General features: G+C 51.3%; 2 protein-coding genes across 2 annotated transcripts; both read right to left on the bottom strand.

Annotated features, from left to right (window-relative positions):
• Positions 1 to 28,139: 28,139 nt before the first annotated feature.
• LOC133357481 (PDZ domain-containing protein 8-like) lies at positions 28,140 to 40,937 on the bottom strand. The gene is made up of 6 exons (XM_061575434.1): positions 40,309 to 40,937; positions 38,143 to 38,486; positions 36,281 to 36,391; positions 34,871 to 34,973; positions 33,766 to 33,928; positions 28,140 to 31,846 (listed from the first exon to the last, which is right to left on the bottom strand). Exons 1-6 carry the CDS (start codon positions 40,906 to 40,908, stop codon positions 29,499 to 29,501), a joined length of 3,669 nt encoding a protein of 1,222 aa, XP_061431418.1. The 5' UTR covers positions 40,909 to 40,937; the 3' UTR covers positions 28,140 to 29,498.
• Positions 40,938 to 45,336: 4,399 nt separating this feature from the next.
• On the bottom strand, positions 45,337 to 105,290 carry LOC133357496 (plastin-3-like). The gene is made up of 16 exons (XM_061575459.1): positions 105,217 to 105,290; positions 74,062 to 74,182; positions 72,547 to 72,710; positions 71,956 to 72,085; positions 70,901 to 71,033; positions 69,681 to 69,762; positions 68,062 to 68,227; positions 67,305 to 67,447; positions 65,976 to 66,071; positions 64,834 to 65,026; positions 54,802 to 54,880; positions 53,698 to 53,812; positions 52,328 to 52,458; positions 51,932 to 52,055; positions 51,556 to 51,680; positions 45,337 to 49,456 (listed from the first exon to the last, which is right to left on the bottom strand). Exons 2-16 carry the CDS (start codon positions 74,126 to 74,128, stop codon positions 49,321 to 49,323), a joined length of 1,884 nt encoding a protein of 627 aa, XP_061431443.1. The 5' UTR covers positions 74,129 to 74,182; positions 105,217 to 105,290; the 3' UTR covers positions 45,337 to 49,320.
• Positions 105,291 to 115,545: the final 10,255 nt, after the last annotated feature.

The raw sequence follows: 115,545 nt of genomic DNA, 5'->3' as shown, positions 1-115,545 counted from the left end.
ACAGGGTGCTGCACAACGTCGGCTGCTTCGAGCCACTCTTTTCCTTCGGCTCTCGGTTCGTCGTCTGGCTGACCCCACCTGCCGGTGGTGTTTCCCGTTCACCCAAAGCCCGCCGATCGGCGCTCGTGGCCGCTCGAAGGTCACCGATGGGACGCGGAGTTGGCTGCTGGTCCACGCTTCCCTCGGACTTTCTTCCCGCGCCCACATCACACGCGGGCGCGTCGCCTTCGCCGGCACCGCTGCCGCCGTTTCCGCCACTGCCACCGCTGCCACCACTGCTACCGCTGCCACCACTGCCACGACCACTGCCAATACTGCCACCGCCACTGCCAATGCTGCCACCGCTGCCACCGCCGCTGCCAACACCGCCACCGCCACTGCCAATGCTGCCACCGCTGTCACCGCCACCGCCAACGCTGCCACCGCTGACACCGCCGCTGATGATGCTGTTGCTTTTAGTGACGTCATTCTCACAGCTCTGAGACGACGCCAATGATGATGATGATGGAGCCTCGTCTTCGGTATGCTGCTCCCAGTCTGGTGCGTCGTTTGTGCCGGATCGAGCAACACCAGGTCGCTTGGAGGCTGACGTGTCAGCTTTGGCTGAGGCATCTTTAGGCACGGGAAGCATCTGTTCGGATCCTCCGGACTGTCAATTCAAGTTCGCACATACATTATCAGTTAGGGCTATCTTGATTAAATCTCAAAAGACAAAGATTCCCCGTATAGCCTTAACATGCTGTGCTGTTAGTGAGCAGCGCCTATAAAGGCCGGCATGGCACACGAGGGGGTGGGTGGCCAGCACCACGCCCGGCCGCCTTTTTCTCCTCCGTGGCGATGTTGACACACCGAACTAGGTACTCATTTGAGGCTGAGCCGACTTAGGAGAGGAGGTCCAGGACCGGTTCAGATAATCGTAACTGATGTTGGCCGTGAGCGGATATCCAGTGCAGGCTGAGCAAATTCCCAGTTTGTGAGTAGCAAGTATAAATCCATGTCCACACTGAAGTATCAGAGCGATGGGACTCAATCATTGTTGCATCACTAACTCAGTGTTCTTTATTCATTGTAATCAGGTGTATTTTTTACGACGCCGTTGTTAAATGTCACTTGTGTACGTTTCATATCGCTTACCTCTGCAATAGACGTCTCCTCGTTTTGGCATAATCCTGTACGGGGAAAGAAAAAGAATCGATAAAATACGGACACTTTACGGAACATTAATATCTTACAGCTCTTTGGCGAAGCGCTGCTAGATTGGATGAAGCCCTCTCTGCATTGTGTCGGTCAAAGCGGGTTGTGTGACTGCACTTCATGGCGATCGCCGCAGTTTTGATCAAGAAAAAATTAACCCGTAAAAACAAAGTTTTTCACTATAAATCCTTTATATGCGTGGCATCGGTTTTATTTTATAATTCATTTCTGTTTTTCTTGAGTAAGAGTTTCATTTTTATCACATTGGTATTTTAAATTAAAATGTCAGCTCGATTGGATCACGGGAAGTGGGTTCAAAAACGACCGAAAGATTTGCACGGTCGTAAGCGCGCAAGCAAGCAAGCAAGTGAACTTAATATAAAGGATTGTTAAAAAACCCCAGACTGGTGCAGACGTTATAGTTACTACACGCTAGGCCTCGGCAAGGTAAGGTAATTTACCCTTTTTACCGGGTAAAAGGGTAAATAGTAAAGGTGTCGACATGCCAAGGGGTAAGGTAAAGGGTAGGGTAAAGGAAGCGCGAAGTATTACCCGGTAAATATCTTCTTCTTGGTTCTTTCGGTAAAGTCACGTAGAAGGGACGTAATAAAATAATAAAAATAAAACATAATAAAATAATGAAATTTCGATTTAAAGCTTTCGTGACTGCAGGGATTCATCTTCTTGGTTCTTTCGGTAAAGTCACGTAGAAGGGAAGTAATAAAATAATAAAAATAAAACATAATAAAATTATTCTCACGACGTTTCGGCCACAACGCAAGCAGCCGTCCTCAGGTGAAAACCAGGTCCGTCGAGGCGACAGAGTCTCATTCAGACTCTGTCGCCTCGACAGACCTGGTTTTCTTTTTTTATTATTATTTTATTACGTCCCTTCTACGTGACTTTACCGAAAGAACCAAGAAGATGAATCCCTGCAGTCACGAAAGCTTTAAATCAAAAGGTAAATATCTTGTTTACCACTCGCTAAAAGCTCCGTAGCGCAGTCTGTGGCCTCAATTTAAAATTTGAATCATCGAGAGTATTCTATATGGAAAGGCGCTCTACTTAGTATTTACCGTTATAAACCTTTTCATGTGTAGTATCCCAGTAATTTCCCTGTAATCGGGTAAATTGTATGGGTTAAGGGTAAACGGTAGGGCAAAAGGTAGGCTCGTTGTTTTTACCTTTTACCTTACCTTGCCGAGGCCGGCTACATTGTTATAGTTACTACACCCCCATTGTTATTGTTACTACAGACCCATTGTTCTAATTACTACACCCCCATTGTTATAGTTACTACACCCCCATTGTTATAGTTACTACACCCCCATTGTTATTGTTACTACACCCCCATTGTTATTGTTACTACAGACCCATTGTTCTAATTACTACACCCCCATTGTTATAGTTACTACACCCCCATTGTTATTGTTACTACAGACCCATTGTTCTAATTACTACACCCCCATTGTTATAGTTACTACACCCCCATTGTTATTGTTACTACACCCCCATTGTTATTGTTACTACACCCCCATTGTTATAGTTACTACACCCCCATTGTTATAGTTACTACACCCCCATTGTTATTGTTACTACACCCCCATTGTTATTGTTACTACACCCCCATTGTTATTGTTACTACACCCCCATTGTTATTGTTACTACACCCCCATTGTTATTGTTACTACAGACCCATTGTTCTAATTACTACACCCCCATTGTTATAGTCACTACACCCCCATTGTTATTGTTACTACACCCCCATTGTTATTGTTACTACACCCCCATTGTTATAGTTACTACACCCCCATTGTTATAGTTACTACACCCCCATTGTTATTGTTACTACAGACCCATTGTTCTAATTACTACACCCCCATTGTTATTGTTACTACACCCCCATTGTTATTGTTACTACACCCCCATTGTTATTGTTACTACAGACCCATTGTTCTAATTACTACACCCCCATTGTTATAGTTACTACACCCTCATTGTTATTGTTACTACACCCCCCATTGTTATTGTTACTACAGACCCATTGTTCTAATTATATATGACGTCACAAAGCTCTGTCCCCCCCCCAAAAAAAATAAAACATCCTTCAAATCGCTGTAAACTATTGTCATTGTAGTGCGTATTTAATGTGGCGCTGCACTCTGATGTTGTAGGAGGAAAACATTTATTAAAAAGTCTATTAATTAAGTAGAACGTGTTGTCTATATTTATTTAAAGTTGCGCATTTTGATGTGACGTCACATTTCTAACCCCCCCCCCCCAGGTGTGTGACGTCATTTATGGACGACCCCAAGGAGGGTGCCCTACGCAGACGCAGAGCCTTCTTCGCCTGGCAGTGCAGAGTAGATCCACACCCTCTCAGACCTCAGGGATCCGAGTCAATTAAAGTGTCCCTCTGAATTTCAAATTCGTCACCCCCCTGGCTTGCCACGTGCACACCTTTTCTGCCACTGCAAGGCTGGTGGGAGAGAAGCTGCAGGCAGCTGCCGACACTCGACGACTTCTTCATGCGTCCCACCCTGCCTTCCCCCGGCCGGTGAAGAGACGCGTCGCGCCCGTCGTGCCCCTGCGATGCGCCCTCCGCGGCGAGGGCACACGAAGACTTGCTCTCCTTCAACGGGGCCATTGGCAGCATCAGGCTCAGCAGCGGAGGGACGGAGTGCTGCTGAGAGAAGGACGCAAAGGGGGGCCGGGGGGGGGGAGACCGCAGATGGGTGACACGCGTGCGGAGCGCAACAGCGAAGAAGGCGACGACGGCGATCGTGCTGCTGGAGACTTCGATGAAGAGGGTCGGAGGGGGAGGAGGTGAACAGAGGAATCGGATGAGGAGGAGGTTGAGTTACACGGGTCAGCTGGTAGCCCCCACCCACTTTTACTTAGCCACGCCCGCTCAATCGCTAGCACCGCCCACACGGTCAGGTGACCTGCCGCCTTCTGACGTCAGCAATGACTGCTGTTTGCACGAACAGAGCCGATTCAAGTGAAGATTAAGATATCAGTGCGCTTGTACACGTTTTCCTGTACACGTGGTCCGTGTGTGTGTACGCATGTTCCGTGTGTGTGTACGCGTGTTCCGTGTGTGTGTACGCATGTTCCGTATGTGTGTATGTGTGTTCCGTGTGTGTATACGCGTGTTCTGTGTGTGTATACGCGTGTTCCGTGTGTGTGTATGTGTGTTCCGTGTGTGTGTATGTGTGTTCTGTGTGTGTGGATGCATGTTCCGTGTGTGTGTACGCGTGCTCTGTGTGTGTACGCGTGCTCCGTGTGTGTACGCATGTTCTGTATGTGTGTACACGTGTTCCAATGTGTGTACATGTGGTCCAAAATAGGCTTGCGTGCCTATGTGGGTGCGCGCGTGTTCCACGTGATGCAGACAACGTCAATTGCTTACAGCGTCACCCGGGACGTGTCTAAAAATCATTGGGCGCATGCAGCGTGGAACGAGTTCATTTGAATGGGAGGAGCAAAGTGGTAGACGGTGGTGGGTTGCAACCACTGATGTGACGTCACAGCTGACTTGCCGTGAAAAAAAAATGCATTATTGAGCTCCCCCCACCCCGAAAAAAAAAAGTCTTTTTTTTAATAATTGTTAAATGGTGTGTACCGTCTGGAAAGTACCCACAAGGCAAATTTAAAGTTTGTTGCATGTCGGGAAGTACGCTAGACATTTTGAACAGACACACATACTCACAACTTTGCCTTTAATTCTAGATTTGAAGCTTTCGTGACTGCAATGATTCATATTCTTAGGTTTTTTCGGTAAAGTCACGTAGGTAAAAAACATTAAAAAGTAAAATAAAATAAAAATCACGACGTTTCGGAGGCAACACAAGCTTCCGTCTTCAGGTGGTACCGTCACAGCCACGACAGCTGTATCAAGTAAATGAGAGATTGCAGAAGCTACCTTTTATAGAAATGTAGATTACAAATAAACGTAAATTACTATTAATCCTCGCACCTAGCCAGCGGAGAAGTGAACACATCCAGGGAGCACCTGCGCCTGCCAAGTAACGTCTCTGGCTCCAAGCCCAGGCCCTGTAGTATAACACGCGTGTGTTAATAGGGTATAACGCGTGTAGGTAAGGGAGTGGTGGGCACAGGTGTAGGGCTTGTAGTATAACACGCGCGTGTTGACACGTAGGCTTACGCGACCATTATTATTCATAATACTGTAAACGTTTTTGGGTTAGATCGCGTTATTTATAAATGTGTCGTAACCCTCCACCACCCGACACAGCCAATCAGCAAAAAAGTGTCACGTTGACAAAAGACAAATAGTTCACTACATTAGCCCACCGGTGTGTTGAAGAGTGAACCCACAACATTTACAGTTTTTGAGTACGACGTTTCGCTGGTAATTACATCCAGCATCATCGGGCAATTCGCCAGAATGAATAACACGCGTGTGTTGACACGGTATAACACGTGTAGGTAAGGGAGTGGTGGGCACAGGTGTAGGGCCTGTAGTATAACACGCGTGTGTTGACACGGTACAACACGTGTAGGGAGGGGAGTGGTGGGCACAGGTGTAGGGCCTGTAGTATAACACGCGTGTGTGTTGACACGGTACAACACGTGTAGGTAGGGGAGTGGTGAGCACAGGTGTAGGGCCTGTAGTATAACACGCGCGTGTTGACACGTAGGCTTAGGCGACCAATATTATTCATAATAAACGTTTTTGGGTTAGATCGCGTTATTTATAAATGTGTCGTAACCCTCCACCACCCGACACGGCCAATCAGCAAAAAAGTGTCACGTTGACAAAAGACAAATAGTTCACTACATTAGCCCACCGGTATGTTGAAGAGTGAACCCACAACATTTACATTTTATGAGTATGGCGTTTCGCTGGTAATTACATCCAGCATCATCGGGAAATTCGCCAGAATGAATAACACGCGTGTGTTGACACGGTATAACACGTGTTCAGTGGGGAGCGGTGGCAGAGTTGTTAACGTAAATGTGCTGTCCACTCCGTGACCTATTGTTCTTATTGTTTTTTTTTAGACTCTGCCCATGGACTAAACACTGCACCGTAGACTCAACACTGCACCATAGACTCAACACTGCACCATAGACTCAACACTGTACCATAGACTCAACACTGCACCATAGACTCAACACTGCACCATAGACTCAACACTGCACCGTAGACTCAACACTGCACCATAGACTCAACACTGCCTATAGACTCAACACTGCCTATAGACTCAACACTGCCCATAGACTCAACACTGCACCGTAGACTCAACACTGCACCGTAGACTCAACACTGCCTATAGACTCAACACTGCCCATGGACTCAACACTGCCCATAGACTCAACACTACCCATAGACTCAACACTACCCATAGACTCAACACTGCCCATAGACTCAACACTACCCATAGACTCAACACTGCCCATTGACTCAACACTACCCATAGACTCAACACTGCCCATAGACTCAACACTACCCATAGACTCAACACTGTCCATAGACTCAACACTACCCATAGACTCAACACTGCCCATTGACTCAACACTACCCATAGACTCAACACTACCCATAGACTCAACACTGCCCATAGACTCAACACTACCCATAGACTCAACACTGCCCATTGACTCAACACTACCCATAGACTCAACACTGCCCATAGACTCAACACTACCCATAGACTCAACACTGCCCGTAGACTCAACACTGCCCGTAGACTCAACACTGCCCATAGACTCAACACTGCACCATAGACTCAACACTGTACCAAAGACTCAACACTGCACATAGACTCAACACTGCACCATAGACTCAACACTACCCATAGACTCAACACTGCCCGTAGACTCAACACTGCCCGTAGACTCAACACTGCACCATAGACTCAAAACCCTTCCGTATTCTCCCTATCACGTTCACTCAATTCCTCAGCCCCATGCGCGCACCCCTTGCCACCTAAATTACGATTATATTCTACAGCACCGCCTTGTTTTTTAAAAACCACGTTAAGCAAAGGCGCTCTCTAAATATAAGACGGCTGCTCTGTGCTTCCAGTGTTCAGAGGCCTGCTCAAGGCGCGGCTCCGGCTGGAGCACGCCATGTACCACACACGTGTCGGTGATGTGCAGCGCGTCTTCTTCTAACGCTGGGGAGCCGGACAAGCCCCTCTCTGTACCAGCGTGCACGGCACCCTCGTGGTGTTCACCTTCTGAAGCGCTCGCTCGTCACCGTGGCGTGCGCGATGACCACCACAACCACCACCACGTGGCTTTTCTTTTGTGTTGTGCGCGGTGCTTTTAGCGCCACAGCACGTGGATTTGTAGCCTTTATTTTCATTTGTTTGCTGGTGACTTTGTGTGTTTCATATCGGAATCGCCTCCAGTGCTATTGCTGCTGGCGGCAATAAAAAGTTGTTTAAAAGTCTAATTATAAGACGAAGTAAGAGAGAGAGACAGAGAGCGCGAGAGTGCACGTGACCTGGTTGAAATGCGGACTGTGGGAGCAGAGCGGGGAGGCGATGAGGTCCATGGAGAGGCGGCGCTTTGTCTGCAGAGGATCGGACTCCAGGGACAAAGCCTGCGGCACAACTCCACGCACTCAGCTCAATCCGTGTTCCGGGGAGATGGAGCGACGCGCGAGCGAAGCGAACACGGAACGTGAGGATACAACACATTCCTGCGGAGGGAGCTGGTGTAGGAACGTTGGGTTGCTCGGTCAATGGCCAGGGTCAACGGCGGCGTGGTGTATTCCGCAAATATGGCCGACTGTGAGGGCGGGCACAAGCCGGCGTGAGTAGGTTAAACGTTGAGTTTTATAAGGGCACCACGGGGTGACCAGCCCCTCCCCACCCAGCCCCACCCCTCCCACCCCCCACCCAGCTCCACCCTCCCTACCCAGCCACTCCCCACTCTCCCCACCCAGCTCCTCCCCACCCTCCCCACCCAGCCCCCCCCACCCTCCCCACCCAGCCCCCCCCACCCTCCCCTCCCCACCCTCCCCACCCAGCCCAGCCCCTCCCTGCACGACGGACACAATAATCCCCTGCGGGCTGGTGTAACCAGGAGGTTCCTACCAGTGTACAGCAGGCTTCAGGTTCGAACCCACGACCTCATGTAAACCAGGCGAGGTAGTTAACATCTCACCACATGCAAACTCCAAATATACAGCAGGCATCAGGGTCGGGATCAACCCCACGACCTCCTGTATACCAGGCGAGGTAGTTAACATCTCACCACATGCAACTCCAATTATACAGCAGGTGTCAGGGTCGGGATCGAACCCACGACCGCCTGTACACTGGGCAAGGTAGTTAACATCTTGCCATGTGCATCCTATGACGGTATAAGCCACAGTGTTTTGGGTGCCACATGTTTGACACGCGGCCCCCTCCTCGAACACGTTGACTGACCAGTTCCAAAACGTCGCCAGATAACCCGAGACCAGCCAGGTTCAGCGTGGATTCGGTCTGGAACTCGCAGACCAGAAGCTTCATCCTCCATCCACTCTCCTGGAAGAAGAACCCACCCCCAAAAATCGTACAAATCATCATCGTCGTCATCATCGTCGTCGTCATCGTCGTCATCGTTTTGGTGATCAAAGGCACCACGCTGTATTCATTTATTAGCCGAGCGGTGGCGCAGTGGTTAGGGCACTCGCGCGACACAGCGGTTCGATTCCCATTCAGGGCCAACGCAACATGTGACGAATGTCTGAAGCAGGTCCCGGGGCCTCCCCTAGGTCTACTCAGCCTTAAATGCGTACCCAGTGGAGTGTTTTTCACTCTTTTTTGTTTTTGTTTGCTGCTGTAACTCTCTGACCCGCAAACCAGATGTCTGTGAAGAAGAGGGGGAGGCGGTGGGGGGAGTGGGGTCAGTGGGGGGGGAGGCGGTGGGGGGAGGGGGGTCCGTGGGGGGGGCGGTGGGGGGAGTGGGGTCAGTGGGGGGGGGAGGCGGTGGGGGGAGGGGGGTCCGTGGGGGGGGCGGTGGGGGGAGTGGGGTCAGTGGGGGGGGAGGCGGTGGGGGGAGGGGGGTCAGTGGGTGGGGGGTGGCGGTGGGGGGAGGGGGATCAGTGGGGGGGGGGGAGGCGGCGGTGGGGGGAGTGGGGGTCAGTGGGGGGGGGGGAAGGCGGTGGGGGGGAGTGGGGTCAGTGGGGGGGGAGGCGGTGGGGGGAGGGGGGTCCGTGGGGGGGGCGGTGGGGGGAGTGGGGTCAGTGGGGGGGGGGAGGCGGTGGGGGGAGGGGGGTCCGTGGGGGGGGCGGTGGGGGGGAGTGGGGTCAGTGGGGGGGGAGGCGGTGGGGGGAGGGGGTCCGTGGGGGGGGCGGTGGGGGGAGTGGGGTCAGTGGGGGGGGGGAGGCGGTGGGGGGAGGGGGGTCCGTGGGGGGGGCGGTGGGGGGAGTGGGGTCAGTGGGGGGGGAGGCGGTGGGGGGAGGGGGGTCAGTGGGTGGGGGGTGGCGGTGGGGGGAGGGGGATCAGTGGGGGGGGGGGAGGCGGCGGTGGGGGGAGTGGGGGTCAGTGGGGGGGGGGGAAGGCGGTGGGGGGAGGGGGGGAGGGGGGTCAGTGGGTGGGGGGAAGGCGGTGGGGGGAGGGGGGTCAGTGGGTGGGGGGGGGGGTGACGCGGTGGTGGACGCGTGGTGGACCCGTGACCTGTATCGCGTCCACCACTTTCGCGTGCGACAGGGTCCGCGCGTCGCGGCCGTCCACGGCGAGGATGGCGTCGCCCGCGCGCAGCCCCCCGCTGTGCGCCGGGGAGCCTCGCTCCACGTGCCACACCACGTGCGCCTCGCGCGCCTCGTCTACGTCCACGTGGAAGCCGAACCCCTCCGGACTCTTCTCCAGCACGCAGAGGCGCGCGCGGGGGCTGCCCATCGTCATAGCCGTGGGGGGCTCTGGTGGGGGGGGGGGGGGGGGGCAGGGGGGGGGATGAGGGGGGGGGGGGCGAGGAGGGAGTGAGATGAGAAGACGTCTGGGGAATGAATGGATGGGATGGAAGACGAGGGGGTGGGTGGGTACGAGGGGTGGGTACGAGGGGTGGGTGGGTGGGTACGAGGGGGTGGGTACGAGGGGTGGGTACGAGGGGGTGGGTACGAGGGGTGGGTACGAGGGGTGAGTACGAGGGGTGGGTACGAGGGGTGAGTACGAGGGGTGGGTACGAGGGGTGGGTACGAGGGGTGGGTACGAGGGGTGGGTACGAGGGGTGAGTACGAGGGGTGGGTACGAGGGGGTGGGTACGAGGGGTGGGTACGAGGGGTGAGTACGAGGGGTGGGTACGAGGGGTGGGTACGAGGGGTGGGTACGAGGGGTGGGTACGAGGGGTGGGTACGAGGGGTGGTACGAGGGGTGGGTACGAGGGGTGGGTACGAGGGGTGAGTACGAGGGGGTGGGTACGAGGGGTGAGTACGAGGGGGTGGGTACGAGGGGTGGGTACGAGGGGTGGGTACGAGTGGGTGGGTACGAGTGGGTGGGTACGAGGGGGTGGGTACGAGGGGGTGGGTACGAGGGGGTTGGTACGAGGGGTGGGTACGAGGGGGGGGTACGAGGGGTGGGTACGAGGGGGTGGGTGGGTGGGTACGAGGGGGTGGGTACGAGGGGGGGGTACGAGGGGGGGTACGAGGGGTGAGTACGAGGGGGTGGGTACGAGGGGGTGGGGTGGTGGGTACGAGGGGGTGGGTACGAGGGGGTGGGTGGGTGGGTACGAGGGGGTTGGTACGAGGGGTGGGTACGAGGGGGGGGGTACGAGGGGTGGGTACGAGGGGTGGGTACGAGGGGTGGGTGGGTGGGTACGAGGGGGGGTACGAGGGGGTGGGTACGAGGGGGGGGTACGAGGGGGGGGTACGATGGGGTGGGTACGAGGGGGGGGTACGAGGGGGTGGGTACGAGGGGGTGGGTACGAGGGGGTGGGTACGAGGGGTGGGTACGAGGGGTGGGTACGAGGGGCGAGTACGAGGGGGTGGGTACGGGGGGTGGGTACGAGGGGGTGGGTACGAGGGGTGGGTACGAGGGGGTGGGTACGAGGGGTGGGTACGAGGGGTGGGTACGAGGGGGTGGGTACGGGGGGTGGGTACGAGGGGGTGGTGGTACGAGGGGTGAGTACGAGGGGGTGGGTACGAGGGGGTGGGTACGAGGGGTGGGTACGAGGGGTGGGTACGAGGGGTGGGTACGAGGGGGTGGGTGGGTACGAGGGGGTGGGTAACGAGGGGTGAGTACGAGGGGTGGGTACGAGGGGTGAGTACGAGGGGTGAGTACGAGGGCGTGAGTACGAGGGCGTGGAGTACGAGGGGGTGGGTACGAGGGGGTGGGTACGAGGGGTGGGTACGAGGGGGGGTGGGTACGAGGGGTGGGTACGAGGGGTGGGTACGAGGGGGTGGGTGGGTACGAGGGGGTGGGTACGAGGGTGTGAGTACGAGGGGTGGGTACGAGGGGTGAGTACGAGGGGTGAGTACGAGGGGTGAGTACGAGGGGTGGGTACGAGGGGTGGGTTCGAGGGGTGGGTACGAGGGGGTGGTACGAGGGGGTGGGTACGAGGGGTGAGTACGAGGGGTGAGTATGAGGGGTGAGTACGAGGGGTGGGTACGAGGGGGTGGGTACGAGGGGTGGGTACGAGGGGTGGGTACGAGGGGTGAGTACGAGGGGGTGGGTACGAGGGGTGGGTACGAGGGGTGGGTACGAGGGGTGAGTACGAGGGGGGTGGGTACGAGGGGTGGGTACGAGGGGTGGGTTCGAGGGGTGGGTACGAGGGGGTGGGTACGAGTGGGTGGGTACGAGGGGTGAGTACGAGGGGTGGGTACGAGGGGTGGGTACGAGGGGTGGGTACGAGGGGTGGGTACGAGGGTGGGTACGAGGGGTGAGTACGAGGGGTGAGTACGAGGGGTGAGTACGAGGGGTGAGTACGAGGGGTGAGTACGAGGGGTGGGTACGAGGGGTGGGTACGAGGGGTGGGTACGAGGGGTGGGCACGAGGGGATGGGTACGAGGGGTGAGTACGAGGGGTGAGTACGAGAGGGTGGGCACGAGGGGTGGGTACGAGGGGTGAGTACGAGGGGTGAGTACGAGGGGTGAGTACGAGGGGTGAGTACGAGGGGTGAGTACGAGGGGTGAGTACGAGGGGTGGGTACGAGGGGTGAGTACGAGGGGTGAGTACGAGGGGTGGGTACGAGGGGTGAGTACGAGGGGTGAGTACGAGGGGTGGGTACGAGGGGTGAGTACGAGGGGTGAGTACGAGGGGTGAGTACGAGGGGTGAGTACGAGGGGTGGGTACGAGGGGGTGGGTACGAGGGGTGGGTACGAGGGGTGGTACGAGGGGTGAGTACGAGGGGTGAGTACGAGGGGTGGGTACGAGGGGTGAGTACGAGGGGTGAGTACGAGGGGTGGGTACGAGGGGTGGGTACGAGGGGTGGGTACGAGGGGTGAGTACGAGGGGTGAGTACGAGAGGGTGGGTACGAGGGGTGGGTACGAGGAGTGGGTACGAAGGGTGAGTACGAGGGGTGAGTACGAGGGTGGGTACGAGGGGTGAGTACGAGGGGTGAGTACGAGGGGTGGGTACGAGGGGGTGGGTGAGTACGAGGGGTGAGTACGAGGGGTGGGTACGAGGGGTGGGTACGAGGGGTGGGTACGAGGGGTGAGTACGAGGGGTGAGTACGAGGGTGAGTACGAGGGGTGAGTACGAGGGGTGGGTACGAGGGGGTGGGTGAGTACGAGGAGTGAGTACGAGGGGTGAGTACGAGGGGTGGGTACGAGGGGTGGGTACGAGGGGTGGGTACGAGGGGTGGGTACGAGGGGTGGGTTCGAGGGGTGGGTACGAGGGGTGGGTACGAGGGGTGAGTACGAGGGGTGAGTACGAGGGGTGGGTTCGAGGGGTGGGTTCGAGGGGTGGGTTCGAGGGGGTGGGTACGAGGGGGTGGGTACGAGGGGTGGGTTCGAGGGGTGGGTTCGAGGGGGTGGGTACGAGGGGGTGGGTACGAGGGGTGGGTACGAGGGGGTGGGTACGAGGGGGTGGGTACGAGGGGTGGTACGAGGGGGTGGGTGGGAGACAAGAAGAATGAATGGGGGAGGAGGTGATGGACGTGAGACGCAAACGCAGCCATTAAGGTGTCGTTCCCAATCGTAACGACTGAGAACGTCCGTCACGCCGCCAATTCCAATCGCCGGTCGATATTCGAAGTCGATTATGACCTCACACATACAGCTCCCCCCCCTCTCCATCCTCCGCTATGCGTCCGATCCCCCCTTCCGCCCCTCCCCCTACGCTGTTCCGTGGCAGCCCCCCCCCCCCCCCTCCTGCACAACGCACGGAAAATGACCCAGCACGGCGGAACGACAACGAGAGCAGCAGCAGCAGCAGCAGCAGAAGCACCAGCAGAAGCAGCAGTAGCAGCAGCAGAAGCACCAGCAGCAGCAGAAGCACCAGAAGCAGCAGTAGCAGCAGTAGCAGCTGCAAGGAGACTCTCGCTGCTGACCGACGGTCATCGTGGACTTGAGGATATTTTGCTCGTCTCGTCGTAATATCGCCACACCGCGGCAGCATCAACAGCATCCGAACATCGAAACTCAACTCTATACAAGGCCGTAATTATAATATAGATTGGGGGGAGGGGGACACATTCCCTTCTCGAACCCGCCAGAAGGTTCCAGGGGCTTCCAAACGGGGCCCTAAGTGACCCTTGCCCCAGTTCCTCCGCCCTGCCAACATGCCCCCACCGGCGTGCGTGCTGTCTGTCCAACACAGCTGTTGCCGCCGATGGCCACCAGTCGGCGCTATTACACTACACATGGCCCGCATCTCCGTTTAACACGGTCGGCTGTGCACGGTGTGAACGAAGTTCAACACACACACACACACACGTACATGCAACCCACTGTGGGTCTGCACTCCTTCAGCGGAGGAGGACGACGAGTCGCAAAACTCTACAACGCGTAGAGATTAATCCTCTTGGTTCTTTCGGTAAAGTCACGTAGAAGGGAAATAATAAAATACAAAAATAAAACATTATTATATTATTTTATTATGTTTAATTAGTTTTATTATTTCCCTTCTACGTGCCTTTACCGAAAGAACCAAGAAGATGAATCCCTGCAGTCACGAAAGCTTTAAATCGAAATTTAAATCGAAATTTAGCGTAGAGATCCGTAGAGACACGGAGACCGAGAGATGGTGACATTAAAGACGCAAGCCACGGGAGGAGTGCGACTGCACGTGAAACCTACACAAATAGGCCGCGTGGTCAACCCACTGTGGGTCTGTTCGCTCCTCCAACGGATGGAAGAGCGACACGACACGGACTCTCTCTCTCTCTCTGCTGAAGCCCTCCCGTTGTGGCCAGCAGCAAGCAGCAAGCTGGAGACCTCCACGTTGTTGGCATCGAGCTCCTTGAATAAACACATTCCTACTGCGGAGGGAGCTGGTAGGAACGTTGGGTTGCTCGGTCAATGGCCAGGGTCAACGGCGGCGTGGTGTATTCCGCAAATATGGCTGACTGTGAGGGCGGGCGCAAGACGGCGTGAGTAGGTTAAACGTTGAGTTTTATAAGGGCACCACGGGGTGACCAGCACCTCCCCACCCAGCACCACACTCCCCACCCAGCCCCTCTCCACCCTCCCCTCCCCACCCAGCCCCTCCCCACCCAGCCCCACCCCTCCCACCCCCCACCCAGCCCCACCCTCTCCACCCAGCCCCTCCCCACCCTCCCCACCCAGCCCCTCCCCACCCTCCCCTCCCCACCAAGCCCCTCCCCACTCTCGGCACCCAGCCACTCCCCACCCTCCCCACCCAGCCCCACCCTCCCCACCCAACCCCTCCCCACCCTCCCCACCCAGCCCCTCCCTGCACGACGGACACAATAATCCCCTGTGGGCTGGTGTAACCAGGAGGTTCCTACCAGTATTAACATCGCTGCTGCTGCTGCTGCCATCACGCGCAACAGCGTTCGACCCGCTGCAATCCGACAACACGAAACCACGCTTGGAGATGGTTGACCATACTTCACCGCGTTGGTCAAGAAGGGACGAGCAGGAGGAGGAGGAGGAAGCTCAGCACTGGTCAATGATCGCATCCTTTCGCCAATGGTGACATGTCCGCACGTTGAACTTCTATCGCGCCGTACGTAGCCCACCGTGTTAATCGGAGGTGTGAACAAAACACGCTAGCTGCCCCAACGGGGGAATCCAACTCAGCTCAGCGGCAGTCGCAATCGTTACCTTACCTTGCACACCGATTGATGATCGGTGCCTTGGATCGGCTGTGGTTCGCTTGACTTGTTGTGAGCTCAGCAAAGACAAAGATCCACAGCGCCCCGTTAGCGAGCAGCACCTATGTTATGAAGGCTGGCACGGGACACAAAGACAAAGATCGCCCGTATAGCCCGTAACAGACTGTTGGGGCAAGTGCTGTTAGCGGGCACTTATGAAGGACGGCACAGCACACGAGGGGGTGGGTGGCATGAACCACGCCCGACAGCCTTTGTCTCCTGTTGTATACTAACCCTTCTTCCATAATTGAGATTAATAATATTTGATGATTTTTATATATTATCTTTTTACTTGTTTTTTTAATGAGTGAAACACACCAAAGCGCACCAAACTGCAAAACACCAGGTGTTGTTAAGTAATGAACGAGAGGAGGGCTAGGATGACAGAATTTGCAACCTTGCTTCAAGGCAAAGGCAGTGAAAGGAAGCAGAGGCGCCTTTGTCTAAGTCACAACCACAGAAAGCCAGGAATCATCACTGATTGTGTGTTTAGGGATTCCGAGCTAATTAGAACACGTGCACACAGAAAGGGAGGTAGAAGCACGCCTTGTTCTCCTGCAGCTGAGGAAACAAAGATAAACCCAAAGAGGCCTTGGACCTGAAATTAAGAATAACATTCCCAGAGCAGAAGGTTGGAGGGACAGGGGAGAGCTGATTTAAAAAAAGTGTTGTATATCTCTCAAGGCGGGCAGACCCAGCTAAATAACACGGCTGCGGGGGTCACCAGAAGTTCGCGTTCGCCTAGTTAAGACAAAAAGCTCAATTATTCTGTATTGCTATTAAAGTAACGTTAAAGTCGGAATTTAACAACAGGGTAGGCTAAAGTTTGATATTCACACCCACTCCAATTAAACCAGGTCACAAGTACGCCTACTGAACCATCACCATCATTAAGTCAATATGAAATGTTATTTCCATACTTTGATGCTTTCTATACAACTCGACCCGAAGCATATGCATGAAAAGACAAAAGTAAAACTTATGAAAAGCCAGGATAACGGGATGAATCACCACCAGGTCGAATATAAATACATAATAAAAAAACGATGTTAAACCCAGGGTCGGAGAGAAAGGGAGATCCCGGCCGTCTTTGTATCCCCGCAGCGCGGGATGGGAGTGTGTGTACGCTCGGGGAGACGCCTCCACTTGGGTCGGGCACCACGATGGGAAACGACAGACCTTGGGTTACATGCGGAATCATGGCTGTGAAATAGTAAGGGACAAATGTTAACTTAAAACTTTTGGCCATTTCTTTGTGCGCCGGGTCGGAGAGAGCGTTGCCCCTCCCTCCAGGTGGTGCGAACAAAGACGCCTATGAGACATTTGTGACGTCTGTGTTTTGGGTTCGTGGGGAAGGCCAGACAGGAGATAATGTTGCGCCCAGACAGAGAGACGACCTCGAGGCAATTTGTAACATCTGATTGTTTGCTCGTGGGTTTTATGGAGGGAGTGTGACAACGAATATACCGTCAGTGATGCACACAAGGACACACGGACGTACGGACACACACATGGACACACCTGCCTACGGACAGATCCTGACACAAAAAAATTCGAAAGAAGTCCCGCCTTGTGGGCGGGATCCAGGGGGATTTTTCGGCATAAAGTAAAGGATCCTGAGCATTGGAAACCAGTGCGACGGGAGGGTCGACTCAGGAACGAGTGCGACCAGAGTGGGTCCACTCAGGAGTGCGACCAGTGGGTCCACTCAGGAGTGCGACCAGAGAGTCGACTCAGGAGCGAGGGCGACCAGCGGGTCGACCCAGGAGCGAGCTCGACCGGGAGGGTCGACTCCGGAGCGAGCTGCGACCAGCGGGTCGGCTCGACTCATCTTCAGCTCGTCAACCTCTGCCGAATCGGGGGTCTCTGCTGCCACCGGAGTGGTGAGCATCGCGGATCGGCGACAACCCAGAGCTGCACGCTACGAGCGAGTTGTGGGCGCCACCTACCGACCGGGTTCCGAACTGCGACAGCGTATCAACAGCCATCCGAACCAATTCGCCACGGGATCGACTGATACGTATGACGCGCACCGCCCCCTCACCACACGACCACCAGGCGTCTGTTTGACCTAAAGAATCGACTCCGAACACTGACTATTCAAGACAACTCTTACCACTCAAAAACACTCGAACCCATAAGCCATCCGTGGCTGGAAAGCATCACAACGAGACCGAGTGATGGCCCTCCGTCTCTTATAAGAGTATTCTTAATTTTTACCTTTAATATTTAGTGGGCTGTACTCTTAATCGCATAAATTCCCAACAGATCCATCAATACGAACTGATTCTTGGCACCTCCTTCCGCCGAGCCACGCTCACGTGGGGAGTGGTGGCCCACCGGATCCTTATCAGGTGATCTGGTCCCCAATTAGTAAACTTGGTATAAGATAACGAGCTTCGGAAAAGGAGCACCGTCGCAGGCCCTTACTCCGGGCCGTTCTGTTGTCAGATAACCTGCCGATGTATCTGTTGAGATTGGTGCCTTTAAGAATAATAACTGTTTTTGATTGTGTTTTATCGCCGTATAATCTTTCAAGTATCTTTCAGTCATAATCGCCGCACGTACTCGCATCCTCTACAGAATATTCAACTGTCCCGTGACCCAAGGTGTTAACAACGTGATAAGGGTTGCGTATGGTCAATAAGGAGTGTGGTACTGCATGAACAATATTGAGTATAATCATTCATTAGCGTTAAGGTTTTCTTAGCATAGTATTTGCATATTTCAACGACTCTCTCCCTCACTAACAACCATCGCGTTATGAACAATATTGAGTATAATCATTCATTAACATTAAGGTTTTCTTAGCATAGTATTTGCATATTTCAACGACTCTCTCTCTCACTAACAACCATCGCGTTATGAACAAGATTGAGTATAATCATTCATTAACATTAAGGTTTTCTTAGCATAGTATTTGCGTGTTTTAACGACTCTCTCTCTCACTAACAACCATCGCGTTATGCGGGATCCATGTGCAGTTGTCAAAGTGAAATCAGACAATCGTTGATGATACTGTATTGATGCCGTGTTGACGTTCCGGGATTGAGAGTTCGCATATTATATCATAGTTAAGGTTGAATTAGTAATAAATTGATTAATACAGAAGTGGTTGTGTGATTCTTTCCTGAAATCTATGCATAAGATCTGCTTCTGCGTTGAGATTTGAACTTGGTGACCTTAATAAACACACTAATACATACTCAGTAAATGTTAAAGCGATAACGGGGTGAACCGGGGTCTGGTTATCATAACGACTTGCATTATCATAATTACACCCACTCGCATAATTAATACGATTACCTCTCGAATTGGCATAATTAAAATGTGCGTAATTACATAAATTAACATATTTTCGGATAATTACACATTTGGCCAGATTTCATTTAATTATTATTATTTTCACTGAATATTCATAACCCACATATACAACATAATAATTTCACCCACGCACGCATACAACATAACAAATTTTCTTAACCCAACATATACAACACTCCCCAGTAAGCGATGTTTACACACCGCACCAGGTACTCATTCGAGGCTGAGTCGACCTAGGGGAGGCCCAGGACCAATTCAGATAATCGTCACCGGCGTTGGCCGTGAGCGGAAATCGAACTCGGCTTGCTGGGATTGTAGCGCAGCGTAGCGCTAACCGTTGCACCACCGCTCGGACACACACAGCCACACGCATAACCACTCAATCCTAGCAATGCTCTGAGCAGGCAAAGGAGATTCGGTAACAGAATATTGAGTGCTTAGATGCTCGTAAACCATGAATCGCGACCTTCCCATTGGTTATTAACATCAATCATCCCCCACCACCCTTGATAACCAACGAAAAATGTTTAATCGCGTGCGCACAGTGAGATCGCATGTTGCATCACACACACACACACCGCGCGCACACCGTTGTGAACTTTGGAATTGGCACAATTGTTGTAAATATCGGGCAAATTTCGACATTATTCACCACTTCGCACACGCACCACGAAGGGGCCCACGTTGAGTAACGCGGCGTGAAGTTAGGTGCGGAAAGGTTTATTTTTTGGAGGTGTTCGTGAAACTTTAGGATATTAAATCTTGATTTAAAGCTGTCGTGACTGTAGGAATTAATACTCTTTGGGTCTTTCGGTAAGGTCACGTAGGTAGAAAAATAATAGATCACGACGTTTCGATCGCAACACAGGCAATCGTCTTCAGGTGAGAGAGAGACAGACAGACTTTGACTTTTAAACAACTTTTATTGCCGCCAGCAGCAACATCACTGAAGGCGACTTCGATATGAAATACACAAAGTCACCAGCAACACAAATGCAAAATTAACGCTACAGATCCACGCCCGAGAGAGAAATATATTTACGTGACTTTACTGAAAGACTCAAAGAGTATGCAGTCAATAAGTTTTGGCGGCGGGGAGTGGTGGCGCAGTGGTTGGGGCACTGCGGCTCTGCACCTGCCCACCCACGTGACACACAGCGCGTGCCATCTTCCTCGGGCAGCATTCGTTCGAACCAAAACAACAAGAAGACACATTTTCTATTGGTATTCGGTTAAAATAAAAACAAGAACAACTTCTCAATAAATTTCGATTGCACGGGCATAAGTAGTACTAATCACATACCTGCATTTCCCATAAATATGCTAAATTCCTCTTGATATGCAAATTCCTTTGTCAAGGCGCTCTTCCCCCTCCAACCCAGCTTAAATATACGCTGCCAAGCCTGGTGGTGTTCATTCAGACGCTGTCTTTCTGACAGACCTGTTCTTCACCCGAGGACGGCTGCTTGCGTTGTGGCCGAAACGTCGTGAGAATTATTTATAATGTATTATTATTTTATTATTTGCATTCTACGTGACTTTACCGAAAGAACCAAGAAGAACTTCGCAATATTTCAAGAGCCACACTGCAAGGTGGTGAACGCGAGACAGTCATATTCGAGATTGGAACCAACTCTCCCCCCCCCCTCCCACATTCAGCAATCACCTTCACTCACTAAAAATTCCACTCCGCACTCAAAACTCACTTATTTCCCCGAGCTCCACGCCCGACAACCCCTCAATCTCCACCTCATACCTGCCACCGTCACTTCTCCATCTTCACAGTCGCACGAGACGTCTCTCGCTCATCAACCCCATTCATTCGCCCCCATTCATCATCACTTACCATCGTCGATTTCGCATCCTCAACGCCGACGTGTTCCTAAGAGGAAGCAGTAACCAGGCTCAACACTCGGGCACATTTTTCGTTTATTTTCATCTTCCGTGGTTGGGTGCACGCTGGGCGATTTGTTAACCGGGCAAGAGGTTGCTAGGTTATTTAATTTGAGTGTGTCTTTCTTCTAAATTTCAAGCTTGCGTACCGTACCTCGTCGTCGTCCACTCATTGACATGCTAATTGTTTCTCTGCCCCTCCCTCTCTCCGCCCCCGCCCCCTCTATATTTAAAGCCTCGTCACAGAAACGATCCCTCTCTCTTTGTGCCGATACGTGTTCTCTCTCTGTGTATCTCTGTGATATCTGTCTGCTTATATGTCTGTCTATAGTTTTCTGGTTAGATTTTTGTTGCTATTTCTTTTATACCTGATGATGATTGCTTGTGTTGCAATCGAAACGTCGTAGTATGCAATTATTAATTTATTATTTTATCTTTATACGTGACTTTACCGAAAGAACCAAAGAATAAAATAATCAAGTTACAATGACGGACTTGCGTTGCCCCCATATCCTGTCAGCCCGTGCGGACGGCACGTGTGAGACGCATGCGCACGAAGACCCCCTTCCTTGTGTATAATAGAGGTGTTTTTTTGGGAGGTTAGATTTCGTAAATATAAATGTGTCGCTAAACCCGCCACCACCCGACACGGCCAATTAGTAAGGTTTGTCACGTAAACAAAACGTGGCAATTCGTTACTAGTACAGCACACCGCTTGTGTGTTGGAGAGTAAACCCACTACCATTGTTGTGGGTACACGAATTGACTGAGTCGACCTAGGGGAGGCCCAGGACCGGTTCAGATAATCGTCACTGGTTTTGGCCGTGAGCAGAAATCGAACTCACACTCACATCCACACATCACATGACACACACATGACACACACGACACACACACCCACATATCACACACATACCCACACATCACGCACACACCCACACATGACACACAGAACCCACACATGACGCACACATCACATACACACATCACAATCACATCACACATGACACACACGTAACACACACATCACACACATCACGCACACACCCACACATCACACACGCACACATCACACACGCACACAAACATCACACACACACAATGGCTTCACTGTGAACATTTACAGCTTTCTTTCTTTTTATTATGTAGAAATACTAATAAAGTTTAATATGCCACTGTTAATGACTTTTTTGCAATCATGCTACAGAGCAGCATCTGGAAGTTGACATTACAGAACTATTATGGGACCTTTTTGCCAGTATCAAAGTACAAAAAGTAAGAATAATTTTTACCCTTTTATTGTCAGACAGGGTAAAACCTATTCTTATTTTTCATTACAAAATTACTACTCCCGAAGGTTCATCAACTGCATCTTTGCTCGTATTCTATATGGGAACGTCGGTACATGTTGATGTTTTGGATACATTGTACAACACCTGCACGATGGCATGTCTAAATGTGGCTTTAGAAGGAAGCGTTGTGCGTGTAGTCATTCACAGGTCCTCGAGTGTAGCTTTGACATTAACGCTGTGGGCGCCACGGTGGCTGGGAGATGTTATCTCTCTCGCCTGCGGTGCAAGAGGGCCGTGGGTTCGATCCTGTATGTATGTTGAACTCCTTTCGCGCCGTACGTAGCCAACCGTGCTAATCGGAGGGGGATGTTGAGTAACGCGACATCAATGTGATATGCCACGTGGACGCTGACGATGCCTGCTGTATATTTGGAGTTTGCGTGTCTCTCTCCCCGTGGTCGCGTGGATTTTTCTCCGGGTCCTCTGGGTTTCCCCCCTCCACATTCGGAATCAACATCACGCGTTTCGAGTGTTTGGCTGCTGTTATAAATTGACACACGTGACAAGCCACTTCGTTAAGCTTTCATTTGTGGCCAGGTCGCTTCTGCAAATACAGCTTGATGGGTGGTTCCTGGTAGAATAAAACGGAGTTCAGTTTTTTAGTTTATCTTCTTGGTTCTTTCGGTAAAGTCACGTAGAATGGAAATAATAAAATAATAATAATAAAACATTATAAAATAATTCTCACGACGTTTCGGCCACAACGCAAGCAGCCGTCCTCAGGTGAAGACCAGGTCTGTCGGGGAGACAGCGTCATTCAGATGCTGTCTCCCCGACAGACCTGGTCTTTTATTATGTTTAATTTTATTATTTTATTATTTCCATTCTACGTGACTTTACCGAAAGAACCAAGAAGACGAATCCCTGAGTCACGAAAGCTTTAAATGGATTTTTTTTAGTTTAGTTTAGAGTTGCAGTCTGGTCAGCATTGCTGACACAAGCATCCCATAGTAGCAATTTAAAAATAAGATAAAGTTCATGTTCAAAGTTCATTTATTAGGTATATCCCTGTGAGCCATTCGGCTCTTGAATCGAGTGCAACCGCAACAAACAAAAACACATGAACAAGAAAACATCTTAAAGTGACTCTGTGCAAACAGAAAATCCAAGAAAAGACAGCAAAATATTGCAGAAAAATCACCGTACACTAGCGCTGTGCAAATATCCCAGTGAGATGCAATTCAGTTGATTTGCATTCTGTGAAAAATAGAAACATCGAGTCGACTTTCAGCAGGGGGCATTGTGGCGAAAGCACGTCCCGCCGCCGCTGCGTGAAATAAATCAACAAGGTCACTTAAATGAATCTCAGAAAGAAACTAAATCTGCCTCAATGGCCCAATCTATAACACAACGGGGGGTTGCGTATGGGGTGTTACAATGCCCCCGCGTGCGTTGCAGATCAATACAATTTCATCCCATAAATTCTACGAATAGCACAATTGTGCTGTAGTAACATTGCGACAGCAGCAATAACAATAAAATATTTAAAATACTTTTTTTAAAGCACGCTTTTTATGAAATGTACTGCCCGAGCTGCCCTTCCCCCTGCCCCCTTCCCCCATCGCCCCTCCCCTCCTTCCACATCTCCCGCCCCTGGGCGTGGCTCCCCGAGGCTTGCCGTGACGTCAGGGACCACGTGGTGATTTACAGGCAACGTCAGTTGAGAGTGGATAATTAGAGCCGTAAAAAAGATTGTTTAAACACATTTTTATTTCATTTGTTATGATAGAATATAGTATTGTCATCAGTATGACATAGCTATACGAAGTTTGCAGTCGATAAGACATTGGGAATACGGTTGAAATTGAGTTACAAGATTTTTGGATACGACAACACACACAGTAAGTTAAATAAAAGCGTGTAAAGTTTTAAAACATGTTTTGGATTTTTTATGATAGAATATCGTGTTGTCATCAGTGTGACATACCTATACGAAGTTTGCAGTCGATAGCACATTGGGAAAGTGTGTAAAAATTGAGTTACAAGATTTATTTTTTGAGGATACAACAGACGAATTGAGTTAAATTAAACAAAATAAGAAAAATAAATAAAAGTGTGTAAATAAAAACAAGAACACAGCAGTAGCGGCACACTTGTAAACGTGTCGCAGGCCAGCCCCTGCACCGGACGTTCCACCACAAGACACGCAGGAACACTGGGTTTGTCGTCCTTTGCAGGCTTCCTCCTCCATCCAAGGGGTCGAACGTGGACAGAATGGAACTTTCCTCCATCACGGGGTGGGGAGGCTGCCGCTCTCGTCTTCGGCAGTTCTCGTGCGTTGCTGCTGCTGGGTCTGCGTGCCACGGTTGTGGAATTCCCGATCGTTGGAAATATGCCCATCCGACAGTGTGGATACTTTTAAAGTTTCGTCTTAAACATCTTCTTAGATCGGTTTATTGTATTTAGCTTCTCCGTCTCTCGTGGCCCTCGTGGTAGGCTCCTTACAAAACACATTCCTACGGAAGGAGCTGGTAGAAACGTTGGGTTGCTCGGTCAATGGCCTGCAGGGTCAACGGCGGCGTGGTGTATTCCGCAAATATGCCCGACTGTGAGGGCGGGCACAAGCCGGCGTGAGTAGGTTAAACATTGAGTTTTATAAGGGCACCACCCTCCCACCCAGCCCCTCCCCACTCTCCCCTCTCCACCAGAGGTCGCAAACGGGTTTTGATTCCTTACCCGTACCCGGCCGCACCAGGGTCGCAAACGGGTACCCGTACCCGGCCGGATACGGGTAGCCGGGTATCGGGTAGGGTACGGGTATCGGGTACCCGGTTATGACCTCTGCTCTCCACCCAGCCCCACCCCTCCCATTTTTGGATGCACGACAGACAGACAGAATAATCCCCTGTGGGCTGGTGTAACCAGGAGGTTCCTACCAGTATAAATGATTATTCTTGTTACCGCAACGAGCCGCGTCCAATGGGCCGCAGCTCGGTCAGCCACCGGCTCTCTTCCAGGTCGCTCGAGACCGCCGCCTCCTCTGGGGCAGTCTCCGGGTTTTTCGCAGGACGTGTCCCTCACGAAGCGATCATCAATCTCAAGGAAATTCCCTCTTGGGTACGGACGTTCCATCGAGGATTATCGTATATTTGTCCAGCGGGGACGTCCAGGGTGTAAGTCCTTACACCTCAAAACGGCCCAAGTTACCCTTTCCTAAGTGACCCTTCAACTAACGCAATCCGTGCGAAGCTAACGGGTCACACGAAACTGGATTGCAAGACCGAAAAAAAAAACCCCAACCGAGACATTTATTACTCGTGGTTTATTGATACTGGTCGTATTGACCACGACAAAGGGATGACACCAACAGGTCGCATTGACCACGACAAAGGGATGACACCAACAGGTCGCATTGATCACGACAAAGGGATGACACCAAAAACGCTCACATCCAGAAAAAAAATTGAGTCGGCAAAACAATGGCTACATACGTACAATCACCGTTTTAAGAGAGCCGGTGGGGGGGGAGGGGCGGGCGTAATTAAATAAATTGAATCAGAGTGCGTTCATCCTCGGGGAGACGTTCAAGCGAAGAGGTTCACCGCTCGCGGGTTTCCGAATGACTTCGACGGCATCGGTCGACGCGACGGCCGCGGGAATCCCGCCCCGGTTCCCGCAGATACCGCGATTATCCCGCGGGCGATTACCACGTTGGTTCGTTCGCACGCGTCCACACGGGGAGAGCATCAGTCAGTCTGTGTGTCCGTCCGACCGTCTGGTAGTACTGGTGGTCCACGTGGCAGTACTGCCAGACAGTGCTCTGTGTTGTAGTCTTAAGTAGTGGTTCTGGTGGGTCATGGTGGTAGCCACAGTGGCATAACGAGTGGGCTTGGGGGGGTTCAGTGCTTCGGGTGGTAGTTCTACTGGTCCCAGAGGTAGTCCAGGTAGTAGTCAGGAGTGGCTCGCTGTGATAGTCCCAGCAGTCTGATTCATAGCGGTGTCTGTAGTCCGAGTGATAGACCAAGAGCCCCCCATGAGAGTACTGCTGGTGGTTCTTATCGCAAAGGACCAAGTGGTCGACCCGGGTACGAGCCGGCTACCGTCAACCAGAATTGCCATTGCAACGTATGGCCAATGCACGTGCCATACATTTTGCTGGGGGCAGTCAAGACTCCCCAGACCACCACCACCCTCCCCTCAATTTTGTAGCCACGATTTTCCCGACCCCGTTAGGAATGGGTTCACAATTGCAGTCGAGGAGTCGCACAATACCGCTCACCACGTGACATTTGAACACATTTCGGCACGTTTAACCGCAGCGTATACAGAGGCATATATTTGAAATGTGGAGTTTATGCTTGCATAACATATAAACAGCTTAACTAAAAAAAACACACAACACTTAAACATACCACAGTTTAAAATCATACGTTGGTGGCCAGCTTAGTCACAGTTTAAATCATATTACGTCTTATGGACTTTGATAACAGCGATTCAACACCAATCGGATGCATTCAGCCGAGTTTGACAGACTCCCCGCGCCTGACCCTCTCAAGTATGTTCGTTGTATTTCTCTCGCACCGTACATAGTCAACCCTGCTAAATCGGTGGTGCGGGGTAAGGACAACAAACCAAACATAAAAATCGAGATTTAAAAAGTGCATAGCTCCAGTGGCTTCCTAATATCGCAAGGGAAGAGCGTTCCAGACGGCCGCAGAAGCGCGTTCGAAAGCGTCGCGCGATGACAGTGACTGTCTCTGTGCGATGGCCAGCCAAAAGCTGCTGGTCATCACAGATCGATAGTACTGGTAGGAACATCCTGGGTACACCAGCCCACAAGGGATTATTGTGTCCGTCCGTCATACAGGGAGGGGCTGGGTGGGGAGGGGCTGGGTGGGGAGGGGCTGGGTGGGGAGGTTGGGGCTGGGTGGGGGGTGGGAGGGGCGGGGCTGAAAGGGGCGGAGCTGGTCACCCCGTGGTGCCCTTATAAAACTCAATGTTTAACCTACTCACGCCGGCTTGTGCCCGCCCTCACAGTTGGCCATATTTGCGGAATACACCACGCCACCGTTGACCCTGGCCATTGACCGAGCAACCCAACGTTCCTACCAGCTCCCTCCGCAGGAATGTGTTTTAACTCCCACCGAGGCCACCAATAGGATTTCCCCACACTCTCCACCAACCACAGCCAATCGTCCGCTCCCAAGCAGACTCATAAAATCCCTGCGGCGTCGTCTTCTGACAAAAGCACACATTGTCGCGTGCCAATTGCACGATCACACCACTGCCGGCGGAAGGGGCATCTGCGAGAGGCACCTCTCTAAGGAGAAGCACTCTAGGAGGGTATTTGGCCTACTCTTCCACGCTGGCTGGACATCTTGGGAAGAGGTGGAAGAGTACCCTCGCACCGTAACCGACCTGCCGATCTGACTGTGGCGTATTGTCCACTTTCTACATTCTGTTTTGTATTGAATCTGTACCGAATACCAGCTTTGAGAAGATAAATCATATGCATCGGGTTTGATCGCCACACAGTGGAATGTCTGGGAAAGTGCCACCCACACTGCATGAAGGTTTACTCGGCCACTCGAGAGAGATGCGGGTGAACTGTGAATGATCTCTTCTGCAGCTTGCGGTGGCGAGATGCCATCTCCCGTATCCGTCGCCGCATTGATTTGACACATTTAAAAAGTCAGTTCATCTTGAACCATTCATTTCTAGTGAATTTACCTTCATTTTCCTGCAGCCCGTGTGGTTTGTATGAATGTACGTTGAGGGGAGGGGGGATAACAGCACTAAACGCAAAAAGCAGTTCTGAAGAAATTAATTATCTGTAATTTCGGACTAAAGTGCAAAGTGTCCTTGGAATGATGCAAAGTGAAGAGAGTTCCCACGTGTGTAGAAGTAAAGCTGGGTTTGGGACTATTGAACGATCATACAGTGTTGTCCACAACATTCCGGGGTGGGCTACCCCCCCCCCCCAACTCTATATATATTAACTATTTTTAAATCCTTTATATTAAGTTCACTTGCTTGTTTGTTTGCGTGCTTGCGTGATTGCTTGCTTACGACCGTGCAAATCTTTCGGTCGTTTTTTAACCCACTTCCCGTGATCCAATCGAGTTGACATTTTGCACACAGACTCGTTGTGCGTGACAATTAATTGTGAAATTTTACACTGTTTAGGGAAAAAAATGTAAATATTTAATTACCAATTGCTTAATGGTGGCAGACAATCATCTGACCCATAGGTGGCAGCCATCTCAAGCCAGAGGACGAGAGGACTCTAGCCGCCACGCATATAAAAGATTTATAGTGAAAAACTTTGTTTTTACGGGTTAATTTTTATTTTACCAGGTAAGGCCCACCCACCACTATACAGCTCTTTTTCCGTTTCCTCAACAAAACTAAGTTAATTATAGTCACGCCGAACGTAGTGCGCTTACGGCTTGGAAATGTTATATATAGCTTTCTAATATTATAATAATTATACAAAAAACATAAACATTTAAACAAAACACTTCTGGAATCTGCAAGCCAATGCTATGGTATGGTACTAGACTGGGAGTGCGCACTGGTGCTTGAAGTTTCTGCGCTGGCTTGAGAAGCAGCTAGCATGCAAATTCCACAAGGCTTTTGCTCGCCGTTCAGCAGAGGTCGCAACCGGGTACCCGATACCCGTACCCTACCCGATACCCGGCTACCCGTACCCAGCCGGGTACGGATACGGGTACCCGTTTGCGACCCTGGTGCGGCCGGGTACGGGTACGTGTAGGCCGTGAGTCACTGGTGAGTCACCGTTTGTCACTCATTTCCCAACGTCTTGTCTCTTCTCACAATTCAAGTTCCTAGAATCAACCCACCCGCGCCTGCAACATGGCTTCATGCCAGAGGTCGCAATCGGGTACCCGATACCCGTACCCTACCCGATACCCGGCTACCCATACCCAGCCGGGTATCGGGTACGGGTACCCGTACCCTACCAGGGCGGGTATGGGTACCCGTTTGCGACCCTGGTGCGGCCGGGTACGGGTACAGGTAAGGAATTAAAACCCGTTTGCGACCTCTGCCGTTCAGCGTTTTAACTTTGTGCGATATTAAAATAAAAATTCCCAATTACATTTGTAAGCAGTCAACCACAATAAACCTTGTTATTTCCATTCCAAATATAGCGACTCTTCTACTTACAAACGAGTTAGGTTCCAGAAGACTGTTCGTAAGTCAATTTGTTCGCAAGTCCAACTTTACTCCTGTCCATTCCAAACACGTACGGCGTGTACTATACAAACACGGGAAATGGCTTTAAAAGTTGTATCATCTTTTGTAGATGCCACTGGTTCTTCACGTTCTGCAGATGGAGATGCCACCACCGCCATCTATTGCGCGGCGGTTGAACTTATGGTTCTCGGTCCGCACAGGCCACTGGTTTATTCGTATCTCTGAAAGTTTCTAAGTAGAGGAGTCCCTGTACACAGTAAGAATCTGAAATTATTTAAACCCTCGTTTTACAAGTGAACCGGATAAGCTTACGATAGATTCGTCTCCCGCGTTGACTTTCAAGTTTTCTCGCAGTCGGTATCATCGCCGACCTCCAACTCGGATGCCTCTTCTTCCGTTCCTTCAAGTCTTTGATCCGCGGCGGATGTTTCAACATCCGCACGTTCTTCGACATCAACGCGCTCCAACGAAATCTGATCGTCGTCACCACCACCACCACCACCTTCTTGCTCGGTCGCCTCAGCAGCGACGTCCGCACGCGGGCCCTGCAGACGCGCGTCGCTGGCTTCTGCGCAACGGGCCTTGCCGCCGAGATCACCGCAACGGGCCGACTCCCGCCCGCCGCCTTCTTCCGCCTTGCCGTCCGAGAGCCGCGGGTTTCCCCCACGCCGCTCTTCCCGCTCCTCCGAGTGAGCCGCGAGCTCCGGCGCCGCCTCCGGGGGGTCAACCTGCGCCAGCTCCAGGTCTTCGAGGCCCGCGCGGTAGTGCAGCATGAGCAGGGTGAGCGCCTGCAGCCGCTCGTTGGACTTCCTCACCTCTACGGCGATCAGCTCAGCCGTGGCGCGAGCCGGCTCGGCCGAGGCCGCCGCCGCCAGGTCTTGCTTGAGCGCGCTGTTCCTCTCCAGCTCGGCCTCGATCTCGCACTGCAGCTTCTCCAGCATCAGCTCCAGCTTTTGCTGCCGCTCGGCGCTCGGGAGGTCCCGGTAGAGCGCCCGCCCGATTTCCTTCACCGCCACGAAGACGCTGTCGTGCAGGCCGCCGCGGTTGGCGCCCGCCGACCCCCGGCACGTCCTGTCCGCCGCGTCGCAACCCTCGTCCGCGCCGCCGGCGCCGTCGGTTTCGCAGACGACGCCGTGAGCCGTCTCGGGCGGCCCGTCATCACCGGTCCGCTTGGCTCCCGGGCGCAGCTGCAGGCGTTTGCGAGCGTAGGGGATGAGGTTGCGAGCGAGCGCTGCCGCCTTGTGCATGCTCTGGGGCCGCTGCCGGTCCGTCTGCCGGGTCCTCGGGCCCGCGCCGTCGCGCAAGCACCGCGGCTTCTCCGTCTGGTACTTCTCGCGGCATTTCTTGTGGCAGACGTAGGCGCAGCGGCTGCACCTGGATGCCGAATTGGTCCAGATTTGGTTCTTGCAGTAGTCGCAGTTGGTCGGATTTTGAAAGAGCGCGTCCTTGAAGTCGTGCTTCGACGCCTCACTCGTTCGCAAGGCGCCGTCGTCCCTCTCCGAATCCGAGGCGTCGTTGTCCGGCGATCCCGTCCTGTGCGTCTTCGACACCGCCTTTGGCCCCGCCGACGCCCCTTTGAAGTCATCGGTGTAGGTGTGCGAAAAGTGCAGAGTGACCTCGCCGAAGCACAGCTCCTCGTTGAACCCCTTGTGCGACGCCAGCTGCTTGAACTGCGGCCGACAGAGCAGGGCGGCCGGCTTGGGGTCCGGCGGACGCAGCAGGTAGGTGCGATAGAACTGCAGTGAGCCCGTGTCGAGGCACTCGGACACGATCTCGTCCACGGCGACGCTCGCGTGGCCCGCGCACGTGGCGGTGGCGCAGGCTGGCCGGGCCCCCGGGGCCACGCGCTCCTGGCACCACACCAGCACATTCAGATACTTGTGGTGGCCCTCCACCTGCAACTCGGCGCAGTCGGCGGCTTCGTCGGTCCAGGCGCAGGCGTTGTTGCCGTAAGCCGCCTTGGTCGACGTCCACTCGTCCGCCCTGGCGGTCGCCCTGGCCGACTGCGCTTCCTCTGCGCTGGCGGCGTCGGCCTTGGCTGCCGCCGCTTTCGCCGCCTGCTCCGCTAAGCCTTTCGCCGGCCTCGCCGTCGAGGGACCGCCGGCGCCGGCGTCGGCGTCGGGGGCGGATTCCGGCTTGTCCTTGGGCCTCGGCGGCACGGGCGGTTTGACGGGGCCACTCGTGCCGCTGGCGTCTTGAGACTCGGACGCGTTTGCGTCCGCGGGAACCCTCGGGCACTCGGCAGCGCAGCCGTCGCTCGCTTTGGCGGCCTTCGAGCAGTAGGCCGCCGCTCCTTCCCTCGGTTTAGCAGAATGCGACGGAGAACCTCCCGGGGAGGCGTTCTTTGCGGCGGCAACGGCGGCGGCACCAGCAGGAGCCGGAGGAGCCGGCGACTGTTTGAAGCTGCCCGCAGCCACACGCGGAGCCTCGTCTGCCGCCTGCGCTTCGTTCATCGCCGCCAAGCAGAGGTCCTCGAAGTCCGAATCGGGGTTGGCTGGGTCGTCGACCGGGAGGTTTTTTGTCACGGATGCCGACGCCACCGGCGGCGCCGATACCGTGGCTCCCGCTGGCGGGTGGCTCGAGTAGACGGCGCCGGTGGGCAGTTCTTCCCGTTGCAACACGATCCGGACAGGGTCGGCCGAAGCGAGCAGCTTTCCGGCATGCACCAGGGAGTAGACGTTGTGACCTGCAGAAGCACGCCGGGCAGCAAGGTGTCCGTGTTTTGCGGGAGCAACGTTTTGGCAGCGTGGAAAGTTATTATGAATAATAAAATATAATAATAGGGGTTTTCCCCTTTTTTCTGGCAACAAAACCGAAACTTTTTTACGAGTATTCATGTCTGCATTAACCGCAATATTCTTGGTTCTTTCGGTAAAGTCACGTAGAAGGGAAATAATAAAATAAAAAATATATAAAACAATTAAATTCTCGCGTTTCGACTGCAACGCAAGCAATCGTCATCAGGTGTGAAATCCACAGCAAGAAAACCCAATTGGGTCGAGGCTCAAAAGAAAGCCATCCCTTGGTGTGGACCAATCAGCTTCAAGGACAATGCCAATATATTACACTGGTCAACAAAAAAACTACTTTTTTCTGGTCTGGACTTTTGCAGCTGTTCTAGACTAATTTCAGGGTGCTGATTCCAAATCTGATCTCAGATTTGCTCTATCACATCTCATTTTATGATATTGGCATACCCCATTTTCATTGATTTTACCCGAAATTAACTCTGCCACTTATGATTGCAAGTTGTTGCGAGTCAGTGACTGCTTTAGTGTTAAAATATGGTGCTGTATTTTTAGGATAGTGTGTTAATAATATCATTTTATGTAGATATCCACATTTATTTAATATTTTTCTTCTGCAGTTTTTATTGAAAATGCAGTATTTGATATCTCAAAAACCTGATGTGACAGACAAAAACTGATGCCAGATTTGGAATCAGCACCCCAAAATTGCTTTAAAACCGTTGGAATATCTTATGCCAGAAAAAGTGTGTTGACCAGTGTTATCATAGTGTGTTTTTTGTTTGCATTTGACTGCAAGTATTGTTGTTAATGCAGACACGAATCCTTGTAAAAAGGTTTCAGTTTTGTTGCCAGAAAAAAGGGGAAAAACCCTATTATTATATTTTGGTACTGGCAAAGGAGGTCTAATGATGAAGTTATTAATATTTATTAATTGTTAACTAAAAAAACTAAAACATTCAACTCCGTTTTATTTTACCAGGTAAGGCCCACTTAGCTATGCGCAGCTCTTTTATCAGAAACCACCTGGGCATCACAAATGAGAGCTTGACGAAGTAGCATATCGTCGACATTTATCGCAGTCAATTGCTCTACACGCGTGGTGACGTTGATTCTACATGGAGAGAAAAACCGGGGGGCTCGGAGAAAATTCCACACGACCACAGGGATTGGAGACACTGCAAACTCCACGTATACAGCTGTCACGGTTGGGAACAAACCCACGGCCTTCGACATACCAGGCGAGGGAGTTAACATCTCGCCACCCGGAAACACTGCCACGTCCATAACACAGGTGTTTTTGGGGTGAGACCGCGTAAATATATAAAAGTGTTATTAAACCCGCCACCACCCGACACAGCCGATTAGTAAGGTTTGTCACGATTTAAAGCTTTCGTGACTGCAGGGATTCATCTTCTTGGTTCTTTCGGTAAAGTCACGTAGAATGGAAATAATAAAATGATAAAAATAAAGCATTTTTATTATTTTATTTTTTATCATTTTATTATTTCCATTCTACGTGACTTTACCGAAAGAACCAAGAAGAAGGTTAGTCACGTAAACAGAACATGCCAATTTGTTACTAGTACAGCAACACCGGTGTGTTGGAGAGCAAAGCCACAACGTTCCTCCACAAATCTGGCTGTCAACCTGATGATGCTAGTTGCAATTACTTGCGAAACGTCATACTCAGATTGTAAATGACAGAGCGACGATGACAGAGCGGCCGTAGCGCTGAGGCCGCGGTGGCCACGTTCACGACAATGACGCCGTCGGAGAGATGACGTCAACAATGGGGGAGCGGCTGGTCGCGAATTAATTGAAGGGGGGTACGCGACAGAGCGACAAAACACCGGACCTGCGATGGATACGACGCGATCGTCCTTGCGAACGTCGGCGCTCGCCGCCGGCGTGTTGGGAACCACCGTGGAGACCACCACAATGTCCGGATCTCCGTCCGGCACGGAGATCTGGCGGAACGTGAGCCCTATGAGCGGCGAGGTCCCTTTCGATATTTGTATCTGCGTGAACGTGAGAAAAAAGGAGAGGGAAAAAAAGCCAAAGACACGTGCTTGTACACGCGCTCCATTATTGCCGGCAACCTTAACAGTCGCAGCACCGACTTTTGAGTAATTCCCGTACGGAGTTGACTCAGGGCTCAAGTTGCCTGCAAGGAACCAGAGACCTATGGCATTGATGGTGAGCGTTGTATTAACTACGTATTTTCAACTAGATAAAAATAAAAAGACAGAAAATAGATGATGCCAACCGGCGTGGTGAAATATGGTCAAATAACCCCCATGACCTGCATGGCAAGGGGAGGCCCTCATCCAAAAGGCTGTACAGATGAATAAATTTACAAGATGTACACATACTTCAGAGAGAGACCCACACATGTTAGAGAGCGGGCCTTTGCCGTTGAAATTTGCCAGTTCACCAGGAATGGTTCAAGCAAGTGTGGCTCTGCCAATTAGACAATAAAGATCAAAACCGGTCCAGACTTTTGTGTGTCGAACCAATGCTACTGAACCTTATGCACGCCCAGAAGGCCTTGTGATTCGATGGGAAGTGGAATTTTAGATCTATAGATAGATATCCATATATATATGGAAGGATATAGATAAACGAAGGGGAGTTTAACACGTAGGCTTTCGCGACCAATATTAATCATAATCAACGTGTTTGGGTTTAGATCGCGTTATTTATAAATGTGTCGTAACCCTCCACCACCCGACACGGCCAATCAGCAAAAAAGTGTCACGTTGACAAAAGACAAATAGTTCACTGCTTTAGCCCACCGGTGTGTTGAAGCGTGAAACCACAACATTTACAATTTGAGTACGACGTTTCGCTGGTAATTGCATCCAGCATCATCGGGCAATTCGCCAGAATGGTGAGGCTCTGCTGTGTCTCCCGTTCTTATATAGAGCAGCAGCAGCAGGGTAACGAAGGGGAATACACACCTCAATGAAGAGGAACCTCACACCTCCTGTACACTTGGTGGTCGCCAGCTCCAGGCTGCAGTAAACGTCGGTCTCTTTGTCTGGCGCAGTCGGCAGGAGGAGTCTGGAGCAAAGGGAGAAAAGGGGGCGATCAATTCTAGATTTGAAGTTTTCGTGACCGCAAGGATCCATAAGTCTTTGGTTCTTTCGGTAAAGTCACGTAGGTTAAAATAAAGAATACAAATAAAGAATAAAAATAACTAAATAAAATCACGACGTTTCGGAGGCAACACAAGCTTCCGTCATCAGGTGGGACAACCACAGCAAAAAACTGAATTACAGAAATTATTTCTAGATTTGAAGCTTTCGTGACTGCAAGGATTCATACTCTTAGGTTCTTTTGGTAAAGTCACGTAGGTAAAAAAAAAAATATTTATTTATTTATAAATACAGTAATTCTATTTTTTGCTGTGGTTGTCCCACGTAATGATGAAAGCTTGCTTGTGTTGCCTCCGAAACGTCGTGATTTAATCTAGTTATTTTAATCTTTATTTTTTATTTTCACCTACGTGACTTTACCGAAAGAACCCAAGAGTAAGGGGGTGATCAACCACACTCAACTATTTTTTATTTAGGTTTTTTCGGTAAAGTCACGTCGGTAAAAAAATATCACGACGTTTCGGAGGCAACACAAGCTTCCGTCTGCAGGTGGAGGTGAAATTTCTCCCCGTAGAGGGTATTAATTCTAGATTTGAAGCTTTCGTGACTGCAAGAATTCATACTCTTAGGTTTTTCGGTGAAATTCCTCCACCTGAAGACGGAAGCTTGTGTTGCCTCCGAAACGTCGTGATATTTTTTACCTACGTGACTTTCCCGAAAAAACCTAAGAGTATGAATTCTTGCAGTCACGAAAGCTTCAAATCTAGAATCATTTTTTATTTACCAGGTAAGGCCCACTTAGCTATGCGGCTATTTTTCAGAAACGACCTGGTTATCACAAATGATAGCCCAACGAAGTGAGCTTATCATTGTGTGGAAATTTATAGCAGCCAAATAGTCTAAACGTGCGATGTTGATTCTAAAATGTTGTGTGAAAAAAAACGGAGGACCCGGAGAAAAATCCACTTGACCACAGGGAGAACACGCATACCCTCCAGATATACAATAGGCGTCAGGGTGGGATCGAACCCACGACCTCCTGCATAACCGATTGTTTCTTGTCGGCAGCCATGCCACTTCCTTCACTTTAAGATGTTTTTTTGTTCATGTTTTTGTTTTGTTTGTTTGTTGCGGTTGCACCCGATTCAAGAGCCGAATGGCTCACAGGGCTATACCTAATACATTAACTTGAACTTCCTATGACGTTGAAGCGCGTTAAATAAACGAAGCGGGTTGACGATTTTTTTTTTTTTACACCCCCCGAGAGGTTACCTGCTGCATCCTACGAGCTGAACTTTCAGAGTCCCTCGTTTGAGCTCGGCCATCGGAAGACTCGCACCGACGCCGTCGCCCTGAACATGCGATGGGAAGAACGGCTTGTACCTACGCAGAAAACGCGAAAGAAAAAATTGTCAAGCGTATACTAGTTTCACATGCACATCGGTACGAATGTTGTCGATCCGAGATTGATTCCTGGACGGTGCTCACATCATCATCGGCGAGCAAGATAGATCTGAAACCAGTCCTCGGCACCTCGCCCCCATCAACATTTACCAGCACCAACGTGGTGAAGTATGGTCAGTTTTGTTGCCAGATAAAAGGGTAAAAAATGTTTTTATCCTATTTTGCTACTGGCAAAGGAGGTTCCAATGGTGTAAATGCTCACCCCGAGCTCTCATACTATGATGGTGCATTGTCTTTGAGTTGTGCGCCTTTTGGCGTCATCTGGTCCAACACAATGTGAGACTAGGCTCTAAGGAAAGCGGTCTCGGGTGTGGACCAATCAATTTCAAGGACAGTGCATACATTACCAGAGTTGTGTTTTTTGTTTGCATTCCGACTGCAGGTATTGTGGTCAATGCAAACATGACTCCTTGTAAAAAAAAGGTGTCAGTTTTGTTGCCAGATAGGGTAAAAAAAACAATTATCAGCATTCATCCAGTAGTGGGCTATACCGTTATTACCATGCATGACTAGCAGTGCACGTAGTAAGCGCACTTGGAATCGGAGTAATTAATATCACACAAGACGCTATCGCACACGCGCTGTTTTCCGCCTTTGGATTATTTACGGGACGCATCCACCGCAGAGTTGGCCAACAGCCGATGACAAATCCCGGCACACGGTGTAAAGCCGTACGCAGATTGTCCCAGCTTACTCGTGGGCGTGGTGACGCACACCCACGATCCAACCTTCATGGAGGTGGGGGTTGGGGAATCACGCAGAGATCACTGCGTGCGAAACTCCTTACCCGCTGGGGCGAGAAGTAGCCTAACAGACGGCGGTAAAAACACGTGGGTTGCTAACCGAACTCCTCCTCCGTACATAAACAACCCACTTGCTTTTTTTTTTCGATTTAAAGTTTTCGTGACTGCAGGGATTCATCTTCTTGGTTCTTTCGGTAAAGTCACGTAGAAGGGAAATAATAATAAGTATAACCCGTAAAAACAAAGTTTTTCACTCTAAATCCTTTAAATGCGTGGCGGCTAGAGTCCTCTCGTTCTCTGGCTTGAGATGGCTGCCACCTATGGGTCAGATGATTGTCTGCAGTATTAAACAATTGGTAATTAAATATTTAATTTGTTTTCCCTAAACAGTGTAAAATTTTGGAAAAACATTTTCACGAACATTAATTGTCTCGCACGAGTCTGTGTGCAAAATGTCAGCTCGATTGGATCACGGGAAGTGGGTTAAAAAACGACCGAAAGGTTTGCACGGTCGTAAGCAAGCAAGCACGCAAGCGAACTTAATATAAAGGATTTAAAAATAAAACATAATCAAATAAAATTCTCACGACTTTCCGACAGACCTGTTCTTCACCCGGGCTGGGTGGGGAGGGTGGGGTTGGGTGAGGAGGGGCTGGTCACCCCGTGGTGCCCTTATAAAACTCAACGTTTAACCTACTCACGCTGGCTTGTGCCCGCCCTCACAGTCGGGCATATTTGCGGAATACACCACGCCGCCGTTGACCCTGGCCATTGACCGAGCAACCCAACGTTCCTACCAGCTCCCTCCGCAGGAATATTTATTATTTTATTGTTTCCCTTCTACGTGACTTTACCGAAAGAACCAAGAAGTTGAACCCACTTGCTTTCCTGCCCTCCTCCTCCCTCCTAGGTAGGCGCTGCACGCACCTGATCTTGTAGCTGGGCAGCGTGTGCTTGCGCCGCAGCACCTTCTTGATCTGGTTAACGATGACGGTGGTGAGCTGCGGCATGGGGCGGCCCTCGTAGCGGGATCGCACCTCGAGCTCGGCCCGCGGGTCACGCGTGAACGCGAAGCTCCAATGGGCGAGGGGCGGCGCGCGTGTCACCCGCACCCGCAGGGGTCCGCGCACGCGCGCGATGCGAACGAACAGCTCGGCGCGTTTGCCGAACACTAGTTCGGCGTGGACGCAGACGTAGCAGCCGCCCGTGTACTCCACGTCCGCCTCCAGTTCGAGCTCGTCCGGTAGTTCAGCTGCGGTCTCGTCGCCCGCCTTGGTTCGTACCCCCCCACACACACACACAACCCCCGCAACGGACGGACAAACGAAAGGGCAGCTCCATCAAGCGCTGTTCGTTTTGCTTTATACACCGGTTCTCTTTTTAAGACATCGGCGGGTATTCGCAGACCAGCCAGGCTCAGCGTGGAGTCGGTACCGAACTTAACAGACAAGAAGCTTCATCCTGCACCCACTTGCCCTGGAAGAAGAAAAAAGTCCAAACTCATCATGGTGTGGGGCAGGTGACGGCGAGGGGAAGGTGGTACGGGGTAGGTGGCGAGCGACAGGCGGTGGCTGCGCGGGGCAGTTGTGCGGTGGGCAGCAGCAACAACAGCAACAGCATCAACATCAACAGCAACAACAGCAGCTACAGCAGCAACAACAACAGCACCAACAATAGCAACAGTAGCAGCAGCAGCATCAACAGCAGCAACACCAACAACAACATCACCCTTCACCTGCTGCCCAGCTGCGTTCCCCCTGGAGGACGAGGAGGGCAGCATGGTACGCACGCCGTGGAAGACGGGCAGCACGCAACAACAACATCATCAACAACAACATCATCAACAGCACCAACAGCACCAACATCACCCCTCACCTGCTGCCCAGCTGCGTTCCCTCTGGACGAGGAGGGCAGCAAGGTGCGCACGCCGTGGAACACGGGCAGCGCGCAACAACATCATCATCAACACCAACATCGACATCATCATCAACATCATCAACAACAACAACACCACCAACAACATCACCACCCCTCACCTGCTGCCCAGCTGCGTTCCCCTGGAGGACGAGGAGGGCAGCACAGTGCGCACGCCGTGGAAGACGGGCAGCACGCAACAACACCAACAACATCACCACCACCAACAACAACAACATCATCAACATCATCAACATCAACAGCACCACCCCTCACCTGCTGCCCAGCTGCGTTCCCTCTGGAGGACGACGAGGAGGGCAGCACGGTACGCACGCCGTGGAACACGGGCAGCGCGCAACAACAACATCATCAACAACACCAACATCGACATCATCATCAACATCATCAACAACAACACCACCAACAACATCACCACCCCTCACCTGCTGCCCAGCTGCGTTCCCCCTGCACGAGGGTAGCAAGGTGCGCACGCCGTGGAACACGGGCAGCGCGCAACAACATCAACAACATCACCAACAACAACATCATCAACATCAACAACAGCACCAACATCACCCCTCACCTGCTGCCCAGCTGCGTTCCCTCTGGACGACGACGACGAGGAGGGCAGCACGGTACGCACGCCGTGGAACACGGGCAGCGCGCACCAACAACATCAACAACAACACCACCAACACCACCACCCCTCACCTGCTGCCCAGCTGCGTTCCCCCTGGAGGAGGAGGACGAGGAGGAGGGCAGCAAGGTGCGCACGCCGTGGAACACGGGCAGCGCGCAACAACATCAACAACAACACCACCACCAACAACAACATCATCATCAACAACATCACCAAAAACAACACCACCACCACCAACATCACCCCTCACCTGCTGCCCAGCTGCGTTCCCTCTGGACGAGGGCAGGACGGTGCGCACGCCGTGGAACACGGGCAGCGCGCAACAACAACATCATCATCAACACCAACATCGACATCATCATCAACATCATCAACAACAACACCACCAACAACATCACCACCCCTCACCTGCTGCCCAGCTGCGTTCCCCCTGCACGAGGGCAGCAAGGTGCGCACGCCGTGGAACACGGGCAGCGCGCAACAACAACACCAACAACATCACCAACAACATCAACATCACCACCAACATCACCCCTCACCTGCTGCCCAGCTGCGTTCCCTCTGGAGGACGAGGAGGGCAGCACTGTGCGCACGCCGTGGAACACGGGCAGCGCGTCTCCGAGAGAGACGTCCCTGAGACTGAGTCCTTCCACGACGCGTCCCGCGGTGCGCGACTGCAGCAGCTCGAGCATCTCCACGTGGATCTTGCGCGTGACCCACGCGCGCAGATCGGAAGATCCGCGCAGCTCGGAGAAGACGCTGAGCAGCAGCGCGTTCAAGCAGCGGCACGCCTCGTACGGGGATGGGGGTGGTGCTGATGATGCTGCTGCTGATGATGATGCTGATGATGATGTGGAAGTGGAGGATGAGGTGGTGGTGGTGGAGGAGGTTGATGAGAGAGGGGTGGAGGTGGTGGTGGATACGGAAGAGCTCGCGCCGCGGAGTAAGGAAAGCAATCGTGGGTGACTAGTGGTGACGGCACCACGTGGTGGGTAGGTGGATGATGATGATGATGAGGTGGATGATGATGAGGTGGATGATGATGATGATGATGAGAGGAAGCGCAGCAGCAGGAGGAGCTGGATGGCGACGGTGGCGATGCTGGCGAGCAGCGCGGTGAGGATGGCGACTCCCAACATCGCCTCCTGCTCGCGTGGGAGCCGGGGCGTGCGGGGAGCCAGAGGCAGCAGATGGGGGCGAGGGGGGGGGGGGTGAGGGGGGGGTGAGGGGGGGGTGAGGGGGGGGGCGAGGGGGGGGCGAGGGGGGGTGAGGGGGGAGGTGAGGGGGGGGGTGAGGTGAGGGGGGGGCGGGGGGGAGGTGAGGGGGGGGGTGAGGGGGAAGTGAGGGGGGGGAGGTGAGGGGGGGGGCGAGGTGAGGGGGGGGGCGAGGTGAGGGGGGGGGGCGAGGGGGGGAGGTGAGGGGGGGGGCGAGGTGAGGGGGGGGCGAGGTGAGGGGGGGGGGCGAGGTGAGGGGGGGGGGCGAGGGGGGGGAGGTGAGGGGGGGGCGAGGTGAGGGGGGGGGGCGAGGTGAGGGGGGGAGGTGAGGGGGGGCGAGGGGGCGAGCGAGGGGGGGGGGAGACGGGGGGGGGGCGAGGAGGAGGAGTGAGGAGACGAGTGCAGAGAACGAGGGGAGGAGGAGGAGGGGGGGACGACGAGGAGAGATGTGGCTACGAGTGTGAGGTGCGTGCGAGAGTGAGGAGGCGAGTGTGATGGGGAGTGAGGGGGCTGGAAGGACGAGGCGAGGAGGGTGACGAGGCGAGGAGGGTGACGAGGCGAGGAGGGTGACGAGGCGAGGAGGGTGACGAGGCGAGGAGGGTGACGAGGCGAGGAGGGTGACGAGGCGAGGAGGGTGACGAGGCGAGGAGGGTGACGAGGCGAGGAGGGTGACGAGGCGAGGTGGGTGACGAGGCGAGGAGGGTGACGAGGGTGACGAGGCGAGGAGGGTGGACGAGGCGAGGTGGGTGACGAGGCGAGGAGGGTGACGAGGGTGACGAGGCGAGGAGGGTGACGAGGCGAGGAGGGTGACGCGCCCCGCGTTCACTCAGCACGCTCCTCCGGCTGATGTTGCGACGCCTTGATGGCGATTCCAATTCATAGAAAAGTTAATTTTGGATCGATTCCTCATTAGACTAATGCGGTGAATGCAGAATCGATAGTGGTTGGGAATCGAACGCAGCCTATCGAATCCTTCCAATACGATTCCAAAATCGATTTAATTCAATTCCAAGAATCGATTTTAACGAAACCCATTGCGGCTACTCAAACTAAACACACGATCATTCATAAGAGGGTTATACTGGTAGGAACCTCCTGGTGACACCAGCCCACAGGGGATTATTGTGTCCGTCGTGCAGGGAGGGAGGGGCTGGTGGGTGGGGTGGGTGGGAGGGGGCTGGGTGGGGAGGGAGGGGCTGGGTGGGGAGGGAGGGGCTGGGTGGGGAGGGAGGGGCTGGGTGGGGGGGTGGGGCTGGGTGGGGAGGGTGGGAGGGGCTGGGTGGGGAGGGTGAGAGGGGCTGGGTGGGGAGGGGCTGGGTGGGGGGGTGGGGCTGGGTGGGGAGGGTGGGAGGGGCTGGGTGGGGAGGGTGAGAGGGGCTGGGTGGGGAGGGGCTGGGTGGGGGGTGGGGCTGGGTGGGGAGGGTGGGAGGGGCTGGGTGGGGAGGGAGGGGCTGGGTGGGGGGGTGGGGCTGGGTGGGGAGGGTGGGAGGGGCTGGGTGGGGAGGGTGAGAGGGGCTGGGTGGGGAGGGTGAGAGGGGCTGGGTGGGGAGGGAGGGGCTCGGTGGGAGGGGTGGGGCTGGGTGGGGAGAGAGGGGCTGGGTGGGGGGGGTGGGGCTGGGTGGGGAGGGAGGGGCTGGGTGGGGAGGGAGGGGCTGGGTGGGAGGGGTGGGGCTGGGGGGGGGTGCGAGTGGCTGGGTGGGGAGGGTGGGAGGGGAGGGTGGTGCTGGGTGGGAGGGGAGGGGCTGGGTGGGGAGGGGCTGGGTGGGGAGGGGCTGGGTGGGGAGTGGGAGGGGTGGGGCTGGGTGGGGAGGGGCTGGTCCCCCCGTGGTGCCCTTATAAAACTCGACGTTTAACCTACTCACGCCGTCTTGTGCCCGCCCTCGCAGTCGGCCATATTTGCGGAATACACCACGCCGCCGTTGACCCTGGCCATTGACCGTGCAACCCAACGTTCCTACCAGCTCCCTCCGCAGGAATGTGTTTATTATTTTATTATTTCCCTTCTACGTGGCTTTACCGAAAGAACCAAGAAGATGAATCCCTGCAGTCACGAAAGCTTCAGATCGACATTTACAAGTCTGAGCTACGACGTTTCGTCAGTAATTGCAACCAGCTTCATCAGGCAGACGTCCAAATTTGTGGAGAAGTCCACCCGTCTCGTCCCTTAAGATTAGAGGCGGAGATGCGACGACAAAAACTCTTGCGACCTCTTCTTGGCAAGATAAATTCATTAATCAAAGTGAATTGTTGCTGGACTCATCCGTGTAATCGATTATCGCAACTACCATTCGATTAGTGTTAATCGAGGAATCGTAACGTCCCTCATTGAAACCAAGCAGGACCCATCGATTCCACAAACCCCGGGAACCGATGAGGAAGCAGAAATCGTGACCAGAATCGGAATCGAATCGCGACACCTGCTGAACGAGGGATCGTGTTGAATTACCGCCGCTCGCTACCCGGCGTCGTTCTGCAAGAGTCCGCGTCGATTTACCCCTCTCAGCTTCTGTTTACTCTTAGGGAAACCCCTTGCTTGCGTATACCGTACCCCCACCAGCCCTACCCCCTATCTGTGTACCCCCACCAGCCCTATCCCCTATCTGTGTACCCCCACCAGCCCTACCCCCTATCTGTGTACCCCCACCAGCCCTACCCCCTATCTGTGTACCCCCACCAGCCCTACCCCCTATCTGTGTACCCCCACCAGCCCTACCCCCTATCTGTGTACCCCCACCAGCCCTATCCCCTATCTGTGTACCCCCACCAGCCCTATCCCCTATCTGTGTACCGCAAGAGTGGTTAATGATGTCTGGGTCTGGGCTATAGAGTGGGTGCTGAGTTCTGGGTCTGGGCTCTAGAGTGGGTGCTGAGTTCTGGGTTTGGGCTATAGAGTGGGTGCTGAATTGTGGGTCTGGGCTCTAGAGTGGGTGCTGAGTTCTGGGTTTGGGCTCTAGAGTGGGTGCTGAATTGTGGGTCTGGGCTCTAGAGTGGGTGCTGAGTTCTGGGTTTGGGCTATAGAGTGGGTGCTGAATTGTGGGTCTGGGCTATAGAGTGGGTGCTGAATTGTGGGTCTGGGCTCTAGAGTGGGTGCTGAGTTGTGGGTCTGGGCTCTAGAGTGGGTGCTGAATTGTGGGTCTGGGCTATAGAGTGGGTGCTGAATTGTGGGTCTGGGCTCTAGAGTGGGTGCTGAGTTATGGGTTTGGGCTATAGAGTGGGTGCTGAATTGTGGGTCTGGGCTATAGAGTGGGTGCTGAATTGTGGGTCTGGGCTCTAGAGTGGGTGCTGAGTTGTGGGTCTGGGCTCTAGAGTGGGTGCTGAATTGTGGGTCTGGGCTATAGAGTGGGTGCTGAATTGTGGGTCTGGGCTATAGAGTGGGTGCTGAGTTCTGGGTGTGGGCTATAGAGTGGGTGCTGAGTTCTGGGTGTGGGCTATAGAGTGGGTGCTGAATTGTGGGTGTGGGCTATAGAGTGGGTGCTGAGTTCTGGTTGTGGGCTATAGAGTGGGTGCTGAGTTCTGGGTGTGGGCTATAGAGTGGGTGCTGAGTTCTGGGTGTGGGCTATAGAGTGGGTGCTGAATTGTGGGTCTGGGCTGTATAGTGGGTGCTGAATTGTGGGTCTGGGCTATAGAGTGGGTGCTGAATTGTGCGTCTGGGCTATAGAGTGGGTGCTGAATTGTGGGTGTGGGCTATAGAGTGGGTGCTGAATTGTGGGTCTGGGCTATAGAGTGGGTGCTGAATTGTGGGTCTGGGCTATAGAGTGGGTGCTGAATTGTGGGTCTGGGCTATAGAGTGGGTGCTGAATTGTGGGTCTGGGCTATAGAGTGGGTGCTGAATTGTGGGTCTGGGCTGTAGAGTGGGTGCTGAGTTGTGGGTCTGGGCTATAGAGTGGGTGCTGAATTGTGGGTCTGGGCTACAGAGTGGGTTCTGAATTGTGGGTCTGGGCTATAGAGTGGGTGCTGAATTGTAATTCTCAATAATCAGTCATTAATAAGTCATCAAAAAGTCATCATCATTCACCAGTCAATACTAATCGATATTAATAGTCGAGTCATCATCAATAAGTTATCATCAATAAGTCATCATCAATAAGTCCCTATACCAGGAAATGTCACTTGTATCATGACATTATATGTATAAAAATAACAATTATCGTACCTTTCTCAAAATCACCGTCCGATTGAGTTGTATAGTTAATAGGAGTGAGAATAATCACACAGGAGGTGCTTCATCTCATCCTGAGACGGTCAAACCTGAGCCCCGTGTCTAGATTCCGCGCACCTGAGATTTCGACATGAATTCACGACCTCGTGAATTTTCCCTTGAGCCGAAAAAAAAAATCTACGAACGGTTGGACATTGTTATTCTTGTAATTGTTTATTACAAGTCACATGCTTAAACCGAAGAAATATGTTGCTTCGATTAATCCGAAATCCACGTGATCGCCCCTACAGTACAGTAGTTGCCAGAGCTTTACAACAATGGGCGGAGTTTGTTTGGCGTTGATTGACGAGGCTCTGCTGCTGTCCACTTACTGGGCCGAGTCTTCTGCTGGGCGGGAGCCGGGGAAGTCTTATCATCACTGAGCACGCACATCATCGATCAAATGTTTTCTTTGTTGATTAACAAACTGTATTTTTTTAACAGAAACATAATGTATACCTATATCAGTGGTTTTTAGCATAGAGATCCGCGGAAAATGGTGACATTTTTGGATCATTCTAGAATTTGAATTATCACCGTCATTAGCGCAGATAATCGAGAGGCTGCTGTGCGTTCAAAATCACCAGTAGCCCAACACCACACTGGGCACAGACCGTCATCAATACTTCACATTTTGAAAAGTTTTTTTGTTTTGTTAAATACTTATTTCCCTCATTAAAATGCAAATCAATTTAGAACATTTTGACATGCGTTTTTCTGGATTTTTTTGTTGTTATTCTGTCTCTCACTGTTCAAATAAACCTACCATTAAAATTATAGACTGATCATTTCTTTGTCAGTGGGCAAACGTACAAAATCAGCAGGGGATCAAATACTTTTTAAATATTTTATATTAAGTTCACTTGCTTGCTTGCGCGCTTACGACCGTGCAAATATTTCGGTCGTTTTTTAACCCACTTCCCGTGATCCAATCGAGCTGACATTTTGCACACAGACTCGTTGTGCGTGACAATTTATTTTCGTGAAATTTTTTTTCCATAACTTTACACTTTTTAGGATTTTTTTTAAAAATATTTAATTACCAATTGCTTAATGGTGGCAGGCAATCATCTGACCCATAGGTGGAAGCCATCTCAAGCCAGAGGACGAGAGGACTCTAGCCGCCACGCATATAAAGGATTTATAGTGAAAAACTTTGTTTTTACGGGTTAATTTTTTCCCCTCACTGTAGGCCGTGGCTGGATCAAAAAACTGAAGGCCTCAGCGCGGCTGCCGGCTCGGCCACTCTGCGATTCCTTCGGAGCCGCTTGACCACCTACGCTGAAAATGATTCTGAACAAAAAAGTTATTCTAAAAAAAGATAAAGGCGCACCCCTGCAATTGCTGGCTCACGTCACTATGCATGTTGTATGTTCCTTCGGAGCCGCTGGGCCACCTCCTACGCTGAAAAGTTATTCTAATTAAAAAAGTTATTCTAAAAAAAGATAAAGGCGCAACCCTGCAACTATGTATGTGTGTTGTGTGGTCTGTATGTTGAACTTCTTTCGCACCGTACGTAGCCAACCGTGCTAATTGGAGGTGCCGGGAAGGGGGAGGAGGGGCGAAGGACAACAAACTAAACACAAAAAGCGATTCTAAAGAAATGAGTTTTTAATCACTGCTGGCGGAATGAGAATCACACAGATGTCAAGCCTAAAATATTATTTTATTTTTGAAAGCATTTCCCCCTTTTATCGTGATTCACGTAAGAAAAAAAAAGCACAGGGACAGACAGCCGTTTTCGTGGAATGTGACACGATCGGCCCCGTCGAGACGCGCGTGCGGGGACCGGCGAGGTTTTATCCAAAAGCAACAACGAAGAAGAAAAGAGACTTTCACCCGATTGCAAATGAAATTAGCGGCTCGCACGCGACTTCGAGGCTGCGACGGAGGGCGACATCTTTCCCACACGGGGAAAGCGAATTTTGTAATGGGTAATGCGGCTGGTTTTTTTTTGGGTTGGATCGCGTAAATATATGAACGTGTCGTTAAAACCCGCCACCACGCGTATTTACGCAATCTAAAATGAGATGTTTACGCGTTCTTACCCAAAAAAAACCTGAATTATGGATGATATTTGTCGCGAAAGCCTCCCGCGTGTTAATTTTGTCGTAATTAAATAATTGCACGCGCTTAAATATATATTTCATGAGTGGTACGTGTAAATATGCTAATGGAGAGGAGGGGGGGGGGGGGTTCATGATAGAGGTTTTTGGTGTTAGAATATAAATGTGTCGTTTAACCTGCCACCACCCGAATTGGACAATCAGTGTGGTTTGTCACGGTAGACGCAAAATGTAGCGAATTCGTGACGAGTACAGCTCACAACAGTTGCGTGTTGGAGAGTAAACCCAGGACAACATTTACAATTATAGTGTAGTGTATAGTGTAGTGTATAGTAGTGTAGTGTATAGTGTAGTGTAGTGTATAGTAGTGTATAGTGTCATGTATAATGTAGTATACTAGTTCAGCACACCGGTTGCGTGTTGGAACGTAAACCCACTACAACATTTAAAATTATAGTGTAGTGTATAATAGTGTATAGTTTGGTGTATAGTATTGTAGTGTATAGTGTAGTGTATAGTGGCATGTATAATATAGTATACTAGTTCAGCACACCGGTTGTGTTTTTGAGAGTAAACCCACTACAACATTTACAATTATAGTGTAGTGCATAGTGTAGTGTATAGTGTGGTGTATAGTAGTGTAGTGTATAGTGTCGTATACTAGTTCAGCACACCGGTTGTGTGTTGGCGAATAAACCCACGACAACATTTGTGGGCTTACGATTGCCTGATCTGAAAACGTTTAGGGCATTTTTTTGTGGTTGTTTCTGCAACCGATTTCAAGCAAAGAGCGACGCGCGGAGCAACTCATAACAACAACAACAACTGTGTTTGTGTGTTACTTCATTAATAACACTGGCCAACAAAAAAAAGACTTTTTTCTGGCCTGGACTTTTGCAGCTGTTCTAGACTAATTTCAGGGTGCTGATTCCTAATCTGATCTCAGATTTGCTCTATCACATCTCATTTTTATGCTATCGGCATACCCCATTTTCATTGATTTTATCCGAAATTAACTCTGTCACTTATGATTGCAAGTTGTCGCGAGTCAGTGACTGCTTTAGTGTTAAAATATGGTGCTGTATTTTTAGGATAGTGTGTTTATAATATAATTTTATGTAGATATCCACATTTATTTAATATTTTTCTTCTGCAGTTTTTATTGAAAATGCAATATTTGATATCTCAAAAACCCGATGTGATAGACAAAAACTGATTTTCCAGATTTGGAATCAGCACCCCAAATTACCTTAAAACCGTTGGAATACCTTATGCCAGAAAAAGTGTGTTGACCAGTGATATTTAACGTTTACAGCACACGATGTCAATGTCGTATTTGACGAGACGTAGGCAACTTTGGTTTCGAATTCGTCGGCGTTGAACGTAACGCATCCTCGTCATCTTATGCCAGACAAAGTGTGTTGACCAGTGTTATAATCACAGAATCCGCCGCAGGGCAAGAGATCCGCACGTCGCACCGGGGAAAGCGAAAGCCGGGAGAGCGCGGGAAATTCGCCGCGACATCCCCCGGCGCTGTGACGGGAGCCACGGTGAGGGACGTTCTTCTTTGCTCTCCGTCGCTAGAGAAAAGCCTTTGGAAGGGACCCCCGGACTCGGTACAGGTTTGAAGCTTTCGTGACTGCAAGGATTCATACTCTTAGGTTTTTTCGGTAAAGTCACGTAGGTAAAATTTTTAAAATTTTTATTTTTTACCTACGTGACTTTACCCGAAAAAAACCTAAGAGTACAGGTTCACAGCTTGACGGGGGCGCTTCGCTCGGAGGCATCGTGGTCGTCGTCGTCGGCGTTCGAGCGATTGGATGGATCTCAACGGTGCTGGTTCAGTGTCGGTTGGGGTCCCGTTAGCATTAGAACCCCCCCTCCCTCCCCCCTCTGCCACCCGGGGAAGGCCATTTAAAGAACAAAAAAACACGTGGACATTCAGGACATTCGTTTCTGACTTAATCTTTTTACGTTTGGCTAGGCTGCAGGGGCGGCTGCGGCGGTCACAGCCGCCGGGACCCCCCACAACTCCCCCCCCTCCCCTCCACCATCCACCCCCCCCACCCCACTTCACTTGACGCGCTTCATGCCGCGGCCCATGAGACACGCGAACACGGTCATGACCATGCGCGGCTTCACCTCGACGAGGTCGTCGGGCAGCGCGTAGACTCGCGCGCCGATCTTCCGCGCCATCGAGATGGCGTACCTGCCGGCGACGAGGGAGGGAGAGGGGAAGGGAGAGAGGAGAGAGAAGGGGGGGGGGCACAGTCGGGTTAAAAATAATTTTGGGAGTTTCTGTTCCCACTCTGCCCCCCCCCCTCTTCCGTTCTGTGATCGGCGTTTTGTGCCTGTATAAAATAAACGTGTTTTTGAACACTTCTGATAATTTGCAACAACCATACCACATTTCGATTTAAGCTTTCGTGACTGCAGGGATTCATCTTCTTGGTTCTTTCGGTAAAGTCACGTAGAATGGAAATAATAAAATAATTAAAATAAACATAATAAAATAATAGACAGACTCTGTCTACTTGACAGACCTGTTCTCCACCTGAGGACGGCTGCTTGCGTTGTGGCCGAAACGTCGTGAGAATTATTTTATTATGTTTTATTTTTATTATTTTATTATGTTCCTTCTACGTGACTTTACCGAAAGAACCAAGAAGATGAACAATACCACGAGACATGTGGCCGCCTCCGGGCTCTGGAGACCACCTGGAGAACATTCCAGGCACGCGTTGACAACGATGGCGAACAAGTGGAGACTCTTAGACTTTCTGAAGCTATTAACATCACATTTGTTATCATGTTACAATGCTATTACCCGTTCTTTTTCCATTAAAAACGATAGTCTCATTTAAGTGTTAACATTTTCCAAAGCACCCTGTATAGTTTTCGATTTAAAGCTTTCGTGACTGCAGGGATTCATCTTCTTGGTTCTTTCGGAAAAGTCACGTAGAAGGGAAATAATACAATAATATAAATATAAAACAAGAAAAAATTCTCACGTTTCGACTGCAACACAAGCAATAATCATCAGGTGTGATATCCACAGAAAGAAAATTTGTGGATTTCACACCTGATGATAATTGCTTGTGTTGCAGTCGAAACGTCGTGAGAATTTTTTATTGTTTTATATAAATATTATTTTATTATTTCCCTTCTACGTGACTTTACCGAAAGAACCAAGATTATTAAACTATTCTTTATTTTACCAGGTAAGGCCCACCGAGCTACGTAGCTCTTTGTCAGAAGTGACCTGGCCACAAACGATAGCCCAATGAAGTGTATCATCACGTGTAAATGTACAGCAGCCAAATAATCTAAACGCTTGATGGTGATTTCAAAATGTGGGGGGAAAAACCAGAGGACCCGGAGAAAAATCCACGCGACCACGGGGGAGAGAGACACCGCAGACTCCACATATACAGCAGGAGTCAGGGTCGGGATCGAAGCCACGACCTCCTGTACACCAGGCGAGGGAGTTAACATCTCATAGCCACCGTGATGATGATGATGAGAGAGAGAGAGACACGCAAACTCCAAATATTCAGCAGCAGGAGTCAGGGTCGGGATCGAAGCCACGACCTCCTGTACACCAGGCGAGGGAGTTAACATATCATAGCCACCGTGATGATGATGATGAGAGAGAGAGAGACACGCAAACTCCAAATATACAGCAGCAGGCGTCAGGGTCGGGATCGAAGCCACGACCTCCTGTACACCAGGCGAGGGAGTTAACATCTCATAGCCACCGTGATGATGATGATGATGAGAGAGAGAGAGACACGCAAACTCCAAATATTCAGCAGCAGGAGTCAGGGTCGGGATCGAAGCCACGACCTCCTGTACACCAGGCGAGGGAGTTAACATATCATAGCCACCGTGATGATGATGATGAGAGAGAGAGAGACACGCAAACTCAAAATATACAGCAGCAGGCGTCAGGGTCGGGATCGAAGCCACGACCTCCTGTACACCAGGCGAGGGAGTTAACATATCATAGCCACCGTGATGATGATGATGAGAGAGAGAGAGACACACAAACTCCAAATATACAGCAGCAGGCGTCAGGGTCGGGATCGAAGCCACGACCTCCTGTACACCAGGCGAGGGAGTTAACATCTCATAGCCACCGTGATGATGATGATGAGAGAGAGAGAGAGACACGCAAACTCCAAATATTCAGCAGCAGGAGTCAGGGTCGGGATCGAAGCCACGACCTCCTGTACACCAGGCGAGGGAGTTAACATCTCATAGCCACCACTTGGCCCGCCCTGGGAAGCCTGAAGTGTGGTCTCTCACTTGGCATTGTCCTGCTTCTCCTTGAGGTCGAGAAAGCCGGTCTTGATGATGTCGTAATTGATGGAGCCGGGCTGGATGGCATCGATGAGGTCCAGCACCGCATGGCTGCTGCTTATGCTGGTGTCCTGCAAAAGACAACGATCCACCACACCACACGACCCTCACGTGTAGCCTTGAACGGTCTGTCACCACGGCGCCCGTGCCAGACGGGGTGCACTTTGAGGTCACGCGAAGTGTCGAAGGCTCGCCGTAAGGTGACCGAACCGGGGTGACATGGGTGAACTGTCTGAGATGACGTTGCAGATGCACCACCAACAGACACGGATACACGGCGATGGTGGTAGCGGGGATGGTGATGGCAGCGTTAGCGACGCACCCTGAAGCTGGAGATGAAAGACTTCTTCCTGGCCTCCTCCAGGCTCTCGTTCACCCAGCCGATGATGATCTCGTCGTTCACCTTCTGCCCATCACCCAGGTCCTCCAGAACAATCAGCGTGTACCTGGAGACACGCACGCGGCCAACTCAATCAATCAAACTTGATTTCAACGAAGCGCTATTCGCTATTCGTGCAAAAGCACAGCTGGTAGGAACGTTGGGTTGCTTGGTCAATGGCCAGGGTCAACGGCGGCGTGGTGTATTCCGCAAATATGGCCGACTGCGAGGGCGGGCACAAGCCGGCGTGAGTAGGTTAAACGTTGAGTTTTATAAGGGCACCACGGGGTGACCAGCCCCTCCCCACCCAGATTCTGATCGTTCACGCGGAGGCCTCACCGTCTCATGATCTGCCACACGAGCGCCAGGGTGAGCGTGGGGTTGCCTTCGTACAGGTCCTGCCCCGCGATGCCAACCAGGGAGAATCCCGAATTCTTGCCCAACGTCACCGCGTAGTTGCAGTTCTCAAGCTGCGGACAAAAGACAAAGAAGAAAAAATGATGATGATGAAAATATGTATGATAAAGTAATGTAAAAATGTGTAATAATAAAGTATTCTTGGTTCTTTCGGTGAAGTCACTTGGAAGGGAAATAATAAAATGATAAAAATTTAACAATCAAATTCTCACGAGGTTTCGATTGCAACACAAGCAATCATCATAATTCCGGTTGTTGAGGCTGAAGCACTTTTAAAATAAATCTAAAAACTTACTTTTTTAAAAAACTCTTTGGTTCTTTCAGTTACTTTTTTTACTTGGTTGATGATGATTGCTTGTGTTGCAATCGAAACGTCGTGAGAATTGTATCGTTTTATTTTTATTATTTTATTATTTCCCTTCTACGTGACTTTACCGAAAGAACCAAGAGTAGGAATCCCTGCAGTCACGAAAGCTTTAAATCGAAAAATAATAAAGCAATGAATGTATATTTAAAATATTTTTAATCATAAGAAAATAAAAAACAAATAAGTATAACCCGTAAAAACAAAGTTTTTCACTATAAATCCTTTATATGCGTGGCAGCGAACTTAATATAAAGGATTTAAAAATATATTCGCCTGTGGAGGACGCGGGGATTGATCCCGCAACCTTTGGCATGGGAAGCGAGGGCGCTACCAACTGCGCTACTCCGCCACGGCCTGTGGAGGGGTTACGCTCTGGACTCTTACACTCTGACGTTCAGCCAAAGCCATGAATGCGTTCTATTTGAAAATATGTAAAATACATTTTTTTTTGCCTAAAAAGTGTAAAATTTTGGGAATTTTTTTTCACGAACAATAATTGTCTGGCACAACGAGTCTGTGTGGAAAATGTCAGCTCGATTGGATCACGGGAAGTGGGTTAAAAAACGACCGAAAGATTTGTACGGTCCTAAGCAAGCAAGCAAGCACGCAAGCAAGCAAGCAAGCACGCGAACTTAATATAAAGGATTTAAAAAATTACACTAAATATATTATGTTTAAAAAACAATAGGGCCCCCTCTTTTTTTCCACTGGCACACGTGACCCGAGCCAGCACAGGGCGATTTCTCTCGCTACGCGGCGGGGACAGGTTTCCCTCCGCTTATTTGCCGTGACCGTGACCTCACGAATTATGAATCCTCAATCTCAGGGCCAAGGGGGTGGGGACTATTGAAGCGATGTTGGTGGGGGTTTTTGGGGGGGGGGGGATTTGGGGGGGGTAGGTGGCGATGACGTCACTAGGGTTCACCTTCTTCATGTGGGCACTCAGCTTGGCGTACGGCGCCTTGTTCACCTTGTCCCAGTTCACCTTCGTTTGGATCCTCTCGTACAGCTGGAAGATGACCTGCGCGTCCGTGAGGTCACTGCGGGGCACAACAAAGATCCCCCGTGTGGCCTCAACGGACCGTTGGGGCAAGTGCTGTTGTGAAGGCCGGCACCACCCATAGTGGCGATGTTGCTTACACATCGCACGAGGTACTCATTTGAGGCTGAGTCGACCTAGGGGAGGCCCAGGACCGGTTTAGATAATCGTCACCGGGTGTTGGTCGTGAGCGGGAATGAAACCCGGCTCGCCGGGTTCGAAGCGCAGTGCGCTAACCGCTGTGCTACCGCTCCCCACACACACAGATACAAAGACAAAGATCCCCCGTATAGCCTTAACAGACTGTAGGGGCAAGTGCTGTTAGCGAGCACCTATGAAGGCCGGAACGGTACACGAGGGGGTGGGTGGCCAGCACCACGCCCGACCGCCTTTGTCTCCCTAGCGGCGATGTTTACACACCGTACCAGGTACTCATTTGAGGCTGAGTCGACCTAGGGGAGGCCCGGGACCGGTTCAGATAATCGTCACCGGTGTTGGCCGTGAGCGGGAATTGAACCTGTGTCGCCAGGTTCATAGCGCAGCGCGCTAACCGCTACACTATCGCACACACACACGCACACATACACGCACACATACACGCACACACACACGCACACATACACGCACACACACGCACGCGCACACATACACGGACACGCACACATACACACACGCGCACACATACACGCACACATACACGCACACATACACACACACGCACATACATGCACACATACACACACATACATACACACATACACACAAACGCACACACACACGCACACACACACGCACACATACACACACATACACACACACATACACGCACGCGCACACATACACGGACACGCACACATACACACACACGCACACACACACGCACGCACACACACGCACAGATACACACACATGCACACACACACATACACACGCACACACGCGCGCGTGGTGTCGCATCCAAACCGTGACCCAAGAACGCCCGCGGCTCACCTGTACAGGTGATTGACGAAGGGAATGACCCCGAGGGAGTTCATCCAGTTGCGGAACTGCCGCTCCTCCCTCGTCTCGCCTGGCGACACGGCACACGCGCTCGGGGTTAGCGGGGCGAGGTGGTGGACGGCGTGGGTTGTCACTCCCACGCGTCACCCTCGCTCACCTGCTCACCCTCACCTCACCGCCGCTCACCCCATGCCCGCGCCGCATGCGTCCGTCACGCACAGAGAGAGCGGAGAGCGAAGCTCATGCCATCACCAGCAAGCATCTGCCACATCCACAACTGTCGCCACTAATAAGCACTTGCCCCAACAGTCTGTTGAAGGCTATACGGGTTGTGGGGGGGATCTTTGTCTTTATCTTTGTGAGCGTGCGAGTGATGAGTGTGTGTGTGATTGTAGAACACTAGGGGGGAGCGGTGGTGTAGCGGTTAGCGCGCTGCGCTACTGAACCTAACGACCCGAGTTCGATTTCCGCTCACGGTCAGTGACGATTATCTGAACCGGTCCTGGGCCTCCTCCTAGGCCGACTCGGCCTCAAATGAGTACCTGGTACGGTGTGTGAACATTGCCACTGGGGAGACAAAGGCGGATGGGCGTGGTGCTGACTACATACACTCGCTAACGGCACTTGTCCCCAATAGTCTGGTAAGGGTATACGGGGGATCTTTGTCTTTGTAGAACACTGGGTGTTGATACGCGTGGCTTCCGTGGCAATTTGGATTCGTTTAACTCATCAATGTTACCACATTATTATGAATAATGTCATTATTGCCATCCTTGCGAGCATTGCCATATTTAAAGTGTAACACGTGTTTCTGTTTAGTCTTTGTGTGCCGAGTCCAAATGTTAATTGAAGACAAGATAGCGATGCCATGAACCTGCGGATGTGGTTGGACATTGCTGCTGCTTCTTCTTCTTCTGTTGTAGCACAAATCCCTGAAAAGCCCCTTTGAGACCAAAAGACAAGGAAGAACATCTTCCCCGAGGCAACGACAGCAAGGGACCACCTCACCAGACTCGAGAGATCGAGAGGCGCCAGGAGGTGGCAGCACAGACGAGGAGCGGCCCTCAGCAACAGCCACGTGGCGGTTGGTGGTGAGCCGGCGCTACCCAACAACTGCCCGAGCTCTGCGATCCTGTATATATATCGGACCAATTAACGGGGGTTTATATGTGCGTGTTACATGAAGAGCCACTTTATTTAGGGTTTTACAAAATAAGGAACCCTCGCATGTATCTTCCTCCGAACGTCCCCACTCCGCTACGTGAGTCTATGGCTCTCTGTGTGAGTCTATGGGTCTCTGTGTGAGTCTATAGCTCTCTGTGTGAGTCTATGGCTCTCTGTGTGAGTCTATAGCTCTCTGTGTGAGTCTATAGCTCTCTGTGTGAGTCTATGGGTCTCTGTGTGAGTCTATGACTCTCTGTGTGAGTTTATGGGTCTCTGTGTGAGTCTATAGCTCTCTGTGTGAGTCTATAGCTCTCTGTGTGAGTCATTGGGTCTCTGTGTGAGTCTATGGCTCTCTGTGTGAGTCTATGGCTCTCTGTGTGAGTCTATAGCTCTCTGTGTGAGTCATTGGGTCTCTGAGTCTTTGAGTGATGGGAGCGGTAGGCGCGCTGAGCTACAAACCCGGCGACCCGAGTTCGATTTCCGCTCACGGCCAACGCCAGTGACGATTATCTGTACCGGTCCTGGGCCTCCCCTAGGTCGACTCAGCCAAAAAAATAGTATCTGGTGCGTAGTGTAATCATCGCCACTTGGGAGACAAAGGCGGTCGGGCGTGGTGCTGGCCACCCACCCCCTCGTGTGCTGTTCTGGCCTTCATAGGTGCTTGCTAGCAGCACTTGCCCCAGCATTCTTTTAAGGCTATACGGGGGACCTTTGTCTTTGTTCGCCTCCTAATGTTGGGGTCCAGTGGAACAATCTGTCAGTCGCCTCGCTGCAAGGCCTCCTCTGGGGGTGCACAGCAGAGGAAACGCGACGTCCCATCTTCGAGTGCGGACGTTTGGGCATCCCAAATGTTCCTGGGCATTTAAAAAAATTAAAGCAGCCGAGTCTTCAGACTCTGCCTTCCCGACAGACCTGTTCTCCACCTGAAGACGGCTGCTTGCGTTGTGGCCGAAACGTCGTGAGAATTATTTTGTTATGTTTTATTATTTTATTATTTCCCTTCTACGTGACTTTATCGAAAGAACCAAGAAGATGAATCCCTGCAGTCACGAAAGCTTTAAATCGAAATTTAATTATGTTATTATGTTTTATTTTTATTATTTTATTACTTCCCTTCTACGTGACTTTACTGAAAGAACCAAGAAGATGAATCCCTGCAGTCACGAAAGCTTTACATCGAAATTTAGCGGCCGAGTCCTTTCACCGCCGCCACCACCACCATCACCACCACCGACGACAAAAAAGTTAATTCCTGAGTTCCCACCACCCAAGCCGCACCGCCGTGCACAAGAAGCAACGGACCGATAAGCGCCCAAAGGCCGTCTGGCATCTGCATGCACGGGCAACGGTGGAGAGAGCAGAGGGCAAGTGGGCGAAACGTGAAGGGAGTAACCGGGTGATGAGGGACGCGGTTGCCACGTTGATATTCTTTTCTCGCAGAGATCCTATTTCCCCTGTCGCCTGTGAAATCTCAAAATGCTTATTGTCGGATGTGTCGAAATATTTTATTTTTTATTTTTTATTTTTTTTGAACTATGTTTTATTTTATTTACCGGGTTAAAAAAAAACCCACCGAGCTACGTAGCTCTTTCACAGGAGCGACATGGCCACAAATGACAGCTCAACGAGGTGGCTTATCATCACGAGGGACAATATAGCAGCAGCAAACTACTCGAAACGTGCGATGTCGATTCTGAAAGTCGAGGGGGAAAACCAGAGGAACCGGAGAAACATCCGCGCGACCACGGGGAGATGAGAGACATGCAAAACTCCAAATATACAGCAGGTGTCAGGGTCGGGATTGAACCCACGACCTCCTGTATACCAGGCGAGGTAGTTAACATCTTGCCACCGTAGCGCCCCCGAAACTTCACCAGGCGAGCCACCATAACCACCACCACCACCACCGCCGATCCCCACCTCGGATCCCAGCAAGGATCCCACTTCCCCGGGACCGAGCCCGAGACCCGGGCTTTTTCGTTTCATCATCCATCATCACCACCATCACCATCATCACCAACATCACCGACATCACCGTCACCACATCCGCCTTGACAAAAAAGGCCCAAAGCGTTAAACGCAAAATGCAGGCACGCACGTTAATCCCGGCACGGGGGTCAAAAACAAGCCGCAGTTCGTACGGAGTGCGCTTGCACAACAACGTCTGGCTAACCCCGGCAGCGTTTGTCCAACGAGCCCTCGCTCCGCTGATGAGACCCGGAAGGTCGAAACCGATTCCAGAGTTCGCTCGCCGAAGCAAAGTGCCGCTTGGTAATGTTGGTCCTGAATGCCAGTAGGTCGATGGACTGCTCACCCACCACTCTTATCCACGGTCACGGTCAAGGCAATTTCCCAAACAAAGCAACGGGTACGGGTCGGCGGATCGCGTCACATCTGTAGCCTTGAGCCAGTGGTGGAAGATCCTGTGACGGTTCCACCTGAAGACGGAAGCTTGTGTTGCCTCCGAAACGTCGTGATTTTTATTTTATTTTACTTTTATTAATTTAAATTTAAATGTTTTACCTACGTGACTTTACCGAAAAAACCCAAGAATATGAAGTTCCACGTCCCTAATGGAAGGATCGAGTCCATCCGCACAAAGCAGTGATCAAATTTTATAAACTCTGGAGGGCCCACGACCGTGCCGAGTGGCGAGAACCCACGTCACGTGCCAATCAGGTGCAAAGCGTTGCCGGCGTTAGCACCGGATAGGCACGGGGCGGGCAGGAAACAAAGCTCCTCGTGAATGTGCGATTGTTCATTTACGTGACAAAGTGGCCGGGCGAACATGATGGTGTGGCGGGTGTGAATGCGTTAATCGCGGACGAGGGGCGTCTGGTGCATCGCTATCATCTTCAGGACTGCCACAAAGTAAACTTTTGCATGAAATGCCGATGTCCTTTGGCCACATTCTGCCCGAGGAATTCTAGAATTATTAAAATAATAATACAGTGGACGATTGATGCATGGATTGGGAGGTGATCTGATCTGTCATTGGTGGATTGTTCGAATAGAGGGTAACGATATCCTTTTATCATGGAAAGGGACTTGGTGGCCATCCTGTACCGCCTCTGGGGTTGCCGGTTTAGTCGTCGTCAAAGTCATCTTTGCTTTCCTTCTCCACGTTCCAGATTTTCTTCCGCCGGCTCCTTTCCAAAAAAGCGACGTGAACCGTTGCCTCGAGAAAATTAAGTGGGGGAGGTGGGGAGGGGGGGGGAACCATCGGTAAAATCACGAGACATCTGACAGCGGGGAATGGGTACACGGGAACACCCGACGGAGCTGATGGAAATTTACAAGATACGCGATGAACGTTACTCGGGAGGACATCGCATAACCCAGTGTCACCCTGGAACGAGACAGACGGCGGTCGGCGTCGTATTGGAGCTCTTCCATGAGGTGCCGCAGTGGCGAGATGTCAACTCCCTCGCCTTGTATGCAGGGGGTAGTGGGTTCGATTCGAACCATGACGATGTCTGCTGTATATTTGGAGTTTGTGTGTCTCTCTCCCTGTGGTCACGTGGAATTTTGTCTGGGATCCTCCGGTTTTTTCCCCTCCACATTTAGAATCGACAACACCACGCGTTCAGAGTCTTTGGCTGTTGCTGTGAATTCCCACGTGATGATGACTAGCCCACGTTCGTTGAGCTATCATTTGTGATCGCCAGGTCGCTTATGAAAAGAACTACGCAGCTTCGTGGGCCTTACTTGGTAAGATACAAGTCGTAATGAAGTACAAAAATATAAAAAGAACTTCGATTTAAAGCTTTCGTGACTGCAGGGATTCATCTTCTTGGTTCTTTCGGTAAAGTCACGTAGAATGGAAATAATAAATAATCAGGTGAAGAACAGGTCTGTCGGAAAGACAGACTCTGTCTTACCGACAGACCTGTTCTCCACCTGAGGACGGCTGCTTGCGTTGTGGCCGAAACGTCGTGAGAATTATTTTATTATGTTTTATTTTTATTATTTTATTATTTCCCTTCTACGTGACTTTACCGAAAGAACCAAGAAGATTACTAGGTTTTGTTTTCATTCGTACCTGATGATGAGCTTCATGTATTATTTTCTCTTTCTACGCGACTTTACCGAAAGAACCAAGAAGATATAAAAAGAAGTGAAGAAAATTAATGATAGTTATTTAGTTTTAGTTATTAAACCGCTGGTCAGGGCGCGAGATTTCCGCAGGAAAACTTCTGCGACGGCGGTCCCCCCGAGGACCACTCGGCACCGCCGTGCTGTTCGGAGGAAGAGGTCAGAGGTCACGACGGCAACGCGGCCCTAAAAGAGTGCCCGCGGCCAGCGGCTCATAGGGCCAGCAGCCTTGCACCAGGCACTCATTTAAGGCTGAGTCGACCTTAAGGGAGGCCCAAGGGACCGGTTCAGATGTTCTTCGCCAATGTTGCTCGTGAGTCGGGAGTCGAACTCGTGCCGCCGGTTTCGAAGCGGGCGGCACTAACCGCTGCACCGCTGCTCCCCGCCAACCCAACCCACTGCACTGGGCAATCGCTGCTGGACATCTGTGAAATAAACAGCCGCATAGCTCATTGGATTCCTCCGGTCTAAATAAACAATCTGACCGCCACTGGCCCGCTCGCTGTTGAGCACGTGGGTTCACCACCGGCCTGCAGGGTTCACAAAATGGGATTCGTCGAAGTCTGGACACGACACCGATGGCGTGCCAGGAAATACGCCGGGCGTGCGACCGAGAAAAAAAGAGCAGAAAGACAACTTTTTTAACGATGGAGCTCGCACGACAAAGACGACAGTCACCGCATTCGCGAGGCGCTTTCAGATGCGCTCCCGCGGCCGTCTGGAACGCTCTTCCTTCCGATATTAGGATGCCGCTGGGAGCTATGCATTTTTAAATCATCTCAATTGAAAACTAATTTCTTTCGAACTCCTTTTTGTGTTTAGTTTGTTGTCCTCCCTCCTCCACCCCTCTGAGCGGACACATCCGATTAGCCCGGTTGGCTACGTATGGCGCGAAAGAAATTCAACGTACGTTACACGCACACGCACATTCTTGGACAACGCGATGAGAAAACAAGAGGCTGAGCCACAAGGGTTGTTGCGACTGGGAAAATGGGAGGTTGGACGCAATTGGGGGGAGGTGAATCCAATGTGATGCCCTCGAGCGGAGCTGCTCCGTGGAGAAGAAAGGCCGACGATCGGCGCACTGCAGCCGGCGGTCGTGGACGTTTATGAAGTGGGGGACCCTCAAAGGAATGGCTCCACCCTCCCTGTGATCGCCCCCACCACCCCCTTCGCCACTAGCGAGACGCCGGTGTACGGCAGCTGTGAGCAGTGTGACGCGCGACGAGAGAGGTCACGCGTTCCGGCAGAGCAACGGTCCTTCGCTTGACCGTGCGCGGCGGACGAAGGGTGAATGGATTTGAGTGGGATACGCGACGCACGCGCAGAGAGAGAGAGAGAGACACGCGTGGGCTGCGTGACGTCCCTAGGGATTAAACAGGCGACAACGCAGCACAGATTCTCACAACATTTACGGAAACAACAACAACAAACAACAACGGGTGGAACAACTGCAAGAGAGCAGCACTCGGGGTTTGCAATCGCACGACGGATTTCTGGAGCCACTATAAATCACAAACACCCCGCGTGTTCCCCCCGTTGACGGGGGGGCGGGGGGAGGGGAATGGTAATGACTCGTGCCGCTGCTGAGATTTATCGTCCCAGGAAAACATCCCGCAAAGAATTCGCTACTTAACGGTCCGGGGTCTGCGTTGGTTGGCGTCCTGCGTGCGTGGTTTAGCTTACGTGAGCGTAATGTCCCTGGCTCTCTCCCAGGCTCGCCTTCTCCCTCGCTTGCCAATGCCTGGGCGAGATGTTATCTCCCCCGCCTGGTATACGGGCGGTCGTGGGTTCGATGTCGTTAAACCCCAAGGACAACCTAGCAGGCGGCTGGTACAATACACCGGTTTGGAGCCAACTCCTTTCCCAGCGCATGTTACGTACCCCAGTTACCGGGGGCCGACCGGTGTGACGACACCGGTCTCGGCACGTGTGGGGGAAGTCACCCGACTCGCCATCGGGCGATTGCAAGTAGAGAATAGCGGTGGCCCAGTGGGCAGCCCACTCTCCCCCCCCCACTCCCCCCCCATCTGCGTGAGCGGTTATGGGTAAGAGCAGGGTTCTTCAATTATATTTTATGGCGGGCCACGCGACAATAATAATAAAAGTGTGTGCTGGTCGGGGCTGGTCACATGATACACGCCATGCGTGCTGGCGGGGCGGGTCACGTGATATATGCCACGTGACGTCTGAAACCCCCTTTCCAGTGTCCGATGACATACACCTACGTGTCCGTACATGCACGTCATCGAAAGTAAAGCAACTTGATCGGTGCCGAGGCTCACCACGCAAGGCCACGCGCGCGCGGGAGGGCGGTGTGGCACAGTCTTGGCGCCGGCCGTCGTATAGTGGCGGCGGTCGTGTCGCTACAGTTCTCTGCGGTGAGTAGCAACGTCTTTAAAAACAACGACGCTACCGCACCTAACGCCTCACTGGATAACATCAACGCTGTGCCGCTCGCGCGTTCCGAGATTCGGCGGTGAACGAGACCCCCCAACCCTGCAACTTGCGGTCATCTCGGAACGGTGAGAGGGTTATTAACACCACGGGCGTTAAACGCTACGGCCGTCGTGTTGCGATGTCGCGAACTCCGTGCACGTGACCTCATTTCTGTCCGGGTCTCTCATCTCTAGGCCTGGTTTATTTCGCCTCCATCTCACCGATCTTTTATCTCTCGTCGACGGCTCTCGCTCTCTATCTCATCTCTGACCTCTACCACCGTACAGGCCGGTGTGGCTACCTCCTCCCGCCCTCCCTCCATACATGGGAGATCGAAGGAGTCACAGCCTAAGTGTGACTTCGGTGAAGGGCAACCCGTTGCTCACATCGCAACCCATTGCTCATATCGCCTGTCGATCGCCAAAGTGCGCTCCTTTTGCAGGAGGCACAAATGGAATCCATGTGGTAACCGCAGATGCCATCGAACGGCTTTTCAAACTGAGCATCTCGCTAAAAACTCTGTTCGTTCGTTAAGTCTGTCAACTGGCGTCACGTTACAACTAACGATGCCTTTCAAGTCCCGCGTGAGAGAAGACAACCTCTAACCCGCACCCCCCCAGCCCCCCGTTGTTGATCTCTCTCCATGCTCTACGCCTCGCTCATCTGCCTCTCTCCTGTTTGTCGCCGATGAAACCCGATTTGAGAGCTTCTCGGCTCACGGGGTACTTCAAGATCAACTGAAGTGTCTCGCTCAGCCGACGATCTGCTTAGAAGGCCGCAGCTCGCAGGACCACGCTGAGGGGGAGACATCTCAACCGGTCCCTTGGGTCCCACGTGGGCCACCACGTGGGACACCACGTGGACCACCACGTGGACCCCACGCAGGGCCACCACGTGGACACCACGTGAGACACCACGTGGGATACCACGTGGGCCACCACGTGGGCCACCACTTGGACCCCACGCAGGGCCACCACGTGGGACACCACGTGGGACACCACGTGGGCCACCACGTGGGACACCACGTGGGCCACCACGTGGGACACCACGTGGATACCCCACACAGGGCCACCACGTGGACCCCACGCAGGGCCATCACGTGGGCCACCGCGTGAGCTACCATGCAGGGCCACCAAAAAACGAGTTGAAGAACCCTGACGCAGAGGAGGAAGCGCGGGAGAGCCGCCACTCAAGGGGGAGACGCAGGCACGCGGCACAGTACCTACATTGCGAAGGCCAGCCTCGTCGCTCTCTATCTCTGAGAGGAAGGAGCGGGGGGGTGGGGGGGTGGGGGGTGGGTTTAGAGAGAGAGAGACAAGCTCGCTAGGAGGGGGGGGGGGGGGGACGCGCACCGTCAATGACCACGACGACGACCGTCTCAACCCTCCGTGGTGGAGACAACAGCAACAACAACAACAACCACTGCGGGGTGTCTTCTCTTCTTTTTCCGGCGGGGACGCGAGCAGAAATTGACAAATGCTCGTGACGCACGTTCATCAAAACGTGTCATCGTAGTGGTCATAAAGCGTGTAGTAGTGTAATCATAAACCCCCCCCTCCGTCTTCAGTAGCTGGTGACGTTGCGGCTGACGGACTAAAATCCCGGGGGTCAATCCGTCCCCGACTGGATGCCCGCTGCGGCCCTGGGGTGTAGGCACGTGCATGTGCGGAACTTCTTTCGCACCCTACGCAGCCGACCGTCATACTAATCGGAGGTGCGGGCAACTGAAGGCCCGCAAGCCTCTGGGTTGGGGGCCTTGTTTCGCGCACACAGCCGGAGCAAAAGGGCCTCGCTTTGCTGCTATGGCCCAGCGAGGCCCTGGGTGGGATGCTGACTTATTGGGCCAATACGCGAAGGGGGTCTCGACGTGCGAGGCTGAACGCCGAGCCCTTGATTTGACTCTTTTTTTCTTTTCCCCCGAGGCCAATATCGCTGATCCTCTGGGGCGCGGCCAAAAGCTGCGGTGTGCGGGGACATCAAGCCCAGGTTTTGGTGCGTCCGTCTAAGGCCGGCCGGGTACGGGTAGCCGTTTGCGACCCTAGTGCGGCCGGGTACGGGTACGGGTAGGCCGTGAGTCACTGGTGAGTAACCGTTTGTCACTCATTTCGGGTAGGGTACAGGTACGGGTAGGGAACGGCTACCCGTACTCGGCCGGGTACGGGTATGGGTACCCATTTGCGACCCTGGTGCGGCCGGGTACGGGTACGGGTAAGGAATCAAAACCCGTTTGCGACCTCTGCCGCGGTGTCTATCGCCGTCTTCTCTCCGACGACCACCCCCACCCACGGCCACCGCCCGCTCCACACACACAGCGCAAGCTGTTACCTTCCAGCTGGCTCCAGTCGATGCCGCTTTCGGGCCGGCTGAGCGCCGGGTGCTTGCTAAAGAGGTTCGCCACGAAGGCCAGGTTGAGCTTGTAGTTGCCCCGCACCACGTCGGTGGGCGTCACGAACTGCCGGCAGTCCAGCCGGTCGGCCTGCTGCAGCATCTGCTCGGCGCGCTTTGTCTCGTCTTGCTCCTTGTGGCGGGAGGAGTGGCGGGGGGGGGGGGGACAGCGGCCGCGGGCAACAGCGGTGGCAGGTAATCAGGGTCACCGTCGTCGTACGCGCGTACGTACGCATTGTACGTCATCGGAGCGGAACGATGGTTGCGTACGCGCGAAAATAAAATAACTTCTTCTTGGTTCTTTCGGTTAAAGTCACGTAGAAGGGAAGTAATAAAATAATAAATATAATTCTCACGAAGTTTCGGCCACAACGCAAGCAGCCGTCCTCAGGCGAAGACCAGGTCTGTCGGGGAGACAGTGTCAGACGCTGTCCCCGAAACGTCATTAGAATTATTTTATTATGTTTTATTTTTATTATTTTATTACTTCCACTTCTACGTGACTTTACCGAAAGAACCAAGAAGATGAATCCCTGCAGTCACGAAAGCTTTAAATCGAAATAAAATAACTTCATCGGTACCGAGGATACCCACAAAGCCATGCTGGAGGTCGTGTGGCACAGTTTGGTGCCAGCCTTCATAGCGTGCCCCCCTCCTCTTTCGGCTCCGCGCCTTTCCTTTTTTGGACCCGCCCCTTATTTTCTAGGCCCCGCCTCTTTCATTTCTAGGCCCCGCCCCTTCCCCCCCCCCCCGACACGGGGTTGGGCCGGTTTGGGTAGTGTGTTTATGGGAGCATGGGGTGGAGTTGAACCGGCAAGCTCAGAAATCTCCAGCTTACTAACCATTACACCACGCCAGTCTCTGTTACACCACCACCAACACGTACCTCCCCCCCCTCTACCTCATCTCCCCCTGCCCCCCACCACGTCCCCCCCTGCCCGTCCCCTCTCCACCACATCCCCCTCTGCGTGCGTGCGTGTGTGCATGCGTGTGTGCGTGTGTGCGTGTGTGTGTGGGCGTGTGCATGTGTGCGTGTGTACGTGCGCGTGTGTGCGCGTGTGCGCATGTTTCCGCGGGCTCACATTGAAGCCGGCCATGTCGATGTCGATCTTCTCCTCTCCCTCCACGTCGCCCTTGGGCGCGATCTGGTTGATGAGGTGGAAGTACGCCTTCGAGTCCTGGGGACACGGTGGGGGTTCGGTGGGGAGGAGGGAGGTGCAGCGGCACGTTTAGTTGGGGCCCCCAGCGTCGCGCTCGCTTGAGAGAGACAGCCGCATTGATGATGCATGTGTCGTCATTTAACTGTAAAAAAAAACTATTAAACTATATATATATCTACATCATGGGACCTCCTTTGCCAGTACCAAAATATGAGAATAGGTTTTCCCCTTTTGACGTCCTCTGTTTCTCACACCGTTTTGAGACTAGGCTCAAAAGAAAGCTGTCTCTGGTGTGGACCAATCAGTTTCAAAGTCAATGCAATATATTATCAGAGTACGTTTTTAGTTTGCATTCTGACCACAAGCATTGTGGTTAATGCAGACATGATTCTTTGTAAAAGGTTTCAGTTTGGTGTTTTAACATCTTAACACCTGTTTTGTTGCCAGAAAATAGGGGAAAACCTATTCTTATATATATACATTTTAGTAGGTAAGGCCCCACTGAACTGACCTGGCCACAATTGATAGCTCAACGAAGTGGGCTGATCACGTGGAAAGTTATAGCAGCCAAATGCTCAACATTCTAATCACGTTCAGAAACCGGAGGATCTGGAGAAAATCCTCGCCACCACGGGCAGAATATGCAAACTCACATATACAGGCCTCAGTATCCGGATTAAACCCACGACCTCCTGTACACCAGGCGAGGTAGTTAACATCTTGCGACCATGGCATCCACATATTATAACGGAACAAGATGACGGTGATGTCCACCTGTGCGTGCAGAATCTGGTGACAATGCGAAGAGTACTCAATAATAATACTGTAATCAAAACGTTCAATGCATGTATGTATGTATGTTGAACTTCTTTCGCACCGTACGTAGCCAACCATTATAATTGGAGGTTCGGGATGATGATGATGATGTATGTTGAACTTCTTTTGCTAGTCGGAGGTGCGGGGTCCCGAGCTAAACGGCGGGCCCAAGTTGTAAACCCCAAGTTAACCTTAAAATAAATAAAAACTAAACCATCCTCTTAACCATGTAAAAGGCCCCCTGAGCGACTCGTTCTCTTCCCAGAGGCGACCTGGCCATCATCGCACGTGCGAATTCACAGCAGCAGCAGCAGCCAAACGGTCGAAACGCGTGTTGATTGTCAATGTGATGGCAAAACCGGACGACCTGGAGAAAAATTCACAACGATCGTGGGGTGGGGGTGAAGGGGTGGGTGGATTTGGGGTGTGGTGCACCTGGATGTCGGTGGTGAAGTTGTTGATCTTCTGCCAGCCGGCTTTATCCAGGTGGTAGTTGACCCAGCGGAGGAGCAGCTCCTCTGGCGAGAGCTTCATCAGCTCCTCCAGACTCTCGCCGTCCATCAGCAGGGCCACCAGGGCTGCCATGAGGGAGGGGAGGCAGCGGAGAGCGGTGGGGGGTCGAGGGGTGAGTTACGTGCACACACACACACGCACACATGCACACGCACACACGCACACATGCACACGCACACACACACACATGCACACACAAACGCACACACACACACGCACACACGCACACACACACGCACGCACACACGCACACACAAACGCACACACACACACGCACACACACATACACACGCGCACACACACACGCACACACACACGCACACACACACGCAAACACACACAAACGCACACACGCACACACACACACACGCACACACACACACGCACACACAAACGCACACACACACGCACACACAAACGCACACACAAACGCTCACACACAAAGGCACACACACACATGCACACACAAACGCACACACGCAAACACACACATGCACACACACATGCACGCACACACGCACACGTACACACAAACGCACACAACGGGCGTGGTTATCGTTACGAGCGGTCGGTCCACGGGACCCGGACGCGACGGCAGCGAGCGACGATTGTGAGCGACGATGGTGAGCGACGATGGTAAGTGACGGTGAGCGAGCGACGAGGGCGAGCGCTCGCTCACCCTCGTTGCGCGTGAGCTCGATGTCGGCGAAGAGGCCGATCTTGATGATCTGCCACAGCAGGCCGAGCGCCAGGTGCGGCTTGCCCTCGCGGATGTCCCCGGCGCCGATGTTCACCACCTGGCAGCCGATGGCCGACGCCGAGTTGAGGGCCAGGTTCAGGTTCTCCTGCGGGGGGCGAGAAGGCCGTGGGGGGGGGGGGGGGTCAAGACGGGGTGAACCCCGGTTGACGTGGCCGACCAAGGGGGCCCATGGGGGCCCACGGGAGACACGGTGACACGGAGAGCCGGTGACACGGAGAGCCGGTGACACGGAGAGCCGGTGACACGGAGAGCCGGTGACACGGTGAGCCAGTGACACGGAGAGCCAGTGACACAGAGAGCCGGTGACACAGAGAGCCGGCGACACGGTGAGCCGGTGACACGGTGAGCCGGTGACACAGAGAGCTGGTGACACAGTGAGCCGGTGACACAGAGAGCCGGTGACACGGAGAGCCGGTGACACGTTGAGCCAGTGACACGGAGAGCCAGTGACACAGAGAGCCGGTGACACGGTGAGCCGGTGACACGGTGAGCCGGTGACACGGAGAGCCGGTGACACGGTGAGCCGGTGACACAGAGAGCCGGTGACACAGAGAGCCGGTGACACAGAGAGCCGGGCTACGGCAAAGGGTGGTACAGCGTGGAGGGGTTGGAGGGGGGGCGGTTGAGGGTGGCTGGTGGGTGGCGTTTCCGGCTTGAGACGTGGCTTGTAAATGAAACTAAAATGTTTTCAATTTTTATTTCGCCAGGTGAAGGCCTCGCTGAGCTTCGCGTAGTTCTTTTGCAGAAGTGGCCACGAAGTGAGAGGCCAAGGAAGTGACGGCTCATCGCCGCAGCGTCGACATTCATAGCAGAAGCCAACCGCTCTCAACGCGTAGCGGCGTCGATTATAAATGTGGAGAAAAAAACCGGAGGACCCGGAGAAAAATCCACGCGACCACGGGGAGAGAGAGAGAGAGACACGCAGACTCCAAATATACAGCAGCAGGCGTCAGGGTCGGGATCGAACCCACGACCTTCTGTATACCAGGCGAGGTAGTTAACATCTCCTAGCCACCGTGGCAGGATGTGTGTTGAACTTCTTTTGCACAGTACGTAGCCAACCGTGCTAATCGGAGGTGCGGGCGGCGGGGGGAAGGCCAACTAACTAAACACAAAAAGCAATTCGAAAGAAATTCGTTTTCAGTTTCAGATTTAAAAGTGCCCAGCCCCATTGGCTTCCGAACATCGGAAGGGAAGAGCGTTGCGGACGGCCGCGGTGACAGCGACCGTCTCTGTTCGGTGGTTTCAGCAAGACGAGGGAAGTGATTAGAGGGCATCCACCGGGCAGGAGAGAGGTGAAGACGCAGAACAGGAGATCAGAGGGGGCAGAGGTGAGACCAGTGGGATAAGTTCGACTAAAGGAAAGGTGAAGAGGGCAGACGCTGGTTGTGTGGATGTGTGGATGTGTGGTTGTGTGGATGTGTGGTTGTGTAGTTGTGTGGTTGTGCGGTTGTGCGGTTGCTGCTCCGCTTGTTGTCGCCAGGAGAGCCTCGCCGAGCCTCGTGACCCGTTCCCAGCAGGGTCCTGCCACTCCTCACCTGGATGGTGAAAGCGGTGAGCTTCTTCTTGTTGATGGCTCGCTCGTCGATGGTGTCTGGACTGGAAATGTTGATCATTTTGCTGCGACAGACAAAAAAAATCAAAAAGAGGTCCCCTTGATCAGAGCCGCACGACACACAAAGTGAAATGTGGTCGACTAGCCGGACCGTTACCACCGTCTCATCCACACTGTGGTCACCCACCACACTGCAGGTGACAACAACACCCACTCACCTACCCACCCACTCACCCAGCCACTCACTCACCTACCCACCCACTCACCCACCCACTCACTCACCTACCCACCCACTCACCCACCCACTCACTCACCTACCCACCCACTCACCCACCCACTCACTCACCTACCCACCCACTCACCCACTCACCTACCCACTCACCCAGCCACTCACTCACCTACCCACCCACTCACCCACCCACTCACTCACCTACCCACCCACTCACCCACCCACTCACTCACCTACCCACCCACTCACCCACCCACTCACTCACCTACCCACCCACTCACCCACTCACCTACCCACCCACTCACCCACCCACTCACTCACCTACCCACCCACTCACCCATCCACTCACTCACCTACCCACCCACTCACCCATCCACTCACTCACCTACCCACCCCCTCACCCACTCACTCACTCACCTACCCACCCACCCACCCACCCACTCACTCACCTACCCACCCACTCACCCATCCACTAACTCAACCACTCACCTACCGACTCACTCACCCATCCACTCACTCACCTACCCACCCCTCACCCACTCACTCACCTACTCACCCACTCACCCACCCACCCACTCACTCACCTACCCACCCACTCACCCACCCACTCACTCCCCTACCCACCCCCTCACCCACCCCCTCACCTACCCACCCACTCACCCAGCCACCTACTCACCCACCCACTCACCCACTCACTCACCCCCCCGCCACCCACAAACTCACCCACTCCCTGACTCAACCACCACACTGCATGTCACAACAACACAGTCACCCACTCACCTACCCACCCTATCACCCACCCACTCACTCACCTACGCACCCACAAACTCACCCACTCCCCGACTCAACCACTACACTGCAGCTCACACCAATTCCCTACCCTGCTCCTTCCCACGCACCCCCAGGGTGGCATCTGGCTAAGAAAGTCTTCCCCCACCGGCTCCACCACCAGGCTCTCTCTCTCTGTGTCTCACCAGAGGATGATGCCGTCCCCCAAGGACCTGAAGAGCGACTCGTTGTCGGGGTTGACGGGCAGCACGTGCTTGCAGTCGGGGTCAGGCTCCAGCGCCTTGTTGACCCAGCCGGCGAACGCCACGCGCTCTTCCACTGTGGACGCGCGCACACACACACGCACACACGCACTTACACACACGCACTTACACACACACACTTACACACACTCACACTCACTCACACATATACACACACACACTCACACCCTCACACACACATACTTACACACACACACTCACACACACACACTCACTCATACTCACTCATACACTTACACTCACACATATACACACACTCACTTACACTCAACAACACACTCTCACACTTACACATACACACACTTACACACACACTTACACATACACACTTACACACACACTTACACACACACTCACACACATACTCACACACACACACTCACACACACACACTTACACACACACAATAACAACAACCGCCATTCGCCACTAAGTGGCGGTGACGTCACCACGACGCTTGTGCCAGGCCATGTGCACTTTGAGGCCACGTGAAGTGTCGAACGCCCGCTGGCGGGGAGGTCACGGGGCAGACCCAGGTGCCACGGGTCGACTGACTGAGATGACCTAGATGACCGTGCATGTGTGCGTGTGTGTGTGCGTGTGTGTGTGCGTGTGTGCGTGTGCGTGCGTGTGTGTGCGAGCGTGTGCGAGCGTGTGCGCGCGTGTGCGTGTGTGTGTGCGTGCGTGTGTGTGGCTGCGTTTTCTAGCTGGTGTGTGTGTCTGTGTGTGTGTGGTACAGCTGTGTGTGTGTGTGGCTGTGTGTGAGTGGTTGTGTGTGTGTCTCTGTGTGTGTGGCTGTGTGTGTCGCTGTGTGTGTGTACCAGCTGTGTGTCTGTGTGTGTGGTACAGCTGTGTGTGTGTGTGTGGCTGTGTGTGTGGCTGTGTGTGTGTTCGCCTGTGTGTGTGTCTCTGTGTGTGTGGCTGTGTGTGTCGCTGTGTGTGTGTACCAGCTGTGTGTCTGTGTGTGGCTGCGCTACCCGAATACGAGTGCTGGGTCCCTTCGCTGGAGATGTTGGAGGTGCCACCAATGGCCAGGATGCCATCCTTCTTGCTGATTGTCTTCCTGAACGTCTTGCCGATCTCCGTGCTCTTCAGCTCATGGTAAACCTGCAGGCACGTCGTCGTCATCACCATCACCACCACAAAAACAACGGTCCCCCATATAGCCTCAACAGACCGTTGGGGCAAGTGATGTTCGCGAGCACCTCCGAATGCTGGCAACGGCACACGAGGGGGTGGGTGGCCAGCACCACGCCCGGCCGCCTTTGTCTCTCCGGTGGCGATATTTACGCACCACACCAGGTACGGATTTGAGGCTGAGTCGACCTAGGGGAGGCCCAGGACCCGTTCGGATAATCGTCACGGGTGTTGGTGGCCCCGAGCGGGAATCGAACCAGGGTCGCACGAGGTTTCGTAGCGCAGCGTGCTAACTGCTATGCAAAGACCCACCGTATAGCCTTCACAGATCGTTGGGGCAAGTGCCGTTAGCGAATAGTGGCAACACGCGCGCACACACGCGCACGCAGGCAGACACACGGACAGAGAGACGGAGAGGCAAGAGAGCCTACCGAGATGAACTCGTCGAAGCTGATGCGCCCATCCTGATCCGTGTCGCTCACGACCATGAGCTTCTGCACGATCTCGCGCACGCGGAAGCCCGGCATGGGCAGGTTGGCTTCGCGGAACAGGTCCTGCAGCTCGAAGTCCTGCACGTAGCCGCTGTTGTTCACATCTACGGGGGGTGCGGGGTTAGGGTGGTTAGGGTGGCGTGCAGAGTCGAGGTTAGGGAGAGGTCACGGGCGAGTCCGTGGGTGACCTCGATCACCACCCTGAGGTTGATCCAGGAATATACATTTTTTTTTAAATGGACCCGATTTGAAATCGCTATATCTCTGCAACCACGAACCGCCCATGAATGAAACTCTTACCACTCTTGAAAGGGCGGGGCATAGAGAAGGCGGGGCATAGAGAGGGCGGGGCATAGAGTTTCAAATGATTACCGCTATATGCCTCTCCCAGTGCACAAACAGCCCCTAGCCTCAGTCATTCGCAAGACACACAATGTTGGAAAGGTCGCACGGGACCCCAAGACTTGGCGCTACGCTCTTGGCCCCCAAGATCCCCAGACATCACCACAGCCTGCGATTTTTTCTTGTGGGGATACGTCAAAGACCGTGTTTTTGTGCCACCATTAGCGACTAATCTGGATGACCTCAAAAACAGAATCACGGCAGCGGTAACTTTAGTAGAAGAAGACACTTTGAGAGGCGTTTGGGAGGAATTCAACCATCGTCTCGATGTCCGTAAAGCAGGTGGAGGGCACATAGAGCGTTTATAAAATGGTTAGTGAAACTTGATAACTCATTAAACCGTTTGTAACTTTTTGTGTAATTGTAACATGCTTCCATCGTGAAATACACTGCTTTGAATTGGGTCCCTCCTTTTGTAACGCCTTGTATATATACGTATGTAATGGAGCTGTAATTCTGGCGAATCGCCGGCGTGGATCTTACGACAACAATTCCTGTAGCGACGTTGTCGATGGTGATTGTGCAGATGACAGTGATGATGATGATAGGTGATGATATACAATATTTGACGATTGTTCATGGTAATAATCGATGATGGCGGTTGATGTTGTTGACGCGAATGATGATGACAGCGATGATTTTGGATGACGATGGTCGTGGTGATGACGATGGCATTGAAGGTGATGATGACAATGTTTTAACGATGACAATAATTGTAACGTTTTATTTTTTTACATTTGCGTCGTCGTTTCAGCAAAATGCATCTCACATTCGCCGAGGAACCACAAAGGGGCCGGAATGTATCAGTCAGGCCGGTAGCCGGCGCTACCGACGATTTCCCAAGCTCTGCAGTCCTCTATATATTAAGAGATTTTCAGCCAATAAATTAGTGTATTTATGACGACGGTGACTATCACATTTATTTTGCTTGACAATCATGCCGCTGCTGCTGATGATGATTGTGTTTTTTGATGTCGACGCTGATGACGATGATCACGACGATGATTATTGGCGGTGATAATGACGACGACGACGACGACGGTGGCGAGTTACCGATCTTGTCGAAGGCCTCCCTGATCTCCAGCAGCTCCTCCTTGGAGATGTGCGCCGTGTTGGACATCTTCGTCTCTCTCGGTGATCAGAGTAGCCGGCACCGCTCTTCACAACCAAGCCTCTGCGATGGAGATCACGAGACACGCGGGAGATTGAACACTTCATTGGTTTAGAACTGCTTTGCGTGTTTAGGTGTCTTTCCCCCGCACCTCCGATTATCACGGTTGGCTGCACACAGTTCAAAAGCAATTCAACATACATACATAGACTCACACAGAGACTCATAGACTCATCACAATGAGACTCATACACTCATCACACAGAGATCCATGGACTCACATGCAGAGACTCATAGACCCATCACACAGAGATCCATGGACTCACCACACAGACACCCATAGACCCATCACACAGAGACCCATATGCTCATCACACAGAGATCCATGGACTCACACAGAGACTCATAGACTCATCACAATGACACCCATAGACTCATCACACAGAGATCCATGGACTCACATGCAGAGACTCATAGACCCATCACACAGAGACTCATATACTCACACAGAAACCCATTGACTCATCACACAGAGACTCATACACTCATCACACAGAGATCCATGGACTCACCACACACACACCCATAGACCCATCACAAAGAGACCCGTAGACTCATCACACAGAGACCCATAGGCTCATCACACAGAGATCCATGGACTCACACAGAGACTCATAGACTCATCACAATGACACCCATAGACTCATCACACAGGGATCCATGGACTCACATGCAGAGACTCATAGACCCATCACACAGAGACTCATATACTCACACAGAAACCCATTGACTCATCACACAGAGACTCATACACTCATCACACAGAGATCCATGGACTCACTACACAGACACCCATAGACCCATCACACAGAGACCCATAGACTCATCACACAGAGACCCATAGACTCATCACATAGAGATCCATGGACTCACACAGAGACTCATAGACCCATCACACAGAGACCCATAGACTCATCACACATTTAAAGTTGTGCAATTTGATGTGACGTCACATTTCTAAACCCCTCGTAACACTGTCTGACCCCCCCCCCCCCAGGTGCGTGACGTCATTTATGGACCATCCCCAACCAAAAAAAACACTTCGATTATGTATAAAAACGATGCTACCATCCGTTAGCTGAGATTGAACGAGTTAAATTTTTGTTTCTTAAATTTACGAACAGCAAAGAATTTAAACTGCCGCGTTTCCAAGAACCCGCGTGGGCTTTTATCGCGTTCCGCACGATACAAATCGAATCACATTCGCTGGAGTTGCACATTCTGCTAAGAAGAAAATACCGCTTCGGGGCAACTTTACAGTGGAGCAAGGTCCACTAGCGGATGGACTTGTTGAGTGTTTCAGGGACCTATCAATGCGACTCGGGCAGCGCCTCGTGGTTACATCGCAACCGCCCGCAAACAGGCAGGATAAACACAAAGTCGTGTTCGTTTCGCCTTAGCCGTAAACTTCGTGGGCATTCCGATGATTACGTAAAAAACCTCTTGCCACGGCAACTCTCTCGCCTACTTCAGCATTTTTTCTTGCTGTGGTTGCTCCACCCCTCCCAGCCCCTCCCCACCCTCCCCTCCCCACCCAGCCCCACCCTCCCCTCCCAGCCCCTCCCCACCCTCTCCTCTTCACCCAGCCCCACCCTCCCCATTTTTGGGTGCACGACGGACGGACACAATAATCCCCTGTGGGCTGGTGGAACCAGGTGGTTCCTACCAGTAACAGAGATCTTTACAGAGCTCATATCCGCAGCCCTGTTATCCGCAACTCATGGCATCCACGGCAGCTGTAGGGTCAGCAGAAACTCCTATTATCCGCAGCTATATGTCTTCCTGTTAACCATGGTTAGCAGTGATTTTACCTGCGATGTTTAGCGAATCGGCTTCCTCGTACTCGAGTCGTATGGAAGATTCATCCTATTGCCTGCGCGGTCATCCTCGGGTAATGGGTGTTGCCATTACTCTTCTCCGCGACGTTTTCGCGGATAAGAGGAGTTGTGTTGAAAATGTATATTCTGTTATCAGTTTCGGGTTAACTAGCAGGCAGACAAAGGCAAAGACCCATAGACTCACCAGACAGAGACACACAGACTCACCACACAGAGACCCATAGACTCACCACACAAAGACCCATATACTCACCACACAGAGACCCATAGACTCACCACACAAACACCCATAGACTCACCACACAGAGACCCATAGACTCGCCACACAGAGATCCATAGACTCACCACACAGAGACCCATAGACTCACCACACAGATACCCATAGACTCACCACACAGAGACCCACAGACTCACCACACAGAGACCCATAGACTCACCACACAGAGACCCGTCGACTCACCACACAGAGACCCATAGACTCACCACACAGAGACCCATAAACTCACCACACAGAGACCCATAGACTCATCACACAGAGAGTCATAGACTCACCACACAGAGACCCATAGACTCACCACACAGAGACCCATAAACTCACCACACAAACACCCATAGACTCACCACACAGAGACCCATAGACTCACCACACAGAGACCCATAGACTCACCACACAGAGATCCATAGACTCACCACACAGAGACCCATAGACTCAGCACAGAGAGACACACAGACTCACCACACAGAGACCCATAGACTCACCGCACAGAGACCCATAGACTCACCACACAGAGACCCACAGACTCACCACACAGAGACCCATAGACTCACCACACAGAGACCCATAAACTCACCACACAGAGACCCATAGACTCATCACACAGAGAGTCATAGACTCACCACACAGAGACCCATAGACTCACCACACAGAGACCCATAAACTCACCACACAAACACCCATAGACTCACCACACAGAGACCCATAGACTCACCACACAGAGACCCATAGACTCACCACACAGAGATCCATAGACTCACCACACAGAGACCCATAGACTCAGCACAAAGAGACACACAGACTCACCACACAGAGACCCATAGACTCACCGCACAGAGACCCATAGACTCACCACACAGAGACCCACAGACTCACCACACAGAGACCCATAGACTCACCACACAGAGACCCGTCGACTCACCACACAGAGACCCATAGACTCACCACACAGAGACCCATAAACTCACCACACAGAGACCCACAGACTCACCACACAGAGACCCATAGACTCACCACACAGAGACCCGTCGACTCACCACACAGAGACCCATAGACTCACCACACAGAGACCCACAGACTCACCACACAGAGACCCGTCGACTCACCACACAGAGACCCATAGACTCACCACACAGAGACCCATAAACTCACCACACAGAGACCCACAGACTCACCACACAGAGACCCACAGACTCACCACACAGAGACCCATAGACGCACCACACAGAGACCGTCGACTCACCACACAGAGACCCATAGACTCACCACACAGAGACCCATAAACTCACCACACAGAGACCCATAGACTCATCACACAGAGAGTCATAGACTCACCACACAGAGACCCATAGACTCACCACACAGAGACCCATAACTCACCACACAAACACCCATAGACTCACCACACAGAAGACCCATAGACTCACCACACAGAGACCCATAGACTCACCACACAAACACCCATAGACTCACCACACAGCGACCCATAGACTCAGCACAGAGAGACACACAGACTCCCCACACAGAGACCCATAGACTCACCGCACAGAGACCCATAGACCTCACCACACAGAGACCCACAGATCTCACCACACAGAGACCCATAGACTCACCACACAGAGACCGGGACTCACAACACAAGAGACCCCCCCCCATAAACTCACCACACAGAGACCCACAGACTCACCACACAGAGACCCACAGACTCACCACACAGAGACCCATAGACTCACCACACAGAGACCCATAGACTCACCACACAGAGACCCACAGACTCACCACACAGAGACCCATAGATACTCACACAGAGACCACAGACTCACCACACAGAGACCCACACTCACCACACAGAGACCCACAGACTCACCACACAGGACCCATAGACTCACCACACAGAGACCCACAGACTCACCACACAGAGACCCATAGACTCACCACACAGAGACCCACAGACTCACCACAGAGACCCGACTCACCACACAGAGACCCAGACTCACCACACAGAGACCCATAGACTCACCACACAGAGACCCACAGACTCACCACACAGAGACCCACAGACTCACCACACAGAGACCCATAGACTCACCACACAGAGACCCACAGACTCACCACACAGAGACTCACCACACAGAGACCCACAGACTCACCACACAGAGACTCACCACAGAGACCCGTCGACTCACCACACAGAGACCCATAGACTCACCACACAGAGACCCATAAACTCACCACACAGAGACCCATAGACTCATCACACAGAGAGGCATAGACTCACCACACAGAGATCCATAGAGTCACCACACAGAGATCCATAGACTCACCACACAGAGACCCATAGAATCATCACACAGAGACCCATAGACTCACCACACAGAGACCCATAAACTCACCACACAGAGACCCATAGACTCATCACACAGAGAGGCATAGACTCACCACACAGAGAGGCATAGACTCACCACACAGAGAGGCATAGACTCACCACACAGAGACCCATAGACTCATCACACAGAGAGGCATAGACTCACCACACAGAGAGGCATAGACTCACCACACAGAGAGGCATAGACTCACCACACAGAGACCCATAGAGTCACCACACAAGTTATATCCTGAACACATATTTGGACACACGTGTAGGATGGACGACAACAACGGGACAATTGCAAGTGTGTTGTTCGGAAAACAATGGAAGGAAGCGGACCATGGTATGATCATCACGAATTTAGCATCGTGGATACTCGGTAGTATGATTCGACTTTGTGTCGAGAAGAGGGAAATTATGTCGAAGAGAGGAGATGGAACAGGGCCTTCGCTCGTGGTGTGTGCGGAGGCTCGTGAAGGACGCCGCTGCTACTGGGCAGTTGGAGGCAGTCGCCCTCCAGCAACAACGGAGGGCAGAGGAGCGACGCTCACGACAACGAGCGGAGCGTAGCAAGTTGGCACGGTAGGGGGGCACAGGTGGCGCATTGGCCAGTCGTCTCAGTCGTCTCAGTCAGTCGACTCATGGGCACCCGGGTCTGCCTCGTGACTTCCTGCCAGCTGGCGTTCGACACTTCACGTGGCCTTAGCGCGCACATAGCCTGGCACAGGCGCCGTGGTGACGCCACCGCTACTTAGCAACAGGGTCGGCATCGAACCCACGATCTCCTGTATAACAGGCGAGGGAGTTAACATCTTCTAGCCACCGTCATGATGATGATGATGAGAGAGAGAGACACGCAAACTCCAAATATACAGCAGGCGTCAGGGTCGGCATCGAACCCACAACCTCCTGTATACCAGGCGAGGGAGTTAACATCTTCTAGCCACCGTGATGATGATGAGAGAGAGACACGCAAACTCCAAATATACAACAGGTGTCAGGGTCGGCATCGAACCCACGACTTCCTGTATACCAGGCGAGGTAGTTAACATCTCACCACCACGGCCGCTCCGGTAGAATGCCAGGGCGACCGTTCTAGGCTTTCCGCACCCCCCCCCACCCCCCAATTCAAAACGCGGCTCTGAAACCCAAACTCCCCAGCGCCCCGCGCTCTCCCGTAAAGCGATACGCCCTGGAACTTGGCGTCCAACACAACGGCCGGTTCGTCGCTCCCGGGCGTGTATATTTCATCAGCGCTTTGCTCACAGGGCCACAGAAGACCTCCCCTCCCCCCAACTCCACCATCCCCCACTTCACCACCCCCCCAACTCCACCACCCCCCCACTCCACCCTTCCTCACTCCACCACCCCCCAACTCCACCACCCCCTAGGCCACCACCCCCCCCACTCCACCCTTCCTCACTCCCCCACCCCACCCTCCTCTCCCCACTCCACCCCCCCCCCACTCCACCCCCCTCACTCCCCCCCCTCACTCCCCCCCCCCACTCCACCCTTCCTCACTCCCCCACCCCCCACTCCACCACCCCCCCACTCCACCCTCCCAACTCCACCCTTCCTCACTCCCCCACCCTCCCCACTCCACCACCCCTCACTCCCCCCCCACTCCACCTCCCCTCACTCCACCACCCCCCACTCCACCACCCCCCCACTCCACCCTTCCTCACTCCCCCACCCCACCCTCCTCTCCCCACTCCACCCCCCCCACTCCACCCCCCCTCACTCCCCCCCCTCACTCCACCCCCCCCCACTCCACCCTTCCTCACTCCCCCACCCCCCACTCCACCACCCCCCACTCCACCCTTCCTCACTCCCCCACCCCACCCTCCCAACTCCACCCTTCCTCACTCCCCCACCCTCCCCACTCCACCACCCCTCACTCCCCCCCCACTCCACCTCCCCTCACTCCACCACCCCCCACTCCACCACCCCCCCACTCCACCCTTCCTCACTCCCCCACCCCACCCTCCTCTCCCCACTCCACCCCCCCCACTCCACCCACCCTCACTCCCCCCCCTCACTCCACCCCCCCACTCCACCCTTCCTCACTCCCCCACCCCCCACTCCACCACCCCCCCACTCCACCCTTCCTCACTCCCCCACCCCACCCTCCCAACTCCACCCTTCCTCACTCCCCCACCCTCCCCACTCCACCACCCCTCACTCCCCCCCCACTCCACCTCCCCTCACTCCACCACCCCCCACTCCACCACCCCCCCACTCCACCCTTCCTCACTCCCCCACCCTCCCCACTCCACACCCCCTCACTCCACCCCCCCCCACTCCACCCTTCCTCACTCCCCCACCCTCCCCACTCCACCCCCTCACTCCACCACCCCTCACTCCACCCCCCACTCCACCACTCCCCCCAACTCCACCACCCCCCCACTCCACCCTTCCTCACTCCCCCACCCTCCCCACTCCACCCCCCCTCACTCCACCCCCCACTCCACCACCCCTCACTCCACCACCCCCCCGCCACTCAACTACGACGTTTCAATCGCAACACAAGCAGTCACCAGGAAAAGGGGGTTAGCTTCTAAAGGCAACCTATTGATGAAGGCTACAAATGGGCGTAGCCCAAATGTCAGCAGCATGGACGGGGCAGCTAAAGTTAATGTAAGTGGAATGTTGAGCGTTCAGTGTTTTAAATAAAATCCGACACGTGTACACCAGATTTTCCCCGCACAATGCAGACGGCTGGGCGAAGGCCCGCTGGGGAAACGCTGAGCTTGGCTGGCCTGGGGATGAATGGGAATTGCCTAGGAGTCTGTGTGTAGATGTGTATCGTGTAGTAGTATATTTAGTATTGGTAGGAATCACCCGATTTAAAGCTGTCGTGACTGCAGGGATTCATATTCTTGGTTCTTTCGGTAAAGTCACGTAGAAGGGAAATAATAAAATAATATAAATATAATTTTTTTTTAAATAAATATAAAACAAATAAATTATTTTGTATTGTTTTATATTAATATTATTTTATTATTTCCCTTCTACGTGACTTTACCGAAAGAACCAAGAATATAGGAACCACCTGGTTCCACCAGCCCACAGGGGATTATTGTGTCCGTCCGTCCGTCGTGCATCCAAAAATGGGAGGGGTGGGGCTGGGTGGAGAGGGGAGGGTGGGGAGGGGCTGGGTGGGGAGAGTGGAGAGGGGAGGGTGGGGAGGGGCTGGGTGGAAAGGGGAGGGTGGGGGGGCTGGGTGGGGAGGGTGGGGGTGGGTGGGGGGTGGGAGGGGTGGGGAGGGTGGGTAGGGACTGGTCACCCCGTGGTGCCCTTATAAAACTCAACGTTTAACCTACTCACGCCGGCTTGTGCCCGCCCTCACAGTCGGGCATATTTGCGGAATACACCACGCCGCCGTTGACCCTGCAGGCCATTGACCGAGCAACCCAACGTTCCTACCAGCTCCCTCCGCAGGAAGGTGTTAGTGTATAGTCGTGTATAATAGTGTAGTAGTGTATAGTAGTGTATAGTGTCATAGTGTATGGTAGTGTATAGTGTATAGTAGTGTATAGCGTAGTAGTGTATAGTGTAGTAGTGTACAGTCGTCTATAGTATAGTCGTGTATAGTAGTGTACGGTGTAGTATTGTATAGTGTAGTGTATAGTCGTGTATAGTAGTGTATAGTGTAGTGTATAGTATAGCAGTGTATAGTGTAGTGTATAATCGTGTATAGTGTAGTGTATAGTGTAGTAGTGTATAGTGTAGTGTATAGTGTAATAGTGTATAGTAGTGTATAGTGTAGTGTATAGTGTAGTAGTGTATAGTGTAGTGTATAGTGTATAGTAGTGTATAGTGTAGTGTATAGTAGTGTATAGTGTAGTAGCGTATAGTGTAGTGTATGGTGTAGTAGTGTATAGTGTAGTAGTGTATAGTGTAGTAGTGTATAGTGTAGTGTATAGTGTATAGTAGTGTATAGTGTAGTGTATAGTAGTGTATAGTGTAGTAGTGTATAGTGTAGTAGTGTATAGTGTAGTAGTGTATAGTGTAGTAGTGTATAGTGTAGTGCATAGTGTATAATAGTGTATAGTGCAGTAGTGCTGAGTCTGTCGCCAGGGAAAGGGAGGTGTGGACCACCACTACTCAACACGCTGCCACCACGACCCTCACCAGGTCAAGCGGACTGAGAAACGAACGAATCCAGATGACGATCGCTGAGTGACAGGCTGAGTTTACGACTCGACACGAACCACAAACTCAGCCTGCCCCCGCCCCCCCCCCAACCCCCACATTGATCAAGACTCGGCACCAACATCGGGCACTGTCAAAACATTGCTTGAGTGGAAGGGTTGGACGCGACGTCGGTGTTAAAGTGGAGGACAAAGGACCCTTCGGATAAATTATGCACCGGTGGTGGTGGTGGTGGGCAGGGGAGGCGAGGGGCGGGAGGGTGATCAATCCCGAGACGGGGGATGGAATCGAGCGCTCCGTTCTAAAGGGCCGCGGTGTGTTGACTGGGAGCGCCTCTTAGTGGCTCTGCGCGCCTGGGCTCAGAGCCAGCAAGCAGCGAGCACACGGCTCGTCATGTAGACCGCCGCAGAGCTGGACGTGAGTTTCCGACTTGGGTATTAACCCCATGAACCACCACCACCTCCACCACCATCCGCCCAAAAGGATTTTTTTATATTTTTTTAGCATCATCCAAAACGGCGCTAACTTTGTATATTGTCATTGCCATTATCATGGAAATTACCATTATCCTGTTATTATAATAATGATAATAGTATTATATTATCGTTATCACTATTATAATTATAGTATTATATTCGTGGTTCTTTCGGTAAAGTCACGTAGAAGGGAAATAATAAAACAATATAAATATAAAACAATTGTTTTATATTTATATAAAACAATTTATATTAAACAATTGTTTTATATTAATATTATTTTATTATTTCCCTTCTACGTGACTTTACCGAAAGAACCAAGAATATGAATCCCTGCAGTCACGAAAGCTTTAAATCAAAATTTATATTATTATACTAATATTATTGCGCTGGTTTAACCAGGGAAAGCCTCACTGAGTCTCTTGACTCTTTCTCAGGAGCGTCCTGTCATGATCTTGCAGGACAAGGAAAGGGGGGAGCGGGGGGGGGGTGATGATCGCTTGGTAGAATCCCAAATTGAGTAATGTGTCCGGTAATGTCTTCGTTAAATGTAACAAATTCTGTATCATGACGTCGGCGCAGATGGCCTGCTCTTACTGCCGATGAGGGACGTCACGGCATCTTTCACGTCCGCGGCGGCGAGTGAAGCAAGACGGGCTTAAATTTTAGGACGGCTTTACGAGATCCGCAGTTAAATTTCGATTTAAAGCTTTCGTGACTGCAGGGATTCATGTTCTTGGTTCTTTCGGTAAAGTCACGTAGAAGGGAAGTAATAAAATAATAAAAATAAAACATAATAACATAATTAAATTTCGATTTAAAGCTTTCGTGACTGCAGGGATTCATGTTCTTGGTTCTTTCGGTAAAGTCACGTAGAAGGGAAGTAATAAAATAATAAAAATAAAACATAATAAAATAATTAAATTTCGATTTAAAGCTTTCGTGACTGCAGGGATTCATGTTCTTGGTTCTTTCGGTAAAGTCACGTAGAAGGGAAGTAATACAATAATAAAAATAAAACATAATAAAATAATTAAAATTTGATTTGAAGCTTTCGTGACTGCAGGGATTCATGTTCTTGGTTCTTTCGGTAAAGTCTACGTGACTTTACCGAAAGAACCAAGAAGATGAGATCCGCAGTATTAATCAGGGCGGCCGCTGGGAATCGAACCGCGCGCATCTCAGCTTTGAGCAATGACTTCATCAATTGGGTACCTAAAAAAAAAACCTAGTCAATGCAACTTGGTTTAAACACGTAGTAGGCTTTCGCGCACAATACTATGGTGTTTGGTTAGATCGCGTAAATATAAATGCGTCGCTAAACCCGCCACCACCAAACACAGACAATCGGTCAGCTGTGTCACGTAAACAGAACGTGACAATTCGTTACGAGCTCAACACGCCGGTGTGTTCGAGAGTAAAACCCACAACATTTACAATTCGAGTACGACGTTTCGCCAGTAGTTACAACCAGCATCATCAGGCGAACAGCCGGTATTGTGAAGTCCTCCTGCTTCGGTTTTCAACCTTACTGATAGGCTGCGTTGGGTGGTGGCGGCTTTGACGACACATTTATATTTACGCAATCTAACACCCCACCCCCCACTAAAAAAATTGAAACTCAGCTGTGCACGGTTTATCTAAACAATGACGTAAACACACACACACACGCGCACGCAAACACACGAGCCGTATTTGTCAGCGTATCCCATACTCACCGGCATCCCCCCCCCCTACCACCCCCCCCCATTGCTATTGTGTACACCCAGCTGCTTCGTGCATTGTTAAAGGTGCCCAAGTGTGTGTGTCTGTGTGTGTGTGAGTGTGTGAGTGTGAGCGTGTGTGTGAGAGTGTGCGTTTGTGTGTGTGTGTGACGTGCGAAAGTTAAAACTTGAGACGGCGGTTGCCGCTCGCTGATGCCTTTTAAGGACCACGGACAGCAGCTGGTAGCAGGCAACAGCAGCGGTGGTGGCAGTGGTGGTGGCAGTGGTGGCAGTGGTGACAGTGGTGGCAGCGGTGGTGGTGGCAGTGGTGACAGTGGTGGTGGCAGTGGTGGTGGCAGTGGTGGCAGTGGTGGTGGCAGTGGTGGTGGCAGTGGTGGTGGCAGTGGTGGTTGCAGCGGTGGCAGCTTCTAAAGCTATCGCGGAAATGAAGATGCAGTGTCCACACACAGGCGGCGGCGGGGATGTTTGCGTGTCGCGAGACTCAATTAGATCACAAACAGAGCGCCGAGGGATATAACAACCTAGACAATGAGGCTGCGTCCGTGGCAGAGTAAACAGCATTTAGGTCCTTCACTGGAATAAAATGAACGTCGTCGGTGTCCTTTCAGAGTGGATTGCATGCCGCAAAAATTTTATTACAATGTGACCAACAAAAGAGGTGTCGCTGTCCTCGTTTGATTTTACTTGGAACTAGAAGCCGTATCTCAAAGAGAAGACGCCCTAACGTGTGCAAACATCTGACAGCTCGTTCGCAATTGGATTCAAGCGAGCCTGACGCTGCGGACGAGACGCTGGATGATGTCGAAACCGGTTCAGAGTGTTGCTTGTGCTGAATCGAACCGATCCTGCTGATGGAGCTTTCGCTCCCAGGTGTTCCTTGCTGTTGACTCGAAGAGTTAAATGATACTTTGTATATTTTTTTGTCAATAATTTGTACGTGCAGGGACAGATAGAAGGAGATAATATTAATAGTCTTTCACGGTCATTCCCTCCACTCAATTGGTTCATGTAAAATCGTTTTTTTTTGTTGGGTTAGATCGCGTAAGTATGAATGTGCCGTCAACTCGCCACCACCCGACACAGGCAACACAGTAAGGGCTCGTCACGTACACAAAACGCGCCAATTGGTTGCTTACTTTAGCCCACCGGTGTGTTGGAGAGTAAAGCCCACAACACTTGACAATTCCAGTACCGTGACGCTTCGCTGGTGACTATATCCAGCCTCATCGGCCGATTTTTTGTTGTTGCTGCCAAGAATTGTGTCGGGTGATGGCGGATTAACGACACACATTGATATTTACGCGATCTAACCCAACCCCAACCCTCCCCGTCAACCCACCCAAACCTTTGCGATGATTAATGCTGGTCGCGAAAGCCCGCGTGGCAATCGGTTCAGTTGCCGATCGTGACACGCGCACGCAGACGGTGGCTGAACACGACTGGGCCACCGGTGGCAAGTCGTGTGTGCCGCTAAACCATTGCACCATCGATTTAAAGCTTCTTTCGTGACTGCAGGGATTCATCTTCTTGGTTCTTTCGGTAGAGTCACGTAGGAGGGAAATAATAAAATAATAAAAATAAAACATAATAAAATAATTAAATTTCGATTTTAAGATTTCGTGACTGCAGGGATTCATCTTCTTGGTTCTTTCGGTAAAGTCACGTAGGAGGGAAATAATAAAATAATAAAAATAAAACATAATAAAATAATTAAATTTCGATTTTAAGCTTTCGTGACTGCAGGGATTCATCTTCCTGGTTCTTTCGGTAAAGTCACGTAGGAGGGAAATAATAAAATAATAAAAATAAAACATAATAAAATAATTAAATTTCGATTTTAAGATTTCGTGACTGCAGGGATTCATCTTCTTGGTTCTTTCGGTAAAGTCACGTAGGAGGGAAATAATAAAATAATAAAAATAAAACATAATAAAATAATTAAATTTCGATTTTAAGATTTCGTGACTGCAGGGATTCATCTTCTTGGTTCTTTCGGTAAAGTCACGTAGAAGGGAAATAATAAAATAATAAAAATAAAACATAATAAAATAATTAAATTTCGATTTAAAGCTTTCGTGACTGCAGGGATTCATCTTCTTGGTTCTTTCGGTAAAGTCACGTAGAAGGGAAATAATAAAATAATAAAAATATAACATTATAAAATATTTTATGTTTTATTTTTATTATTAGTATTAAATATTTTATTATGTTTTATTTTTATTATTGTATTATTTCCCTTCTACGTGACTTTACCGAAAGAACCAAGAAGATGACATTGCATCATCACTCTGGCAGCATGCCTCCTCCGTCGTTATAACGGTGTCGTTATAACGGCGTCGTTATAACGGCGTCGTTATAATGGCATCGTTATAACGGTGTCGTTATAACAGTGTCGTTATAACGGCGTCGTTATAACAGTGTCGTTATAACGGCATCGTTATAACAGTGTCGTTATAACGGTGTCGTTATAATGGCGTCGTTATAACGGCGTCGTTATAACGACGCGTGGTCCCCGTTATAATGGGCGGGCTCGCTGTCTTATCATCCAAGATACGCGCCTCGTTCTATCGTTATACGAGCACGAGAAAATGGCGCCACCAAGACGTCACTCCCATGACGTATCTGCGATGCCACGCACATGTCTTTGTTTTAAAGTACAAAGGTGCTGCTGAAAAATGAGTCGTTCCTTAAAATGTCTCCCGTTACATACACACACACACGTATCGTTCCTTTTAAGGTCACAGTGTTATCGTGACGATTGTGTCGAGTTTGCTGTTGTTAATTGCGCGCCACTGCCAAACGCAGCAGAAGCAATACAAAGTCACCTTTCGGGAACATTCAACAAGAGGACTATGAACAGAGCACCTGGCTATGACTTTAAAACAAGGCTGTAGCCATGGAGTCAACATTGGGGGGGGGGGGGCAAATCTTCCAGGGCGTGTGGGGGTCCCCCCCAGAAAAAAAAAATCTAAATTAGAAAATAATTTCCTGCCCAAAATATTAAAAAATTCACTCAGACATAGGATGGACTTTTTTTTTTACAATAATGTCTAATAGTGTATTGTATAACATTGCCCTGTTTTCTTGTTTCATTGTATGTAATGGCAGAGATTAGGGATTAATAAAGTACAACCATAACCACAATCATATAAACAGAAATCAATTTTAGAGCAATTGATTGGGGGGCGATATTTTGAGCATATTTGAATATTGGGGGGGGGGGGGGTGTGAGGATGTGTCTCCCCAAATATATATTAAAGTAATTTCTTTCGCACGACCAAAGTCTAAAGCTCTTGCCGACCTACTGTGCGGTCCAGGTATCTAAAGGATAACAAAAACAAACCTTCTTTAGGTGGCTTTCTCCCTTAGCGGAAATGATAGTGGCACTCACGGGTTCACAATGATAGGATCATTATCAGGATCGCCAGTATCAAGTACCACTCAACACTTCGCCTGCATCAGTAAGCCCTTTCTTTGATCAGCGTTCTGGGAGTTAGCCTCGCGGCGAGCTCGCTAGCTCTGGGGGGAGGTGGGTGAGGGGAGTTCCAGACAGTGGGGGCAGCAGAGGGAAAGGAGCGACCCGCTCAACCGGGCGGTCGGTTGATTGGCAACGTTGAGGGAAGACCTCCGTTGTCGGAGAGGAGAGTTGCTGCGTGAAGGCAACTTGACAATGAGGATCAGGAAAGGGGCCGTCCATAAATGACGTCACGCGATGTTGGACGATTTTTGACCCCCCCTCCTTCGTCACACGGCGTCACAAAAAGTCAGACCCCCCCCTGAAATATGACGTCACAAAGCTCTGCCCCCCCCCCCTAAAAAAAATAAAACATGCTTCAAATCGCTTAAACTATCGTCGTTGTAGTGCGTATTTAATGTGGCGGAAACATTTATTTTAAAGTCTATTTAATTAAGTAGAACGTGTTGTCCATATTTATTTAAAGTTGCGCATTTTGATGTGACGTCACATTTCTCACCCCCCTCCTAGGTGCGTGACGTCATTTATGGACGGCCCCTAATCTTGATTTATTATCGGAGGAATCCGATGAGATATGAAGCTCTGTTTTCCCACAGATGTCCAGTTGGGGCAGGTCAGAACGATGACAACAACAAACAATACAAAAAACACGACATGGGTGCAAAGTATGAGAAATGCAAACAAACTATTAAAAAATATATATATACAAACAAAACTAAACTGAGCATATATATTTGTTTTATCTTACCAGGTAAAGCCCACTGAGCTATCAGCTTCTTTTCAAAAGTGACATGTTCTGCAAATAATAGCTCAACGAAGCGGAGTATTACGTGTAAATTTATATCAGAGAGTTAAGCTGAGATGATGCACCAATGAGGTTCACTTCTAGGAGGCAACAACTGCACGCATGTTGAACTTTTTTCGCACCGTACGTAGCCAACCATTCTAATCAGAGGTTCGGGGATGATGATGATGATGATGTATGTTGAACTTTTTTCGCACCGTACGTAGCCAACCATTCTAATCAGAGGTTCGGGATGATGATGATGATGTATGTTGAACTTTTTTCGCACCGTACGTAGCCAACCATTATAATCAGAGGTTCGGGGATGATGATGATGATGTATGTTGAACTTTTTTCGCACCGTACGTAGCCAACCATTCTAATCAGAGGTTCGGGGATGATGATGATGATGTATGTTGAACTTTTTTCGCACCGTACGTAGCCAACCATTCTAATCAGAGGTTCGGGGATGATGATGATGATGATGTATGTTGAACTTTTTTCGCACCGTACGTAGCCAACCATTCTAATCAGAGGTTCGGGGATGATGATGATGATGTATGTTGAACTTTTTCCGCACCGTACGTAGCCAACCATTCTAATCAGAGGTTCGGGGATGATGATGATGATGATGTATGTTGAACTTTTTTTGCTAGTCGGTGGTGCGGGGTCCCAAGCTAAATGGTGGGTCCAAGTTGTAAACCCCCCAAAAAACAACTGCACGTATGTTGAACTTCTTTCGCACCGTACGTAGCCAACCGAGCTAATCGGAGGTGCAGATTCATTCGGCTGTCCCCCCCTCTCTCTCAAGCAATTCAACAGAGCCATCTCCCAACTCCCGTTCACCCTGGCGTCGATCTTGCGCGAAGCTTAACGGGCAAACAATGGCAGTAGCAGATGCGGATACTGTGACGACGACGACGATGATGACGATGATGGTGGTGAAGCACAAATGGGGAAATTGAACTCTACGGTCATCGTGTCACCAGCCAGAGCAGAAGCACGGAGCAGATGACGTCAACTCCACGGGGCAATTCACAAATACGACAACGGAGGAGGATGGAGGATGACATCAGAACGGCGACGATTCACCACTCCGCTTACCTACGCCCGACTGCCGATAATTTTGCTCAAAAGTACCTCGATGTCAAAAAGTGACGGTTGATAAATAATGAAATGACGTAACGTAAAAAAAGGCTTTACCCATCTTTTTTTGCAACGAAATTCCCAGTTGTGTTAAGATGTGTTCAAGAAGCTAATGGACACCTATTACGATGCGCCAAGTCAGAATTGCCCACAAGTGCTTTGCGGTAAAACATGCAAACACGTTTTGATAATGTACCCATCCGTCCTTGAAACTGATTGGCCTGCACCAGAGACAGCCTCTTCTATGGCTTTGTCTCACCAGCGCTCAAGACGTAACGTAAAAAAGGCTTTACCCATCTTTTTTGGCAACGAAATTCCGAGTTGTGTTAAGATGTGTTCAAGAAGCTAATGGACACCTATTACGATGCGCCAAGTCAGCATTGACCACAAGTGCTTTGCGGTAAAACATGCAAACACGTTTTGATAATGTACCCATCTGTCCTTGAAACTGATTGGCCTGCACCAGAGACAGCCTCTTCTATGGCTTTGTCTCACCAGCGCTCAAGGCCAAAAGATACCAGAACGGGGAACAGTTCAAGGACGATTGCAAACGCCAAATAATTACGAGTTCGGGTGAAGCAGTGCCATCTACGTCCAGGAGATTCATCGATAGTTGTTGCTCTACATCTGAAATTATTTTAAGAACTATTGTATTTATTTCACCAGGTAAGGCCCCTCTGAGCTATGCAGATAATTTTCAGAAGCGACCTGGTCGCTTGGCTCTGTACGGTACAAAAAAAAGTTCAGCATGAGTACATTTGATAATATATTTCACCGCTCGCTGTCTCTCAGTGGAATTGTTAAAGCTCTTGCCACACATTGGAGCAGGGTAACACCGCATTTTATTTACGAGATGTTTGTATTTTATTTTTGCCAGGTAAAGGCCCCCTCTGAGCTAAGCAGCTATTTTTCAGAGGAGGCCTGGCCGTCACAAATGATGGCTCAATGAAGCGGCTTACCATCACGTGGAAACTAGTCGCGGCCAAATATTCTAAACGCGTGATGTCGATTCTTAATGTGGAGGGGAAAAGCGGGAGGACCCGGACAAAAATCCACGCGAACACGGGAAGAACATTCACTGTGGTGATGGGCGCCACGGTGGCTAGGAGATGTTAGCCATCTCTTCTGGTACACAGGAGGTCGTGGGTTCGTTCCCGACCCTGACGCCTGCTGTATATGCGGGGTTTGCGTGTCTCTCATCATCATCATCATCACGGTGGCTAGGAGATGTTAGCCATCTCTTCTGGTACACAGGAGGTCGTGGGTTCGTTCCCGACCCTGACACCTGCTGTATATGCGGAGTTTGCGTGTCTCTCATCATCATCATCACGGTGGCTAGGAGATGTTAACTACCTCGCCTTGTACACAGGAGGTCGTGGGTTCAGTCCCGACCCTGACGCCTGCTGTATATTTGGAGTTTGCGTGTCTCTCATCATCATCATCATCATGGTGGCTAGGAGATGTTAACTACCTCGCCTGGTATACAGGAGGTCGTGGGTTCAATCCCGACCCTGACGCCTGCTGTACATTTGGAGTTTGCGTGTCTCTCATCATCATCATCACGGTGGCTAGGAGATGTTAACTACCTCGCCTGGTATACAGGAGGTCGTGGGTTCAATCCCGACCCTGACGCCTGCTGTATATGCGGAGTTTGCGTGTCTCTCTCTCGCTGTGGTCGTGTGAATGTTATCTCGGGGTCCTCCGGTTTTTCCCCTCCACGTTTAGAATCAACATCACGCATTTCGATTGTTTTTGGCTGCTATAAATTTCCACACACGACGATAAGCCCACTTCGTCGAGATGTCATAATTTGTGGCCAGTCATATCTGGAAAAAAAAATAGTTTGGTTTTAGATTTTAATCTTTCGAGCTCAGGGTAAAGTCCGACTAGGACTCGAGTGAGAGAGAGGCACTCTGACTTGTGACAAGGGTGGAGGCGTCAAACCTTTCCGTAAGAGCGTCTGCTCCGGGCACCAGACTTTAGACATTGTCCGGGCAATGGCAGCAGTAAACGATCTCCACCTATTCTAACAACAACGGCGGGGGGAGCAGCCTTTCTCTCTCTCTCTTTTTTTTTACGATCAGTGGAAACAAAAAGATGCTCGGTGGATTCGGCACTTTGCTTCGTTCATCATTTCGTAATTATTTTTTAAATTAAATGTACATTTTTAAACTTTGCTTTATGTAAAGCCCCACCTCTCGCTCACTCTCTCGCTCTCTCTCTCGCTCTTTTTTACGATCAGTGGAAACAAGAATATGCTCGGTGTATTCGGCACTTTGTTTCGTTCATCATTTCGTAAAATGTTTTTTTTTTAACGGGGCTTTATGTAACCCTCGCTCGCTCACTCTCTCTCTCGCTCGCTCTCTCGCTCGCTCTCTCACTCGCTCGCTCCTTCTTTCGTTCTGTCGCTAATTCTCTCGCTCACTCTCTCGTTCTGTACGTAGCCCCCCCTCGCAGTCCGACGGCCTCCGACGGGTAGCTCATATCAGCATGCAGAGCTCCCCGTCATCTGCCACCGAGCACACGGCCTCCTCCATCGCCCACTACTCCTCTCATCTCTCTCGCTCATTCTCTCTCATCTCTCTCGCTCTCTCTTCCAGTTGGCAATTACAGAGAGCAAACCGTGGTCCGTTTAAAAATGAGATTTTCAAGGACGACGGGGTTTGGATCGTGTCCAGGGTGTTTATGGGACGCGTGGCCGTCATAGGTGCTGCTACTCGCTAACAGCACTTGCCCCAACAGTGTGTTAAGGCTATAATAAGGAGGGAGGGATCTTTGTCTTTGCATGGGCGTGGTGCTGCTCACCCACCTCGTGTGCCGTGCCGGCCTTGGTAGGTGCTGCTTGCTAACAGCACTTGCCCCAACGCCCGTTTATTCTATACGGGGGATCTTTGTCTTTGTGTATGGGGAGCGGTGGTGTGGCGGTCAGCGCGCTGCGCTACGAACCCGGCGACCCGAGTTCGACTCCCGCTCACGACCCAAAAACAGCGGCGAATATCTGAACCGGCCCCGGGCCTCCCCTAGGTCGACTCAGCCTCAAATGAGTACTTGGTGCGGGGCGTAAACATCGCCACTGGGGAGACAAAGTCCGCCGGGCGTGGTGCTGGCCACCCACACACGTTCGCGTGCGGTGGCTGCCTACTCGCTAACAGCACTTGCCCCAACAGTCTTTTGAGGCTATACCGCGGATGGTGGAGGGAGGCAGGGAGGGCGGGGGTGAGCTTTGGCTTTGGTGTGCACGCACAATTAATAATTAACCCGCAGGGTTGACGCCACGGCACCAGATAGCGAGACGCAATGAAGGAAGGAGTCCGTTGCAGATTTCACCACCTCCACCCCGCCTCCCTCCCTCCCTCCTCCACACCCTCACCCCGCCACCGCTCCCCCGTGCGTGGACTCTGGCAGTAATAATTGCCCTTGAGTAGTGCCTACGTTGCTGCCTTATATGGGCAAAAGTTAGGCATTTGTAACACGACAAGAAAAAAAGAAGCTGCCGTTTGGGGAGAATTCGTCGGACTTTAGCCGGAGCCGCTCGCTGCTGCGATGTAGAGCCACAAGCCGAGGTCACGTCTTCGACCCTTTTGCGTCGTTTGGCAAATAGGTCGTCGCTTTATTGTCAAAGTTAATCGCCGCCGTGGCTTTCCCCCCCCTCTCTTCGCATTCCTGTGGCATTAAATTCGCTCATTAAACCCCCACCACCACCACCCCCCAAATTCGTTCACTCCGGTCATCATCGTGATTCACCGTCGTCGAATTTCGCTCTCACCGATGTCACTCATCATCGCAGATTTGCCCCCGTCGCTTCCCCCCCCCCCTCGTCAACTTCATTCGCCTCGTCTCCACCGTCGCACCGTGCGCGTCTGCCGTTGTCAATTTCCGTGCGAAGCGCCTTGATTGATAAGATAACGTCGCTGCCCTATTCGCTGTCGCATCAACTCACGTCGCTGACAACGTCATCCGTCCTGTCTCGATATCCGTCGCCTCTCAGCCTTCGCCACCACCACCACCACCACCTTCTGCTACCGTAACAATTCTAGATTTGAAGTTTTCGCGACTGCAAAGATCCATACTCTTTGGTTTTTTCGGTAAAGTCACGTAGGTAAAAAATAAAATAGATTAAAAATGAAAACAACTAAATTACCGTAACAATTCAAATGTCTAAATCAAATGTCGAATCCAGTCCCCATCGTGCACCATTGGCCGCTCGACAATGAGAGCTGAGCTAGGCCGGGGCCACCCTTAGGTTGACTCAGCCGAACTTTACCCATAATGCACCACGTGCGTCAGCCTTAATGGGTACTTTCTGACATCACTTGTTATCTATACAGTTGAAGAGGGGGGTTGTGGGTTGGGGGGATCTTAGGACATTTATTTAATTGTTATGTTGTGGTTCTTGACCTCTTGTGGTATCTTACTGGCAGGGTTGCATCGTGGTTTGAAGATTGTGGGTTCACATTCCTGGCAGTGATGAGCTCGGCCTATATTATTGTCATCATCATCATCATTATCTCTCAAGGTCGGATATAAATAGCAACCACCTTGTGGCAGTCAACAATGGTTCGCTTATTGGAAAAAAAATGTGACTCCTGCCATAGTAACGTGGAGTGTACAGCTACGAGCTCAGCGTACGCCAGCATAGATGCTCGCTGCTGTGTTCCTGTTTGGAGGAAGACGCTACATCACCTTGTGCCTTTCATTTGGTAGTCCTGAATGAAACGCACGAGAACTTTGGCACAATGATTAGCGCACTGTGGCAATGAACCCGGCGGACCCGAGTTCAATTCCTGGCTAACGTCGGTGGCGAGCGATGTCTGGACAAGCTGTCTGCGATATCCCGACTCCGCCAACCCGCACTGAGACAGCTTGGGTCTCGCTCAGCCATCCACAGAGTCGCCCTGCACTCGCCCATCGTGTCTGATGTATGCTAACAAGTACACAGGGTGGTCCAAAAGTCAGGACGCATGTGGTTATTATCATACAGGGTGGGCCAAAAGTCAGGAGACACAGGCGAGATGTTAACTACCTCGCCTGGTATGCGGGAGGTCATGGGTTCGATTGCCTGCTGTGAATGTGGAATTTGCGTTTTCTCCCCGTGGTCACGTGGATTGTTCTCCGGTTTTCCCCTCCACATTTAGAGACACGTTTTAAAAGTATTTGGCTGCTATAAATGTCCATGTGATAAGCCACCCGTTTGAGCTAAGCGTTTGCGCTATTAACCAGGTGGCTTCTTCAAAAGAGCTTAATATAGCTCATGTGGGCCTTACTTGGTAAAACAACAAAATGGTCAAAAAATATATAGATTTGGTTATCGGCTACGACTCAGAGCACATTCATGATCCATCAAGGTTCATTGTGCGTACTGCAACGGAAGTCGTGATTGTCTTTTGCCGCGTGAAAATAAAAACACAAATGCCTCTTGACTTTCCTAGATTTGAAGCTTTCGTGACTGCAAGGATTCATACTCTTAGTTTTTTCGGTAAAGTCACGTAGGTAAAGAATGACATTAAAATTAATAAAAGTAATAATAGAAATAAATAATAAAAATCACGACGTTTCGGAGGCAACACAAGTCTCCGTCATCAGGTGGGACCGCCACAGCCAGATTTGCTGCATCAAGTCTCTTGACTTTTATCGTCTTGGATGTCTCTTTTACTTTTACTGTCCGGCCATGGGGAACTTTCAAGTCTGGGATTCTTTTTTCTTGCGTTATGGGCGCCGATTCACCTTCGAGTCCGATTTACCGCAGTGTCCAGAGATAGAATCCAATCCAGGTTGAGTGTTGTAAACCGCAAAAGGCCATTAAAAGCCATCTGGGTCAAGCTCATCTATTTGAAGTCTATAATTGCCACCTCATTCAGTTATTTACCGATGAAAGCTTCAATTAAGACCCGCTTGCTTGCACGATGGGGCCTGATAGATATTGGGATGTTTGTAAGGAGTTAAACCGACAAATCATACGGGGCGGGAGGTGTCTTAAAAAATTACTCCGCACGGATAGATTCAATAATCCATTGTCCTCTGTTGGCCACCTCGCAGTGAACACGTTACAACACCAGGTATTCCAAGGAAGTCAATCACCATTCACGGCCTAACCACGCTCGAACCTGTTTGGTTCACGAGATTTTGACAACATCGGGTGCATTTAGGATGATGTTTCTGACAGCAATTGTCCAATTTTTTAAATGTATTAACAATTATGATATTCTACCTCTCGTACGGTGTACCGTCAGCGTGGAAGAGAAAGCTAAAATATCCTTTAGTTGGAGGCTCTTCCGCCAGTGGTGGCGTGAGTGAGCAATTGCAGTTCGCCTCTAGCTTCACATGTGCTATCGGTCACGTGGGAGGAGTCACGTGAGGCGAGATGACCAATGCCCTTCTGGAATGCCCGAAAAATCCCAGCATCACGTGGGTTTTGTGGCAAGGTACCTGCGGAAGATGACACCGCAGAACTACTTCGGGAGGCAAATTGACACCAGACACACGACAACACTCCTCCACTCGTAAAAATCCGAATAAATATATATTTCTGATAAAATTCTAGTATTCAAAGCGTCACATTCTATGCGCTTGTTTCCCTTTCACGTCGGCGTTAACCAGGCCGAGGCCTACCGATTTTAACAATTAGACTTGAACGGACATATATATATATAACGACGTTACAAAGGCGTCAGTGTCAGGGGCCCTCAAAACAAATCAGTAAACTTTTTACGGCCAACGTGGAGCCGGCTAGAACGCCGCTCACCGCTATTATTGTCCAGTGTTCATAGGGGGGAGGGGTTAAAGGTCGGCACTGCGGGCCAGGTACTAGCACTATATCCTGCCACCACCCTATCCTCGCACTCTCGCTTCCGCCTCGAGGGTGGGTTATCGAAGTCTAAAGGCACCACCCATTTCAAGGAATACGCTTTAAACAACGAGAAATCATCTCCTGGTTCGGTGAAGGCTTTAATTGCTCGATCGATCGTCCCGTCGATCGATTGTTGGAAGTCGGAAGATTGATTTTGTTTAACCAGGTGAGAACTCAGGAGGTTGTTTTGCCAGAGTGACCTGGGGCATTCGTGGTGGCGAGATGTTAACTACCTCGCCTGGTATACAGGAGTTCGTGGGTTCGATCCTGACCCTGATGCCTGCTGTATATTTGGAGTTTGCGGTGTCTCTCTCTCATCATCATCAAGGTGGCTAGGAGATGTTAACTACCTCGCCTGGTATGCAGGAGTTCGTGGGTTCGATCCTGACCCTGACGCCTGCTGTTGTATATTTGGAGTTTGCGTGTCTGTCCCCGTGGTCGCGTGGATTTTTCTCCGGGTCTTCCGGATTTTCCCTCCACGTTTATAATCAACATCACACGTTGAGAGTATTTGGCCGTGATACAATTCCACTTGAGGATGAGCCCACTTCGTTGAACTATCATCTGCGATAAAAAAGAGCTACGTAGCTCAGTGGGACCTTAGCTGGTCAAGTAACAAAATAGTGTCATAGTTTATTGTATCGTCCCAACCGAGTAATGTCCACGTTTGGAAAATGTTAACCCTGACACCGGCACATAATGGCCTCCTCTTGAGCCATGACATCAGGCGATCTTTAACGCCCGCTGTAAAGCGCGCATCGTTACGGTCATTACACCCGCAGTCAACAAGCAAGAAATGTGGTTTTGACATCAGAGGCGCTGCCACAAGCCGGGAGGGATGGGCAGTGGGGGAAGACGGCGAATGAAGTTGCACCACCGCGTGCGATTCCAACGATCGGGATGTAACCGGGAGGTGGCAATCCAATGCGGAGTCGTTGAGCAAACGTCGCAAGACCTGAACGGAGGTCAGGGCCACGAAGGACACCGACGTCTTTGGGAAAGGACGCGGCTCGATCGCAAATCAAGCGACTTCGGAATCGAGACCGTCAAGGCGCGTGCCGTGAGCGGTGGCGAGGGTGGGAACCAGAGCGAAGCGAGCTTGGGGGGCCGGGGGGGGGGTCCTTTGCCCCCCCTCCTCCTCTCCTCTCCCACCCTGGTGGCCAAAGCTACGAGTTGGGGGGATGGGGGCTCTTGACAACCACCGTGAGATTTGTCTTCAACGACAGTGTCAAAAAACAACAACAACAACAACTTGGTTTAAATTTAATTATACGCAAAGGCTTTCGTTTAACCTTTGGCGACAGTCCGAGCTAAAATAAAAATAGCGGGGGGCCCCACGTGACCGATTACCGCACCCCCCCCCCCCAAGCTTTTTCCCGTGTAGTCCCCAGGCTATGGAACGCTCTTCCACGACACGTCAGAGATCTCTGAGTTTGTGGACATTTTAAAAATGCGCCTTAAACCCTATTTATACGCCTGTTATTTTAGTAAATTATTTTTTTAATAATGTACTTAGAATATTCATTTTATGCTGAGTGTCTGCTGCTGCTGCTGTGTCCCGTACAGCGCTTTGAGATCCTTGATAAAGAAAGTGCTGTATAAATGTAATAATAATGTAATCATAATAGCAGCAGCATCATCATCATTAGCAGCATCAGCAGTGTTATCAGCAGGATCATCATGAGCAAACAACATTATTACATTTATATATATTATAATAATAATTATTATAACGAGGCTACTGCTGACAATGGCAACCGGTGGGACCCATCGCTGGCAGGACTTGGTGGCCGGTGGGACAGCGACGGGAGCGAGCTTCGTGTCAGCGCCGTGTGTACCCCTTCGAACACAAAGGTCCCCCGTATAGCCTTAACAGACTGTAGGGGCAAGTGCTGTTAGCGAGCACCTATGAAGGCCGGAACGGTACACGAGGGGGTGGGTAGGCCAGCACCACGCCCGACCGCCTTTGTCTACCCATTGGCGATGTTTACACACCACACCAGGTACTCATTTCAGGCTGAGTCGACCTAGGGGAGACCCAGGACCGGTTCAGATAATCGTCACCGGTGTTGGCCGTGAGCGGTAATCGAACCCGGTTCGCTAGGTTCATAGCGCAGCGTAGCGCTAACCGCTACACTACCGCTCCCCTCTACCACGAGCACAGAGTCACACTCGAAGTTTTTGAGTTATCAAAGTCTAAAGGTAAACAACAACACTTCTCCCGGGTAATTATATATATACACACACAGTATATCTGTTTTAAAGAGACAATCTTTCCAGGTTGAACGAAGCTCGTGTACTATTCATTGAACAGAAGAAGAGATGTCACGGTCTAAAGGTCACGGGACCACACCTAGTGAGCGCCCCTATTAATAAAATAAACCCCCGTACCTTTGACACAACGATTTACCGGAACGAGCCCTGGGCCAAGGACCATCTGCTCGACAACTTGCAATAGCTCGGAGCTTGTGGGCAAGCCCTTCTTCATGAGCGTGCACGTGTTTACAACGTGGACGCGCCGTTACACAATTACCGCATTACATCCGTGCCAATGAAGAAATGCGAAACGACAATTCGTTATGATAACTGGCAGCCCGATTACACTGGTCAACACACTTCTTCTGGCACAAGGTATTCTAACGGTGTTAAGGTAATTTTGGGGTGCTGATTCTAAATCTGGCATCGGTTTTTGTCTATCACATCAGGTTTTTTGAGATATCAAATATCGCATTTTCAATAAAAACTGCAGAAGAAAAATATTAAATAAATGTGGATGTCTACATAAAATGATATTATAAACACACTATCCTAAAAATACAGCACCATACTTTAACACTAAAGCAGTCACTGACTCGCAACAACTTGCAATCATAAGTGACAGCGGGGGAGTGGAACTCTGAACTCGGAACGTCGTCGGCTTCGTGACACGTGGCGGCGTCAAACGATCGCCGCGCCGGCCGGATGAAAGTAATGTGTGTATGTGTGTGTATGTGTGTGTATGTGTGTATGTATGTGTATCTTTGTATATGTGTTTGTGTCCGGCAAAAACAACCCCCTACCTCCTCGTGGTGCCGGACGGCAACGCTGTGGTGGGCAGTGCCGTGGGGGGAGGGCCAACTTAGATTGGCCTTTCCCTTCATGGCGGTTGTAACCACCACAGCGGCCAAATGGGGGCTCTGGACGGGTGCCAGAGGTTGGTAACTCCTCCACCTTCAATTAACTACCACCAAACTACAATAAAAAAAATTAATTAAGCTTATCCCGGAGCGCAGCGCGGTGACCGCCGCCTTTGCTCGATGGCCAAGCCAAAAATAACAAAAGGTTGAGACTGAAAACCCTCCCAGGATGTTGGGACCCCCCCCCCCACGATACCACCCAAAGACCCCCTCCACGACCCCCCCTTCCGTACCCCCCCCCCCGCACCTCTACGCTGAAGGAATCTGTCATCTCTCATTAAAAGTTTTCCATCTCCGTGCCGCAGTTGAATAATTTACAACGACGAGGCGCCGTGCCGTTCGCTCCCTTCTCTTCTTCAAACGATCGGCGTCTCTGACCCCCCCCCCCCCACACACTCCCACCCCCCGCAATACTTGAACCTCAGACCTCACTAGTTCTGGTTCAACAGCCAGACATACACCCGCCACCTCTCTCTCTCTCTTTGTGCCACGTTGGCCACTTGGAAAGCTTTCCGCGACTGTATTGAAGCTTCGTTCGTACATTGAAGCGTCGTATATCGAGTAACTTCTAACATCAGTACTGTGGGGATGCGTTCCCAGCTGTTGTAACGTACCATTGCATACCATACTACTGCGTAGTTTGCCATTCATATTGTAAACAAAGACAATTTATAATTTAAATAATATTACATTTTAGACTGTAAAGTATTCAAATTAAAACTGACGTTAATCAAATGAACAGAGTTCTTCTGAATCTATATCTTATTATTTTATTTTATTCTATTCTTATTTACATATTATTCTAAATCGTTTAAGGCAATTTTTTTTTATCTAACTTTACTTTTTACCTTGCTGTGTAAAATAATGGTTATAAAACAAAGTTTGTGATACTGAAAATTCGTTTATTGAACATACGCACTCTACCCCCTATTAGGGCCGCAAAGACAAAGATGACCCGTAAAGCCTTAGCAGGCTGTTGGGGAAAGTGCTGTTAGCGAGCCGGAACGGTACACGAAGGGGTGGGTTGGCCAGCACCACGCCCGACTGTCGCCTTTGTCTCCCCAGTGGCGATGTTTATACACCGCTCCAGGTACTCATTTGAGGCTGAGTCGACCTAGGGCCGAACAAACACACACAAACACGGCGTTGTCCTTCACAGATGTGTTGTTGTTGATGATGTTAATTGTGTCTGTGCATCACTGCCAATGCACGAGACATCACGCGGGCACGATACAAGAATCCACTACTCCTAACGCCGTTGTATCTGAGCTTGACAACCAGCTGAAGTGAGATCGTGTTTGCTGTCTTTGCGTCTACATCAGCAGCCGTACAAAACTAGAAGGCACATGGGGGGTCAAAAGTCCAGGCGAGCCGAGTTCAACTCCCGGCCACGGCTAAAATCGCCGGCAAGTGATGCCACGTGCTCAGGTGATGTTGCCACCGAGTTACTATGCAGATTGTGTTCACTCGAGTTTAAATCGTTTAAACGTTCAGCTTAACCGGGTGGGGAACTCCAGGGGACAGGACAAAGTCTCAGGGTGCATCAGCATCGATGGAAGTTAAAATTACTGAGTACACAATTTAACACGTGGCAGACTTTCGCGACCAATATCAGCCGAAATATGGAGGTTTTTATGGGGGTTAGATCGTGTAAATATATAAATGTGTCGTTAAACCCGCCACCACCCGATACTTCCAATTGTAAATGTTGTGGAGTTGCTATCCGGCGTAACGAATGGGCACGTTCGGTCTACGTGACAAACCTTACCGATTGGCCGTGTCGGGTGGTGGCGAGTTTAACGACACATTTATATCTTTACACGCTCTAACCCCCAAAAAACCCTCTATTATGGATGAGTACACAAGCTCTTCTTCCCAAAGGTGTTCGTTGATTGTTGCCTGCTCTTGGAACGCAGGCAACAACAATAGCAACAACAACAACAGTAGCAGCAGCAACAACAACAGCAGCAGCAACAACACAACAGTAGCAACAGTAACAACAACAGCAGCAGCAACAACACAACAGCAGCAGCATAAGCGATTCTCCACACTAGAGACAAAGATCCCCCGTAAAGCCTGAACATACTTTTTGGGGCAAGTGCTGTTAGCGAGCAGCACCTGTGAAGGCCGGCACGGCACACGAGGGGGTGGGTGGTCATCACTACTTTTACACCAAAGACAAATATCAGCCGTATAGCCTGTACAGAACGTTGGGGCAAGTGCTGTTAGCGAGCAGCACCTGTGAAGGCCGGCACGGCACACGAGGGGGTGGGTGGTCATCACCACGCTCGCACCAAAGACAAAGATCCCCCGTATAGCCTGTACAGAACGTTGGGGCAAGTGCAGTTAGCGAGCAGCACCTGTGAGGGCCGGCACGGCACACGAGGGGGTGGGTGGCCAGCACCACGCTCGCACCACCACCACTGTAACCGCCACGGCGGCTGATGGTGACACAATGGGGAAACGTCAGTGGCGTCTTTAAATATTAATCCGGACTGTCGGGGCACGCTCGCCTTTGCGACGACACACAAGTCGCCCAGTGCTGAGTGCAACACAAAGACAAAGATCCCCCGTATAGCCTCAACAGACTGTTGGGACAAGTGATGTTAGCAAGCACCTTTCAAGGCCTGGAACGGTACACGAGGGGGTGGGTGGCCAGCACCACGCCCGACCGCCTTTGTCTCCCCAGTGGCGATGTTTACACACCGCACCAGGTACTCATTTAAGGTTGAGTCGATATAGGGGAGGCCCCGGACCGGTTCAGATAATCGTCACCGGTGGTGGCCGTGAGCGGGAATCGAACTCGGGTCGCCGGGTTCGTAGCGCAGCGTAGCGCTAACCGCTGCACCACCGCTCCCCGCTGACAGCATCACACACGCGCAGCCACACGACACACAAAGACAAAGATCCCCCGTGTAGCCTTCAACATAATGTTGGGGCAAGTGCCGTTAGCGGGCAGCACCTGTGAAGGCCGGCACGGCGCACTGATATACAAACCCACCGAGCTAAGCGAGCTCTTTTTCAGAGGTGACCTTATCACGATGTCACATCGATAGCTGCTCATCGACAATGGCTGAGATCATCATCGTCATTATCATCATCATCATCTCCACCACCACCACACTTGGGAATTTATTTGCAGAATCTAGATAATCTAAGCGCGTGTTGTTTCTGAATGTGCATGGGTGAGTGGTGGTGGGGTGGGGGAGGGTGGAAGAGGAGAGCAACACCGGAGGAGCCTGGAGAAAAATCCACGCGACCACCACGGAGAGAGAGAGAGCGAGAGACAGAGAACACGCGGACTCCAAACGTACACCAACAGGCATCGCCAGGGTCCTTGATTGAGCCCACGCGTCTCATACATTGCAGGTGGGGGAGATACCGTTCTCCTACTCGTCAACAGATAACGACCATCTGGAACGCTCTTCCTTACAATATTACGAAGCCGCTTTTACATCATGATTGAAAGCTCACTTCTTTAGAAGAGTTTCGTTGGTGTTTACTGTTGTTGTCCTTCCCCTGCACCTCGGGTGAGCACCGTTGGCTACGTACGGTGCGAAGGAAGCTCAACATACACGCATAGACTCACACCGTGACACACAGAGACCCACAGACTCACACAGTGACACACAGACTCACACAGAGACCTACAGACTCATACAGAGACCAATAGACTCACACAGAGACACACAGACTCACACAGAGACCCATAGACTCACACAGAGACACACAGACTCACACAGTGACACACAAACTCACACAGAGACCCATAGACTCACACAGAGACCCATAGACTCACACAGAGACCCATAGACTCACACAGAGACCCATAGGCTCACACAGAGACTCATAGACTCACACCGAGACCCATAGACTCACACAGAGACCCATAGACTCACACATATACCCATAGACTCACACAGAGACCCATAGACTCACACAGAGACCCATAGACTCACACAGAGACTCATAGACTCACACCGAGACCCACAGACTCACACAGAGACCCATAGACTCACACAGAGACCCAGAGACGCACACAGAGACACATAGACTCACACAGAGAGCCATAGACTCTCATCGTGACCCATAGACTCACACAGAGACCCATAGACTGACACAGAGATACATAGACTCACACAGAGACCCATATACTCACACAGAGACCCATAGACTCACACAGAGACCCATAGACTCACACCGAGACCCATAGACTCACAGATACCCATTGACTCACACAGAGACCCATAGACTCACACCGAGACCCATAGACTCACGCAGATACCCATAGACTCACACAGAGACCCACAGACTCACACCGAGACCCATAGACTCACAGATACCCATTGACTCACACAGAGACCCATAGACTCACGCAGATACCCATAGACTCACACAGAGACCCACAGACTCACACCGAGACCCATAGACTCACAGATACCCATTGACTCACACAGAGACCCATAGACTCACACCGAGACCCATAGACTCACACAGATACCCATAGACTCACACAGAGACCCATAGACTCACACAGAGACTCATAGACTCACACCGAGACCCACAGACTCACACAGAGACCCATAGACTCACACCGAGACCCATAGAATCACACAGAGACCCACAGACTCACACAGAGACCCATAGTATGGCTACTCACGGCGCGACAGTACGTCAACATACATACACAGAGACACACTGCACGGGTCTGTAGAGCAGTGTGGCAAAGCAGGCTGCGTCCAGAGAGAGAGAGAGAGCGCGAGCGACTCCGTACCTGTGCTGTTAGCCTGCAGCCGGGTGTACAGGTGTAGAGTGTGCGTGGACCAGGTGAGCCCAGGGGAGTCGGGGGGGTGGGTGAGGGCGGGGCGGTGTGGGGGAGGTGAAGGGCAGGTGAGGGGGGTGGGCTGGCCGCAGGGCAGGGAGTGGTGAGGGGCGTGTTGAGATGGTTCCCGGGGAGACGGAAGAGAGACTTTTGACTTTTAAACAACTTTTTATTGCCGCCAGCAGCAACAGCACTGGAGGCGATTTCGATATCAAATACACAAAGTCACCAGCAAACAAAAGAAAATAAACGCTACGAATCCACGCGCTGTGGCGTTAAATGCACCGCGCACAACACGAAAGAAAAGTCACGTGGTGGTGGTGGTGGTCATCGCGCACGCCACGGTGATGAGCGAGCACTTCAGAAGGTGAACACCACGAAGGTGCCGTCCACGCTGGTACAGAGAGGGGCTTGTCCGGCTCCCCAGCGTTCGAAGAAGATGTGAGAGCGATAGCTGCTACCATTGCCGGATTATCCAAGTAGCAAAAGTAGCTGCACATGTAGTAGCTACGGGCCTCGCACTTTCAAGGGCCCCGCGCTAAATGCTTTCAAGCTATCAATTCCGGTTCAGTGATTTTGCACTTGCTCTATTACTATAGTACTATACCGCCTTCAACTTTTATGAACGAGTGGGTGTTGAAGGTCAGCGATGTGTCGTATTATCAGGCTGTATAGCAAATGGAAAAATACAATTACTTCACTATGCAAGTTAAACATGTGCGTTTTTCATATTTACGTGTTTGTTTTTAATTTAGGGACCCTTTCTAGCATATGCTGCAAGCCCAGCACTCGCGTCGTCCGGCACTGCCCGGGGGCAATGGGTGTGTGTCGTGATCGCGCCCGGGAGCTGTCCAACACTCACACGAAGAGAGAAAAGGCAATCTATGCTAACATATCACGTGCAATGAAGATGACTCATTTACCAAAACGTCGCCAATGTTTTCTTTTTCCTTTTAAGAACACAAAGACAAAGCTCCCCCCCCCCCGTGTAGCCTGTAACAGACTGTTGGGGCAAGTGCTGTTAGCGAGTAGCACTTGTGAAGGCCGGCACGGTATACGAGGGTGTGGGTGGTCATCATCACTCTTACACCAAAGACAAAGATCCCCCGTGTAGCCTGTAACAGACTGCTGGGGCAAGTGCTGTTAGCGAGTAGCACTTGTGAAGGCCGGCACGGCACACGAGGGTGTGGGTGCCCAGCACCACGCCCGACCGTCTTTGTCTCCCCAGTGGTGATGCTTACACACCGCACCAGGTACTCATTTGAGGCTGAGTCTACCTAGGGGAGTAGGAGGCTCAGGACCGCTTCAGGTCATCGTCACTGGTGTTGACCTTGGCCGGGAATCGAATTCGGGTCGCCGGGTTCGTAGCGGGTCACGATCAGTGCGATCTGGCAATTCCGAGCAGCCCGTTGGCTTGCCAGATCTTGCTGGCATGAGCAACTCCATATTACACGTCAGCTGGTGTGTCATCTCAAGACGACTCATTGAACAAAAAGGGGCTGAAGGCAGACACGCTTCATCTGGGTACAAAGTTTCATAGACGGGGATGGTGTGGGGAGCGGTGGTGCAGCGGTCAGCGAGCTGCGCTACAGATCCCGAGGGCCCGAGTTCGAATTGTGCTCGCGGCCAGCACCGGTGACGATTATCTGAAGTGGTCCTGGGCCTCCCCCTAGCTTCACTCAGCCTCAATTGAGTACTTGGTGGGGTGGGTAAACATCGCCATTGGGGAGACAAAGGCGGCCGGGCGTGGTGCTGGCCAACCCACTCTCTCGTGTGGCGTTCCGGCCTTCATAGGTGCTCGCTAACAGCACTTTCCCCAACAGTCTGTTGAGGCTATACGTTTTTTTGTCTTTGTGCAGTGTGTTTCCCTACAAACCTGAGTGCGATTCCTGGCCACGGCTAAGATCAGCGGCGGTGCGATGTCGGAATTTTCCCCGGGGTTTTTTCTTGTCTCCTATGGGGTGGGAGAGGTAAAGGAGCAGCACTGCAATTCCTCACTCACGCCACTTGCTGGCAGAAGGGCTAATTCTAGAGAGAGCGCTGGAGAGGGACCCTCTGGAGCGGACCAACAAGAAGGGACATTTAAAAAAGAAATTCGGTAACAAAAAAAACCCCTAAATATTTCAAAAGATATTCTTAGGTTTTTTCGGTAAAGTCACGTAGGTAAAACATTAAAATGACAATTTATTAAATACAAATAAAATAAAAATCACGACGTTTCGGAGGCAACACAAGCCTCCGTCTTCAGGTGAATTATTTCAAAAGAGCCGCAATGCAAGTTGGTGAATACGAGACGGCGGTGGTTCTTAATAATTAACTTCAGGAAATAGTCCCGTGGTAAAATGGACTTCCACGGTGAACTGGACTTCCGTGGTAAACTGGACTCCCATGGTGAACTAAACTTCCACGGTGAACTGGACTCCCATGGTGAACTGGACTTCCATGGTGAACTGAACCCCCATGGTGAACTGGACTTCCGTGGTAAACTGGACTTCCATGGTGAACTGGACTCCCATGGTGAACTGGACTTCCGTGGTAAACTGGACTTCCATGGTGAACTGGACTACCATGGTGAACTGGACTCCCATGGTGAACTGGACTTCCGTGGTAAACTGGACTTCCATGGTGAACTGGACTACCATGGTGAACTGGACTTCCGTGGTAAACTGGACTTCCATGGTGAACTGGACTACCATGGTGAACTGGACTCCCATGGTGAACTGGACTTCCGTGGTAAACTGGACTTCCATGGTGAACTGGACTGCCATGGTGAACTGGACTCCCATGGTGAACTGGACTTCCGTGGTAAACTGGACTTCCATGGTGAACTGGACTTCCATGGTGAACTGGACTCCCATGGTGAACTGGACTTCCATGGTGAACTGGACTTCCGTGGTAAACTGGACTTCCATGGTAAACTGGACTTCCATGGTGAACTGGACTTCCGTGGTGAACTGGACTTCCATGGTGAACTGGACTCCCATGGTGAACTGGACTTCCGTGGTGAACTGGACTCCCATGGTGAACTGGGCTTCCGTGGTAAACTGGACTTCCATGGTGAACTGGACTCCCATGGTGAACTGGACTTCCGTGGTAAACTGGACTTCCATGGTAAACTGGACTTCCATGGTGAACTGGACTCCCATGGTAAACTGGACTTCCATGGTAAACTGGACTCCCATGGTAAACTGGACTTCCATGGTGAACTGGACTCTCATGGTGAACTGGACTTCCATGGTGAACTGCACTCTCATGGTGAACTGGACTCCCATGGTGAACTGGACTACCATGGTGAACTGGACTTCCATGGTAAACTGGACTTCCATGGTGAACTGAACTTCCGTGGTGAACTGGACTTCCATGGTAAACTGGACTCCCACGGTGAACTGGACTTCCATGGTGAACTGGACTCCCACGGTAAACTGGACTTCCATGGTGAACTGGACTCCTACGGTAAACTGGACTCCCATGGTAAACTGGACTTCCATGGTGAACTGGACTCTCATGGTAAACTGGACTTCCATGGTGAACTGGACTCCCATGGTGAACTGGACTTCCATGGTGAACTGGACTCCTACGGTAAACTGGACTCCCATGGTAAACTGGACTTCCATGGTGAACTGAACTCTCATGGTAAACTGGACTTCCATGGTGAACTGGACTCTCATGGTGAACTGGACTTCCATGGTGAACTGGACTTCCATGGTGAACTGGACTCCCATGGTGAACTGAACTCCCATGGTGAACTGGACTCCCATGGTAAACTGGACTTCCATGGTGAACTAGACACCCATGGTAAACTGGACTTCCATGGTGAACTAGACACCCATGGTAAACTGGACTTCCATGGTGAACTGGACTCCCATGGTAAACTGGACTTCCATGGTGAACTGGACTCCCATGGTAAACTGGACTTCCATGGTGAACTAGACACCCATGGTAAACTGGACTTCCATGGTGAACTGGACTCCCATGGTGAACTGGACTTCCATGGTGAACTGGACTCCCATGGTGAACTGGACTTCCATGGTGAACTAGACACCCATGGTAAACTGGACTCCCTTGGTGAACTGGACTCCCATGGTGAACTGGACTTCCATGGTGAACTGGACTCCCATGGTAAACTGGACTCCCATGGTGAACTGGACTTCCATGGTAAACTGGACTTCCATGGTGAACTGGACTCCCATGGTAAACTGGACTCCCATGGTGAACTGGACTCCCATGGTGAACTGGACTTCCATGGTGAACTGGACTTCCATGGTGAACTGGACTCCCATGGTAAACTGGACTCCCATGGTGAACTGGACTCCCATGGTGAACTGGACTCCCATGATGAACTGGACTCCCATGGTAAACTGGACTCCCATGGTGAACTGGACTCCCATGGTAAACTGGACTCCCATGGTGAACTGGACTCCCATGGTAAACTGGATTCCCATGGTGAACTGGACTCCCATGGTGAACTGGACTTCCACGGTGAACTGGACTCCCATGGTAAACTGGACTCCCATGGTGAACTGGACTCCCATGGTGAACTGGACTCCCATGGTAAACTGGACTCCCATGGTGAACTGGACTTCCATGGTGAACTGGACTCCCATGGTGAACTGGACTCCCATGGTGAACTGGACTTCCATGGTGAACTGGACTTCCATGGTGAACTGGACTCCAATGGTAAACTGGACTCCCATGGTGAACTGGACTCCTACGGTAAACTGGACTCCCATGGTAAACTGGATTCCCATGGTGAACTGGACTCCCATGGTGAACTGGACTTCCACGGTGAACTGGACTCCCATGGTAAACTGGACTCCCATGGTGAACTGGACTTCCATGGTGAACTGGACTCCCATGGTAAACTGGACTCCCATGGTGAACTGGACTCCCATGGTAAACTGGACTCCCATGGTGAACTGGACTTCCATGGTGAACTGGACTCCTACGGTAAACTGGACTCCCATGGTAAACTGGCCTCCCATGGTGAACTGGACTCCCATGGTAAACTGCACCCCCATGGTAAACTGGACTCCCATGGTAAACTGGATTTCCGTGGTGAACTGGACTCCCATGGTAAACTGGACTCCCATGGTGAACTGGACTCCCATGGTAAACTGCACCCCCATGGTAAACTGGACTCCCATGGTAAACTGCACCCCCATGGTAAACTGGATTTCTGTGGTAAACTGGAATTCCGTGGTGAACTGGATCTCCATGGTGAACTGGACTCCCATGGTGAACTGGACTCGCATGGTAAACTGTACTCCCAGATCCGCAGGCTGCCGACCCCCCTTGCTCCTGAGGGCCCGTGGCCTCACTCTCTCCACGCTGGGTGAGGCGAGCATTACCCACGCCTTGCCTCACCCGCATGGGATGTGCCTATCGGCCGCTGGGTGAACAGAGACGCGGGGGTGGAAATTCAAGGGGGTTTTTCAAGATCGTTTTCACTGCCACGCCTCGAGATTTAATGAAGCCAACGAGTCACGCACGCCACAAGCCACTGATTACACGGTGACGGCCGTCCCTCTCCTAGGCTGACTCGGCCTTAAATGCTCAGGTTTCTGTGAAATCAACGGAAGTGCCTCGGGCTAAAGTGGGTCACACCCAAAAGGCAACCGGACAATTTGCAAGGCACACAGACCGCGTTACGGGAGACGAGACACCCACCGCCTTACATGGTGAGGTGTGTTCATTTGTGTGTTTCACAGGCTCGCGCACGTGTACACGATCAGGGATCTCAAATTGAGCAAACGAAAACACGCCCTTCAAGATAGGAAGAGGTTCTGCCCTTAGTTGGCAATAAAACAGGAGGTAGAATAATCTAATAATAGATCACGACGTTTCGATCGCAACACGATCAATCGTCATCAGGTGAGACAACCACAGCAAGACAACTGCTGAAGCAAACTGCTGAAGTCACGTAGGTAGTTAACACATTCCTCCGGCGGAGGGAGCTGGTGGGAACGTTGGGTTGCTCGGTCAATGGCCAGGGTCAACGGCGGCGTGGTGTATTCCATAAAATATGGCCGACTGTGAGGGCGGGCACAAGCCGGCGTGAGTAGGTTAAACGTTGAGTTTTATAAGGGCACCACGGGGTGACCAGCTCCTCCCCACCCAGCCCCACCCCCTACCCAGCCCCACCCTCCCCACCCAGCCCCTCCCCACCCAGCCCCACCCCTCCCACCCCCCACCCAGCCCCACCCTCCCCACCCAGCCCCTCCCCACCCTCCCCACCCAGCCCCACCCCCCACCCAGCCCCTCACCACCCTCCCCACCCAGCCCCTCCCAACCCTCCCCTCCCCACCCAGTCCCTCCCCACCCTCCCCTCCCCACCCAGCCCCACCCCTCCCATTTTTGGATGCACGACGGACGGACGGACACAATAATCCCCTGTGGGCTGGTGGAACCAGGAGGTTCCTACCAGTAAAATACTAGATCACAACGTCAGCAGTTTCCTTGCTGTGTGTGTCTCACCTGATGACGATTGATCGTGTTGCGATCGAAACGTCGTGATCTATTATCTTTCCTACCCACGTGACTTTACCCAAAGAACCAAAGAGTATGGATTCCTGCAGTCACGAAAGCTTCAAATCAAGATTAAAAACAGGAGTTGTTAAGATGTTCAAACACCAAACAGGAACCTTTTTGCAAGGAATCATGTACTGAATTAACCACATGCGGGACTTGCGGTGAAACATGCAAACAAACAACAACAACGCTCTGATAATAATGTGTGAATTGTCTTTGGAACTGATTGGCCTACACTAGGGACATCCTTCTTCATGGCCTAGTCTCACTATCAGTGTTGGACCAGAGAACGCCAAAAGGCGAACAGGACCAGGACAATGCCACACGTATCAGAGCATTCATAGCTCGGGATGAGCAGTTCTATCATGGTGCCTTTGTGTGCCAAGTGTTGTTTAAAGATCCACCTATTCTAACTTTGCGTACTTTGATACTGGCTAAAAATAAAGGCCCCAGGATACAACTCACGTCCGTTTACTGGCGCTCTGCGCTACCATCAGCGCTGGGGAGACAAAGGTGCCTGGGTGTGGTCTCGGCGCCATACCGGGCTTTATTGGTGAGTATTTAAATCACATTTGGCCCGACACTCTGTAAAGGCGACATAGGGCGTGTTTGTCGTTATTTTTGTGTGGAATTGTTGGCAAAGTGGTTTACGCACCGTGCTCACAACATCCCGTCGTAACCTGGGTTCAATTCCCCGCTCAAGTACCGTCTATGGTGCTACGGTGGCGAGATGTTAACTGCCTCGCCTGGTATACAGGAGGACGTGGGTTCGATCCCGACCCTGACGCCTGCTGCTGTATATTTAGAGTTTGCGTGTCTCTCTCTCTCTCGCCGTGGTGAGATGTTAACTGCCTCGCCTGGTATACAGGAGGTCGTGGGGTCGATCCCGACCTTGACGCCTGCTGTAAATTTGGAGTTTGCGTGTCTCTCTCTCTCGCCGTGGTGAGATGTTAACTGCCTCGCCTGGTATACAGGAGGACGTGGGTTCGATCCCGACCCTGACGCCTGCTGCTGTATATTTGGAGTTTGCGTGTCTCTCTTTCTCCCCGTGGTGAGATGTTAACTACCTCGCCTGGTATACAGGAGGACGTGGGTTCGATCCCGACCCTGACGCCTGTTGTATATTTGGAGTTTGCATGTTCCTCCCCGTGGTCGCGTAGATTTTTCTCCGGGTCCTCCGGTTTTTCCGTCCACATTTAGAAACACGCGCTTCCAGTATTTGACGACTGCTCTAAATTTCCCCGCGACGATAAGCCGCCTCGTTGAGCTATCATTTGTGGCCAGGTCGCTTCTGAGAAAAGAGCTAAATGAGCCTTGCCTGGTAAAATAAACAAAGTTGAAATAACATATACACCTGAAGCAGCCCCTGAGCATTGCCTCGGTCAACTCGGACATTAAATGCTTACACACATACGGTGTGCAAACATCGGTCACAAAGGTGGCAGGGCGTGGTGCTGGCCACAGCACTGTCGCTCGTCGCTTTTGGCCTTAATAGGTGTTCAACAACACTTGAGTTCGTCGCAGCCTGTAAAGTGTTCTTAGGTTTTTTCGGTAAAGTCACGTAGGTAAAACATTAAAATTAATAACAGTAAAATAAAATACTTGATACAGCTGTCGTGGCTGTGACGGTTCCACCTGAAGACGGAAGCTTGCGTTGCCTCTGAAACGTCGTGATTTTTATTTTTTATTTTTTATTTTATTTTACTTTTATTAATTTTTATGTTTTACCTACGTGACTTTACCGAAAACAACCTAAGAATATGAATCCTTGCAGTCACAAAAGCTTCAAATCTAGAAGCCTGTAAAGTGTTTTTTTTTGTTGACCTGCGCAAGGGAGTGGTGGCTGCGAGCGGCTATCTCACCGTTTTTACGATCTCCATTGTCCATAGTTAACACCGGGGCAAAGATGCGCCAACCGCGCATTGTACTGTGGCGATCTGCCCTTTGCAACCCCTGGTTCTGGCCCTCAGATTGAAATGAGCACGTGCTGGACATGGCCCTGCAGAGGTGTGGTCAATGGAGACGTGGTGCCTTGTAATAGGCGCTTAAATTTGGTATTTGAACATCATAACACCGCCTGTATTTACGCCAGAAAATGTACAACTTTTTTATATAAATAATAATAGAAGTATTAATGAGTGTACCAACAACAAGGCAACTCCTATGACTAATTGGGAATGGGACGCAAGCGTAGGATTGATCACCCTGTCGCTGGCCGCCTTTGGGGAGGGTGTATAGTATGAAAGGCCGAAACACCCTAGGAACCAAAGGGTCACTACTGACGATGCGCTCCCCAAATTTCACCAGGCTCACTGTTCATGAACTCTTGGAAGTGCTTGCACAAAGGATAGTAACATCTCATCCTGTGTTCTTTGGAATCTGTGATAATTGTTTTTTTACCCTTCTATCTGGCAACAAAACTGACAACTTTTTACAAGGAGTCATGTTTGCATAGACCACAATACCTGCAGTCAAAATGCAAACAAAAAACACAAAACACATTATGACTCCTTGTAACAAAGGTGTCAGTTTTGTTGCCAGATAGAAGGTTAAAAAACAATTATCATATTTTTTACTGGCAAATGAGGTTCCAATGGAGTGTACGTGTGATGTGAAACCGGAACACACGAATTAAAGCCCATGCGTGCGAGCGAGGGAACAACACTCTATCCCCACACACAAGGGACAGGTCAATATTAACTTTCACTTTGCCGTACCGCCTTCTTCTGGTGAGCCAAGGTACGGAACCTCCTCCTCCTCGACTCCCCCAACCGCTACGGGAAGGGAAGTTTTTAAATCCTTTATATTAAGTTCACTTGCTTGCTTGCTTGCGCGCTTACGACCGTGCAAATCTTTCGGTTGTTTTTAACCCACTTCCCGTGATCCAATCGAGCTGACATTTTGCACACAGACTCGCTGTGCGTGACAATTTATTTTCGAATTGTTTTTTCATATTTAATTTAAAATACAAATGTGATAAAAATGAAACCCTTACTCAAGAAAAACAGAAATGAATAATAAAATAAAACCGATGCCACGCATATAAAGGATTTATATTGAAAAACTTTGTTTTTACGGTCTAATTTTTTTACACGCTTTTATTTATTCCAAATTTCCAACGATCAGGAGTTCCACAACCGTGGCACGCAGACCCAGCAGCAGCAACGCCGCACGAGAACTGACGAAGACGAGAGCGGGAGCCTCCCCATCTCGTGATGGAGGAACGTTCGATCCTGTCCACGTTCGACCCCTTGGATGGAGGAGGAAGCCTGCAAAGGACGACAAACCCAGCGTCCCCGCGTGTCTTGTGGTGGAATGTCCGTCGCCGGTGCAGGAGCTGGCCTGCGACACGTTTACAAGTGTGCCGCTACTGCTGTGTTCTTGTTTTTATTTACACGCTTTTATTTTTCTTCTTATTTTTTATTTTATTTAACTCAATTCGTCTGTTGTATCCTCAAAAAAGACATATTGTAACTCAATTTTTACACACTTTCCCAATGTGCTATCGACTACAAACTTCGTATATGTATGTCATACTGATGACAACACGATATTTTATCATAAAAATCCAAAACATATTTTTAAACATTTGACACGCTTTTATTTAACTTACCCTCTGTGTTGTCGTATCCAAAAATCTTGTAACTCAATTTCAACCGTATTCCCAATGTCGTATCGACTGCAAACTTCGTATAGGTATGTCATACTGATGATAATACTACATTCTATAATTAAATATATATATATATTTTA

Source organism: Lethenteron reissneri, chromosome 58, assembly GCF_015708825.2.
Source record: "Lethenteron reissneri isolate LAM-NWPU_2019-01 chromosome 58, ASM1570882v1, whole genome shotgun sequence".
NCBI lineage: Eukaryota > Metazoa > Chordata > Hyperoartia > Petromyzontiformes > Petromyzontidae > Lethenteron > Lethenteron reissneri.
Note: the sequence above shows the minus strand (reverse complement) of the source record. Positions and strands in the feature narration are given on the sequence as shown.

Coding starts and splice junctions, on each gene's coding strand:
- LOC133357481 (XM_061575434.1), bottom strand. CDS start 40,908: ATGTTGGGAGTCGCCATCCTCACCGCGCTGCTCGCCAGCATCGCCACC. Junction 34,974..36,280: donor CAGCTCGTAGGATGCAGCAG/GTAACCTCTCGG, acceptor CCTTTGCTCCAG/ACTCCTCCTGCCGACTGCGC. Junction 33,929..34,870: donor TGAGGTTCCTCTTCATTGAG/GTGTGTATTCCC, acceptor ACGTTCACGCAG/ATACAAATATCGAAAGGGAC.
- LOC133357496 (XM_061575459.1), bottom strand. CDS start 74,128: ATGTCCAACACGGCGCACATCTCCAAGGAGGAGCTGCTGGAGATCAGG. Junction 72,711..74,061: donor GGAGGCCTTCGACAAGATCG/GTAACTCGCCAC, acceptor CACCCCCCGTAG/ATGTGAACAACAGCGGCTAC. Junction 49,457..51,555: donor GAGAAGCAGGACAATGCCAA/GTGAGAGACCAC, acceptor CGTCGCCGGCAG/GTACGCCATCTCGATGGCGC.